The sequence below is a fragment of the Nannobrachium achirus genome (assembly GCF_963921795.1).
Source record: "Nannobrachium achirus genome assembly, chromosome: 11".
Taxonomy (NCBI): Eukaryota; Metazoa; Chordata; class Actinopteri; order Myctophiformes; family Myctophidae; genus Nannobrachium; species Nannobrachium achirus.
In genome coordinates, this window is record NC_137820.1 from 12,854,065 (window position 1) to 12,998,243 (window position 144,179).

Below are 144,179 nucleotides of genomic sequence, written 5' to 3' on the forward strand. Positions count from 1 at the left end.
GTATCTGTAACATATGCAAAGCATTGTCAAGGATGACTACTGCTGGCCAAGATGGGGTCATGATTGAGCCTTTACAGTAAGGTCCTTGTTCAAAGATGATGCCCACCACTGGATTCAGTGGCAGAGAACTGTTTGAATGTTTTCATGGCCCATTGAAAGGTCTTGCGGTAGCAGATGCTTCTCTTGTTGATAGTTTGGAATCTGCAGAGATACAATGATGGAAGGATGAATGTTTATCACATGTGATGTTACAGATTAACACTCATAAAAGCTCATTATTCATTCATTCAGTGAATGGTACTGATACTAAATGGTACCTGCAAGATATCTGGCTATTTACAATCTCACAAACAGCAACAGCTGAAAGTAGTGATCATGCTGTCAGAACGGAATGAAGCTCAAACTTACATGAAGCCCTTTGTTGTGCAGCCACTGTGGGTTGCTGTGACAGACACTATGTTTTTTATTGGTATTTCCTTAGTCCAGAATCTGAAGCAGCAGCTTGCAGGTGATGTGCTGGAGAGTCCATGAGCTGTGAGGAAGACAAACAGGGTGAGTAACTATGGCAAGTTTGGCAACAGTCAATTCACACGTTTTGTCCCCAGGAGCACTTCAAAATCTAGAGGCACAGCTCACAACACCTCATGATGCAACACTGATTGTAAGCTTGTAGATCTGCTATTTTCGAAAATGTGTGAAATTTAAAAAAGAAAATTCATAAATAATTACTTAAATAATGTAGCTATCCCAGCCAGGTGGTTAAAATATTTCTTCTAGGGTATAGCATTTGCCTCTGTAATGGGAGTGAGCACAGTCTGTGTGTGTGTGTGTGTGTGTGTGTGTGTGTGTGTGTGTGTGTGTGTGTGTGTGTGTGTGTGTGTGCGTGTGTGTGTGTGTGTGTGTGTGTGTGCGTGTGTGTGTGCGTGTGTGTGTGTGCGTGTGTGTGTGCGCGTGTGTGTGTGTGTGTGTGTGTGTGTGTGTGTGTGTGTGTGTGTGTGTTGCAATAATAATGTGTAGTATATAGTCACAAAATCCCAAGGCAAACCTGAACGAGTTATCAAAAAAGGAATCAATAGAACAACTGCTAAGAAAATAGTAGATAATTGCTGCCATATATCATATTATTTCTGTTTTCCATTCAAACTGAAAATAAATCCAAACACTTACGAGTAGCATCAGCGTGATAGAGAGAAAGTAGCAGCAGAGCTAGTATACACACAGTCTTCATGGTTCTATGTCGTGGTGTTCTGCTGTCTCTGTTGTTTGTAGAAGAATCTCTTCTGATCTTCGAACTGTGTCTAAACTGCATCTGCATCTTGACTTATAAAGCAGCAATTGTGGAACTCTGATGCAGATTATATCACCATTTCCACGATGATGAACGATGAGATAAGATAAGAGTCACCACAGTAGAAGTTCCCCACACCTCCTTAACTCTCCATATTCCAAATGGGTGTCAGCTGATCAGGGGAAGCCAGCTAATATGACACATTGATTGATTGATTGAATATTTTATTAGACAAAAATGAACAGCACAAGTACAGTAAAACAAATGTAGTACAGCACAACTAGTACAGTCAAAACACCCTGCCTAAAAGGAACTTACCAAAAAGGTTTCCGTTGGAGGTCCTTGGTGGTATCACTATCTAAAAAATGTATTAACTAAAAATTAATTCACGTTAACAACCAACTGCCAGGACATTTTCTCCAAAACTGTCCTGGTATGTATAGCTTTGTGCATCTCTTCTGTAGTCATCTTATTCTGTGGAAGAGGGGTTGAAATGTATTAGATCTACATAAAATAGTTTTGAAACACAAGACAAAATCACAAAAACCATTGAAGAGTGGGGCCCTAGTGTGTGGAATCGAATTAGCTCTGGTCCACAGCATTAGAAGGAGTTCTTTTAACGCTATGGAAACAGAGGAATTAAAGATGATCAAGAATAGTCTGAAGAGTCTCTTAAAGTACATTAAAGGAGTAGCTCACCCCCAACATGACTTTTTTTCTATTGATTTCTATTGAGTAAATTTACCCCCATTGATTCCGGATGGGGACCCGTTTCAAAACGGGTCCCCATCCAGAACGAATGGGGGTAAATTTATTGTTATCACATTTTTGTCTTAGGAATGCGACAAAAAACTAAAAATATTATTGAACTCAAGTCTCCATGGCGTGAGTAATCAATAGAAAAAAAGTCATGTTGGGGGTGAACTACTCCTTTAACTACAGTAGCCTACTATGACAGCATAATGTTCAATTTGTTCATTGTATAAACATGCAATACCGTTTAAAACAGCATTGTAGTGAGAGAAGCTTCTCAGTGCCTGACGACAAGTACTGATTTTGTTCATATTTGATACTAAAACTATTGGCTTATTTATTGATCTGAATCACTGAGAGAATTATATTACACCAGTGCAGCTCAAACTAGTTGAGTTTAGTTTTACATCTGAATGATCTGATATACTGTTTTATGATGTCCTAATAAGAATATAGATTCCATACACCATCATACATATGGACCATCCACAGTATTCAGTATTATACTGCATTAATGTTTATGAATTGACAGACACGCATATAGGCCTATAATAGGTCATACATACATGGCAGTGATGTAAGCCATCTGACAGGATAGTTGCTGTTGGGTGGAAACCTTGTATGTCTTCCCTTTCCCATTTCCCTTTTTATTATTTTTCAAATAGTGAAATCGCTCACAACGGGTCGATTATAGATCAGCTATCTTCACTACTTTTGTGGGACATTCTTGTATGAACTATGGAATTATTTTATGAGAAAAAATAAATAAACATGGGCATAAGATGTTTCTGCCTTACAGCAACGATATGATACTTCATTTGATGATTCAACAGTGATGATATAAATAATATCTCCAGGCTATTTTAGTACCCCCCAATACAGCCCATACACACACACACATACACACACACACGGGCCTGCCCTTGTACACACACACATGTTGTAGGCTGAAGCATACAGTACATACTGTATAATGCAATACGTTCCGTGAATCATTTCCTCTATGCATATCTCATCTGCGGAGACAGAATCTATTTTGTGAGAGATGGAGACAACAATGATCTTATCATATGATGATCGTATCTGTTTTCGCGCAGATACATCGTGGTGGAGAAACCACTGTTATTGTTGCAACCTAATTATATTGTTGCAACCTAATTAGATTTCCTATTTTCCTATATCTACTTGCAACCCCTTTTTGCTCAGACCCACATTACAGTATTTACCCATGATCAAAAGCTATCACGATGTTTTCACTACAGTGCCAGTATAATACTGGTGAAAATAAATAGCATAACTTGCTGGAATGGAAATTGGAGAGACCAATATATGATTAACGTTCAGGACAGAATGCAATTGAATGTATCTTTGAGCTATTATGCTAGAACAGAATCAGGTTTTGTTAGTTTTTATAACAGTTCATTTTCAAATTAATAAGAAATGGAAATAACAAAGTAGTGATCTGTAAATAGTTAACGATTTTTTTTTTTGACTACGCAAAAAAAAGGGTCAAAATGTCCTTAACATAGGGACATAACATGTACTGATGTGTAAAATGAAAAGAAATGGAAAAGGCATTTAAAGGGAATGTTACATGTAAGGATATGTCAAATGAAATTAAAATGCATTTAAAGTGAATGTTACATGTTTTTGACACAATAAAGTATTAAAAAAAAGATCCCAAGTTTATGTTAAATTTTTATTTTATTTTTTTATTGCAAAGAGATAATGCTAATCCCTTAATAAAATGTCCTTACTGAAATAAAAGGTAAATTCCTATTAGATTTAAGAACCAAAATCTGTGTCAATCTCTCCAGGTTGAAAGTTATAGGTTATATATATGCTTCGCAGTTTACAGTTTAGGCATTTAGCAGACGCTTTTAATCCAAAGCTAAGGGATTTGGTGTACAGACCCCTGGGGTCTGGTATATATATATATAATTATATTAGAGTTTAAGTGTTTAAACAAAAGTAGTGTTCAGTGGAGCCCACATCTGTCAGGAGCCAGACTGGTGTTTCTGTTTTGCCCTCCCAGTGAAATCCCTCAGGTGAAAGGAAGCAGCTGGCAAGAGACATGTGGTTATCTACACCCTGCCCAAAACCAAACACCAGTATGGGTCATCAGTGGCAAGGGACTACTGTAGGCTACACAATTGGGAATTGGCATTGACTGATTGATTGAATACTTTATTAGCAGCTTGCATAGGAAAAGCACAAGATAGTACAGTTCAGATACAATGTCTACTAATTGGATTCAAACCAATAAAGCACTATGGCTTATTTACATTGGGGTCCTTTGTACTCATTTCATTAAGACATTAAAGACAGACAAATATACAGCAATACTATGCAAAACGTCATATGACAATCAGAAATCAGAAGGAAAAAAAGTACAGTAAACAGGTCAGGGGGGTTAGTCTTTGTCTTTGACTTTTTACAGGGGCCAGTTTTGAGTTGCAGCCACCGGTAAGCGTTCTTTCCGAGTTGAGTGGAGAGGGGAAAAATATTTGTGATGGGTGGAGCTGGTGGTCATCACGCATTACTTGATCCATCTGCACGCCAGCTGGAAGGCGCCAATTCTGAAGGTTTGACAGCCAGCATGTCTTCCGCACTCCCTAGAGCTCCTGGTCGTCTGAGAGGATGTGAAGAAGTGTCTTGGTCTTCTCCAGCAGTTGCCTCCTCCCTGACAGACACAAACTCCACCCTGTGATATTGTAGGTGACCAGTTTGCGTTTGAATGCGTCAATGAGTGCCGATCTGTTAAATCACAGCACAGATGATGATGCACAGGGAGAAGACGTCAGTCTTTGCCATGTAGAGGCCCTTCCACACCTGGGATGTCATATTATAGAGGTTTAATGTGCATTAACCATCATGATAGCGTGCCAATCTCAATAAATACAGCACATTCTTGAAAGGCATCGATTGGTAACATTCTGATGATTGCAAAATATGAACTGTCCCAGTCCGTTACTCTACCACCTCAGTGGCCTAGTGGTTAGAGTGTTCGCCCTGAGATTGGGAGGACAGGGTTTGATACCCAGCCAAGTCATACCAAATACTACAAAAAATGCCTCCCTGATTGGCACCCAGCATCAGTGGTTGGTTTGGGGGTAAGTCCCTGCGTCATGTCTGTGATGTACAGTATTTGTACATCAAGCTTCCATACACTACAGAAACCCGAAGATGTCCCCTATGGGCCATGGGACAGTCCTTTTGCAGCACTTCGTTCAGCTTTCTTTATACGTTTCTTGTTCTGCTTTTCCTTTATCTTGAAGTATAGGGTCATGGAGACAGCCATAGCACAGAGTTCCACTGCTAAGAGGACCAGGGCAGCGAATGCAATATAAATTAAGTTACTTTCGATCAGTGCTCTTAACCGGGGGAGGCAGCCAATTATTGTATCCTTTGCAACATCTGCAAGTTGCTCGTCACATATGTTCTCATGTTGATTGTCACATTTGTCCTCACCTTCAACTTTTGGAAAGCAGCACCGACATGGGAACGACGAGGTGAGATTGTAAAATCGAGAACCAATGAAGTCTCTGTAGTCGTTGACTGCACAGCAGTGTAGCCTAGCCATAGTCGTGTCCCACAGATTTGTGAGTTCGTCCTTGTCGGAGTCTCCGTAGACATGTTTTAGGTTTGCCAAAGCTTTGTTGCTCACCTGGGTCAGAAGGTTTTCCGTCCAGGTTGAATTCATTCCCAGCGTTACTGCCGCGATCATGCCCTGCGCTAGGAACAACACCAACACTATGACAAAGTAACAGAGCAGCATAGGCCTGCTTTCCTTCCTGGTTCCACGATATCCCAGGTAACCAATAATGAACAGGGCCCCACCCAACCCCATCAGTAGGTAGCTCACGTTCATTATCAGCCTGACCTCCCTGGGCGCGTCCCTGATTTCATCGAGCACGTTCAGGAAGGAGCCGCCGTCGAAGCGGATCCAGAAACCCAGTAACAGGAGGGCAGCACCAGCCAAACAGATAATGAAATTAAAAGCTATCATTGACTTTTTGAGGAAGGATCCAAAGAGCTTCATCTTGTGGGCTTTCTCTATGGAGTAATGTTCCTGGTTGTGTGGCTCCTCTCCTGTTGACCTCTATAGTGAATCTTTACACTTACACAATTAAAAGTAATAACAGAGACACTCTCTGACTATAGAATGGATGAGCCTTATAACTATAATTTGGGGCTTGGTGTGACGTCACCAGCAGTGCCCAATATGGTGTCAGCCCTGGAAAAAATAAATAAGAAAGATAAATGAAGAATATTGACTAATAACACGATTTGTATGTGCTGCGTTTTGTCATGGACATGAAGCTAGATAGCATTTTTAGGTTTAGAAAAGGTTATTGTAGTCGCTTGGGATTAAAAGCGTCTGCTGAATGCCTAAATTGTAAATTATGGTAATTAGTAGTCATTAAACATGACATTCATGGAGTCATATGTAACATTTTTTGAGCTCCATAGAGTGGCTGTGCGTGTGTCTGTAGCCTTTTTTTGCCATAGCAAAATGTGTGTACGTAGCATCATGTTTGTCTAGTGATGTCATATGTCGTATGTCTGTAGCCTTTTTCCTCCATAGCAAAACGTGTGTGTGTAGCATAGCCTGTACATCCAAGACTCAAATCCTAGTCTGAAGACGTTATGCAAGCACGACCACCACTCACTTCACATTGGGTGTGATTTTTATATATACTAGAAAAAAGCCCCCTGCGGGGGCCTGGCCCCTTTCCTATGCGAAAGTCCCCTGTACCCAGAGATGGATACAGTCCAGTGGGCAGTTAAGCAATACAAATTTAGGATAGCTCAACATTAAATATGCAGTTTTTTCCAAAATGCTAAATAGTGTAAATGGCAATGCATCCATCCATCCATCCACATCCATCCATCCATCCATCCATCCATCCATCCATCCACATCCATCCATCCATCCACATCCATCCATCCACATCCATCCATCCATCCACATCCATCCATCCATCCACATCCATCCATCCACATCCATCCATCCACATCCATCCATCCATCCACATCCATCCATCCACATCCATCCATCCATCCACATCCATCCATCCATCCATCCACATCCATCCATCCATCCATCCATCCATCCATCCATCCATCCATCCATCCATCCATCCACATCCATCCATCCATCCATCCACATCCATACATCCACATCCATCCATCCATCCATCCACATCCATCCATCCATCCACATCCATCCATCCATCCATCCATCCACATCCATCCATCCACATCCATCCATCCACATCCATCCATCCATCCACATCCATCCATCCATCCATCCATCCACATCCATCCATCCATCCATCCATCCATCCATCCATCCATATCCATCCATACTCTACTGTACCTTACTGTACTGTACTCTACTGTAATCTACTTTACCTTACTGTACTGTACTTTGCTGTACTCTACTGTACCTTGCTGTACTGTACTGTACTTTACCTTACTGTACTTTACTGTACCCCCCCCCCCCCCTCTCTCTCTCTCTCTCTCTCTCTCTGTCTGTGTGTGTGCATCTGCCCCCCCCCCCCCCTCCCCTCCCTTCCCTGTTGTAACCTGAGACTTGGTGATGATAATGACACTTCGCTCCCAACTATGGATTGCGCAATATATGCCGCCTACAGGCCAAAATGTGGGAAATAATTGTAAACATTTTGGGATTATGAGAAGTAGAGACACATCTGAAGGTGATAAAGTTGATGTTGGGCAAGGTACATGCGTTATTGATTTTTGTATTATGTTTTTTAGACAATTGAACAACTGCTGAACGTGGAGTTACAGATGGAAACACACACAAACACACACACAAACACACAATTTTTTTGGCAATTCTGATTATGTAGTGGGATATATATTAATTTGTATTGGTTTTTATATACATAAAACAGACAGATCAACAAGACATGACAATAAAACAAACAAACACCAGACTATAATGCTATTGCATAATAAGCTCATAAAATCATGATGATGAGGCGACCACAGTACAACAGTTGGACACAACAAATTAGGCCAGTACAAAGCAGAGCAGAGTCGAGATGATCAGTCAGGACCCAAGATGTACTGAACCAAGCACTACACTACCTACTGACTATGCCAGTTGGAATTGCACCAACAAACAACTAAGGCTTTATTTAACTTAAGATAACAGGGCAGTTAGGCCTAATTGTAATTGTAGTGCAATAAATAAAATAGCAACACTATTGTTTTTCTTTCTTTTTATTAGATGCAATTGTGAACAATAGCCATATAAGATAATGTATACATACACCATCCATTAGCCAATCATACGGTTCACTGCAGCTCAACAGTCAGTAAGTGTGAGGGGTGGTCAGGAGATGTCTATGAACTCTGCGTTTAAAGGCTTGAAGGCCATTGTCTGTGATGGAGTCGACCACATGCTCTGGTAGGCTGTTCCACACCCGGACAGCAGTGTGGAGAAAGGTTCTGTCCAGTGTACGTGTATTGGAGCCTGGGGGGCTGAGAGCATTTGCCTCTGACCTTTAATGTAGTGATTGTGACTGTGATAACAAGAAAAATCACACCAGTGTGAACTGAATGGTGGTGTCCATTAATTTCAAGGCTGTGTGTGTGTGTGTGTGTGTGTGTGTGTGTGTGTGTGTGTGTGTGTGTGTGTGTGTGTGTGTGTGTGTGTGTGTGAGCGCATGCATGCATGCATGTACATTTCAAGGCTGCTCAACAGCACCTCTCTGGTCACTCAGAGGTGAGCCATATCGCTGAGTGACGGACGGACGGATACACACACGGTCACGCTAAGGAAACGGTGTGCCCACCGCTCAAAAAACGACATCTCCTATACCTGGGTTGTATCCTGGAGGCTAACCTATCCAGTGAAAAAATGTTTTGTTGCATAGGGTTGCCCTGCTGATAAATATTAAAACACAAAAGATTCTAGGAGGTGCTCTTGTTGGGCCCCTCATTGATTACGGAATCCTTGTATGGTATCACGATGCCCCAATAGACCGTTTGTCAGCCTTCTGATTGGTCCCTGAGACTCCCTGACTGGCCAACCAGAAAAAAACATTCACTTTTCGCTACCGGGGGTGGAGTTGCATGTGCAGTGGGAGAAAGTCCTTTTGTTCTTTCACCGCGGTGTGCATTGCGGAGCACGGACAGCGTGCAGTACGGCGCTGGGTGACCATAGCGATTTCGATCATTATAATGAATAAGCTTCAACAGAATAGTTCACATGAACCTTATCAATGTAACTAAGAGTTTCGATTGGATACATATATTTTAAATGGGCAGAATTACGACAGCCAGCCTATTATGTAGTGGATTTATAGGGTGGCTGACAGCTTCCTACCCAAGATGCACTGCGCTTTCTCTCTCTGTATCTCTCCTCTCCTCTTTTTCAGAGGATTAAACTAATTAAAGCATGTATTTTGGGGGGCAAACCCCTGTTTTGCAATGTAACTACTGTACCTTTTTCTTCCCTTTTTTATTAATATCACGTAGATGTGTTTCTTTTGGTACTTCTAAGAGTTTCGATTGGGTACATATATTTTAAATGGGCAGAATTACGACAGCCAGCCTATTATGTAGTGGATTTATAGGGTGGCTGACAGCTTCCTACCCAAGATGCACTGCGCTTTCTCTCTCTGTATCTCTCCTCTCCTCTTTTTCAGAGGATTAAACTAATTAAAGCATGTATTTTGGGGGGCAAACCCCTGTTTTGCAATGTAACTACTGTACCTTTTTCTTCCCTTTTTTATTAATATCACGTAGATGTGTTTCTTTTGGTACTTCTATAATGAGGCTATGAATCTTTTTTCCCCATTAATTCCCAATATAAAAACAACCTGCCCTGGTGTTTCTGTCCCACTGGGATTAAACTAATTAAAACATATATTTTCGGGGGAAAGCTCCTGTTTAAATAGCTATAATGAGGCTATGAAAAATCTTTTTCCCCCATCCACTTCCACTATAAAAGAATCTGCCCTGGTAAATTTGTTCCACCTAGTATTAAACAAGAGCAAAATGGGGCGGGATTTGACATACGGTCTAAAGCGTGTGGTGGCTTACAGTAGCTGACAGAGTACAGCATCTTGCAATGGGCCTGGTGTACAAGATACACTACCTCCAAGATACCCATGTAGCCTACCTGACAAACTACTTCCAAAAGGTCAAGGATGTCCACTGTCACAATTAGTTCACAACACCAGAGGTAGCTCCACTAATCATGTTCAACCCCGATTTAACACTATAAAAGGCTCTAATTCGTTCTCCATGCACCAACCTGTGGAATGCCCTCCCGCGGGCCTTAAAGGCCTTCAAAATCGGTCTGAAAAGTCACCTTCAGACGGCTGCTACTAGTGACTTGTAAATAGACTAAGCCCCCACCATCTGTTGTTTTTATTGCCCTGGTGTTTTATTATTTTCTTTTCTGCTTTTGTAATTGATGTTATCCTATGTAAAGTAGCTAGGCTACTCTGTTCTATCCGTCTGTCTTTCAATGTTATACGAGGTACATGTAAATTCCTGTGTAAATAAGCCGTAAAGCTTACTAGGATCTCCTTTTAGTTGACCTTGTACCAATGATTTGTGCTGTCATGAAACTGTACTCTTTTCTGTTGCAAACATCTAATACATTCTTCAATCAATCATTAATCAATCAATCAATCAATCAATCAATCAATCAATCAATCAATCAGTCAATCAATCAATTGTCCCTCTGAGGAACTCCCTCAATTTGTCTGACAACCACGATTTACGAAGAAAACCTTGCTTTGTCGACAAAGCAGCCTACATCATTTTATTATGGTTTGTGTGTGGACTTATTCCAGGAAGAATATATATTCTGCATCAGCTAATGCTGATCCTAACGAAAGCCTAATTCCTTTGCAACCATTATAAGATTTATAGTAGTCCTGACTATATTCCTAGTTTTCAACAAGGAACCTTTGAGCAAGACAATAATGTTCAAAATCACTTCCGGCCCGGGGACCATATATAGCGCGACACTCAGACAGATATGTGCGGACTTTTCCTTTCACTCCGATGCGACTGCGAGGCTAGCGATTGAAGGACTAGAGCCAGGCTACGCCATATACAGATCTGGAGTCAGATTTCATTGTCAGACACTGACTGTACCTCCTCGGGAGGCCAAGCCATAAGATCTGGTCCGAGATCAGAGGAGTGAGCAGCGGCTGTTGGTAGCTGCCGTAAACTAGCCCCAGTGCACGTCAGAAGACCCGCTGAAATTCAAAGTTTGAAGGAGGAGACTCGAGTCGATACATAAAGGCTAGCTTTGACTGTGAGGGAGTGTGTGTTGTTTTCTTCTGGTGTGTACTGTGTAGTCTGTGTACGGCTGTACGCCTAGCAGTTAATGACGTTAGTTAGTGCTAACTGCTAACTACAGTTTGACACCACACTTTTACTAATACGTCGTCAATTCAGGTAAGACAGTCACTACTTTCTTATCTCGGTGTTTTAGCTATCGCCTAATAATGTAACTTAGAGCTCGTTATAAAGCAAGTAAAGTAATGTTAACGCGGGCGAACGTATATAGTTAACTAGGCCACAGTTCAAAGTAAACATGGATTTGGTGGCACATCAAATGGATGTAGTCGGTATTAAACGCTTGGTTAGCTAATCCACGTAAGCTAAAGGACTAGCCATTGAAACCTAAGGCTTGGACAGGGGAAGGGCTATCAGATGTTTCTGTGTTTTACTGTATGTACGTTGATTCTGAGTTTGGATATTAAATCACTGTTATGTGAATGTGATTCAGGCATGGTTTCTCTTCACTGTTTGATTTTGGGACAATCCTTGCCTTGGATCATAAAAGGCAATATCTGACAGTTAGGTGAAGACTCTCGTAGATGTATTTCATTCCATGTTTATTAACAGATTGAAAATGTAGAAGCCATTTCACTGTTTTTGTAATATTATTATTAGTTTGATAGATTATTGGTTACCGGTAATTAGATTATTTGGGCACCAAGGGCACGCCTCTCACAGGCCTGGTTTGTTTGAGAGCCAAGGGCATGTTGAATTAGCCTAGTTCCAGACCCTGAATCGCTAGCCACACCCCTTTATTTTTTGAAGTGAAATGAAATGTCAATTCAGGCTGAGTGTCAGGCTAATGTTGAATAATAATAATCTAGCAAACAAAAACAGTGAAATGGCCTCTATACTAGTCTTGTATCAAGACTAGGACAATCCCTGTTCTGTTTGTGCTACTGTAGCCTACCTGCACAACCTGTTTTGTTGTCTTAAGACTAACCTATAGTGTTCAACAGGTTGTCACCGATTTGCTCAAGTAGTAATTACATACTAGCTCAAGGGTCAGCAACCTTTTTGAAATGAAGTGCCATGTTTTTATTTTCTAGATAGTCGACATGCCATGTCAACATACATTTTAATGACACGCCTTTAAACATTCAGAAATATTATTTTGATTGGCAGGACATTGTTATAACGACCATTAGACTCAGAGCAATAATCCACCTATCTCACCGACGCCCTCCCCAGTCAGAGTTCAGAGTTGTAATGAATGTAGACTTATGTGCAGGATGTAAATATGCTGTAAATTAGGTACTTCATTTAATTAATTGACCATGTTTTAAAAAAGAATTGATTTTAAAATAAATATCCTCTCTCTCGCACTTCTGCCAGTGATCACCCTGGCCTGTGGCAATGTTGGCACCCGTGCCTAAGTTTGCCTAACCCTGTACTAGCTCATGTCACTTGTGTTATTCTGTTTGCAGTGCAACATGGAATCTGGAGAGGAAAACACTGCTGCTAGCTCGAAAAGGCCAAGGGCTCCTCTTTCAGATTCTGAGGACAACGTTCTCTTGCCGTCAGGTGTGCATGTATGCATGTGTGAGACTGTGAGTGGCAGAGTGTATGAGCATAAGCAAACGTGTATGAAGGAATAAGTAATGTTAATACCTTTTTGAATTACTTGGTTGTCTCTCAGCTAGACCTCCAGATAGAAATTCAGTTGCCATGTCTCGCAAGTCCCATCGCAGGCCTTAAATGTTTCATCTCCCACCATGTGTATTAGAAATGCATGATGGCCAGAAGCGCCGGCGCCTGGAGAGATCCGGCCAGGAGAACCGCAGTCCACAACCATCAACCTCAGGACGTAGAGCTGAGCTGGATGTAAAGCCAGACACACCTGCCATCAACTCGGTTAGGTCCCGATTGCAGCAGCTCTCTCAGATACGGGCAGGTAAGAAAGGTGTCACTCCTGAACCTGACTGGGCAAAAACTGGACGGCATGTGCTCTAGAGCAGTGGTTCACAAACGTTTTAGCTCGTGACCCAAAACGGAAATTAAACATTTGCCCGGGACCCAAACTAGTGAAAACCGTAGATCTACAAGCTCACAACGCAATGCTTTGCGCAGCGTTGTGAGCTTGTAGATCGGCTATTTCCACTACTTCTCAAATCTGTTTTCAAGTTTATGGAATTTCTTAGATTTTTCTTGAATTTATTCATGAAAAATTGTTGCTTTTTTATCATGAACATTTTTTGCTTTTTTGGGAATGCAAAAACCAAATGTAGTTGCACCAAATGCGTTGTGAGGCGTTGTGAGCATGTAGATCTGCTATTTTCACAATTTCTGCCTCTAATATTTGACAATTTGGCCAAATGTTTAATTTGTCATTTTAGAGGTATTAAAAAGTCTTTTGGGGACCCCCCTGGGGGTCCTGCCCCACAGGTTGAGAACCACTGCTCTAGACTAGATACTTGGAACTCGTTCTATCACATTTTAGTAATTTCCAGAACTTGTATCGCTGCTGTGCTGTCAAGTGGAAACCTAGTAAGTCAAACGGATCCTTTTTTAAATGATTTAAAGTAGTTAAAATGGCTGATCTACTGGCTCTGCAGTTTTTACTACTTTTGTGCGACACTCTTATGATGAAAGAATAAGGGCCAATATTAAATGATCAAAATAACTACAAAGATCAGTGCTTACAGGTGGGCGATATGGTGATAAATATCGCTGAGACAATACAATGTCCATGATATTCCTTGTCAGAGATATCGTGTATATCGTGATTGATACAATGAGCCTTATTTAAAAAATCAAACCTCGGTTCGAAGTGAAGCGGTGAACTTTTATTCTATGTGTTCTAGAGTTATGAACTCTGTGATCTATACATTCTTTATATTCTGAATGAATTAATGATTTTATCTGGAGGGCCGAATTGTCATGTGAAGCTTGACCAATCCTCAAAGTATCCAATCATAAGACCGGGACGGACACTACACACATATTCTGGACGTACGGGACAGATACAACCTGTTCATTCTGGACTGATATGACCATATATGGACATGGGACACACATTTTGAAAAACCCTATTCATTCTGGACTGATATTCTGGACGTACGGGATAGATAAAAACTGTTCATTCTGGACTGGAATGACCATATATGGACATGAGGTGACAGACATTTTGTTTTTGATAAAACCTGTTCATTCTGGACTGGGATGACCATATGTGGACATGAAACACACATTTTGTTTTTGAAAAAACCTGTTCATTCTGGACTGAAATCACCATATATGGGCGTGGGACACACAAAGCCACTCATTGGAAGCGGCTTTCACCGCTTCAAAAATCCTGTTGAATTGTTGAGATTCATTGCAGAATGCATTTACATTTTGGTCTAAATCAGTAGTTCTCAACTTCTCACACTTTAAAATGTCAAGGTCTACCCTTGACTCTGACACGACTGACCGTATACAAATAAACCCTTAGAACCCTTATATTCTTGTAAGGGTAAAATTTAGACCTCCCAAAAGGATTCCACAGAGTCCCTGGACCCCACTTTAAGGACCACTGGTCTAAATGGTCTGTTGCTCCTTTTTCTTTTAGTTTCTGTTACCTTATGGGTGGTTGTACTGTTAAGTAATATGACCATAAAAAACTATGTGAAGTGAAAAATAATCATAAGATTGTGTATCGTGATACAGCTTGGAAGAATATTGTGATTTTGTATTTTTCCATATCGCCCACCCCTACTTACAGTAACAAACTATCTCTCATATCAATTCCTTTATTCACAGCAGTCATAGGTTGTTTGTGCTCTGCAGCAACTGTAACAAGATGCAGCACACTGAAAACTGTTGGCTGCAAATATCTCAAGCCTGATTTGTGCCTCTGCGACGTACAGACATCTGCGATTCATAAATCAGTCTTCTGTTTGCTTGTCATTTTTGTCAGTTGTCGGTGGCATGGCATCTCTGGTCTTGGCTCTTTTACAAAAGCTTTTATCATTTCAGGAAATGTCTTGATATTGTGGTTGATTGCCACAAATGCATCTTTGCGTGGTTCTGCTGTATTAACGAGGGTCTTATGCCTCTAGTCACATTTTCCATACTTTAAACTGAGGGGCTGTATTTATGAAAACATTCCGGCTCAGTAGGATTGGATATGCAACAGACTTTATGCTTGCAGGACCCTTGAGTTAAGTCTGGGAGAATGTCAGATTTTTTATTTTTCAAACCACTCAGTATCTGTGTGAATCGTTATTTCAGGAGGACCTGTTCTGGCTCGGGCTGAATCTGATCCAGGGTCTGGTGGTAGCCCATCCTTTCTTCAGGACAAGGGCTTCAGACAACACCTCCTTGGTGAGACTGGGTGGAAACGCACACATTTTTTTATTCCCTCACGCCTATCTTTCGGTAAAAAAATATAAAATATAAAATTGTGTCTAGCACTGAGTAACTAAGTACTACTGTAAAGCCTCTATCATAGTCCAAGGTGAAGAGCTATCACCTCACCACGGTGTAGTTTTCTAGTTATCACCTAGGCTTTGATATACATTTTTAGGTGATAGCTAGAAAACTACACCACTGTGAGGTGAGGTGATAGCTCTTCACCTTGGACTATGATCGAGGCTTAACTTGTCGGAGTACAAATTGACCAGATTAATCAAATGAACTTATATCAATCGATTTTGCCAGTAACAAATGCAGGACTAATCATTGCCATAAACAACCAGTATATTTAATGATTTCAAAATCATCAAAGGCAAATTATGTTTTACATTAGTGATATTTACTTCTGTTGTTGAAAGGCTTAAAATAATATTAATGATACACTGTAGACATGGCTTTATCTGGCTACCTATTTGAGCCTGGTGTCACTCGGATATTTGTTTTGTGGTGTTCTTGTCTTTCCTCCAGGTGAAGGTGAATTCAACCAACGCCTGGAGCGTTTCAAGGCCCCTTTGTTTGAGGCTAGCACTGCTGCAAGTCCTGCCGGCACCTGCCCTCGCTCCCTCTCCAACTTTGTGTCTGGCATCCACCAGAAGATCCAGGGCAATGTGACACCCAGCTCCAAGGAAGCTTCCCGCATTAAGCAGGTACATTTACTGAGGGTCAGCTCAGTGGCTTTATAGCTCAAGTTATGGTCCGTATTTTTTGTGGCAAAATGCTTCTTATGCACTGTAAGGTTTTTACCACCAACGTGGATATGGTAGTTGTATTGTTAAATATTGTCTCTACTCCCTGGGTAGTTGCTCAGTTCTGTCTTTGTTCTCGGTCTTCTCACCATCAGGAGAGGGAACAACAGGTGCGCCTGTTGCTCTCCCAGTCCCAGCCAATTACTAACAATCTCTGGCTGAAAAGGAGCAACTCGGACCCATCACTGGCCGAGGTGAGTTTTGGTTTTCAGATTTCCAATTATGTCTGTCTAGTGTCTGCCTGTCTTTTTGGTCAAAGTCAAACGTGATTCACGGCCACTAGATCTTGAAAATGTGTTTGCATTCCAAATCCCATAAAGGTTTTTAATCACGTTGAAAAGGGTCCAGCGACTGTCTGGTAGGTGGCTCTGTATCGCTTGACATGGGTCTTCAACAGGGGGTCCTTGGGGTCCTCAGTTACTACAGGGGGGCTGCCAAATGTTCCGTGATGGTTTTTTTTTTATTTTATTTTTTTTATGAACCACTAATGGCAGATCTACATCCAAGCGCATGCTTGTAGATCAAACGATTGGCTTTTAGTGAAGAAGTTTGACGTAGGGGGCAAAAAGAGAAGACAAAGAACAGAGCCAAATAAGGTAAAGTTTACAGGGTTTAAATGTCTGGTTGTTTGGAAATACACATTAACAATTAATTGGGGCGGCTGTAGCTCAGGAGGTAGAGCAGGTTGCCAATGGTCCATGGGTCGGCGGTTCAAATCCCGGCTCCTCCTGTCTACATGTCGAAGTGTCCTTGGGCAAGACACTGAACCCCACACTGCCTCCAATGAGACGGTCGGTGTCAGCTTGCCACCATTGGTGTGTGAATGTGGGAAGTGAGGACGCTGGCGTCGACTGTTCGCCACTTCACCTCCCAATGTATGAGTGAATGAACCATTGTAAAACGCTTTGAGCACTTGAAAAGCACTATAAAAATGCAATTCATTATAACATGAATCCAACATTTAACAAAAGATCATGTGTAAACATTAAACAAACATGAAAAAATTACACAACACTGATAGTGCTGTCAAACAAGACTATGAAGCATCTTATGAAATCTATGAAAAGATGTATACAGTATGTAGTAGGGGTCCCTGCTTCATTTCTCTCCCTCTCAAATAATGGCTCCTTGCTCTGAAGAAAGCGAGCGGTGCTATTTACGAGTTAATTTCATCAAGCAGTCCTGCGAAGCTTGTCCAATGAGACCCTGTGCGTACAACAAACTTTGATCTGTTAGTGCCAAGATGTAGGCCAGATGTAGGCCACGCTTCAGTTTACTTTAGGGCCTGGACATTTTCTGAGACTTGACATTTTTTAGGAACCGAACAAAGCCAGACGTTGGAGCTTAGCTCCTTCCAGGAGCACTGCTCAAAAATGTGGAAGACCCCTGGTTAGTTATGTGATACGGTCTGTATTGGAATAAATGTAATTAATTCTGCAGTGGTACCCAGACGTAGCATTGGAGTATTAAGTAGAAAATTACGTGATCATTCATTACATTTTGACATTGTCATTAATGTGTTAGAACTGACAACACTGAAGAAATCTGTAATTCATTTCAAATTGGGTCATTTCGAAGTCTGAGAATTGTAGTCAATCTTTAAGCAGATTTTCTTATCTTTGTATAAACTAATACTTGTTCACCGTCAGTTGATGGTTTGTAACAATATGAAAATACTGTCTGTCTTTAATGTCAGCTGGTCATGTAGTGAAAAGGGATATGTTGGAAGTGGGTCAGGAGGTTTGATTTGAACATTTTCAACTGTAGCAAAACTCTTTGAAATTGTTCATCACAGTTTTATCAGCTGTGACTACCTTCACTGCTGGCTCCACTGCGAAACAACAATGCAGCCCGTTAAATGCGTGCACCTTTTTTATACTGAACAGCGGGGTGGAATAATAGTCCGACATTCCCACCTTCATCAGGCTGTGTAAAAGGGTGTTATGTGAATCTCAGCAGGGGAAAACTTGTCCTGGACCGTCCTCCTCTTCCTGGATAGCAGCACCTACTACACGTAGCAGGAGAATCTGGCCTCCCTCACAGCTCTGGGATGTGAGTGATTCAACTGCAGCTCAGTCACTTGGAGCTGCCCACTTGGGCAACATGTTGTGGATATGCGAGTGGGCATTAAGACCTTCAGTAGGCTTAATAGGAATTGGCAACAGATAAAATCCTTTTGGATGATATTCTGTAGGGAGAACAAACTCTGATGAAAAGTTACTGGATGTATCTACTGCCCATTTTCATTGCCACAAAGGTTTGCCTCTCAGGGTAGGAAGTTGAATAACTACACAGATTTTAAGTTGTGGTTTCTGGGTTGGTGGGTTTTGTCACTTTTTTTAAAAACCAAGTCACACTGGGTCCACAACATTAATCATGTTTTTGGTGAAATGAAAACCTTGGAAACCCTTGTAGGGATTTGTGAAAATACTCCACTTTGCTTTATTCTATTGCTGTTTTTAGAGGGCCTCTGTGTTTAAGTCGGATTCTAATGGGTATGTTTGATTTTTGACTTGACTTGACCATAGGGTTTCCCTGTGTATTGTCCATAGCCAGTTGTCAAACTGAAGAGTCTGGGTTGCATTAGCATGTGTCTGATGCTTGAAGATCAACAAGTAATATTTGTGAGGCCAGGACTATTGGCAGCTGCATCACTGTATTTAATCATTTGTATGCATCACGTTTGCTCTCACAAAAGCAGCAGCTTCTCTCAAATCTTAATCAAGATTTGAAATAGTTTGCCAATAGCTGTTACAGATAATGATACATGGTGTATATCAGCAGGAGACGGCTTCTCCTGGCCCGTCCTCTGACTGGAAGGCACCTACGCCTACACGTAGCAGAAGAATCTGGCCTCCTGTACTGCCCTCGGATGTGAGTGCTTCTACCAACTACAACTGTGCAGTAGGCTCAGTCACTTAAGAGCTGCACACCTGGGCAGCATTTTGGGTCATGGAGTTGGGCAATATGGCCCTCAGAGAAACTAGGAATTGGCATCAGATATAAAATGTATATGAAAACAGGAAATTGGCAAAAGACAATAATTCTTTCAACTAATTCTACAAAAATATTACAAAACTTATTACAATAACAAGCATTTTGCCACAAAAAATACCGACCATAACTTGAGCTATAAAGCCACCGAGCTGACATTAATTAATAAGGATAATAGAAAAACATTCCTCAACATATCTATTGATGAAAGTGCCCATTTTCATGGCCCCAAATGTGACTTTCAGTTAGGAAGTTGGATAACGGTCACCTCTTGTCTTAGTTGTGATTTTGGGTCGGTGGGTTTGCCACTAAAGATATATTGTCTTCTTCTCATGATCAATAAACATGAATTGAGGTTCAAGGGATCCACTTTGAACGTTTGTGTTTTTGTCGAAATGTTGTCATTACACCTTTCTATTTCAGAAACATGCACAGCACCGTGTTTGTGTGATTTGTGAAAATGCTCCACTTTTCTATTCTCTTTTTGGCACACAACCTTTAATTTCTGATGTAACATTCTGTGTTCTTTTTCAAATGCATGTAATGCAATAAATGCATACATCGCTACCATTGTAGCGTATCGGTATTATTCACCATTAGTTCCTGTGATGGTATTTAATCCTATGGTATTCATTAATGTTATCGCTCCAGCAGGTAGATGGTGATGCTGAAATGAAAGATGGAAGCTACTCTGAAGATATTGCATCTAGTACAGAGAAGGTACAGCCAAAGACCACAGGTGAGACCCTCTGGCAGGAACACACAGAAGGATTAAAACTATGCTGTGAGGAATTCTAAGAGGTACATTTGTAACCAAAATAAGGTTTAACGTGAGAAAACAGGCTTGATATTACATATTTAGTGTAGAAGACTATTGTACTGGGATAAACGTGTGCCAAAAGAAATTATTATGACTTAGTATAGTTATGTGCAACTGTGACTCTTTAACAGGTGAAAACACAACTTGTGAATCCTCAGCTCCTGTCTTATCTGTAGAACTAGAGAGCTGTACAGAGTGGCAGGTTGGAATGGAATTGAAAGAGCCAGAGGCTGCAAGACATCCAGGGCAGAATGATGAGAAGGGAAATGAGAAAGGGAAGCAAAGTTCCTGTCAACCTGACATACACATTGTTTTGGAGTCACCTGTTGATGAAGAGCAGAGTGTATCAGGGTTGGCTACTAATGAGGAACGGCATGCATTGGAGTTGGCTGGTTCTAAGGAAGAGAGTATATCGGAGTTGGCTGTTATTGAAGAGCAGTCTGCATCGGATTTGTTCGCTACTGAGGAGCAGAGTGCATCAGCGTTGTCTATTACTGAAGACCAGATTGAATCAGAGTTGGCTGCTACTGAAGGGCATGGTGCATCAGAGTTGGCTGCTACTGAAGGGCATGGTGCATCAGAGTTGGCTGCTACTGAAGAGCATGGTGCATCAGAGTTGGCTGCTACTGAAGAGCATGGTGCATCAGAGTTGGCTGCTACTGAAGAGCATGGTGCATCAGAGTTGGCTGCTACTGAAGAGCATGGTGCATCAGAGTTGGCTGCTACTGAAGAGCATGGTGCATCAGAGTTGGCTGCTACTGAAGAGCATGGTGCATCAGAGTTGGCTGCTACTGAAGAGCATGGTGCATCAGAGTTGGCTACCAATGAAGAACAGTGTTCATCAACTAATGAGGAGCAGCCTGCATTGCAGTTGGCTGCTGTTGAAGAGAAGCATGCGTTAGAGTGTGCTACTACTGAGGACCAGTGTGCGTCACAGTTGGCTGGTTCTGAGGAAGAGAGTATATCAGAATTGGCTGTTATTGAAGAACCGAATGCATCGGATTTGTTTCCTACTGAGGAGAAGAGTGCATCAGCATTGTCTACTACTGAAGACCAGATTGCATCAGAGTTGGCTGCTACTGAAGAGGCAGGTGCATCAGAGTTGGCTACCAATGAAGAACAGTGTTCATCAATTGTAGGTGACCCCAATGCACTGACGACCCAAGAGTCATTCAAAGTAACTGCAGGGAGAGACCGGCCAGTCTCCCTCTCAATTGACGAAAATGATAAGTTTGATGGACTTTCATATGGAGAGGAAACTGAACCATCAATGGATGAGGAACCAAAGATGTGGAGATACCCTCAAGATCGTGTGCACAGGGACATAGAGTTGTGTATAGTTGAGGATGAAGATGCTGCATGTACTGAAGGACAAAAGGTTACTGGGTTCCCAAGAACTGAAGAACTTGAGGAGGACATGGAGTCCACATCAGCAGAGGAACACAATGGATCAGAAAGCTATCAGTCCAAGCTAATCAAAGACTCAACCCTGTCTGAGATGAACACTTTCTCTGAGCCCGCTGCATGTACTGAAGGACAAGAGGAGTGTGACTCACCCACAGAGGTTACTGGGTTCCCAAGAACTGAAGAACTTGAGGACATGGAGACGGAGTCCTTATCGGCAGAGGAACACAATGGATCAGAAACAGAAATATATCAGTCCAAGCTAATCAAAGACTCAACCCTGTCTGACTCGGAGCCCACAAAAGAGTCTAGTTCGTCAGGTGAGATGAATACAGCAGCATAATTATGGAAGACATTTCAGCACAGTGGCTGCATTTGGGGAACGGTTAAGACGGTAGAAACTATGGTGATCGTTGCACCTACAGTAAGCACAGGTTTAATATGGGACATGGACATGCATGTATTTACTAGAGCCTGCCCGATTATCAGTTGGCCAATTTCATTGGCCAATATTGGCTTACGCCTTATTGATAATTTGATAACCACATTTGAGGGATCGTTCATTGCAAAACAATTCTGTGTGTGTAATCTGTATCCTATATTAAAACTGTCTGCAAGCCGGTGAGTGGACCTCATCAGCCATAACCATATAAGGAGTTCCCAATGCAGCTACACCCAAATATGGAGTGTGTTGTCCAACCTTGATGTGCATCAGTCGCAAACAAGTCACTCAGCTCCATATACTGATGACATAAAACGGACAAACTCAGTATCTGTCGGGCTCTAGTATTTACTCCGGTTGGCACAAGTGAATTTCGTACAACACTGAGCACATGTTTGAAACACATTGGTGATTTATTTCTGGTCTTTTTTTACCAGCTTGCAAAGCTGATCTACAGATAGTTAGCTGCCAAAATCTCCTACTGGCTAAAAAGCTGGAGACTAAAAAGCAGGAGAACAAGTGTGAATGTATATTTTAGATATTATGTCTTACCATTTATATTATAATATAAATAGTACGACGGAATTCAGTTCCCAGTGGATTCCACATTACAAGGCCACTAAACTGCTCCACAAGGCGCAAGCTGGTATAAAAGGACTGTCGTTTCTTGTTCTATACATTTTTTCCCACACGTCTGTGAACCAACCAGTCAGGTAAGGGCATGTTCACAATTCAAATAATGGATTGCATGACACATTCTGTTCCTCCAACAACGACCCACCACCCAGAGTTGACTGGGGGACGACTGACACTACTGTACGTGTGAACATTCCATAAGGGTCAGCATCTTTATTATTTGACTTAACTTGCCTGTGTTGGGATGTTTTTTCTCACCAGAGGCTGAACTGAACTCTCAGGACGAGGCCAACACAGCGGAGATGATAGACGAGATGTTTGGGGAGGTTCTGGAATATGCTGGAAAGATGGAAGCAGAGCGGACGTGGGATGATGCAGACACTGGAAACCAGGACAGCGGTATTGTCACTTGTTCTGAAGACAAGATGGACTCTGAGAAGGAGAAGAGTGAGGGAGACGAGGACGTCAAAGAGGGGCATGGGTTTGAGTCGCTTTACGGAAGTAGAGACGAACTAACTTTCCCCCCTGCTGGGATCCTGTCTCCTCTCAGCAAATCTGTAGAGGCTGTGGTCACTCCTATGGTAAGACCATGAAAATATATATTGTAGTCCGATATTTAAAGTTCTTAAAGGAGTAGTTCACCCCCAAAATGACTTTATCTATTGATTACTCACACTATGGAGACTTCTTGAGTTCAATAATATTTTTCCTAAGACAATAATTTGATTATAGTAAATTTACTCCCATTGATTCCGGATGGCAGACCCAAATGTATTTGAGTCCCCATCCGGAATCCATGGGGGTAAATCTATTGTCTCCATGGCTTGACTCTACGCCAAGTCTCCATGGCGTGAGTAATCAAAAGAGAAAAAGTCATTTTGGGGGTGAACTACTCCTTTAAAGCATTTAATGACTCTACTTGTATCTATAAATGCATGGAATCTGTCTGCCTGCAGAGGCGGAGCTAGGTCCTCACCAGATCGGGGGCTTTGCCTTATTAGTAGTTTGTAGGTTTTTTGGTATGGTCGCAGATCTACAAGCTGCGAGCTTGTAGATCTGCGAGCTTGTAGATGCTGTTCTGCCTAGAGCACTTTTCACTCTTGATTACAATTGTTATAAACTGAATCTGATAAGCCTCCTGCTATTCCTGTAATATTCTATATGCGTTGTTGTATTATTATTACTAATTATAAACAAATATACAAATAATTAGATCTGTGGCTTTTGAGAAAACATCTAGCTATAGCCTTGTAAACCCCCGCAGCTCCATCCCTGTCTGTTTGTGTGGGTCTGTCCTCCACTGGACCTCATAACTCTAGAACTATCGACCGATCGACTTCAAACTTGATGATCACATCTGTCATAGTAGTACTGTGATAATGGCTACTGCACTAAGTACTGTGACAGCAGGTACTGCAGAACTGTAGGTTCATGTGTTCTCAACGGCATTGGACTAGGTTAAAAAAAAGTTACACATTTGTCTTGTGTCTTTTATTTTATCATGCATTATCAACACTTCCACTTTTACAAATGTGAGAATTTCAGGGCCCACAAAAAATACATTTTCATTGATTGTGAAACGGTGCTGCATCTCTACAATGTCTGTCAAACAATTGAGCAATGAGATTAATGCATTCCAATTTTAAAATGTTTGTGAATTTGCATTATTTATACCTGTATATCTAACTGTTCCATCCTTCGATTCGCAGAGGCTGGCAGTGAGCCTGTCCAACCCTCCATCTTTGCTCCTGACTCCAGAGAAGTTGAGTACCCCTCCTGCAGAGTCCTCTCCTTTATACAGGTAATGATTCCTTGTAGACAGTAATGATGATGAAATGATACATTTTTGCATTGGCTTGATGAGTAAATAAGGAATGTGACAAATCAATATATCACTCTGCATTTGTTGTTGGCCTTGGCATCTAACATCGGGCAATGATGAATACCCAGATAATCTATACTGTATGTATCAATTCTGTGCATACACTGATGAGTCCCTTGCGAGTAACAACTTGTAAGGCAAGTGATACTTGAATCTAACTTGTTAAATTTTTGTATACTCCGTAAGCGTTTTTTGCGATGGGTCTATTCTCTCTGTGCCACCTGTCTGATAATGATGATCTCTTGATTGACAGCGTGGGTGCCTATCGTACACAGAGCCAGAGTAAGCCACCTACCTCTCAAAGTGTGACTCCTGTGATGCAGAGGAAGGCCCAAGTAAAGTCCCGTCCACAAATTATCAACGTCAAAGATAAGATATTGGTATGTGTGAACACTTTTATCTGTCTTCTTTTAATGGTCTGTGAGGTGGATTGCAGACTGTACATCAATGTACCCCCCCCCCCCCCCCCTGTCACCGTTAGCTGGATAAGTTCTGGAGAGTGCCCTCCAGAACTGCTGGTTCTGCGAACTCGACGATTAAGATATAGATAAATAGAGATTCCCTTTGCTTTTTATTTTTTGATTGATTTATTTATTAGACACATTAAAAGATGCATACAGTACAAAGCACTTTGGTCCAAAAGGATAACACTGAAGAAAGACCATGTAGTCTTATTTCCATTCAGGTCCCATGCATTCATTCACTAGCAGGACAAGATACATTCATATACCAAAGAAACAATAACATCAAAAAATATAAAACGACTCTAAAACATTTCTAACCATGAGGTCTATTCACAAGTTGGGGTTGGGGTAGAAGTACTATCGTAGGTGGTACTGAATAATCTCTTACCTCTCCATATGAACAGCTTACAGATGAACTTTTAAGCCAGTTTTGAATGACGCCAGCGAATTGCTTTTTTTTTTTTTTTGAGGGAAGGGGGGAGAGCATTCCACACCTGAATGGCAGTGTTTTGAAAGGTGAATTTACCCATATTTGTTTTAAAAATGGGTGGCACCAGATCCTTATTTGCGCTCCCTCTAGTATTATAGCCGTGAGAGTTGCTCACTCTTTTTAGGTAATCAATCAGATAATTTGGTACCGAGGGCATGGAGGGCAGCGATGCATTATAATTTTATATGTCAGCCCAAATTTCAATTGATCTACTCTAGCTTCTACTTTGAGCCATCCTATGCTATAATAATGTGCTGCATAAAGGGTGGTCATGGGCCCCAACCCTTGGATGAGTCTAATTAGTTTGTTTTGAGAGGTTTGGAGCCTTCTCTGATATTGTGTGTTGTTCCATGGTTGTCCAGGCTCTAAATGAGGAGGCAGCGAAACTGCAGAAGGTGATCAGCCAGACGTTGCAGGCTCTAAGCTGCTGCACTGACGAGGAGCATGGGCGAGGCTCAGTGACGGAGGCTGAAGCTGAGAAACTACTGCTCGTCTCCTGTACGTATCACACTGTAGAGATGATAGATAATCTTATATATATATTATATATATATATATGTATCATCTTTTGATTGGACATACCATATTGAAAAAAACACAATTCTTAAGGTGGCTTGTGGCTGTTTTTAGGCAGTTTAAGCAGACCTTTTCTACAACCGTGACGCAAGGCGGGACTACGGCTGCTATGACGTAATCGCCGTAGTGGTCAAAATCGTTAAGCAAACAGCCTTCCGCGACGGGATCCCACCCCTGTTACTGAACTCTTTGGTTCCCATGGCGATGCGACCACGCAGCAGGTGTTGTAGACGCTACGTGGAAAGCTAGCTTCTGCCATTGTAGGGACGGCTGCGACGGCGGAAGGTTTATCTATCCAGCACTGATCATTTCTGGTTACCGTTGTCATCTGCCGTTGCCGTAGCATTGCTTACAGTCGCTATTATTAGATAAATGCATGGTCATGGTTCTGAAGAGCAGAGCCAATATGGTTGCTCAGAAGTTTCCGGGCCAACACAGACATCATATTTCTAGCACATGCCACAGTAGTTGCATTGCTGCTACCTGTAGAATCTTAATCTCTATGGTTCATCTCTATGGTTGTCAGTCACTGTATTTTACTTATTCATGTTCAAACCGATTGTTGTCAGGTGAAAAGCGTGCTGCCCTCCTGGCAGAGGTGGCGAGGTTGAGGGAAGAAAGGCTTTTGGAGTCTGAGGAAGCAGGAAGTGCCACCTCCCTGACACCCTGCAGGGGGACTGTTGGCATCAGCAACATCCAGCTCCCTCTTAAGGTGGAGTTTGTGTACTCCTCACGCAACCGCACAGGTAGAACACAACATATCCATCTTTCTGTCAATGTACTGGGTACTACTGTACGTCTGGGACACATCTTATTTGTTTTGGTTTGGTACATGTCCCACAGCCTGTCTGGGTGGTCAGTCTGAGATTATGAATTCACTAAAATAACATGGCTGTCATCCGTGACCAATTTCTCAAAAATAACTTCAACAGCTTAAGAGAAAATGATGCGAGTCAGCCTCTGATCTGATTTTCTCACCCTCCAAAGGTCAGCCAAGTCACTATTTCTTTGTCCTGATCCGCTATGGGCCCTGCAACATTGTTGCCACCCCTCTGGCTACAGCTGCAGATGCCAAGAATGGGGACACCATTTCCTTCCCCACCACTGTCACTCTGTAAGTCCACATTCCCATCTAAAAGCAAAGACATTGACATCAGCCATTGCTCATACCGGTATTTAAATTACTTATCAAATGCTTTTAATTTCTTAAATCCTTAATCTTCAGGAAGGATATTCGCTCCAACTTTGAGATTGATGTGGAAGTCTACAGCCTGGTGAGAAGGCCCTTTTCTTTTTCTTTCTCATGAATCAGTTAATGGTCAATTACTGCATTTCTTCACCAACAAAAATGAGAATCGTCTGTCACGGTCATATTAAATGATTTGAGGATTTAATGTCCATCTGTTTTGTCTAGTCCCAGACCTCTGGGAACACCTGCAACATGGACGGCTCCTCTACTAAGCCACGGGTAAATTACTTCTCCTCTGACATGTGACATTTAGCAAGATTGTACTCATACAGGACATGCATAGTCACTTGGGTGTTTTATATACCTTCACTGTAGGTCACTCCAAGAAAGCTTCTGAGTACCATTATGGTGAGTGTCCTGTTTTATTTCTTGGCCAATTAATTGGTGCTTGACCCTAGAAAGTCCCTTCCATCTTATTGTTGTATCAACCAAACCTTTTCTTTGCTTTTCAGCAGCGTTCCAGCAACAACAGTATAACATGTAAGTTGTTTATTTCTTAGTCCAATCTTGTCGAGACCTTTTTATAATCCTCCATTTAACAAACCATGTTTTCCCTGTTTATTTTGGAGCAACATGGTGAGGCATGAGTCATTTTGAGTAATATACATTTCACTGTTTGCTTGTGCTTGTGCCGGTGTGAGCTCCACTGTGATTGGTCTTTTTATCTGGACGTATGGATGGTCATTTTTGTGGGGACTTTTGCCAAACTCCCTGTTTTATTTACCTACAATTTCCAAGCGGTGGAAGCCTGAATTATAGGCTTAAGATTCATAGGGCAGAAGAGCATAATAGAAGAACACGATCTGTGATGAATTTTGCCCTTTCTCTTTCCTTGGTCCTTCCTTAGCTGCCACTTTGCCCATCATGAACACGCGTCGCTCCAGTAACTTCTGTCTTGTGGGCTCTCACAAGATCACCTTGGCCTCTCTGGGACAGAGCAAGTTCCCTCTGGACAAGGTACTTAAGGGCTAGGCTCTTTAAATATGCAGAATGCATATGCATATTTTTCTTTATCATTGCTTGAATATGTTATTTAAAAGTTTTGAAAACGGTGTGGCAGTGCACTTAAAGGTAAATTAATTTAAACTGAATCTATTGCTGAATGTAATCTCAGATTTGGTATGGACCTGTCAGTGTCAAGGGGAAACTGTTTATTAATGATGAAAAACTCTTCCCTTGTTGTGTTTATGTAACACGGTCCTGTCCTCTAGACCTCTATAGTATTCCGGAGGTTTATTCCTAGAGGTTTATTCATTTGTCTTATTACACACTGACACAATTACCCTCTTTGCTGTTCTTCCCACCATAATGACTTCTACACAAGGGTGGGATCACTGGTGATGTAATGTGTCTGCTCCTCCCTATTTCTCTGTCTCTCTTGCTTTCTTCACTCAGATGAAATTTGAAGGAAAAATCAGGAGGCTCCTGGGAGATGAGTTTCAGGAAAAGGTTTCAGTCTTTCATAACACTGTCACCCCTCCATTCTTCTCACTTCACTTCTCTAGAGACTAACCTCTGATCTCTTGTCTCAGTGCAAACAAAATAACCGCTGCCCTAGTACTCTTGATAGTTTGCTTGTGATTCTTCCCTCCTTGCATGTCAGAAATCAAGTAGACTTGCTGTATTTTGTAGAGGTTTTAATAGCGAGCTTTTGGAAGTATTTGGAAAGGTTTGACTTCATATAGACTTTATTGCATTGAATGTTCATTTGGCTTGCAAACATCTAAAAGTCGTCATACAGGAAGTAGAATTTGTGACTGCATATTGAGCATGTATATCAAACATTGTGGAATTAACCAAATACTTGTGAAGTTTGCATTTCTACAAGCTTGTAGATCGGCTAATGTTCCCCCTAGAATATGGATGTGGGGTTCAAGTAGTTAAATGATTTGTCAATCTAGAGTACTTCTGTTTAATAGTTCTTCTGATATGCCCTCAACTCAATGAGCTCCATATAGTGTCATAACTGATTGTACATCCCTATCTTCTTCTGACTCTAGGTGCCCTTCCTTTCGCCTCTAGAGGGCAACATCTACCTGGATCTGGAGAGTGAGAGCCACTCCAATGTGCAGCATGAAGGCTTCCTGGTCAGTACTGTTATTGTCTGTCTTTCATTCACTCAATGTCTCTTTTTGTTCTAATTTGTTTCCACATAATTACACACAGGCTACATTAATATGAATAACTTCTTTCTTTTTTAAGACCCTTGAATTTTCTGAACTTTTAGTTTTTTCATCAATTAATTTGCTACTTCGTCATACTACAGTGTCACCCAAAAGTAGCAAAAATAGTGCTGTGTTTTGAGCTTGTAGATCTGCCATTTTCGATTTAAACATCCCAAATAACCACAAGATAATTTTCACTAGGGAGACTATTGCCAAAATGTGTGTTTTTAATTGATACTTATGTGTCGTTATACTGAGTGTATGTATTTAACTGATACTTCCTTATCCCCAGACGATGTTTGAGGTGATAACGGAATGTGGGGCGTGGCACCGCCGATTCTTTGTCCTAGATGGACATCACATGCACTACTGGAACCATCCCAATGACAGGGAAAGCAAGGTGCAGTAACCGTAGACCGGTCCTATTTCTGTTCATTAAATATATGCATCTATATTGGTTACTATGCAGAGGTTTTTGTCAGTGGTTGTCGCCGCGTCGACCTTTTCTGGATCAGGGCCCACTTGAAAATCCCCAAAGTCTTTCACGGCCCACTCACAGCAGCCATTCGGGTAGACAGCTTGCATTTTCATTACGATCAATCAATTGTGTTCCACCTTGGCTCAATGGAACTACCCATATACTTTAAGTTATTATGTATTTGTCACTGTTTATTTTTGAAGCGGTGAAAGCCGCTTCAAATCCAAGGTGTGGCTTTGTGTGTCCCGTACCTGTCCCGTGCATCTCTGCGCTGTGATTGGTTAGTTTTGTCTGTCCCGTGCATGTCCAGAATGAAGAATTGAGGATTGGCTAAGCTTCACATGACAATTTGGCTCTCCAGACAAAATCATTCATTCATTCAGAACTAGAACATAGAAAGTATAGATCACAGAATGTATAGATCTAGAACACATAGAATACAAATTCACTGCTTCACTTCGAACCGAGGTTTGATTTTTGTTATATTATCAATAAAATTATTATTATTTTGGGGCCTAACAGTGGGGTCACGACCCACATACCCATGTATATGTACTGTATATATTTGTCAATAACTCTATACAGAGATATACAACATCAAATTGAGCATTTAGCTTATCGGTTGTTCTCGGTTGTATTTATACATTTCTTTTGCCTTATTCATGGTGTTTGTGGCAAGCTGGAAAGGGACATTACTGTAAAAGGGATGGAAAACATATTACTGACAGTTAATTTCTTTTTTTTCCCTTTCCCTCCCAGGCACCAGAGGGCAGCATCCTTCTGTCCAGCTCGTCCAGCCAGTGTGTCAAGCCTGTGAAGAGGGTCTCCTGTGCGCGACCTTTCACCTTTGAGCTGGCCAGCAACATTCTGGAACAGAAACAGGACGATGACAGCCAGGGCGCTGCAGCCAAGTAGGTTATCATCACACATACTACCACTGTCAGGTTATCTCACATACTACCACTGTCAGGTTATCTCACATACTACCACTGTCTGGTTATCACACATACTACCACTGTCAGGTTATCACACATACTACCACTGTCAGGTTATCTCACATACTACCACTGTCAGGTTATCACACATACTACCACTGTAAGGTTATCACACATACTACCACTGTCAGGTTATCACACATACTACCACTGTCAGGTTATCTCACATACTACCACTGTCAGGTTATCTCACATACTACCACTGTCAGGTTATCTCACATACTACCACTGTCAGGTTATCACACATACTACCACTGTCAGGTTATCACACATACTACCACTGTCATGTTATCTCACATACTACCACTGTCAGGTTATCTCACATACTACCACTGTCATGTTATCTCACATACTACCACTGTCAGGTTATCACACATACTACCACTGTCAGGTTATCACACATACTACCACTGTCATGTTATCTCACATACTACCACTGTCAGGTTATCACACATACTACCACTGTCAGGTTATCACACATACTACCACTGTCATGTTATCACACATACTACCACTGTCATGTTATCACACATACTACCACTGTCATGTTATCACACATACTACCACTGTCAGGTTATCACACATACTACCACTGTCAGGTTACTTATCACACATACTACCACTGTCATGTTATCACACATACTACCACTGTCAGGTTATCTCACATACTACCTCTGTCAGGTTATCTCACATACTACCTCTGTCAGGTTATCACACATACTACCACTGTCAGGTTATCTCACATACTACCACTGTCAGGTTATCACACATACTACCACTGTCAGGTTATCACACATACTACCACTGTCAGGTTATCACACATACTACCACTGTCAGGTTATCACACATACTACCACTGTCAGGTTATCACACATACTACCACTGTCAGGTTATCACACATACTACCACTGTCAGGTTATCACACATACTACCACTGTCAGGTTATCACACATACTACCACTGTCAGGTTATCACACATACTACCACTGTCAGGTTATCTCACATACTACCACTGTCAGGTTATCACACATACTACCTCTATCAGGTTATCACACATACTACCGCTGTCAGGCGGAAACCTTCAATGTCCAAAATCCTTACTTTTCAGGAAATGGACCATTGCAGTTAATTATTTAGTCACAACCTCTTGTTAAAACTTTTTATTGGTTAAATAATTGAGTACCTGAGACGAATAACAGTCTTTAATATTTTGGATAAAGACTGTCCTGACTCCCAGTACGTAACACTGACTGACTGACGGATGATTTAGCTCCATATACGGACCCTTACGTACAGCACCCAACTGGACGGACTGAACGTACAAGATGTATCCGTAGCAAGAAGTACCCACGGCCACCGTTGTCAATCGTAGGCGCAGTAGTGAGGAAAATTACTTTTCCTCTGCTCTATGACAGCGGTCCTCAAACTATGTGTCCCAATGAGAAATATATTGTATCAAGAAACAGTAAAAAAGGAACGTCGCAACAGGACGGCTTGACACACACGCACGAGAGCGCACACACGCACGCACGCACACACACACACACACTCACTATCACACAGTCACACACACACCGCCTATCCTCCTCCAACAGCTGCCAACAAGACGAGGCACACAAGAAGAGCTGATTAATTAGCTCAGCGGCTCATCATATACTTGGGAATTATATGCGGGTGTGTTTTGTTATAATCACTCCGGGTCCTGATCCATATGTGGTTAAATCTGTACCCTCACGGAGTTTAACATTTACCGCGAATCCGCGAAGCAACTTTGCCGACAGACAGCAGAACCTGCAGTCCAGACTGTTACCACTTATAACATCACGTCGGCGGGTCAAGAAATCATGCTGTGGTTCTACATATTTTGGCTGCTTCGCTTTTGTTAGCTATTCTGTTCTGTGCTGCGAGGCACAATGTGGCGTGCGGCCCAACAGAGAGCGGTCGGCACGGACATAACGTAGAGGAGGAACTATGCATGTCGACGGAATTACTGTACGTAATCTCTCACCCAAAAGTACACAAAATCAACCATACGTAACTATAAATGGCCTTAATTGTCACTCCTGCTGGGCTTACCAATGCGCATTTTTCTTTCTTTTCTTCATAAAGTCAACCTTCACCTATTTTAGTTATCATTTATATGAAGGTTTGTTGCTGCTATATACCGGTAAACACATTTTCATCCTTCTCCAGGTGCTGGTTCTCGGCTGACACAAAGGAGGAGCAGTCCGAGTGGATGGAGAAACTAAACCAGGTTCTGCTGGACGTCCACACATGGAGCCAACCCCTACAGACCGAGACCCAAACACAACTGGTCAAGGCTCGTAGCAGCAGGAGCATGATGGAGAGCAGTCTGTAAATGGCTTTATGAAGTATATTTTGTGTTGATCACTACCTTTGGGAAATAGCCATTTGATTGTCTCAGTGTTATTAGAGTTTGCATTATTATTCAAATTTTAGAAGATTGTTGTTATAACATTGAACTGGAAAGGTAAATAAATATTATAAATATATATATGAATAAAGTACTAATATACATTGTGAAGGATTGTAAAGAACATTAACATCACAACTAATGAGTCCAGTAGGATATGAATGTCTGTGAAATACCAGGTGACACTACAAAATATATTACTGGTGTAACATGTAGGCCTGCTGCTTGTGTTGCAATGGAGGCAATTTGTATGACACTTGATGCACCGGATTGTATTTAAGATTAGTGCAATCAATAAAAGGTTATCCATTTCCTGTCTGGGAAGGATTTGATGCAGACTTTGTTATACTCGCAAGCTTTATGCCTTTTCTAAAATAATCTGTTGAAGGCCTTAACAAGCTTTTAACTCCTGTACATCACCCGAATTGACTCCATTCAATACCGACCTAACGTGCCTCCCTTGCACAACAGACACACTATCGGTGTGTTGTCTTTTCTGTTTTCATGGTTTTGTTAATTTGTGCCATTTCTTAAGGTACATTTCAGACTGTGTTAAAGGCTGTTCCTATCATGCCTGTTCATCTGTAGGGAACTCAGATTGGTTCATCTGTATCTTGGGGGGTTTCACCTCCATCCCAGACGTACAGTACTCTCCAGCAGTCTGTTTGTTTCTTCTTTACGTGATGGGTTTAAAGATGGGAATTGTTTTCCTGTATACTTTTATTTAACTGTTTTGGATGACACTATTGATCAGAGCAAAGGGGGCATTTATAAATCAAATTGTCTATGGCTTCTGAAGGGATATTAAAGAAGCTGCTGCATTGTATGTGTTCTAGTCTACCTGTTTTATTTCCTGCTCTTCATTATGTATTTCTGTGTAGTCTGTCGTCGTTAGACTTTGGACCGTTTTCTTTGAACTCTTCGCACTTGATAAAGGTAGTGTAGAATAAAATGCAATATATGCAATTTTTGGTTTCATACAGTCATGGGTGTTGCCGTCATAAAAAAAATAAACTGCCTGTTGTAACAGATGAAATATTTGCATCATTCCCCATAAGTCAAACAAAACCGCAACGCTACTAAACGAATGTCTTTATCTGTAAACTTATGTACGGTAAGTTGAAATAGTCTTCCTTCCTTTTTCCTGTCAAATGTCAGTTTTTAAGCCAATGGAATTCCCATTCCTTGGCCCCCTCCATATATGGTTGTGACTAAATTAGCATACATGTGTGCATATAGGAGATGACTTGATGGGCCATACATGGATACCTACTGCGTCTGGGAGAGTCTTACAGGAAGTCAGCCCAGGTCAGGAATGTCATAGAGGAAGTGGTCTAGAATTAGACTTCCTGTTCCTCCCCAGCCTCTCTGGGTGGAGGTGGTGAGGGGAGTTGCTGAGCTCAAGGTGATGACGAGTGGAGGGGAGCCCCACACCCACACTTTAGGATACACTGCTGTGTAGGGCAGACCTCAATGAGCTCAGGACTCTTATTCTGTGGGAAGTACTTGGATGTACTAAGTTTTTCTTTTCTTTTTTGAACTTTGTATAGGTCAATTTGGGACTTCCAGAGCTGTTAGGGCTCATTCATACCAGGTCCCCGATTTGATTCCTGGCCTGCCGGACCATCAGCTGCATGTCCCACCTGTTCTCTCTGTGCTTCCCGTCTCAATACACTGGTATCAAACACGACACACGTGCATAATATTTCCTTGTATGGGCCATTCTGTCTGTGACTTTAGTAATCTCCATACATGGAGTTCCGTGCTCATACAGCAGGGTTCATACAGCAAGTTAATAAAAATAATTATAATATACAGCAGGGTTCCCCAATAGGCGGCCCGTGGGCCATTTGGGGCCCGCGGGGGGCTACTGTCTGGCCCCCACCAACCCCAGTAATAATGGTGGTAAAAGAGCAGCAACAACACTAGTATATCGTCGTTGTTGGGTGGAAACCTCGTATCTCCAAATGTGTACGTTATTTCGCAAAGTAAAGCCCTGCTTCATCATACAAGGCCGTCGCACAAACGTAGTGAAAACAGCAGATCTACAAGCACACAACGCCTCGCACCCTCGCGGTGCGAGGCGTTGTGTGCTTGTAGATCGGCTGTTTTCACTAGTTTAAATCATTTTTAAAATGATAAATGCAAACAAACGGTTTTGGACATACAAGATCTTCACCCGACAACGACGATATCTGAACTGTCGCTGGAGTAGCGGGAACACCACCCAAGCAATGCTGTGGCCCTCGGCTTGGCACCCTAGACATGATTCGGCCCTTGGGGAAAACTAATTGGGGAACCCTGTCATACAGTATATACGGACATTCATACTCATACGTCCGTGACGGTGGTTATCTCCATACGTGGAGTTCCGTACTCATACATACACATTACAGACAGTAGGAGCGGTTTAGCACCGCTCAAGAAATAAAAACAGTTGGTTACCAATTTTATATACTGCAAAAGGGTGGCACAAATGCATTGCTTGTTTATCAGGGATGATACTTGCTATCAGTGTGACAATATAACAGTAGATCAGCAGCCTTGCTGTTACCACTCTGGTGCCACCCTGAGAATGTTTTCTACCCAACATCCTGCAATCAGAACCTCTCCCCTCACCTTCTCCTTTCATCAGTGGTTCTCAACCTGTGGGTCGGGACCCCCAGAGGGATCCCCAAATTATTTTGGGGGGTCCCCAGATGAAACATTGTTTTCTCACTCAACAGTAAAAAAAAAACAACAAAGTTTAAGTGTATAGAGGGTATATGCACATTTCTAAAGTGACAATTTAAGGACTTTTTAATACCTCTAAAATGGTAAATTAAACATTGGCCAAGTTGTGAAATATTAGAAGCAGAAATTGTGAAAAATAGCCGATCTACATGCTTGCGAGGCGTTGTGAGCATGTAAATTTGTTATTTTCACAATAGAACCGTGTTATAAAAAAAATAAAATTCCTCAACTCTTAATGCTCAGCAGGGTGGGGGGTCCCCTGTTAAAATATGGGTAACACACAAGTCTTAAGTACAGATTCAGCCCAAGCACTGAAATCACATCACGAGAACAAAGAATTCTTTCGTCTAATGGTATCGCAATACCCCAGTTAGTTTATGCTAGCTCCAGTCACTGGGCCACTTGGCATGGTCTACTCTACACTGTTCAGAAGAGGTCCGGGAAGCTGTGAGACGTAAACAGAGTAGAGGGGAAAGGGGTCACAGGACTTGACTGTTCCACAAATAAACAAAGTCCCTTAGAGGTAGTAGCTATTACTAGTGGAACTCCACAAGGATCCCACAGCTGTGGAAGATCACAGAACAGTGACACAATCGTTTGTGCATATGGCCAAAAAAGAAACAAGCTTTGTTCAGTGTCGACAATGGGTCTGTGTTTTTTTTTTTTGGAAAGACTGGCAGGCCAGAGGGATGACAATATATGACCCGTTCAAATCCTCCCTTACTCCCCCCCCTCTCTCTCTTCCCAACTTTCCCCATACCTTCAACACCCCTTCTCCCTGCCCCATGTCCCCCCTTCTTCTCTCACCCACCCTCTCCCTAAAAACCTTTCCTATCCTTGCCCATTTTCTCTCTCTCTCTCCCTCCCAATTCCCTGGCCCTCCCTCTCTTTTCCCCTCTCTCTCCCCATGTAATCCCCCCTCTCTCGCTCTCTCTCTCTCTCTCTCTCTCTCTCTCTCTCCCTTCCCCCAGCTAGGCAGCTCCCTCCCTTCCTGTCGGCCTCTGAGCAGAGGATGTGTCTGGGAGAGTGTGTGTGTGTGTGAGAGAGAAAGAGGAAAGCCGTCAGTAGAATGGATATGTGCCCTCTCTCCTCCACCCTTTCTCCTTGCTTCTCTGTGTGTGTCTTTCTTCACCGTTCCCTGGCAGGGTTGTGTCCTCGGCACTCGGAGCGCTGGCCCTCAGGGAAGAGGAGGCTTGGTGGACAGAAGAACAGGCGGTTGGCTGAAAACTGAAGTTAAATGTCAGACAGGGAACAGAATGGTGGTGACAAACCAGAAGGTACTGTAATGGGCACACACACACGCACGCACGCGCGCACGCACACACACACACACACACACACACACACATACACACACACACACACACACACACACACACGCACACACACACACACACACACACACACACACACACACACTATATCACTTGTGGGGACATTACATAGACTTCCATTCATTTTTATGCAAGTCCTGTGGCCTTACCCTAACCTCTATCCCTAAACCTAACCCCTAACCTTAACCCTAACCCTAACCGTTGTGGGGACCTACTATTTTGTCCCCACACTGTCAGAGGTCCCCTGCAGGTGACTGTGTGAACATGCGTTTAGTCCCCATAAGTATAGCTAGACAAACTCACATGCACACACACGTGCGTGCGTGGGCACACACACACACAAACACACACACACACACACACACACACACACACACACACACACACACACACACACACACACACACACACACACACATACATACACATAAACTCACTCACTCACTCACTCACTCGCAGTGCCAGCACTGTCAAGTGACACCCATTTCTTCCAAAGTCTCACTAAAGAGGAAACAGCACAGTTGGATGGCTAGTGTTGAATTTCTATGAGTGTGACTGAATGTCAATGAACTTCTGCCTATCTCAGCCTATCATGTAAGGAACAGCCTCATTATTTGATAGACATACAGCGCCTAATATACAGTATATTAGTCTGTCTATTTCTGTTTCATATAGAGAACGCCTGCCTGCCCTGATCACAATGTTGGTGACTCAAGTTCTTCTCATTTATAAACATGTTACAATCTCTGTAACAGTGTCGCAGCTGATGCTAACATCATCTGTGTTGCCATGAACTCTATGGCTGTGACTTTCACCGTGATGGTGCAGTTCGAGAATGCATTAGGCTATAATGGCTCTCCTGAGAGGGAACTCTATCGGTTTGTTGTTTGGCAGAATTGCTGATGATGACATATTCAGCACTCCGATTTATGTTCATGGTGTTACCTTACCTTACAGCCAGTGAATGAATACTTGCTTACCCTTAACCCTAACCTTTACCTTCAATGATCAACTCAAAACCATAACTGTTACCATAACCTTGACGTAACCCTAATTCTGACTCTAACACTAAACCTCTAACCATCAACCATATAACGAACACTATTCAATGCCTTACTTTCCCTCTTTCACTGGGGTAAAACTCACATGAGTCCAATAAAACACAGACAGATGCACATTCACATAAAAGATCTGCGCGGTGACTCACGTGCTGTGCTGAGTCACTCATTGGGTTGTTATTGAATTAAGTTAATTGGAGAACCACATCCTGTGATGCTGATTATGATGCTGTCCGACTGCCTGCCTGCCTGCAAGACCTATATCTATCTCGTTCACTTGATGACTGCCTGACAGACTGCCTTTACAGGCTGGCCGACAGATATGTGTCTGTCTGGCTCGCTTTGCTGTGTGACCAGCTGACACGCTGATTAGTAACGGACTGATTCTGACATACAAACAGAAGGCCTTGTTTGAGCTGATAAAAAAGATATCCTGTCTTGAAAATCCATTCATGCAGCGTCACACTAGTTGTTGATGCTTGGCGTGCTAAAAGAGAGTTTTGTTATTGACCAGTTAATCCTCCTTGCATTTCACCAGTATAGACCTGGAGGACTCCAGACAAGGTCAAGGAAGTAAATGGTGCATTTATATAGCACTTTTTATCCAAAGCGCTTTACAGATTGTGCATTGCATTCACCCACACACATTCATACACCAATGGAATGGCAGAGGAATGCAAGGCACCAACCTGCACAACGGGGGTTCAGTGTCTTGCTCAAGGACACTTCGACACTAACTCTGGGGGAGCCCGGGATCGAACTGGGAACCTCATGGTTACCATCCGGCCGCTCTACCGGCCACTCTACCCCTGAGCCACCAAAGCATGGCGTTTAAGTGGTTAACTCTCGATTCTGCAGTGTGGGACAAAGGCAATATAGGTAACAGTTTGATAAATATATTATTTGTAAACAACAACACCTTCTTATTCCCCTATGAGATACATTAATCCATCAAAGAGATAAGACAGGAGAGTGATTCAGAGTGAGAATGGAATGTTTACTGGAGAGAGAGAATTCAAGACAGGTACAGTACAGAAATAATGGTTCAATGGTTCGTGCTCTCTCTGACAACAGTGACAAGTGATGTTTTGACATGAGTATAAGTATGGTCATTTCGTCAGTCAATGGATGACGTTTCAACAGTACATAGGATGTTTCTTGTCCACAAGTGGGTTCCATATACGCGGCAAAGAGTTCATAGGTTTCTGAAGGGATGTCCTTCCAGGCCAAATCAATTCTCATTGTTTTTGGTACAGGCTCCATGGCAGTAGTCTACCAGACAGAAGCCTGGCCTTGTAAATGCCGCACATGGCAAATATGGCAGGACACAGTCACTGTACCTAACAGTAACACAGTGGTGGCCTATGTGCTGAATGACCATACGTTTGGTCTCCATTTCTCCTGAATGTAACCTGTTCCTTACATATTTGACAGCTGTGGCACCCCAACCGGATGTGTGGCCTGAGGTGGAGCGTGCTGAGCAGCTGGCGCGGGGTGCCGCTCTGAAGTGGGCGTCAGGTGTGTTCTGTCGCCCTGAACATCTGGAGAGACTGAGTCAGTACAGGAAGAGAGAAATCCAACGGACCACATCCATACACTCCAGACTCAAGGTACACACACACACACACACACACACACACACACACACACACACACACACACACACACACACACACACACACACACACACACACGTGCAAAGTACAGCACACGCAAAGTTGCAGTCGTACCATGTATGAAAAGCCAAATCCAAAAGGTAAAATCTGCAGAGGTTGTTGTTTTGAATCAACACCACCAAAAGTAGGCCTACAAATGAACAGTGGTGGAAAAAGTACTCTAATTTCTTACTTAAGTAAAAGTATCAATACTGCAACATAGAAATACTCTGTTACAAGTAAAAGTCTGGAATTCAAAATGTACCTGAGTAAAAGTAAGAAAGTATTGGCATCAAAATGTACTTAAAGTAGCAAAAGTAAAAGTAGCAGATCTACAAGCAGATCTACGAGCAGATCTACACGACACGGCAAAAATGGTTTATATTGTTTTATAATATTATAGTTTATATCTGCAACATAAATAGTAACTAAAGTTTTCAAATAATTGTAGTGGAGTAAAAGTACAATATTTGGATCCGAGATGTAGTGGAATAGAAGTAAAAGTGTTGGAAATTGGAATTACTCAAGTAAACTAGAACTACAAATATCTCAAAAGTGCACTTAAGTACAGTAGCCTACTTAAGTAAATGTACAGTTACTTTACACCACTGCAAATGAAAATATTGATCCGACAATTTGTGCTGAATTCTTGTGGTTCTCTTCCAGTCTGTGGTCCAGTCCTACCTGGAGGGGGTGGGCTGGGGTCTTGGCCAGCTCCGAGTGGCCAGGGCAGAGCTGTCAGATGTGTCCCACGCCCTGCGGAAGGCGGGACTGGAGTCCAGTCGCAACGCTGAGGTGGTCAAGTCTCTGGAGACACTGACAGAGCTGTCATTCAATCACAGTCAGCTGCTTGCTGCAGTCAGCAACCTGCCACGACTCTACGCTGGTGGGTAGAATATTTAACAGGCTATTCTCCTCGTATTCCCTGTCCTACTGCTCGGCTCTTCTCCCATCCTCCTCCACTTTTTCATTAGCCCGGGGGTTCTCAAAGTTGGCTCCCGAGAGCCCCATGGGTCTTAGAGGGGGTCCCTGGGGGTCCCCTTGCACAAGTTAGTTAATATAGTATCAAAATTAGTTTAACGACTTTAACCCATTTTATCGTAAGTCGTCTATTCGAAAATACCCAGTCTATTCTACGAACTGGCAACAATTTACAATTTAAGCATTTAGCAGACGCTCTTAATCCAACACAACACATCGCAATGCAACACATTGAGAGCTTGTAAATGGGCTGAACACTTTTGAAAATGAGTTTGAATAAAAATAAATAAATAATCAGAAGGCCCAATATATGGGCTATCAATTTGGGGGTCGTTGACATGAATATTTGGAGAACCACTGCATTAGCGCAGCATCTTCTTCATCACAAAGTCTCACTGTCGTCTCCTCACATCCCTGTATTCATCCTCCTTACCTTCCTCCCATGGCCTTGCTCGTCCTCCTCCTAGGGCTGTCACGATATGACATTTTACATGACGATTAATTGTCACTCAAATAATTGGCGATTAACGATTTAATTGTGTTTTTGTCGTTGATAATTACATTTCTGTTTGGCTTTTAGGCTTTGAAGTTGTACATGGTAGATATGCCACAACCTAAATATACAAAGAAATTACTGACATATTTGACAACTTACTACTTAAAAAATAACTTTGATAGTGGAAATAGCCGATCTACAAGCTCACAACGCGTGGCGAACACGTTGTGAGCTTGTAGATCTGCTATTTCCACTATTTCGGAAATTTTTCAACATTCACGATTATGACGATTATGACAAAATGATTGCGATAATGTCAAATAATCACGATTAGACGATTATGTAATAATTGTGACAGCCCTACCTCCTCCTGCCAGTGCGTAGCATGGTGGCAGAGACAGAACGCCTGGTGGAATCACGCCGCCTCCTCGAAGCCCATGCCCGCCTGATGGATCTGGAGAGCTGGCAGGACGACGTCCTCTGGCAACTCCACCGAGGAGCTGAAACCTCCGGAGGCGGCCTCAGCGCTGAGGACGACCAGCTGGTGACCGCATACTTCTCTGGTGTGGGACGTCTGGTGGAGGCCCTGGGTGAGTGCCGCGCTGCGAGCTTGTAGATCTGCTATTTTTTGAAAAAGTCGTGAAAAATGTGTGCAAATCTTTGAATATGTATTTTCAAAGCGAACGTTTGTAACTCAAATTTTGCTTCATGGGTGGTCCCTGGAACTAAATATTTTGAGATGGGGGTCCGTGGCCAAATACATATCATCTTGGGGGTCCCTCACATGAAAAGGTTTGAGAACCACTGACATAGTAGTCTCTCAAGAACAGACTAATAGTAGAGGAAAAAATGGGCCAGAAGTTGACCATACCCCTACCCGGGGTAGAACAAAATGTGACATGGTTTTTTCATATCTTTAGGATGTACCCTTAATGAAATGAATTGTCACAAGTTTTGCTTTTACTGCAAAAGTCGTGAAATTGATCCATGAAGGGACTCATCACAAAAAAACGCCTATCCTGAAAGATGGAGTTCCAAGTCAAACCTTTGTCATTTTCTACCTGCTGGTTGTTTTTACCTCATACTTGCACAGATGGTCTACAGGTAGTGTCCCTACATCCCAAAACAATCAGAATGCAAAAATGTGGTTCTGTTTTGAATCAACAGCCTTTTATATAAGGACTTTCTATAGGCGGAAATGACATTCCTAAGGAAAATCCCCCTGTAATCATGGTGATAATCTTCTATAAGGGGTAGTACAAACCCTGTTAAGGTTTTTTCATAACTTTTACTTGTCCTCTTCATGAAATGGATGGTCAGTAGTTTTACTTTTACTGCAAAAGTCATTAAATGTATCCATGAAGGTACTCACCACATAGGCAAAAAAAAAAAAACGCCTACCCTGAAAGATGGAGTTCCAAGTCAATCTTTGTCATTTTCTACCTGCTGGTTGTTTTTACCTCATACTTGCACAGATGGTCTACAGGTGTCCCTACATCCCAAAACAATCAGAATGCAAAAATGTGGTTCTGTTTTGAATCCGTAGGCTTTTATATAAGGACTTTCTATAGGCGGAAATTACATTTTTTAAGGAAATGTTCCCCTGTAATCCTGTAAAATCTTCTATAATGGTTTATAACATCTGACAATGTTTTTTCATAACTTTTACTTGTCCTCTTCATGAAATCGATGGTCAGTAACTCTTGACGTCAAGTTTAAATAATCAATCAATAATCAAGAGGCGATCAAGAAATTGTTACAGTACTATTCATAATATATAGCCATTTAACACTTATTGCACATTAATGAATGATTGTTTTAATTATATTAAATGATAATATGTTTTACTTTTGTCAATTCTCATCTTCATAGACAAACTCACAGTCACAACAACTGGCCAATAAAAAAGAATATTCCAGTTCTGTTCAGAATTTGTCATCTCACATCTTCCCACAAAATATTAGAAGACACTCAATAGTCGGCTTGATAAAAGCAGGGGTCAACAAGCAGGATCGATAATGTGCTCATTATCAATACAAATGGACAAGCTCCATCCCTACTTACTACTTAGTTGAATTTACACAATATTTTTACAGATTGTCTATAGGGAATACACCAACACCTAAAAGAAACCAGAAGAATATGTCATAATATGCTGCAGGTTTGTTATGCTATGCAGCAGGGTTTTTATTTTATTTTCCAGAGTTCCTCTATCTATTAATACTGTAATAATGCCTCAAATACAACACAATGACTGTTTAATAACAGGGATTACAATTTGATACCATGTCTCTACACACTTCATATTCATTTAGAATCTACGGATGGTTATCAGGTATAGGTATATATGTGTGACATTCGTAATGCCAAATAATCAATCAGCTGCTTTTTCTCATTTTCATTTATTTTGTTTATTTCTTTTTCAATATTTTCACATCAACAACTATTTTGAGCAGTATGATGGAGACTGACCAATTTTTACCAGCTTGCTTGCAAAGCTGGTCAATGGATACAAAGCGATGATCTTCCAAATTCTGACGTAATTTTGGCAGGAGATTTTGTGACATAATCCGCTGTGTATCTATTGGCCAATGGCTGGTCAATGGATTTATTGAATTCTGTCTTACTGTTTATGTTATAGTAATAAATATGGTATGATGGTAAGTATTATTAAAATATAAAAGGTAAGAAGGAATTCAGTTCCCAGTGGATTTCAACTAAGGGCCACTACAATGCTCCACAAGGCTGGTCCACAAGGCACAAGCTGGTATAAAAGGATTGTGTAATTTCTTGTTTATTTTAGTTTACAGTCAATGCACTGTAAATACAGGAGTAACATTATGTGCAACACAATCCCACAGAGAGACATTGAGGCACGTACTACTTTGACTGCAACAATCCTTATCATAGCAGTAGAGTTGGGTGAGGTCTCTTACTGCTTGTTACAGGCTATGTTTTTGAACAGGACAGGCTGTAGTAATGTAGTCTCATCCTTTAGCATCCAACCCTTCCCAACTAGATTCCACAGAAGGGGTTTGGGGACATGATTGTGGCACCATATACTGTACCAGTTTGGTACATAGCCTGTTGAACATTCAAAAGTATCCTCAGTGATGTGAGACTGGCATGGCTGTCGTTGATGCAAGAATACAAAGGAGCTCATCAAGACGGGAACACGGCTGGCCCTTTGCCTTCTTTTTTAGGCCATAGAGAGAGAGAGTGAGGGCATATTGTCTTGCACATGCTGAAGCCTCTGGTAGACTATCTGTCAAGCCAAAGGTTCTCAGACCCTGACCCAATTTATATACATGGATGTACTTGTGTTGCTCATCTAATATGTTAGTCGACAACTCCTTGGAACAGCTTCGATTGTCATGCATGCTGGTCATGGGATAGACAACGATACGTCCCTGTGTCTGATATTACAAATACATTGGGAGTGGCTTTGTGTGAGAGTCTTCCAGCATGGCACGCATTGACTGGATGCAATAAGCAAAACAACCGCTTTCAACAAGCTGGAGAAGCACATAAATGAGCTTCAGGGTATGAGAATCTTTGGCTTGACCGATAGTCTACCAGAGACTTTAGCATGTGCTAGACAATATGCCCTCATTCTCTATGGCCTAAAAAAGAAGGGAAAGGGCCAGCCATGTTCCAGTCTTGATGAGCTCTGTTGTATTCTTCCATCAACAACAGAAATGTCAGTCTCACATCTGCCTCCCACTAAGGATGCTTTTGAACAGCATGTTCAACAGGCTATGTAGCAAAGTGTTATATCTTATATATATATATACCACAATCGTGTCCCCAAACCCCTTCTGTGGAATCCAGTTGGGAAGGGTTGGAATATTGCCCCTGTATTTATATGGACTGTCCTGCTTGTAACTAATTCAAAGAAATAAAAACATTGGTCAGTCTCCTTCAGACTGCTCAAAATAGTTGATTGATAATTGATTGAAAAGGAAATAAACTAAATAAATGAAAATGAGAAAAAGCTGCTGATTATTTGGCATTAAGAATGGTGCACACAATATAGTATATTCTACTGCATGTAGGCCTGCCCTACATACATACTGCATTTAAGTCTGACTACCATAGATTGCTTGGAACTCCATCTTTCAATTTCATGACTTTTGCAGTAAAAGTAAAACTACTGACCATCCATTTCATGAAGAGGACAAGTAAAAACACTGTCAGGGTTTGTACTACCCCTTATAGAAGATTATCACCAGGAGTACAGGGGAATTTTCCTTAGGAATGTCATTTCCGCCCATAGAAAGTCCTTTCATGGATCAATTTCATGACTTTTGCATTAAAAGTAAAACAACTGACCATCCATTTCATGAAGAGGACAAGTCAAAGTTGTGAAAAAACACTGTCAGTTGTTGTTCTACCACTTATAGAAGATTATCACCAGGATTACAGGGGAACATTCATTAGAAATGTAATTTCCGCCTATAGAAAGTCCTTATATAAAAGGCTACAGATTCAAAACAGAACCACATTTTTGCATTCTGATTGTTCTGGGATGTAAGGACACTACCTGTAGACCATCTGTGCAAGTATGAGGTAAAAACAACCAGCAGGTAGAAAATGACAAAGGATTGACTTTCAGGATAGGTGTTTTTTTTGCCTAAGTGGTGAGTCCCTTCATGGATCAATTTCATGACTTTTGCAGTAAAAGTAAAACTTGTGACAATCCATTTCATGAAGGGGACATCCTAAAGATTTGAAAAAACAATGTCACATTTTGTTCTACCCCGGGTAGGGGTATCTCAAAAACTAAGGCTCTTTTTTAGGGTTTTTTCCTCCTCTATAACTGAGCTCCAGCTAAGTGAAAAGGACCTTTTCTTTGACGATGGCTATAGCCAGATTGCTGACATAGAAACATAGGTTTTTCAAAAAACCTTAGAAGGATTGAAAAGACACTTATAGAATCGGGTCAAAATTCTAATTTTCACTATTTTTCAGAAGTTGTTTCTTGTTTTATACATTGAGACTTCCATAAATGAAGTGAATGATGAAACATGAATTACCTTTGTGTTACCTTTCTGCAAATGGTCACATGTGAGGACCACAGTTGAAAAGCGTTTATAACTAAATATTGATTTGGAAGTAGACTACAGTCATCTGATAGAAAGACAATAGCCACGAAACAAACCAGAAATCAGAAAACATTCGGCGCAGTGTAAGTCTCAAGATAAATACATCACTTTAATGTAGGCCCATTTGGTTCCATTATAGTAAGGGAAAGTTAGCCTATTGCTAGACCAATCTGGGAACTAAATCTAAATCACTAGCTTTCTTCACAAATGTATTCATAAAGGTGTCTACTATCACCTCTGAACTTTGTCAAACCCAACTCCCTTGACATACTTTGTGGGAGCCAATCAAAGTTGGGGGTATACCCAGGGCCTTGGATTAAAGGGGGAAAAATAAAAAAATGGCCAATATGAACATACGAGGTGTGTAATTAGGGTATTGTTGGGCTGCTCAATCCATTCCAACCATTAGTTATCAGTAAAAATGACTCCTTGGGATTCCAGAGATATACAGCTCTGCATCTGTGGCCTAATGGATAGCATATGTGACCTAATGCATATCAAAGTGGGGGGGGTCCTTGATTTCCAAAAGGTTGAGTAATGACTGCACTCCATCCACCACTGCAGGTAAGGAGCTGTGGGCCGTAGTGAGCAGTGGCTTGGCCCTGGCCCGTCAGAACCCCACGCCCTTTGTGTCTGCAGTGCGGATCGTGGAGCGAGAGGAGGCCCTCGACCAGCTCTTCCTGGAAGAGAGAGGCGGTGCCAGTGGCCACAGCAGACCACTCCCCCCTGGTAGACCCCGCTGCTGGAGAGAACGCCTCTTCCAGGTAAGTCCAACTCGCACAGCGGCAAGGACTCGAGGGAGTGCTGTGCCCAGGGGCGTCACAAGGGGTAGGAAAGTGAGACTGAATTACTGGGCCCCAAGGTGGAGGGGCCCTAATAACTTTATCTATTGAAAAATAGCAGATATACAAGCTCACAGCGCGGCACCGAGTGCCGCGCTGCGAGCTTGTAGATCTGCTATTTTTGAAAAGTTGTGGAAATTGTGCGAAAATCTTTGAATATATGTATTTTTTAAGCGAACATTTCTAACTCAAATTTTGCTTCTGGGGGTCCCTGGAACTAAATATTTTGAGATCGGGGTCCGTGGCCAAATACATATCATCTTGGGAGTCCTTGACATAGGTTTCTTGCACACATTTTCACGATTTTTCAAAAATAGCAGATATACAAGCTCGCAGCGCGGCACTCGGTGCCGCGCTGTGAGCTTGTATATCTGCTATTTTTCAATAGTTAACATTCATGGGGGGCCCGCAGTGAATCCTTGTACCCAGGGCCCAGAATTTGGTGTGACGCCCCTGGCTGTGCCCACCGTCGAGATGTTCAGATATGTGGTGGTCCAGATTTGAATTAGTTGTCCAGAACCGCTTATCCAACCAATATGCCCATTTAAGGGCATGCATCAGGGATATCCATATATGGGCTTAAAAGGGACACAGGTAGGTAATAGGTAGATACAGAGATCTCCAAATATGGGCACAAAAGGGACACAGACAGACAACGGGTACTCTGACAAAGATTGGCAGTGCAACGCCCGGACTCTAGATGTGGAACCTCCAGTATAATCTTCTCGCTGATTTGTGCTGACATCGGGCATGTCCATATTTGGGCATAAACCGTCCACCCGCCACTGACAGACACGCACACAACTTGACCTTGAGATAGAGAGACAAATCAAGAGTGGGGTTATTGTATCTTCTTCCTCAAGTTTCCTCTATCTGACCTTTCCTTTTTAACTTTGAAAAGCTCAGCCAATCCCTGAAAGCTGAGACAGCCAGGGAAATCGAGCACAACAACAAACTAATGTACCAATAGAGGCCAAAAAAGTGTTTTATGTACGCAGAAATGCTGATATAGATCAATCTTCTATTACTTTCAACCTTCCCTGCCCATGCCAGGTACTAGACGAGGCAGTGTCCACACGGTTCCGTAGTGTATCCTTCCTGCACACACGCGGCCCAGGACTGGCTGGACACCTGTCTGCTCTCCAGCATGGTGTCATGGCCGACTTGGCCACGGTACGACACCTGTTGGAACACTGTGTCCCCCCGCACTACTGCCTAACAGGGGCTTATCTGAGGGCCAGCCACCGCTGCCTGCAGTCTCACCTGGCACAGGTCTGTAAGTCTACATACAATATAGTGCTCTTGGCACAGTTTCCCCTGTGAGAATTCCCTGCATGGTTAATATTGACTGTAGTTCATAGATTTATTTTGTTATTTCATGGATCCTCAGTTTGATATGCATTAGGCGCAGTGGCGGCTCCAGGGAATAATCAGCAGGGAGGCCATCAATTTTCCAAGGGGGACACTTTATATTTCAACACACCCCTATACATAGCAAGCCGATTTTTGATGCGTTTTGAGCCAAACTAGTAATGTCCATTACAAGTTTTCTCACTGAAAAGATTCGAATTTCCCGTGCTGCATGCACAACAACACAGGAAAAGACATCAAAACAAACTCAATCAACACAACTCGGTGCATCACCAGTGTAGGCTACCTTTTATTATTGCATTTTCATTACTATTAATTTATTTAAAATAATCACAAACAACAAAACATATATAGCATATATAATTAACACCTGTAAAACTTCTTAAAATAATGGTGGCTGGCCAATCTGAACTGGTCTAATCAAAGTCTAATCTGGGTGGGCATTGCCCCTCAATGCCTCCCTGTGGAGCTGCCTTTAATTAGGCCACAGACACCCATTTGATAACATTTTTCATCTCTGGGACCCCAAGTCACACTGTAAAATCTTCTTATTTTCATATTTGTACACTTTTTATTAGTCCAGCACCCAGCCTATATGGCCTTGGATGTGCATGCTTTTTTGGCTGTTTTTCAGCCTATTTGTTAACTGAAGTTCATAGAAGAACATATGAACTTTATAACCCTGGCTGGCATCCCTATTTACATCTATCTATAAATGCGACAAATCTCTGTCTGTCTGTCTGTTTGTTTGTTTGTAATCCGCGTATCTCGAGAACCGTTCGTCCCACCGGCTTCAGATTCGGCACGCGCGTTCCCCGCCGCCGCGCGGAGTGCAGTGCCGGGCCTCGACCCGACCCGACTCGCGGTTTTCCGAAACCGGCGCGAAACGTTCGGAATCTCCTTATGCGGAGCTGATTGTTAACATCAGGCTGTTCCGGAGGAAATCGGCGCAAGCGCTGAGTCATTGTGACATCACTTCATAAAAGGCTCTGACATCACGTACGCCACATGAGTCAACACAAAATCTCTGTGAATGTGTATGTATGTATGTAATCCGCGTATCTCGAGAACCCTTCTTCCCACCGGCACGCGCGTTCTCCAGATATGGGCATAAAGTCTGACATCAGAGTTTTCTGCAACCGGTACTGTGTGTGCAGAGATCTTCATATATGGGCATAAGTGGACAAAGACAAACAGATGGTCAAAACGGGTCCTATGACAACAGGTATATTGGGGTTTGCATTAAAGGGTGGGGCATTCATGGGGTTTGCATTAAAGGGTGGGGCATTCATTCCCTATTTCAAATTCGGCACGTGCGTTCCCCACCGCAGCAGGTAGTGCAGTGCTCGGCCTCGACCCGACCCGACCCGATACACGATTTTCTGGAACCAGCACGAAAGGTTCGGATTCTGATGTCTGACATCAGGATTTTCCGGAACTGGCCAAAGATCTCCATATATGGGCATAAAGTGGACGCAGACAGACAGATACAGATATCTCCATATATGGGCATAAATGGACACAGGCAAACAGATGGTCAAAACGGGTCCTATGACAACAGGTATAATGGGGTTTGCATTAAGTTTGTCTCCTCCTCCATCTGTTTGTCTGTGTCCCTTTATTCCCATGAAAAAGCGACAGAAATCTCATATATGGGCATAAAATGGACGCAGATAAACAGATATCTCCATATATGGCATATATGGGCATACAATGGATGCAGAATCACAAAGATCTCCATATACGGGCATAAAAGGGACACAGACAGACAGATACAGAGATCTCCATATATGGGCATAAAATGGATGCAGATAGACAGATATCTCCATATATGGGCATATATGGGCATAAAATGGACCCAGAACTATAACTGCAGTGATCTCCATATATGGACATAAAATGGACACCGACAGACAGATACAGATATCTCCATATATGGGCAAAAATGGACACAGGCAGACAAATGGTCAAAACGGGTCCTATGAAAACAGGTATAATGGGGTTTGCATTAAAGGGCGGGGCATTCATTCCCTATTTACATTGTTCCGAGTTGGCCAGGTCGCCGACTAGACGCTCGGGCGGCCCAGCTTCTAGTTTTTTTTTATTGCTTAACTACAAGTACAAGCTCAATATAACGTGTCACATTGCAGCAAGTTGTGTGAGCTTGTAGATCAGCTGTTTTTAGCTATTCGTCGCACAACAAAGTATATAGTTAAATCACCACTACATGACTGCACCTGCATCCACTGCATATGAGCTTGTCTCTGGCCTAGGTTAGCAGCTGGGAGCTAGAGAGTGGAGAGATCTTCGCTGTGCTCAACTGGGTGCTGCACATCTACAACAGGTGAAAAACCACACCAATGAAGTTGATGATCCAGGCATTGACATTGACACTGTTTTCAGGATTCCCCGACTGGGCAAGTGCTCCTTTGAGAGGGGACGCAACCGTCTATAAACACAAGACGAGATATCTGTCTAAACACCTGAACGTGGCCAGCACGCTCTGTCTTACTACAATGGCTACATTTAAAAATGTAAAATAACGAGTGTGAAACCATAGACATATTCAATCATAGCTACAGTATATACTTTATTTAAGTATTGAGGTACAGTATGACATCTTTTATCGCACAGCCCCAGAAAGTAAAGAAATAAGTGTTAAATTGAGTGGTAATTAAAATCTTAACTATCATTTTATAATGGACGACTTACTTTTCGGGCAAGTGGGCATGACCTTCGGGCAAATAGAACATGACCCCTGGTTGATGATCTATTGTGTCAAGCTGCTGTCTTTCTATCTATGCTGTATGTGTTTACAGTTGGTGTTCAGGGGCAGGGCTGGTCATCTTGATTTGGTGCAACATTATGAAAACTAACCCTAACTATGTGAAAAGACAACAGCATGCAAATTACAAACTTTTGTAATGAACCATAGAATCTTAACTACTTAACTTTCAACCTAGCAAACATTTTCGAAACATTTAAAAACAAATGTGTAAAAACATTCAGAAAATGTTCTAAATCAGCAAAAATACAATCGGCCATTAACGTGACACGTCGTACAACCAAGTATAAAACAGCCGGGTCGATCAATGAAACTAACATACTAGTATGCTTCAAGTTCATATTCATCAGGAGCACAATATGAACACATTTTCAAAGGTTTTAAAGAAAACATACTGTGATTTTTTTTTTTATATGAATGTTATATTATAAATCAAATCTTTATGTTTTGTCAATTATTTGAAGCCTATTAATTAGTAAACCATCCCGGTCATGTGAATTCACATTATCATGTGTCTTCTGCAGACCGAAGATCTGTGTGTGTGTGTGTGTGTGTGTGTGTGTGTGTGTGTGTGTGTGTGTGTGTGTGTGTGTGTGTGTGTGTGTGTGTGTGTGTGTGCTCGTGTGTACAGTACGTGCGTGTGTGTGTGTCTCCCTTCTTAGACCGATGAAGCATGAATGCCATGCAAATATCATCCCTGAAAATCATCTAACATCCAATAGTGTTGTTTTGGCAGCCCAGAGATGATGGGCCACCCGGAGCTGCAGGCTGAGATAGAGAGAGAGGAGCTGGGACCTCTCATCTCCCTGGAGGGCCTGGAGCAGCTGCACAACAAATACGTCCACCGTGTGAGGGTGAGGACTCTGAGACAGGATGCACATGAAGTCAGGGACGTGCTGGGCCCCTGATTCAGCCCGGGAAAAAGAGTTGGAGAGGCCCTCATTGCGCGCTATAGAGAGAGATCTCTTTCTATAGCGCTGCTGCTACTCAAAGATTTGCCATTTCAGATCATGACAAGTGACAAGCCAGTGGGCCAATTACATGAGTTATATTTCGTTGTTGTCGGGTGGAAACCTTGTATGTCCAAAACCGTTAGTTTTGTATTTATCATTTAAAAAATGATTTAAACTAGTGAAAACACCCGATCTACGGTGCGAGGCGTTGTGTTCTTGTAGATCAGCTGTTTTCACTACTTTTGTGCGACGGCCTTGAATGATGAAGCAGGGCTTTGCTTTGCAAAAAAATGTACAAAATGGAACGAAGGCCGACATTTTATTTTTACATTTTTTCCTAATGGCCGGCCTGGACCGGCCAGGAATGAACCGGCCGTTCGGCAGTTGTCCCGCTTTTCCCAATGGCCAGCACGTCCCTGCATGAAGTCATGCTTTTTGCACAACGTTTCATCCTGGGATTCTCTCTATCTGTCGGCTGCCTGGGGTTGATTCCAGGCAGTCAGTCCTTCTCTGCTGTAAATCCCTCCCTCTCTGCGTCTGTCTGTCTGTGTGAATGGATGCCTTCACCAGTGTGCCTGTTATGTATTATAGAGACGTTACACAATGTAGTAATTAACTCCCTTATTCACTTGTGTTTAACGGCAGTGGTTCTCAAACCTTTTCATATCAATGACCCCCAAATTAATTTGTATTTGAACCAGTGTTATAGACTATTGACTATAAGGCACGTGTATCAGCCGAGAAGGCATATCCTGGTCACAATACTCTGGGAGATGGAGTGCTGAGGTGGAGCACCACACCTACCATCAGCTCCCTTTACTTACTGCACAACTTGTCATGGGTTCAACCAGGATTGAACCCATGACCTTGTGGTTCAAAGACTGAGCTACCTGGACAAGCTGTGAACTATTTGAAAATTGCCTTTAGCCGATAGGTTTAACTGGTTAAATCGATTTTTATGCTCCCTCAAGGACCCCTGGGGGTCCCCGGAGCCCACTTTGAGAAGCAGTGCCTTACGGAGCGGTGTGTGTTGCTGTTTGCAGAAGAGCGTGTCAGAGTGGATGCACAAAGCTCTGGAAGTGGAGCTGACGGACTGGCAGAGAGACCAGGAGCCAGACACTGACCACGAGGGCTTCTACCACACCAGCCTGCCTACTATTATCACACAGGTCAGCTCTCTCTCTCTCTGTGTGTGTGTGTGTGTGTGTGTGTGTGTGTGTGTGTGTGTGTGTGTGTGTGTGTGTGTGTGTGTGTGTGTGTGTGTGTGTGTGTGCGTGCGTGCGTGCGTGCGTGCGTGCGTGCGTGTGTGAGTGTGTGAACCTTTTAGCCCATGACCCAAAAGAGAAATTACACATTCGCCCAGGATCCGGACTAGTGAAAATAGCAGATCTACAAGCCCAAAACGCGTCGCCTCGCGCCGCGTTGAGAGCTTGTAGATTGGCTATTTTTCTTCATTATTATTATATTTTATTTATGGAATTTCTTATGTGTGTTTTTTGGGAGGGGATTTATTTTTAATATAGCCTATATATATTTTAAAAAGATATTTTTACTTGAGTCGTGACTCGTGGCCCATAAAAATGAATTTGTGGTGCTGTGATTCATTTGTTGGGAGGTTGGTTATACATCTGTGATTGTGGAACCAATGACAATAGACATACTCTTGTTGCTCTGATGCAGTGCTTTATTGAGACATAATCATTAGCAAAGAATAAACCAATTTGGTTATTCCTTCATTAGTGTTGTGTAGCCAGACAACTATTCCACAATCTCCGAATGCTATATTCAGTAGAGTCTGGAACTACACCTCCTGAAATCAGAGTAACTGAAGCTGGTATTTCCGTTCACGAAAATATATTTTAAATGTAATTTCTGATAAGCAGCATATATGATTCTAATCTATTTATATTAGGATAAATGTGCCTGACGAAACAGTAAAAACAAAACAGAAGTGTGGAGGAGGCTTCACATCTGCTTTATGGCTTCTCATGGCGGATACTCACGTTCAGAACTTCCGTGCCCCAGACTGCATGATGAAGGCATTTGCAAATTGTAGGAGTCAACGGTCTGGTGACGCGAGTCTATTCCTTTATTAATATCTCATTAAAACATTGCATTGGAGATTGTTGTGTTTGCTCATGTAATATTGGTGTTCAATACAGATGCTGGAGGAGAATGCCCGGGTGGCTCTGATGATCGGACAATCACTACGAGACCAGATAATACAGATGGGCCTCTATGAGATGGAGAACCTTTTAAACAGGTGTGTGTGTGTGTGTGTGTGCGTGCGTGCGTGCGTGCGTGTGTGTTTGCAGTGTGTGCAGTGTGCGCGTGTGCGTGTGTGTGCGTGCGTGTGTGCACAAAAGAATGTGAGTGTCTGTACATACAGTAAGTGTATATGTATACCATTCAACTTGGATTCATCATTTTCCCTTGTTCTATTATATAATATCTCTTTATGTCCAGGTTTCTTGTTCTATTATATAATATCTCTTTATGTCCAGGTTTCTTGTTCTATTATATAATATCTCTTTATGTCCAGGTTTCTTGTTCTATTATATAATATCTCTTTATGTCCAGGTTTCTTGTTCTATTATATAATATCTCTTTATGTCCAGGTTTCTTGTTCTATTATATAATATCTCTTTATGTCCAGGTTTCTTGTTCTATTATATAATATCTCTTTATGTCCAGATTTCTTGTTCTATTATATAATATCTCTTTATGTCCAGGTTTCTTGTTCTATTATATAATATCTCTTTATGTCCAGGTTTCTTGTTCTATTATATAATATCTCTTTATGTCCAGGTTTCTTGTTCTATTATATAATATCTCTTTATGTCCAGGTTTCTTGTTCTATTATATAATATCTCTTTATGTCCAGGTTTCTTGTTCTATTATATAATATCTCTTTATGTCCAGGTTTCTTGTTCTATTATATAATATCTCTTTATGTCCAGGTTTCTTGTTCTATTATATAATAACTCTTTATGTCCAGGTTTCTTGTTCTATTATATAATAACTCTTTATGTCCAGGTTTCTTGTTCTATTATATAATATCTCTTTATGTCCAGGTTTCGAGAGGCTCTGGTGGAGTTTGGCAAACAGCATCACAGGGATCCAAGTAACTACAAAAACAAGTTCTACCTCCATTATCTGCTGGCTTCCATCAGTAACTGCATCATTCTGAAGTAAGACCTTTGCAAGAAGAAGATAATAAATAAATAAGCAAGAGAAAGAGAAAGGCAGCTTGTGTTTAATTCATTCATTAGAGAGACTGGAGTCTCTGTGAGGGGAGTGATATAACACTTGAACAGTACTGTACAATATGTCCGTGGTTAGGGCATTCACTATAGTGATTTTTAGTATTAGAATTATTCGACCTCAAAGTATTCGAATAGTCGAATATTCGACAGGACTGGCAAAACTGTCAGAGGCAAACATTGTGAAAATAATGTTCACAACGCATGCTCACAACGCCTCGCAACGCGCATGCTCACAACGCCTCGCAACGCGAGGCGTTGTGAGCATGTAGATCTGCTATTTTCACAATATTTATCTGTGGAACCGAGTCACATTAATACCTACAATTCCAAGTGCTTGTCAGGGTGGGGGTCCCCAGTTCAAATATGTTTATTTTGGGGGTCACAGCCCAAAAAGGTTTGAGAACCCCTGGTATAGAGCATTAACAAATTCCTCCACCAGGGGCATTGACAACACATTCTTATGTCTTCCTATCTAGCCATGCTTTATAAACTATATATTTTTTAAAGAGAAAAAAATGCGAATATTCGACTTTGGTGAACAACGTGGAATAGTGACTTTGATATTCGAATATTCTAATATTTGGTGAATGCCCTATCCGTGGTCAAAAAATACAGAATGGACATTAACATTTATTTCCTCTCAAAATGCTGCATTAACGTTTTCTCCTCTCCTTACTGTATATTCATAGTAAACCAATCAAATCCTGTTACTTCCATCCTACCCAGGGCGTCCACGGAGAGCCTGCAGCAGCAGCAGTCGTCCCGGTCAGCGAGCCAGTTCACCCGGACTCCCCCCAACCCGCTGGCAGCCCTGGACCGGGCTGTGAGGCGAGCCTGTCGCCTGGTGATGGACCAGCTGCTGTTAGATCTTAAACCTTTCCTCCAAGGTTTCCTCACTCGCCCCTGGCTGGCCCAGGGGGACCCCACCCCCAAGGTTTGCCAGGTTCTGGAGCGACACCTGGAGCTGTACGGCCGCGTGCGGCCTCCATGTCGACAGGTCAGATTTCTCTCCATTTTGGGGATCGGATCCCTGTGCAATTTGCTTTTGGAGTACATACTGTAGATATTGACCCTTGGAAGGCACTACAGCGGTGTTAGGCGACAGGGAGCCTGTGGGGTCAGTACTAGCCCACCAGCGATGATATCTGACATTATTATAATTACACACTACACAGGTAAGTAGGATATGTACAACAATGGCTTTGCATTATTAAACCGGGTAGGATGTATGCAGAGTTCTCGTTCTGCACTATAGTCAGCTTCTAGTTCTCATTGCTCAATGCAATAATATTTGTCATGCTCTCTTATTTATGGTTTAAAGCTTATTTTATTTTAACAGTATTGTTTATTTTCTGAACGTAATATACTATAAATAATAGTAATAATAATAATAAAAAGAAACACACACTGATTGAGTCTATATATATATATATACTGTATATCCCTTGACAGCTTCCTGAGGTTTTGGTATATCTTATTCCACAATGGAATAAGATCCTTCCCCTAAATAGTTTTTAATGCTGTTTGGATCGTAGTGGCCTGGCAAAATATTGTGGAATGGTATTGAGAGGTTTCATGACCCACTCCAAATGTCTTAATGATATCATAGAGCAACTTAGATTGCTGAGGATGTGTTGTTGGAACATGCAACATGTTTACGAATGGATTCCAGCTACCTTTTTCCATATGTCCCGCAGATGAGGAAGAAATGGGGTGGGGCTTCTTCTCAGATGACAATCGGATGTATAAACATGCTAGTGGGGTGGAATGCACACATCTTGTTCAATACATACATCAGACGTCTTCAACAGGGGGTCCGGGACACCTAGGGGGTCCTCAGAGTTACTACAGGGGGTCCTCCAAATCTTTGTGTGATAGGAACTTTTTTTTCCTCCTTTTTTATGTTGACTACTTGGACCCTAGCGTCCATATTCTGAGAACTTTAGACAAAAATAGCAGATCTACAAGCTCACAACGCCTTGCGCTGCGAGGCATTGTGAGCTCGTAGATCGGCTATTTTTGGCAAAGAGGTTTAGTGTAGAGGGGAAAAAGAGCAGACTAAGTACAGAGTGAAAGGTCAAGTTTATTATGTATTGATGGTTCAAGTGGTTAAATATCTGAAAACACAAATTGACGTGAATCCAAAATACTCTGATGATTGTGCTGTCAAACAATGAAACTATATGGAATCTATGACAAGGCTGTGGGGGTCCCTGCTTCATCTCTCCCTCAACTAAGGGGTCCTTGGCCTGAAAACGTTGAAGACCCCTGACATACATAAACCATGGAGGAGCCTTTAGCTGGTGGGAGGGACCTTTGGATGATATGTCGCAAGCTAAATGCATAATGATACAATAACAGTTTTGGAAGTCCCATATCCGCTCTGTCTACACTAGGGAGTTGTAATTGTTCCATATGCATTTGTGGGCGTTTTCCATTCAAAAAGAAATGTGTTGCATATGCAGTCAAATTGCTTGAAACATTTCACAGGAATATGTATTGGGAAGGAGATAGTTCAACAATTCATTCTTTGGGGCAAAGGGAAGCTGGAGGTAGCACTTGTTCCAATTAACGTTATAGCCAGAGCTCTTTGAAACACATTAACAATATCAAGAAGAGCTGGGCTACATTTCAAGGGCGTGATACAAAGCAATTTATGCACTGAGTCACTGCTTATGCAGAACAACATTATGTCTGCTGAATGCATTTTAAATGGGAACTAAACCCTAGGCAAATGTTATGAGTTTGCTGCCATCTAAAGGTCCTTAGCCTACATACTGGTGATCGAAAATCACTTGAAAATATACAGTATATATGTTTTGGGGCTTTTATGCCTTTATTGATAGGACTGACTGACAGGAAATGGGAAGAGAGATGGGGAGTGACACGCAGAAAAGGTAGTTGGGATCGGGACTCAAACCAGCGACACGCTGTCAGGCTACACTGAGCCTATGTGGTATGCGCCTGGACCGGTAGGCCAGTGGGCAACCCCTGAAAATATATTTTTGGGAGTGTTGTTTGAAGTGTTATGTACAGGAAGTGTCATTTGTTTTTCGAAAAAACAAGGTTTTTAAAAGGCATCATCAAACTGTAGGCCTATATGAATGAGGCATCAACTATATGAATAGCTTGATGCAAAATATTCTCTGATAGATCTTTGGAACTATTGAAAAATAGCAGATATACAAGCTCACAGCGCGGCACCGAATGCCGCGCTGCAAGCTTGTAGATCTGCTATTTTTGAAAAAGTCGTGAAAATGTGTGCAAATCTTTGAATATATGTATTTTCAAAGCAAACGTTTGTAACTCAAATGTAGCTTCTGGGGGGGTCCCTGGAACTAAATATTTTGAGATGGGGGTCCGTGGCCAAATAAATATCATTTTGGGGGTCCTTCACATGAAAATGTTTGAGAACCACTGACATAGTAGTCTCTCAAGAGCAGACTAACTGAGCTCCAGTTAAGTGAAAAGGACATTATCTTTGACGATGGCTATGGCCAGATTGCTGACATAGAAACATAGGTTTTTCAAAAAATCTTAGAAGGATTCAAAAGACACTTATAGAATCGGATCAAAATTCTAATTTTCACGATTTTTAAAAAATAGCAGAACTACAAGCTCGCAGCGCAGCACTCTTGTATATCTGCTATTTTTCAATAGTTAAAGCATAAAATAATGATACACAATATAGTGTACCCGTTCTGAATGGGTTAAAGGTTAAATGACTAGGCTGAGGTAAGTGTACCTGTACATCTGATGTAAGCAACACAGCTGCTAATTTAAAAGAATGGGTGTGTTACAGTAGATGTAGGTGTGCCAGTGTCATCAATAAGTAAATAGTATTTTCAGTGCTAATGTAGGCACACCTAAATCTAACTTACCCGTTATTCTTTTTTTTATTAGCGGCAGCTGTGCTGCTTACAAACTCAGCCTAGCCTTAATCTCATAAAATTGCCACTGACTATAGGGCCTAGGGCAGAGGTCTTCAACAGGGGGTCCGGGACCCCTAGGGGGTCCTCAGAGTTACAACAGGGGCCAAATCTTTGTGTGATCAGGTTTGATCACTTGAACCCTAGCATCACTATTCTTAGTGGAACATTAACCAAAAAAATAGCAGATCTACAAGCTCACAACGCCTCGCAGCTATTTTTTGGCACAGAGGTTTGGTGTGGAGGGAAAAGAAGAGCAGACTAGTAGGTATTGACAGTTCAAGTGGTTAAACATATGAAAATACACATCCAGCCTACACAGATGATAGTGCTGTCAAGTCTAAATTGAATGAGAAATAATCCATGTACATTTTTAATCTGCAACTATACGATATGTAGTGGGGGTCCCTGCTTCATCTCTCTCAGAGCTAAGGGGTCCTTGGCCTGAAAATGTTGAAGACCCCTGGCCTAGGGTTTAGGTCCCCTTTAATAGCACCTACTGTATATTGTGTCCCTGCAGCGTCTTCAGGAGGAGTCCCAGTGGTTGACTGTAGTGGAGTATGTAAGGGCTCTGATGCAGAAGAGGCTTGTGTGTAGGAGTGCCGAGGACAGGAGACAACTGGCCCAGCGTATGACTCAGGACGACCAGCAGTTCAGAGAGATCTTCCATGGCCTGGTGAGGAAGAGACGAACCACTGTCATGTCGTTTTGTATTTGGGTAATCATTATACCACAGTTAACCCATTTAGGCCTAGAATTATTGAATGCTTTAACCAGTGAAAAATAGCAGATATACAAGCTCACAGCGCGGCACCGAGTTTGTAACTCAAATTTTGCTTCTGGGTGGTCCCTGGAACTAAATATTTTGTGATGGGGGTCCGTGGCCAAATACTAAATTTTGGGGGTCCTTCACATGAAAAAGTTTGAGAACCACTGGCATTGTAGTCTCTCAAGAACAGACTAACTGAGCTCCATTTAAGTGAAAAGGACCTTTTCTTTTACGATGGCTGGCCAGATTGCTGACATAGAAACATAGGTTTTTCGAAAAATCTTAAGAAGGATTCAAAAGACACTTATAGAATCGGGTCAAAATTCTAATTTTCAAAATTGTTCAAAAATAGCAGATCTACAAGCTCGCAGCGCGGCGCGCTGTGAGCTTGTATATCTGCTATTTTTCAATAGTTAATTAGATACGATAACGATAACTATAAAAATATATATTTGTCCATTGAAGTGGTTGAGAGTGGATGGTGGCGTCCACACCACAACGATAACGCCGACATAATTGACGTGAACGTCGATGTTAGCGTTATTGGGTGCAGTGGGAAGGGGCCTTTAGTTCTGACCTTGCACTCTGTCTGGCTGAGGGGCATGATTCTAATGAGTACCAATAGGATTTGTAAATTGTACATTGTGTGTTTATATAGTCTTTATCCAAAGAGTTTTTCAATGTGCTTTACATTTTCACACGCACGCACGCACGCACGCACGCGCGCGCGCGCACACGTGTAATACGTTATTTCTTCATGATCCAAACTCTTCATAAACAATATTTTGTGCCAATATTCTTGAGTGCATTTATGTGTATATGTTTTCTTTCATTTTTTTTTTACATGTGCAGTATATGTGTATGTGTATAATATATGTCCTATATTTATATATATACATTGTATATACAGTACCGTAATCCTAACCTAACCTTATTGTGTGTGTATGTCTGTTGATCCAGGAGGGGGAAGGGTCAGTACCTGAAGTGAATCCTCTGGCTTTACTACCAGTGTTGGCAGAATTCATTCAACTCAAGGATCCTGGCATGCTTAGTCTAGAGGTGTCTGGACTTGTAGGAAAGTACCCTGACATCAGGTCAGTCTCCCATCTCCCTATAGAGCATCGCAGCGGAAGTGGTTTATGGTGCCACTTAAAAATCGTCATTCATTTTCCCCATAGACTTTTACAAAAATATTTATAACAATTATGTTAAGCCTAGAACCAAGCCATCCATGATGGCAGTAAATCATGACCATAAAACCTTTGATCCTATCTGAAAATATATTTTAATATTAATTTGATATACTACATTTAATAACTACCCTTTGTTTAGCGATTTTCAAAATGTTCTTTTCATAGAAACAAAGGTTGTATGTATGGTCATGATTCACTGCCATCCTGGATGGCTTGGTTCTAGGTTTAACATAATTGTTATAAATATCTTTGTAAAAGTCTATGGGGAAAATGAATGACGATTTTTAAGTGGCACCAGTAAACCACTTCCGCTGCGATGCTCTATTACTTGCAAAAATCCAGTAACAGACTCAACACACTCTCCTTTCCTAAAGTGCCTTAAATGCTCTAAGGCTTATTACACGCATACTGCAACGTTAACTGGCTGGGTATTTGTAGTGTTTGGTTACTATTTTGAAACCAATAGAATTTCCATACAACAATAAAAGCTAATCAAAAAGCCCACAACGTGTCACTGCTCCACATGTTGAGCTTGTAGATCGGCTATTTTCGCTATCTTTGAAATAGGGTTTAAGTAGTTAAACTGTTCTCCATTTTGCTCCTGGGAGTCACCAGACCCCACTCCTTTCTGGTTCAAATAACATTTAAGAAGGACATAGAGTCTGCACACTGGTTAAGCTCCATAAGTTTATATATAAACTTATGGAGCTTAACCAGTGTGCTGACTCTATGTCCTTCTTCATGATTCTGCTTGTCTAGCACCTGGGCCACGGATGTGCGTGCACTACTCTCTTCAAATAACATTTAATTCATAAAATTAATTCCGGATTACAGTTTTAATTCAGATTAAAGATGAATCCTGAACATGAGCCCCTGCCCTCTCTCCTGTCTCCTCAGTGAGGAGCACGTGTCCGTGCTGCTGGACATTCGTGGGGACATCACTAGGGACGTGAGAGGGACGGTTTTGGACCTGCTGGAGCAGAGTGCCCCACCCCTCCCTGCAGGATACAGGCCCATCTTCACAGACATCCTGGTTCCTCCCTCCACCATGGCCTTCTGCCTCCCTACTGCCAAGTGTGCGTGACCATACTGACTAAAGCTTCAAGACTGTGACAGTAGGATCGGAGTGGATTCCGGTTCCAGAAGGGATCACTGACCAGATCACCTTGACCATCTGTTTCACTGTCAGGGGGTTTGAAATTAGGACTCTCCATGCAGGTGTCCAACTTTTCAAATTGTCCCTATTATGGTATAAAACTCTGTAGCTGCTAATAAGTTAAATGACATGGTAAAATTCTATATGCATCCAAGGTGGCTTGTTGATTCATTCCCTGATATTCATTCCCTGATAAAACTGACTTGCTCCACAAACTCCACATATTCAGCCAGGAATTGCAGTTTTCTTTTACTCTTAACTGCTACGCACATTTCATTCGTTTCTGATATAGCTATTGAGCTGTAAGTGTAAAATATCTGATGTATGCATTCCTACCGATGAATACAACCAATGGGATTTTGAATTAACTTTGTAACTTAAGCCATATCGCTGTTGATGTGATGTTTCTTTAGTGTGTCATTGTGTAATATAAAATTAATAAACCACACATTTGTGTCATATTCTTGAAAGGAATATCACCGGTTAGGGTTGTGTGTGTGTGTGTGTGTGTGTGTGTGTGTGTGTGTGTGTGTGTGTGTGTGTGTGTGTGTGTGTGTGTGTGTGTGTGTACAGAGCTATATAATATTGATTAAACCCATTAAATACATTCACTTGCAAGTAAAATAATAGACACATGTCTCATGGCGTGTCTGTCTGTAAACATCATACAGACATATCCCTGGATTTCATCATGCCTGCCACCATTTGGAGTGGCAGTGGCTCAGGGGTAGAGAAGCTGTCATTAGAACAAGGAGGCTTCCTGAAGGGTTCCCAGTTTGATCCCGGGCTCCCCCAGAGTTAGTGTTGAAGAGTCCTTGAGCAAGACTCTGAACCCCTAGTTGCTGTCAATTTACAGCAACTAGGGGTTCAGTCAATTTACTTAGGCCTACTCCACTACATCTCAGAAGCAAATGTTGTACTTTTACTCCACTACAATTAATTGAAAACTTTAGTTACTAGTTACCTTGCATATATAAATGATAACTAATATTGCAAAACACATATTAACCACTTTAGCCCTAAAAGATCTACAAGCTCACAGCCTTGTAGATCTGCTATTCTCAAACATGTTGTAGGCTACTTTTGGTGCTACATTTTGATACCAATACTTTTGCACTTTTACTCAAGTAAATGTTGTATTCCAGACTTTACTTGAAACATAGTATTTCTACATTGCAGTATTGATACTTTTAAACATTTGAGTACTTTTTTCCCACCACTGGTTAAAATCATGGTAGTAGGGGATCCACATGCCCAAAAGCTCAAGGAATAGGGTTGAACATGTGATGTTCTGCCGCACTTTTTATTTCTGTTTTATCTATTAGTTTGGTCATTAAGGTCCACAGAATGAGAGGCCTGCTCTGCCGGAAACATCGCGAAAAAAGGTTATGGCCATTTGTATATTCACTGTCCCATTGACTCCACTACACAGGAAAGGAAATATATTATAAAAATGAAAGATTCTGCTTTAAGTAGCACGTGAGGGGTCAAAATGGAGAGTTTTCATGATTGTGAATCCATTGCAAGCATTTGTTTTGCACAAAAAACATTCCTTGGGCTAGAAAACTAACCAACAAAAGTGTGAAAAGTGATGAGTCATCACTTTTCACAGTCATCACAGTGATGAGTCATCACTTTTCACACTTTTGTTGGTTTGTTTTCTAGCCCAAGGAATGTTTTTTGTGCAAAACAAATGCTTGCAATGGATTCACAATCATGAAAACCCTCCATTTTGACCCCTCACGTGCTACTTAAAGCAGATTTTTTCTTGTTTCTAATATATTTCCTTTCCTGTGTAGTGGAGTCAATGGGACAGTGAATATACAAATGGCCATAACTTTTTTTCGCGATGTTTCCGGCAGAGCAGGCCTCTCATTCTGTGGACCTTAATGACCAAACTAATAGATAAAACAGAAATAAAAAGTGCGGCAGAACATCACAGGTCCCCTCCCATTTTGAGGGACTGGATCCCCGGCTATGGTTAAAATGAATGGTTGGGTCAAAACCATAGTCAAAACAACCACTTCTGGTGTCTGTCAGTGGCTGTCACGTGACTAACTGACGTAGTTGCCAGGAATATGTCTGCCCCCATAGCAGCAATGCTGGTTTAAGCCTAAATATAATCCTATTTAGATTAGGCTTGAAGGAAATCCTCATACATTTATTAAATTGCAACTTGACTTTGTTGCTACCTGCGGGACGATGAAGATTTTCTGTGGACGAGCGAACCCGATCTCGGGTGCTTTGGATTGGGTGGAGGAGAGCGAGGAATACGACTATCACCAAGAGATTGCCAGGTAACGTTAGCAATGTGCTGCTAGCTATGTTGTCTGTCTGCGTGTTGGACAGAGGTGGACAAAGTATTCACATAAATAAAAATCTACAAAGTAACTAGTAACTAAAGTTTTTAAATAATCGCAGTGGAGTAAAAGTCTAATATTTGCCTCTGAGATGTAGTGGAGTAGGAGTAAAAGTGCTGTAAACTGGAAATACCCAAGTAACAATACCTAAAAATTGTACTATATCTAATGTACTTAGTTACTTTACACCACTGGTCAATGGTGTTCATGTGTGATGATTGGCTGGCATGTTTTGGTTTATAGGCTAATCGGCAGTCAGATTCAAGCTCTGTCATACTTTTTAACAACATCATTAACATTCAACAGTGACAGTCCCTCCTGCAAGTAAAACACACCTGACATTCAACTGGTTCGATACAGGAATAGTGTGCTGATTTTTTCCCAAAATGTAAAGAAAGAAATCATTTTTTGGAAAATGTTTTGAAATAATTTAGACTCTAAAATAAAATATACTAAAATATTTCAAAACATTTTCCAAATGCATTGATTGATTGAAGACTTTATTAGAAGTTTTGCATAGGAAAAGGTACAGTTTCATGAATCATGATAGTACAGTTCACTGGTACAAGGTCAACTAAAAGTCTAAAAGGAGATCCTATAAGCTTTTCGGCTTAATTACACAGGAAACCTTTATGTATCTCATATAACATTGAATGACAGATGGATAGAACACAGTACTAGTATGCAGAGGATATCATCAATAGCAAAAGCATGTATACTCGAGTATGCATGTTTTGAACATCCACATGTATACTTACTTCAGACCTGAGCGAGCGGTTGCTCATTAACGGTTTTCAATTTCTGATGATAGAAAATCTGTCTTTCAGGTCCTGTTATGCAGATATGTTGCATGATCATGATAGGGTGAGTGTTGGTCTTCTATCTATATCACATCCTCCCTCAGTTATTGTTATCCACAGATTCTCCTAAAATTCACTATAAACTGCCATTAAAATACAGTATATTGTTAAGCTTTTCAGAGATATGGGGTATTAGGGAGAAAATGAAAAAAAAAAAAAAATTCTCTCTCTTCCAGAATGTGAAGTATTACCAGGGAATCCGGGCAGCCGTCTCCAGAGTCAAGGCACGGGGTGAGAGAGTCATTGTTCTAGACATTGGGACAGGAACAGGTCTACTCTCCATGATGGCGCTCACTGCCGGGGCTGACTTCTGTTATGCTGTGGAGGTGAGCCTAGTCGTCTTGTGTTGGAGGTGTTGCTGATGGATCAGTGGTCTTAGCAATGACTGTTCATACGGTATGTCATGAAGGCACGTGCATACATAGACATCAAAGGGGGCTTGAGCCCCTGCCCCTTTATATGTCTGTACAAAGTGCAGTGAAGGCAGTTTTTACTATGGTGAAAGAAATGCAAATGCCTCCTTTCCATGACATACCTGAAATCCATAACATTACGCCATTATACTCCAGTATTGACTTGATTATGTTTAGTTCAGCGTGGTATCAAGCACCTAAATTGGCCGACCTCCAAGCTCTGCAACGCGTTGCGAGCTTGGAGGTCTGCTATTTTCGATATTTCCACCAAAACGCCCTTTAGGCATTTTAGCCCCTGCCTCTCTAACATTCTCTGCACGTCCCTGATGTCATGTCATGTTTGATTCTGTGTCAGCTCACCTTCATCAACTGTATAAACGCATGGCTAATGTTGTCTCCAGGTGTTCAAGCCCATGGCTGAGGCGGCCCAGTGCATTGTGGAGAAAAATGGATTCTCTGACAAAATCAAGATTATCAACAAACACTCCACTGAAGTCACTGTGGGGCCAGGTCAGAGTCAACATAAATGTGCACATGTACACACTTTCAATTCAGAATTGTATTATTATTATTATTTTTACTTTTACTGCCTATAATAACATGCCCAAAAATAAATACCCCAGTTTGAAAGTAGTCATGTCTATGTCTATGGGTTTTATACATATTTATATTTAACCAATGAACAGTATTAGCTAATTATTCTTTCGGTTTCCTGAAAAGTAACTGTTTTGAATATATAATGTTCCTCCCAACAGCAATGATGAAATATGTGTTGTATTTGTGACTGATCACAGATGGAGACATGCAAACGAGAGCCAACATCCTGGTCACAGAACTGTTTGATACTGAACTGATAGGAGAAGGAGCTCTACCCAGTTATGAACATGCCCACCAGCACCTGGTTCAAGTATGTGTCTGTCTGTCTGTCTGTCTGTTGGTCTGTCTGTCTGTCTGTCTGTCTGTCTGTCTGTCTGTCTGTCTGTCTGCATCAGTGGTTCTCAACCTTTTCAGGCCGCGACCCCCAAAAAATCATATTTGAACTGGGGACCCCCCACCCTACGAGCACTAAGAGTTCTATAACGCAAGGCGTTGTGAGCATGTAGATCGGCTATTTTCACAATTTCTGCCTCTAATATCAGACAATTTAGCCAATGTTTAATTTGTCATTTTAGAGGTATTAAAAGGTCCTTAAATTGTCACTTTAGAAATGTGCATACCCTCTATGCACTTACACTTTATGTTGGTCTGTTTACTGTTCAGTGAGCAAACAATGTTGCACATTAAGTTAATCATATGAGGACCCCCCTAAATAATTTGGGGACCCCCCTGGGGGGCCTGAGCCTAAGGTTGAGAACCACTGGTCTACATGAAGGAAAAAAAGAGTTGAGAATGAGTCATAATTTGTGATTTTGTATGTTTTGTTTATGATGGCACTGTCTTATCATTTGAAGTGATGTATACATGACATATTTAATTACAGTTTCTCTCAAATCTGGAAATATTCATAAATTCCTTCTTTTAGAGTTCATATGCTTAATTGTTAACATATCCTCTCCCCCATAGGAGGGCTGTGAGGCTGTGCCCCACCGGGCTACCATCTATGCCCAGCTGGTTGAGTCAGAGCTGTTGTGGAGCTGGGCTCAGCTGCAGCCCATAGCGGTGGAGAACAGGAGGTTGGTGCCCCCCTCCACAGTGGCCTCCTGCGCTGGGGCCCATTCAGTCTGTGACATCCAGCTGAGTCAAGTGACCCCTGACAGCTTCACCCCCCTGGGTCCTCTCTGCACCATGTTCAGGTGAGAGACTGAGGCCCTGAAAGGGAAATAAGGTATTGGTATGGTAAAGTAATAGAAAATAGGTGGACTGTATTTAGGTAAGGTGAGGTCGCTGGTAATAGTAACTCACTTGAATCTGGTAATATAGAAGTCAGGGGCCAATGCCTAGACTTTGAATAACTTTAAACTGATGATAAAGTTAAAGCCCCTTTTCAATTCAATTTACTAAAGTAGTCTTCGGTTTTAAGTTCTTCTGGTAAATAAGGTAAAAGTAATATGGTAAATGATGAGATTCTAATCTTATAAATAAACTAACCTAATTAGTACATCGTAGAATCTGTCTTAAACTCTAAATTGTTGAGTGATTATCTACTGCTAATCTCTTGTCTTCAGTGACATTTATAGTCGAAGGTGACGTCATGCCGTTGACGTCACGCATAATGCTCATTTCCTCGACAACAGGCCCCGTTTATACTATGCCGTTTCCACGAGAAAACCGCAAAATGAAATGTCGGATGTGTCTCCTGTTCATACAGCATTTTTGGGGGTTGAAAACGGAAGATGGTAAATCCGGATTTTTGAGTGAAAATCTGTGAAACGATCCCCCTTGCGTTTCCATCTAAACGGGCGAGTTACAGGGAAACCGCAAAATGTGTGATGTAATGACTGACGCTGCAAAGCCGACAGCAGTGGAGCGCAGTGGAGCATACGCTGCCATTATGTAAGGACATGATGTCACACACTTCCAGATAGCGGGTCACTCCCACCTAGCGACCTGATGTGTACACTACATCGTTTTCAGTCTCGATCTGAACACTGGATTAAAATGTGAGAACGCATTGACATGTTGCGTTCTCTCTACAGACCGTTGTCGAGTAAACGTGGCCTGAGAAAGCAAAGTATTGATTATGCTTCCAGTTGTACGTCTGTACCCGATGTCTACTTCCATTGTAATACACACACAGAATCACAGATTGCTAAACTTTGTGCTATTTCTTTGGTTTCCAACATGTTTTCTATCACCAAAAACATATTTTTTACACTATTCTTGTCAGTGTGGACTTCAGTAAGCCAGTGAGCAGCGCTCCTCAAACGTACTCTTCCCGGTTCTTGGCTCAGTCCAGCGGGCGGGCGCAGGTGGTCATATCCTGGTGGGACATCGACATGGACCCTAGCGGAACCATCGTCTGCTCCATGGCTCCCAGCTGGACCTACCCAGATGCTCAGACGGCTCCGGTTAGTTTGTGTCTTGATACCGTGGTGTTGTGTTTACCTGGAAAACATAGCCTATATATACAGATCCATCTAAAATAATTAGAATATTGTAATATGATTAAAACATTTTAACTTTCATATAATATATGATAGGGTTTGAATATTTCACTGCATGCACAATGTATCTAGAATATTACGCATGCAGTGAAAATTAAACCCTTTTTTGTTTGAATTTGTATGGCATACAGTTGAGTTCATGCAAATCTAAAATACATTTCTCAAAATATTATAATATTACACGAGACCACTCATCTGCTGCTTTTTTATACAATATTATTATTTTTTGTATCTGTATGCAATAATATACCAGTGTTTCTCAAAAGGGGGTACTGCAGGGGATACATGAGAATGTTTTCTTTTTAAATGGAAATATGTATTTTACTGTTATGGTTAATGATAAGACATTGACAGACTTCGTGTGAACCTGCTCATATGTAAGTTGTTAAAGTGATCCCTGACTAATACGACAAATATGTCTTAATACATTATAATTGTCCTCTATAACTACAATGTAAAATTAAAAACACGTTAAATATTTTATTTCTTCTAGAAATAGCTAATCTTTCACTCAGTAGGGGAAATGCCTGTCGCAAGTTGATGATGTCATAAATGTCATGTGTAATTTTTATGGCATGCATGTGCAAAAAAACAAAACACATTTGAAATATTGATTTGATGCTCATATTAACCATAGGAAGTATTAAGTTTGTTTTTATTTTCACATGCATGCCATAAATTCCATAGGGATAGATCACAATTGACATTTATGACATCATCAACTTGCGACGGGCATTTCCCCTATTGAGTGAAAGATTAGCTATTTCTAGAAGAAATAAAATAATTGAGGTGTTTTTAATTTTACATTGTAGTTATAGAGGACAATTATAATGTATTGAGGCATATTTGTGGTATTAGTCAGGGATCACTTTAAACCAAATTACTTCAATAACCTAACTAGTGCAACTAGAAAGCAATGTTTATTTGTTTATTTTGAACATATTGGCATTGGAACTGGACTTTTAATGAACTTTTTTCGAAGCAAAACGCTGTAGTCAGGGGAAGGGGATATTGAGCTTTATAAATCAGTATAAGGGGGTACTGAGGCCAAAAAGGTTGGAGAACCACTGCAATATACTGTATAGTATATTATATTGCATGACAGCTTAAATTGAATGATAACGTTTTTTTTTTTTTTAATTACTGAATGTTATCAGTGTTTCTGGTGTCATATTTTACCATCACTGATGTCATCCTAATGTAATGTAATTGTCTTTACTGCCTACTATCCCGTACATTTGGGGTACCATTAATCCCAATGTATGTCTATCCACCTGTTTCCTTGGGAATTTACTGTAGAATTATGTGTGGGACACATCCGGAGAACAGCTGACATACAAGCTCACGTCACATCGCAGATGCAACCGTCGTGAGCTTGTAAATCACACTCGGCTGCTGGGCTGGAACTGCCGCCCACCTTCTGCGCAATGCACAATGGGATGTTGGAAACTTGTGGATGTGATGTTTTTTTTTGTTTTGTTTTTTCAGTGGCGTGACCACTGGATGCAGAGTGTCTACTTCCTGCCTACAGAGAGGAGGGTGACAGAGGGAGAAGAGGTGGCTCTCACCGTCTGCCATGATGATTACAGCCTGTGGTACAGCCTCCAGTCAAACAGGTGCACCACACTGCACACAATGAAACCGTCACATGCTCCTTGAAACACTGAGATTCATACAGTACTCCATATTGTCTTAGAAATGTTGTATGGGCTTCGCACCTTACCAAAACATCATTCTAGACCTTTAGAGGAATGAGTGAACTTGGCCTAGTTATTTTTGCTGTCTGTTTTAACTAAGCTTTTTGACCCTTTGGTTGATAATCCTCTCAGCCAAGAGGACACAAACACTGACGCACCTCCATGTCGACCCTGTTGTACCTGCCAGGCCCACTTGGTGTGGACACGGCCACGATTTGGGGAGCTTAATGACCAGCACCGTACAGAGAGCTATGTCAGTGCACTACGCAGCGTAAGTGACAGATGTCTGTGGTTCTATGTTAAGCAGCATTTGTACTTTTGTCATCCAAAACTATAAGGCTTTAGTGCCTTAGTGTTAGTGAATGTGTTATTGATATGGTTTGGTTTGTATCACTTCCAGGTGTTAAAGACAGACAGTGTGTGTCTAGGAGTCAGTGATGGGAGCCTCCTCCCTGTCTTCGCTCACATGCTTGGAGCCAAGAAGGTATCCAACACAGAAGTGTTTTACTTTGTTTTATCTGAATGATCTACATATCTGAATGGCTGTTTGGCTTATTTGACATCTGAATTCACTATGACCGATCACTAAATTGTACCTATGTTTGTCCATTCAGGTTTACAGTTTGGAACATTCTAGAATGTCCAAACAGGTTATTGAACAGGTAAATCATAATTAAATTACTATCAAAGATGAATGTGGTTTGAGTAACCAAACACTAAAACTGTTCTCTCTTACATACTAACTTTGGCTCTGGCAAATATGTGTATGACTTATATGTTGTGTGTGTTGATATAGGATGATTTTGGTAAAGGAAATAATTATATTTTCCAAGCATAATTCAGGAAAGATCATAGACATGGTTTATTAAATCGTTTAAATCGATTGAGTAATGTTATTAACTAAACAATGTTGGGGGGAAAAGTTACAAAATACAGGCGAACTCAAAAGGTCCTTCTTACACTAATATGTTATGTATTCTTCAGGTGTTAGAAGCTAACTCCATGAAAGGAGGGGTTCAGCTGCTAGACACCACACCTGAGCAGTTGACCAGTAGTGACTTAGGAGGAGAACAGGTACGTCTGGAGGGGACCATGATTGTCTTTGGGATAAAAAATGAACCCACCAAATATTTATTAACCCATTTAGAACGGGTACACATTATTGTGTATCATTATTTTATGCTTTAACTATTGAAAAATAGCAGATATACAAGCTCTGCTATTTTTGAAAAATCGTGAAAATTAGAATTTTGACCCGATTCTATAAGTGTCTTTTGAATCCTTCTAAGGTTTTTTGTCAGCAATCTGGCCAGCCATCGTCAAAGAAAAGGTCCTTTTCACTTAACTGGGGCTCAGTTAGTCTGTTCTTGAGAGACTACTGTGTCAGTGGTGCTCAAACCTTTTCATGTGAAAAGACCTGCATCTCAAAATATCTAGTTCCAGGGACCACCCAGAAGCAAAATTTGAGTTACAAACGTTCGCTTTGAAAATACATATATTCAAAGATTTGCACACATTTTCACGACTTTTTCAAAAAGCTCACACTGTCGTGCGCTATGAGCTTGTAGATCTGCTATTTTTCACTGGTTAAAGCATTCAATAATTCTAGGCCTAATATAAGATATTCTGTCATACATTATTCCCCTCATTACAATTTACCACAATCCTGTTTGGCATCTGTCCTGTAGATCTCAGTACTGCTGGGTGAACCCTACTTCAGCACCAGCCTCTTTACAATCCTGTGTGGCATCTGTCCTGTAGATCTCAGTACTGCTGGGTGAACCCTACTTCAGCACCAGCCTCTTACCATGGCACTCCCTGTTCTTCTGGTACTGTCGGACTGCCCTGGTGGGACTTCTACAGCCCACTGCTACCATCCTTCCCTGTGCTGCAACCCTCCACATGGTGGCAGTGGAATTCCAGGTAGAGACCGAGACTTCTGCAAATGCCAATTTGAGTGTTTTGTCAGGCTAATACCTCATATTTGAAAATTATTTTCTTTTTTATAAAACACTGCCACTTCACACATTAGAATCAGAATCACCAGTCACCAGTAGGTGGCACAAAAATGACCTCCCAATCATCTCTGTACCTTATACACACAGAACTGCGTGGTAGCATGATGGCGTAACCTTTCCACCTTGAACATTTCTTTTAGGATCTATGGAGGATAAGGGCACCATGTGGGACATGTGAGGGCTTTGATGTCAGACCCATGGATGAGATGGTTCAGGTAAATCCACTCCCTGTCAGTTGTCAGGTTACATCCAGTGATTTTAGTGATAATATATCTGTTCTGTGGTAGAATTGTTATGTGCACGCAATCCAAAAAGGATATTCTCACCCTATTTTATTTATTTTTAACAGCCGATTTGCTATTTTTGCAATTCGTTTTACGTAAAAAGAAAATTGGTTTAAGTGAACAATATAACTGTTAAAGTTCCCTTTCCGCACACATTTATTTCTGAAATCATATCATAATCTAACGTCTATTTCACTCTATATTTGTATCTTTTTACGTCTCCCCTCCCACCATGCATTGCATCTCTCTTCAGAAATCTCTGGACTTTCGTGAGTCCAGTGAGTCGGAGCCCCACCCCCTGTGGGAGTACCCCTGCCGTGCTCTGACCCAGACCAAAGCGGTCATGACCTTTGACTTCACACAGTGTGTCCCTCAACAGAAAGTCTGCAGTCAGGGATTGCTCCCCTTCATAAGGTACGGAGAATTGAAAGGCACCTTTATGTATACACAAAGTCAACTCAAACTTTTTTTTTTAAAGAATCAAAATATAATTAAACAATAACAAAATAATGTAATTATGGTGTTCTCCCATAACATACGGTCAATTTAAATCTTTGATTGCAGACCTACCCACAGGCCACAAGTGTCTGCAACTGCTTTATCTAAGGCTGTAATCTATCCCTGTTTTAAGGATTTGAACTTCAGGGGGGGTTTTCCGAACGGACGATCGAATTAATTCGATCGTCAGCGCCGCATTCTTCGAACCTACGAACGTTCGGTTACAGCCTTAGTTGTATCACTTGATAGGGGAAAGTTTGTTTTGTTTGTTTTATCATGTAAATAATGTGAAAATGAAATTGTACTGTGATGTATCTCGACGACACTGCAAATGAGGGCAACCTCAATGTCTTTTGAGAATAAATAAAGGTTTGAATTAATTAATTAATTATGTAAGAGCATTTACTGTAAAACAACACATTTTTTGTCTAGACAATGGCTTTGGTGTTATAGTATTCTTCCTGCTGTGACTATGGCTGTGGTGGGATAAACCTCCATCCTGTCTTGACTAATGGCTATGGCTCTGGGGATTTAAGCTGCTGCCATGACCCATTAAAATGGCAAAAGGTTTAATTTCACTAAAATGTTTTTTACTCTCTCACACAAAATGTGGGTCCATACATGTACTTATCGACTAAAGGGACTACATTATGTAAAAACAAAAGAAGTAAAGAAAAGTTTGAGGACTGGTCTGTTCTGGTCTGTTTCAGGAGTGGTTGCTGTCATGGGGTTGCACTGTGGATGGAGTACCAGCTGAATGATGACATCACGGTCAGCATGGGTCTGACTGGACCTATCAGTGAACAGGTAATATTAACACTGCAGCCCAGTCTTCCCGAGTTCATTTCAGCATTACAAACGCTTGACGAATTTAGGTGAATCCGCACAAGTTCTTAATAGTTTTTAGACCTTTCTGCCCCACGGAGCCAACGTCTTGGGTGCCAGAATACGCACATCTTTGAAACCGGCTCCCAGAGTGAATCAATCTGAAGACGCCAGCTTCGCGTCTCCGTGTGTACAGCCGAATACGCATAATTCCTGAAACTGACATTGCAGCTCCCTCTAACCCACACGCGCCCCTCCAACAACATTGAACATGTTGCGTTTGCGCTACTGAGTGAGCACGATAGGGCTTTTACTGCCAAGTGTACTCCTCCCTCCCACTCTACCACCGTCAGCAAGAAGTGGAAATGATGAAAAGGAAGGCAAAAAAATAACATCGCTCTCTTTTTTTTTTGCTTGCTTTGTGGCAGCTTTACAGTGCCACTCACAGGCCTGGCATATATACTGCAGTGGTTTTGGTGCTTTCTGGAGACAGTCTTGTCGTTCTCAGTGGTTTCATGTGGGCACACACATTTCTTGAGACGATTCCGTCTGTACAGTAAAAGACTGTATTGTATTCGTGTATATGGGGCCACAGTTGCTCATGTACCAAGCCTGTTCCGGTAGAGACATTATTTTCATCCAAGGAACATTAATACCCATACTGTATATTATTTATCATGTAACCGATGCCTTACTCTAACTTTCTGTTCCTGCTCCACAGGGTGCCTGTGAGTGGAGCCGGCACAGAAGACAGGGTGTCTTCTTCTTCAGGTCACCGTGGGAGAGCTTAGGGGACGGGAGCGCTGGAGTGTCTTACAGCTTCACCTTTGAACCCAGTTTAGGAGATATCAAAATGGATTTCACCGTAGAGTCATGATGAGTCCTAAATTGGAGATGGACACAGACCAGATGCCGTTCTCCAGTTGCCACTGCTTATACTTAACACTTGACTGCAATCTGTGATCATCTCACTGTAAGCCTTTGGTTGGCATCATTTGGGAATACAAAACGATCCATGTAAAAGCAGACCTTTAATCCCATCGTCCCCAACTTACTAATGCAATGGCCACACCTCATAGCTATGACAGCAAATTCATCGGATAACGTCACGTCACTGCACCGGCAAAAACTGGAGCCAGTGAAAGAGAGAAGGGGGAAACCGTTTCACAACCCTGTTGACCGATGTCTGTGTAATCCAGAACATAGTTTTAACATTTGAGGCCATGCAGTTGATTCAATTCACAAAGGCTAGTTAAACTAGCATTTACTCATGGAGCTCTTTAGTTTGCTAGCTTGGCTATTTACAGAGAACACAGATTCAAAGATTGTCACCTTACTTCTGACAGTACTGCCGAACAATTTATACTTAACTGTTTTCTGGTAACAGAATCAGCCTTGAAACAAGCAGAAAGGAAACATTTCTTACTACTCCTGACAGTACTGTAGAACCATTCATATTTCAACGTTTTCTGGTAACAGAAGCAGACGTGAACTTTGTTAACATAAAAAAATGTTTTTATTCGTTTTCTTTCAGTTGGCAAAACTCAGTAATACAGGTATACTCTGCTGGGAGAGTCAGATTGGAAATGGGAATACATTGCCTCAAAACATGTTTAAAGATGTTTTGAGGTAATTTCATAACATAAAAATAATTGATTTTATGGAGTGGTGTGTTGTATGTGAATTAAGATTTTTTTATTTGATTTATTAACCTGACACCAGTGAAATAAATAACATTCCTGTAAACAACTTTTATTTAATCTGTTAACAAAACAATCATCTCACTTGATCATGTATCTATCTATACATAGAAACTACTCAAAAGATTTGTGTGGACAATATGTGCTGCCTTATATAGAGATTATTACATAGTTGAGAATGTATTGCTAATCACACTTAAAGGGGAGAACCACCCATTTTCAACATTGAACTATGTCATTAATATACCTTGAGTTATGTGGAAATAAGGGTTGACATCACGGTGTATTTTGCAAGCTGAACTCTAATCAATCCTCCAGTTCTAGGCAACACAGAAGGGGGTACTTTTTTCTTATTTCCACATAACTCAAAGGTATATTAATGACATAGTTCAATGTGGAAAATGGGTGGTCCTCCCCTTTAAAGCCAGAAACGTGGCTGCTTTCAGTCATAACTACCTAGTAATTATACATTTTCACAATTGCCAAAATCAAGAATCAAACAGGAATAACACTGCATCAGATAATGTTTGATTGAACCTTCCACACCATGCCTGCACTGTGCCAATCTCTGCATCTAGTCTGTTTTGACAAAAATAAAAAACTGAAATTTCAAGTTGTCGCCGAAGCATAAGCGCAAGAATGACTCAATTCAACTTGTACAGACAACACATGAGCATGACCACTACCCACTAACTGGGGGAACGAGGTGATTGAAGTTGGTGATCTCTTACTCACACATCTTTCAAAACAATAGTCTTGCAGGAGGAATATGGTTGATGTGGGTTTATAGGGATTTTGGGGCTTTATAAAGGTGGATGGAATGTAACTCAATGTGATGTGTTGGAGTATCAAGATAGTTCTTAGGCATCATTTAGGGTCTTGTTGTCCAACACAATCTTCTCCCCAGGTTTGAATGCTGGCATGCCCGCATATGGGCAACTGGCACAACGGAAAGCATCACCCAGGTAACACTGAAAATGAAAAATATTAGTAAATTATGAAAAAGTCTGTTTAATATTAATGAATGTCAGAGAATATCACTAAATTATTGCTTAGTAACTGTCTCAGAAGGGACTCAATGCTGTATATTTAGGGTTGGAAAATTACCACCAGGTGAGATAATGGAAAAATCCATTAGTCATTGTAATTTTATGTTATAGTATTGTCACAAGAGGGTTGGTTGACGTTTAACACAAAGTTATCTCTTTTCTGCCAACTCAAAGAAAGCTACTCACACTTCCACAGGAAGACTTTGGAAGGTTGGCCTTCTTGGCTCCAGCATTCTTCCCTTCCAACTCCTCAGCAAAACCACATGAGCTACAAAAACAGTAATAATGTCAGTGGACTATTATTATGTGTGCTGACTGCTGAGGCATAGACATAGGGGAAAGTTATGCAGTTCTCACTAGGGCCACACACAATAAAGGGCAAGGACACTGGTCCTTGCCAGTGTTGGTTGTGTAGTTACCTGTTTCTTTTAATAGACAGTTGGAAAAGGGTAGAATGACTCTGTTCTTAACAAATCACCAATATTTAATGAGGAAAAAAGGCTGCAGCAGCATCGATTAAGCTTGTTTATTAAAATGCCGGGCTGCGGGCTGGGTCGGGCTCCAATTGTCAATTATGTATCTGGCTTTGGGTCGATCTTGGGCTGACACTCTGTCGGGCTGGGTTGGACTCGAGCTCACAAATTTAGGGCAATGGAAAAATTATACTAGCCCATAAGGCTACTACAGGATGGAGCCTTTTCTTCAGATGGGAGTTCAGGGAAGAGACAGCACTGTATTTAATGGTGGTATACTCACCAATTCTTACAGGCTTTCTTACTCGTGGACTTCGGTCCACATGCTGGTGCTCTGAGAGAGGTAGGGTCAGGCTTCTTCAGGTCTTCATCATCTAGCAGAGCATCTGAGTCTAGCAGATCCTGAAAATGGGTGAAGAAAGAACAAACTGGCATAAACCCTGAGACACAGAGTGAGTAGACAGAAATGGTGCAATCTTATAACTACACTGCACTCTGTAGAGCCAACTTGCACCTTGTGCACTCAGTCAAATATGGTTGGTAATTCGTGTCACTTTCCGAACCCTACTTGCGACCAGCAGAGCACGCAAGTGGAGGTGGAGCCGGTTGTCCAATGATCCGGGAACTGCCCATAAGCCGAAAGCTCATTAGTCCTACATTGGTTAGGGTTAGGTTTAGGGTTAGGGTTAGAATTCACCAGGTCAGCATTCACCAGTTTCGGAATAATGGGCTGTAGGACCAATGCCATGGACCCCAATGATCCGTGGGTCGGTGGTTCGAATCCCGGCTCCTCCTGTCATGTCGAAGTGTCCTTGGGCAAGACACTGAACCCCACATTGACTCTAATGGTGTTAGCTTGCCAGTTGCCACCATTGGTGTGTTAATGTGGGAAGTGAGGACGCTGGCGTCGACTGTTCGCTGCTTCACTTCCCAATGTATGAATTAATGGACCATTGTAAAACGCTTTGAGTTCGCAACTTGCTTAGAAAAAGCGCTATAAAATGCCATCCATTATCCGTCTGTGCCAACTTGTTCCTTCTATCAGGTCGCACTTGCTGGTTGGAGGTGACATCACAGAGAACGCTACTCCCTGGTAAATGGTGCATTTATATAGCGCCTTTATCAAAGGTGCTTTACAGAGATTGTGCATTACAATACCCCATTCACACACACATTCATACACCGATGGCGGAGGAAACCAATTATATGAAGAAAAAGTCTGAAATGGGTGAAGTAATCATTTCATTCTTGAAGACCTTGTAGGTGACAGTCCACAGTTAGCCTGATTTCAGACTCTACGCTGGGGCTTGAGTCTGAACCTGTCTCCATTCTATTTGATTGAAAAGGGGAGGGGATTTAAAATTTGAAATTCCCAATCACAAGAGATCTGGTGGGAGGGGTTGTGTTTGACTTTTGCACACAAAGCATTCCCTCCTCCCCCTCCCCTCAATGACATGCACCAAACAGGTCATTGTCTTTGATGTTTCATTGATTAGAGAGAATCACTAACGAGCTATTCGACACTTGTATGGCTCAATCAATGACTGCAGTTCGGAGCCCTTTTGAAGTTCAAAGGGAGCAATTAAGAACTCTGGTGAGCCACGCAGCCACCCCTCCCTCCACTGTTTCTGTTGATTTTCTAAAGTTAGACGCGCCCCTCCTCCGCATTGCATTGATTTCATTGGTCGGTTTCGGTCGGTTTGAGAAGCTTTCGGTAGCAAGAGACACGTCATATGACACATCCAGACCAAGAGATGCAGTTCACTCAGAGAGTGGGCGGGTCTATTGGCTGGAGCCAGGCTAGTCCACAGTGTATTAATCGTGACTGCCCTAGTCCACACCAGACCTATTTAATGTGCATGTCATTTAATGTTACTTTACATGTCTATAGAGTCTACAGTATACAGTACGGTATTAAGTATAGATAATTAACTCACCACATCATCATCATCCATGTCCAATGCTGATAGGGTCCACATCTTTGCAGCATTGGGATCTAGAGCTAAAACAACAGCAATGGATATACATTACACATGAACCAACAGGAACAAATAAATCAATGAAGGAGCATACCACTCTGTCCACCAAACTATTAACGATGATTTGCCTTCAGCTCAGCCTGAAAATTACTAGCTGTATGGTAGTCAAAGTTCTATCTCGATCGGGCAAGTTCACCGAATATTCTACGAAATGTGTGAGGAGCCATGGGCATCATCGTTAAATCGTACCTGGTTTAACGGGTTTCTTTTTCCCAAACGACAGTTTGAGTTGAGAGGAAGATCCCACCTCATAGGAAGGCTTGGAAGAGCATATACGGACCCTGGTCAGCGAGTTTCCTTGGTAATCTGTGGAACTCCTGAAGGAGCTTATTACATCCGGGGACAGTGTTCCCTTACTCAACTGGATGGAGGTGGAAGCAGAATAGAAGTCTATCTAAATTAATGTTTTAATATGAAAGTGAGATGTTGTCCACTGGTGTGTCTTGTTATTATATATATATTGTTCACAGCACAAAGCTAAATCATTTGAATAAACAATATTGGAGAGGACCTAGTCAAAAGAGATTATGTACTCACCTCCGTAACAGACATCAAACCGGACAACTTCAGAGCTGATGTCAATTTTTCAGCAGTCCTCACACTCTGGCCAACACTCTCTGGGACAGAGAGAAGTAGAGGAGAAGCTTGAATAGTCTGTCAGTCACACCAGGACCTACACTGTACCGTGAAGAGTCCACCATATTGCAATTGCTCTGCCTACTCTGTGACGGCCCTTCGTTAACAATGTAGTAATGCATGCTATAGAGAGTTACTCTTTCTCTTGAGCTGTCTAATAAACAAAATACAATTTAGGTGGGTCACCAATTCTATCCAATCAGGAGAGAGAACCCATTTATCAGTGTTTATAGTGTTCAAGTTCTGCTTTTCCCCCCTCATCACTTCCAATGTCACTAGTTTTTTCTCTCCCGATTCAATTACATTTGTATCCCGACATGAAAATTCATTTTACGTTTACTAAAGAGCTTGAGAGACAGGCAGGTCCCTAGACTCCCTACTACTAAACAAATGCTGATTACTATATCAGAATATTGATCTATTTAACACCTGTTTTTAAACAAATAATATAACATGTACCCCCATTTAAGTCGGTAAGTCTGTTTTCTTACTCCACCATTACTCTCACCTGTGACCGGCTCCTCCAGAACTAGTTTTCCACCAGGCTTGAGAACTCTGGCCATTTCCTCTAGAGTCTCTGAGCTGTGGATGAAGTAACTGTCGGCAAGGATGCACGACAGTACCCAATCAAAAGTGGATGCTGCATGTTTGGCTGAGAAGAGTAGAGTTCAAGAAGAGAGAGAGTTCATTCAGCTGATTGACTCTGAGGTACATCGAAAAAGTCAGTCACCCGCCCTGCAATAAGGCGTGGAAGATTTTGACGGGTTTTATTTGTTTTTGGGTGATTTTTGAGCGGTGGTAAACCGCTCCCAAGAGTGGCTGTGCGTGTGTCTGTAGCCACCTTTCCTCAGCGTTTTGCCATAGCAATGTGTTTTCCTCAGCGTTTTGCCATAGCAATATGTGTGTGTGCGTAGCCATATTACATCATATTACTTCACCAATTATCTGTAGCCAGTAGCCACTTTTCCTCAGCGTTTTGCCATAGCAATATGTGTGTGTGTGCTGAGGAAAAATACTAGGATATAAGTCCTAGGATATAAGTCTAGGACTTATATCCTAGTCTTTTTCCTCAGCGTTTTGCCATAGCAATGTGCGTGTGTGTAGCCTGTATTACATCACCAATTACCAATTGAAGACGTTATGCAAGCACGACCACCGCTCACTTCACTTCATTGGGTGTCATTTTTTACAGATCACCAATGCCTTGCAGTCTGTGGTGGGTTACGGTACCCCTAGTGCTGAAGAAAAATAACTTCTGGAAACGCAAGGAAAGATGCTGTTGCTGGGTTTACATGTACTGTAACTGGACAGCCCGCAGTTACAACTTACATGTACAGCCACAGCCCCCCTTCCCGCACTACTGCTTTCATTAAAAAACAGGCTTGTTAGCACTGGGTACTGCAACAAGTGATCTTCTATTCAAGTCACATTGGTGAACAAAATATTTTTATTTCTAAAAGGGTATTACCCACAAAAACACACCAAAAATCAATAACAAGGTACTCACACAGCGATATTCTCTCTATGTTCTCCACTGACACTGTGCCCTCTGCTCCAACTAGAGTACCCAGACCTTCTACCAAGTCTTTTAAGGCAACGGGTGAAGAGGGCTGAGTCCACACGAACATCACCTTATCTCCCTCTTTGATGCCAAGGTGGTCCGCCATGGTCTCCTAGCAGGGTAGGGTATATTTTGATATATTATAATGTACATAAAATGTATGCATGCAGTGTTAGACAGTACAGTCAGTGAGCACTGTAATGTCAGCAATGGCCTGTCATTTTAATTAGTACTGATGAATGTAGTTACACAAACAACTAACAAGTCTTCTTTATCTCTCTTCCATTTGTCTGTCATTCTGTCATGTTATACGAGTTAAAAAGGACCACAATTGAAACAAGCTCAAAAGCTTGACAGTGAACTGTACTGTCATGAAACTATACCTTTTCCTATGCAAACTCTAATAAAGTCTTCAGTCAATCAATCAATCATTCAATCAATCAATCAATCAACCCAGGCATGAGATGATCCACCCTATGGTAACAGTAATAACACATATCAGAAGATTGATTAAAGGTCATTCACCCCCAGCACAGCAAATAGCTGTTTGTGTTGCTGTATGTCCTACAGCAGTGGTTCTCAAACCTTTTCATGTCAAGGACCCCCAAATTGACACTTATTAGCCTGCGGACCCCCATTTGAAAAGAAATGCCAGTGACCCCCATAAGAGAATAATTGTATATCTCTAGTCATTCTCTGAGAATGTACACATAGGCCTACACTTTATGGAACAAAATTGACCAGTTAGGGGCCTTCTCTGAGTTACATACCCAATAATAAGGGTCCATTTAGTTCCTATCCAACTATAATTTAGCTGGGGACCCCCTGGAACTCCCTCAAGGACCCCAGGGGGTCCCCGGACCCCACTTTGAGAACCAGTGGATGAAAGGCCATTCACCCCCAGCTCAGCAAATATACTTCTGTTTGTGTTGCTGATGTCCTACACTACAGAATACAGAATATTACGTGTGTGTGTGTGTGTGTGTGTGTGTGTGTGTGTGTGTGTGTGTGTGTGTGTGTGTGTGTGTGTGTGTGTGTGTGTGTGTGTGTGTGTGTAACGACAGCGTGACGCAGAAATAAATGCTCAACAACAATTTCATATCATGATGAAATACATGTTTTCGCCAGACGAATACGGGCGCACGGACACGACAACGAACAACAGCAACGACAACGATGTGAGACTTGGAAACTTGAGAATTATACAATTTTAGCAGCTTTCATAAATTAGAGTTTAGTCCAATATAAATAGTGTTGTTTAGCTTACTGACTATCCGCCGGGTCGGTCACCTCACCTCACTCACAGCACAGCTATGTTCTTTGGCGAATATAAGGTGGCCAATATAAGACTTCCGGGGGTCGATCTCTTCAGAATAAGAGTATCCATTTTGTCATAATATTGTAACGTTTGCTGGGTCGTTACAATATGCTCAATGAAAATATAGATTACGCATTTAAACGAACATACACAACGCAAATTATGTTTTTGGGTAAACAGTTTTTTCTTAGCAGTAAAGCAATTTAAAATCATACATCGTATTCTTTAAAATAAATGTATGATCTTTATATTTGCTATCTCTAGTTACACCGGATGTCATATTCGCCAACAGAACGCAGCTCTCACTCCTACACTGGCGTCATCAGCAGTCGACTGCAGTGGTGGAAAAGTACTCAAATTCTTTACTCAAGTCAAGTGTCAAGTAAATTGTACTTAAAGTACCAAAAGTAAAAGTAGTCATTTTGCAGAATGTCCCATTATTGTGTTCAAAATGTATGAAAATCGTGAGCTTGTAGATTGTCTATTTTCAAATGGCCGACATGCTGAATAGTTTATGTTTTGTAATGATAATCTATAAAGTTACTGGTAAGTAAAAGTAGCCTTCAATATTAGCCTCTGATGTAATAGTGGAGTAGAACTGTACATTGGAAATACTCAAGTACAAATACCACAAGAAACTGTATTAGTAGTCTTAAGTAAATGTACTTAGTTACTTTACTTTACTTTACACTGAAGTCGCTTAAAAATGACGCTTCGTGTTCAAGGAAAACATCAGTGCGTGTAGCAAGCTGATATGGCGGCTCTGCTGAGAGGACTGCGGGTTGCAAGGACGCTTCGTGGGCTCGGCAGTGGTAAGACAAGCAAGATCTGGGTGTTTGTACCGTTTAATTCACCTTGGAAGCGCATAGCTTATTGTTCTGGTAAATGCAGCCTTTGACTCGACTGTTCTCTGTGAGCAACATGGTTGCACTGACCAATGTCACTGCAACTGACTTGACATGTTGTTAGGGAAGGTGAGCATGAAGGACAGGATTAGGTAACAGCTACTGTTAACTGCAACTTTCTGAATACAGTGAATCTAAAGACAAAATTAATGTAGTTTAGTCGGTAAACCTTAAACTTGCATTTTTGGCAAACTTGGCATGTTCCTGCAAACAAGTGGGTGGGTACAAATGGGGGCGTATACCCTCTCAACAAACATGCATGCAAGGCAGCTTTCATGTGCAAAGATTTGAGTATATTTTCGCAAATATACTTTACATTTCAGCAAAAGAATAATTGCAGCTATTTTATTTTGTCTTTTGGGTTTTAGTAAGCTGATTTATTATATAATATGGCTATGGCCACATAACTCTTGTCAAGATTGACTTTCTTTATTTCTTGCAGTGGTGGCTGCACCCACAGCAAAACCCCATCAATGTAACAACCTGAGGAGAGGCCTGTACTCTTCAGCACTGAGACTTCAGGATGAATCCAAAGCCGACAAGACCACCTCAGAGTCCTCCTCATCCTCTGCTACTCCCTCATCCACAACCTACCATGAGCACTACCAAGCTCACGCTGGTGAACAAGACACAACAGCTTCCCAGGAGGCCGCCTCGGCAGACCCAGCACCTGAGGAGGCTTCCAGGCCAAACACTAGGTCAGGACCTGTGTGTGATTCTGTGTTGTAATTGCATTTAATTGAAATGCAGTCCATCTCTCAGTGACATTTGTGGACATACAGTAACTGTTCTACTCCAAGTCTCTCTCGGGTGACTGAACTTCTCACCCTATCTCTAAGGGAGATACCAGCATCCCGTCTGAGGAAACTCATTTTGTCCGCTTGCACCCGCGACCTTATGCTTTCGGTCATGACCCACACTTCATGACCATAGGTGAGAGTAGGAACGAAGATTGCTTGGTAGACCGAGAGCTTTGCCTTAAGGCTCAAATCTTTTTTTCTTCACAACAGTGCACACACTCCTTGGTTGGCAAATCACAACCTGATTTCTCACATGGCCCTCTTCTAGCGCCACCATCAGGCCGATCTTTGCAAAACACATTTTTGAACACTGCTCCTACAGATTTTGGCCTAAAATCACGCAAAGCGGTACACAGTATCTCTAAAGTCATGTCATCAACATGGATCTGTCCCATTTCCCATATTCCCTCCTGATTGGCTATGATTGCCTTCTAAAGTTTGTGTATGCGACGTGACGGTCGCTTATCTCCTGATTAGGGAATCTTGGTAAAGGTAACTGGTAAAGGTATGAAAAGAAATTGAGATCTGTTAGCTAAAATAACAGAATCATAATACAGGGAATAATCATAGGTCAGATATGATTTTCAATCTGATGATTCATTGCTTGCTGGTATGTATATAGAATGATGCTCTTATATTTACAACGATGATTATGGATTATGTGCTTTTTAGGCTTATGTTTTGCCCTGTCACCTTGTAGTTAATAATGGCAGTTTGTTGAATGTTTACAGTTATCAAGACCAGGGTGGAGAGCAGGAAGAGGAATATGAGACAGAGGAACAACTGCAAGGACGTATCTTAACAGCTGCCCTGGATTTTGTCCCAGAACATGGATGGACCATGGAAGCCATTGCTGCTGGGGCTGAGGTATGTCTGGGCAATTCACAAATATATATATATATTTTGAACCAATAACCGACTCATAATCGAATAATCGAGAAGCAAGGTTTTGTTGTTGACGTTGTTATTGTTATTTGTTTTGGGGCTTTTATGCCTTTATTGATAGGACAGTAGACTGACAAGAAATAGGGAGAGAAATAGGGAGTGACACGTAGGAAAGGTCGTCGGGATCGGGACTCGAACCATCAACAGCGACATGCTGTCAGGCATCAGAGCATTATGTGGTATGTGCCTGGACCAGTAGGCCAGCCGACGCCCCGTAAATTATTTTTTCTTATGTCAAGGAATCAACACGATTTAAAAAAAAATCTTAATTATGGCAAAGGTTTTAAATAATTGTGATATTGTTTTGAAGTATATCGCCCAGTCTTAGGCTAAGGTTAGCTCGGTGAAATAATTGTGATATTGATTTGAAGTATATCGCCCAGTCTTAGGCTAAGGTTAGCTCAGTGAATGAATCAATGGGCTTTGTAAATGGGTGTTTTATGGTTTGCGTGATCTATAATGCTATTTTAAGTAATCTTTGTAAGTAAACTAATAACATGTATTTGTTTGTGTTCACCAGACCCTAGGCCTATCCTCTGCATCCTCTGGTATGTTCACTAATGGTGCTGGAGACTTGGTCTTGCACTTCATTGCCCACTGCAATTCACAGCTGACAGAAATATTGGCTGAACAACACAACCAGGTCCAACTGGGCCATGCTGAGTATGCACACACACACACACACACACACACACACACACACACACACACACACACACACACACACACTTGAAATTATGAATTACTTTGTTTAAAGAATTATATGCTAACTATAAAATCTGTTGTAGACCAAAGGAGACATCTGAATTTCTAAGAGATGCTGTGGAGACCAGACTGAGGATGTATATCCCATACATTGAATCCTGGCCCCAGGTACTTTGTGCATAATGACAATACAGGGTGGTTAAATGTGGAGATGCATAATAGTCTTAATATGATGCATCACAATTTACAATTTAGGCACTTAGTAGACGCCCTTAATCCAACAGTATTGTTCTAGTGCATTATCTTATCTAATGTTTTCTTATGTCAAAAGCACTCCTTGACATGAGTGTTAGTATAGTCTCTAGACCAGTTAATTTAGTTATTTAATTGAATCTTTGCCTCTGGAGCTGTAAAAGGGATAGTTCGTTTTGGGGTTATCTATATTTCCTACCTTCTCTGATTCAGACCACCTCATGGGTGCCTTTTAAATTCTCTGAATGCAATTAAAAGGTGTCTTGAACAGTGAGCTTGGTATATTCGATATTTCTACGTTTCATTGACTTAGGGTTAGGTTTAGGCATAGTTTTACTGAGCTTAGGTTTAGGCATAGTAGCATTTGCCAGGTTAGCATTTCACCAGGTTAGCATTCACCAGTGTTGAACTAATGTGACATCGAACAAATGTTATGTCGCAATATCGACACGCTCCCTTTTAGCTCAATTCCTGGATATTTGGGAGTACTTTACAAGTACTTTTTTTTAGCCTTTCTTTGTGACAGGTACAGTGTAGACCAGTGGTTCTCAATCTTTTTTGGCTTGAGTACCCCCTTTCGCTGATTTTTGAATCAAAGTACAAGTACCGACAACAATATTTTCCCAACTGCAATTAAAACCAACAATGCTAGCAGTATATGATAACCCCCCTTTTCAAGAATATAACATCACAAGAAATTAAAAAGGGAGTGAGAGTTTCAACACTGTGGCAATAACATTTCAGTCCAGTTTTCATGTCAATAACAAACAACATTCAAACACATACCAGTTGCCTGGTACCATGTAATTTGGGTTGGCAACTACTCCATCAGTCTCTCCAAGTGTCCTTCTAATTCAATTGTAGTTAATTATTTAACAATGAATAATAGTATCATTATTTATACTTCTTATCGTGATTTATACTTCTATTTTTCTTTTTGGGGGGCATTATCTTGAGTACCCCCTGCAGTACCTCCGCGTACCCCTATTTGAGAAACACTGGTGTAGACTGTAGAGAGACGGGAAAAATAGAGGTTAACCAGGGACTCACTGTCAGGCATTTGAGCCCATGTGGTATGCGCCCTAACCACTCAGCTTAGGCTATTGGGTCACCCACATCTGAACAATTACAAAAGTTGTAATTTATGAATTTAGAATGTTGCCACATGGAATGATTATTGATATTTCAACAAAAACAACAGTAGTTCTACTTCTACACTATAATGTGAATGTTGATATTTTGAATGAACTTTTGTTTCAAAATATTTGTTTATAACAATTGTTAACGCTAGGCTACCTCTTGCAAAGTATTGGACGCCAACATTGGAGAAGTTGTTGTATTTCCCTACTTTTGAGGGGAACTGCTAAGTTCAGAAAATTACATAATTTTACTGTAATGCAGCCTTTAGGACCAGGAAAATACAACACATGCCAATGCCATATTATCACATTATTATGATTTCTCAGGATCGGATTGATAGATCATTATATCTAATCAACAGGGCTCCCTGTCATCATAAAATACATAATTTATCTCTTATGGGACAATGGAAGATGACCATCTCCTATGTTATCAGTATCACTTTGTTGCACCTTTTGAGATGAACGGTTTCACCATCTAAATGCTTCTCCCAGGCAATGAGCATCCTCCTCCTCCCTCACAACATCCCTGACGGCCTGAAGCACCTGTCCAACCTGGTAGATGATATCTGGTACTACGCTGGAGACCGGTCCACAGACGTGAGTGGACCATCTGCTGATCATAGAACCTCTTCCACTCCCACTTTCCTCTCTCCTTTTCATCACCACCCCAAAAATGCCCGGCCTGCCACTTCCAAGGTTAACTCTGCTTTTTTTTTTTTTTTACCACCGGCTGATCTTTCCTTATAACTCTCCCTTTTGATCTGCCTTGTATTTTTATTGATTATTATATTTTCTACTACCATAAACACTACTGTGTTGCTGTATTCTGCCACATTATACTTAGTTTACCTACCGCATTGTCTTGCTACATATAATCTCTGTCTTTTGTAGATGAACTGGTACACAAAACGGGCAGCACTGACGGGCATCTATAACACTACAGAGCTTGTGATGCTTCAAGATTCCTCCCCAGATTTCCAGGATACCTGGAACTTTCTTGACAACCGCATTCAGGATATAGTCAAAATGGCTTCTACGGCAAAACAGGTACAATCATGTAACACATCCTACAGAGCATACATGATAAAGTGTCATAGAAATGTCTTGCAATAAGTACACTGTCATATCGGTACACAGATCTTGATCATCTGGTAACACAAGATTAGTATGTACTGTATGTTGTATGGTCCTGGGGCTAGTGAAGGGTGGGAAGCTATTACTGTATGTACTGTATGTTTCTGGTCCTGGGGGCCAGTGAAGGGTGGTGGAGTAGTAGTGGTGTATGTTTGTTGTATGGTCCTGTGGCCAGTGCGGGATGGGGAGCTTGTATATGTATTTTGTATGTTTGTTGGAGAGGGGAGTAGTCCAATCCCAGTAAACTGTCAGTGACGGGCAGTGGGCTTTTTTGGGAGCCTCACTGCCTATAATAGGACCTATTCTGTATAAGCCATAAGCTAATATGACAGTGCTATTTTATTCCATTCCGTAGGTGCAGGCAACTGGCGAAGCAGTGGTTCAAGGACTGATGGGGGCTGCAGTAACAGTAAGTTTCCTTACAAGAGTACTTAGTTGACCATAGTCCCCCAGGAATCTATAATAGGTACCCTAATTTTATTCCTTTTTACATCAAATATCTTCACCTATATTAGCCGATCTACAAGCTCACAATATGTTGCGCTACGATGGTGAACTTGTACATTGGCTACTTTCTGCTAATGTTCGCCCCTAGAATAGCCACACTATTGGTTAGTGGTTAAGTGTAAAATAATGCAGCTATTTACAGGTATATATTATGGTTTACAGTTTGATGCTTGACCTACTGTATATTTTACTCTTTCCGCAGCTGAAGAACCTCACAGGAGTAAATCAGAGGCGATGATGTAAAACATCACACTTTCAGTCATTCTGATTCTACCTATCCTGTTCATTGTGTATGATTTGAAGTGCAATATCCTTGTGTTCACCGCAGCTCAGGCATCCGTCTCTTATCTGTAATACTGTATGGAAATTCAAGTTTTGTTCTGAAGGTTTTTATCCATCACCAGGGTGAGGCCACCTAGAGTGCCATATGCCTGTCTTTTTGGTCATTTTTCTGAGATTGTCTTTAGCACTTAATAAACGTTTCATTTTGATGAAAGTCTTTGGATAAGGAATATTCCTGATGAAGATCCAGATGTGATCGAAACATTGAACTTGCAATAAACAGCGGGAGCATATCTGTGTCTTTATTTTATTCATGTTGGTCTCTTGTTTGTCCTGCACCTGGACACTACAGTGGATTACTGTATGCATGCACTACTTCTCATCACAAATGGATTCTATAACATCTTCTGAATGTGTCCAATAATTCCATAAAATGTGTTTCAGTCATTATTAATCTAAGGTGTGTTGTAAGAAGAGAAGGAACTGTAAACATGACATGGTACCATACTCAATTCAATCAATAATTCCAGTGGGGATTGTTAAAAGGGATTAGAAATGAGTCAATGAAATACACTTAAAAAAATCACACGTACGTGTGTACGTGTGTGTGTGTGTGTGTGTGTGTGTGTGTGTGTGTGTGTACAAGAGCGCCCTCCCTTAACATGTGTGGTCAGAAAAGGTTACTGCAGGCCAGAGTGTATATAAGAGAGTTACGTCACGCTTTGAACTCGCCGCAGACCGGAAGTGGCGTCGCATGGAGCCTGTTCTCATTCTTATCGAGGCTCTGCTGCTCTCCTGCCCGTCCGCCCCCACTATAGCCGAGGTATTTTCAATCACTGGTAAGTAGACGAAATCACCCTTTTAACGCATTCACGGGCCTCTCGTGAATGCGTGAATGCGTTAAAAGGGTGAAAAAGACGTGATTTCGTCTACTTACCAGTGATTGAAAATACCTCTGCTATAGTGGGGGCGGACGGGCTGAAGAGCAGCAGAGGCTAGCTAGGAATGAGAACAGGCTCCATGCGTGCGCAAGTGCGCATGCGTAAGCTTCCCACCATAGAGTAAATAGGCTTTCCACGCTTACTATGGGAGTCGACGTAAGTGACGTAACTCTCTTATATACACTCTGCTGCAGGCTACAGACACGGACGCATACAGACCCACACACACGGCCACGTATAGGAGCGTTGTGACCACCGCTCAAAAAGTGTGTGTGTGTGTGTGTGTGTTTAACATATGTGTGTGTATGTAATTTTTCAATTCATTAAAGTGATAAATACAAAATAACATTTCTATTTTTGTCGCACTCATAAACCAATAGCCAAAATATCAAGCATTTTATTTTGATGTTCCAATGAAAAGCGTGACCCGGATATAAAATAAAGCGTCCATTTGTAAGCCAATCGTTACGGACCTTCTGTAACACTAGCCAGCCAGCAACAGTAGCAAACGTTTTAGCGGCACCGCGGTTCTGTTTATTACCTTGTATTCAAGTCATCATGCCGTATGCTAACCAGCCAACGGTGAAAATTACAGAATTAACAGACGAGAATGTCAAGTTTGTCATTGAGAACACCGACCTTGCGTAAGTATACAGTGTATTTGCTTGCAAATAAAGTCGCTCTGTAAGCGCGGCGCGACCATTAGCGAACATGATGATGAAGACCTTACCGAGGATTGCGAGGAAATAGAAAGCAACAACTGCGCCTTCAGACTCGTCTTTATTATGATCTTCTGAAACGAAAAATGCAAATGTGTGAAGGCATTTATCATATGATTACCAACGACGACTCGAGGGCTGTAAAAGAAGATGAAGTGCGCACTGCGCAGTCTGGACACTGCTATGCTCCCACCATTGCAATAGAATACTTCGAATGAACAGTGGGAGCATATTGTTGTATTAATGACATTGTTGTCTCTTGTTGATCTGGTTTGTCCTGCACCACACATTCTTTAATCAAAGTTGGATGAGAGTTGGCAGGAGGCATAAACGGCCTACACCAAAATAGTGTAAAAAGATGATTAAACTTGTCGGTTATTCAAGGCCAATAGGGTGTGCCAAATGTAGTTCTAAGAGCGGCCATTTCTTGGGTAAACACAGCCTTACACAGGTGTTTTGATTAGACTATTGCATTAGTTCTATGCAATCAAACAATTGAAACACCTGTGTTTTGACCCAAGAAATGGCCGCTAAGGACTACAATGACGTAGCCGCTGGCACACACTTGGTAGCATTTGCACTGTTAATTTACATGTGAGCGTACTAATGTAACCAAATAGACACTATTTGTACTCTCACTTTTGGGATACATTTATAGTATTCACTTTTGATTTATCCTAAAGTGATTCCTACTTATTATTCTCTTTGACAGCTAATTCCATAATGATGTTCTTGTCATCTTCAGGGTCACAAATTCCATCCGACGAGTCTTTATGTCAGAGGTTGCCACAATAGGTAAGATTTTCTACAGTGGAAGTAACTTGTTACATCTACATGTCACTCACTTTATGGTTTAACATGCATGACCTTTATCTTAGCTATCGACTGGATCCAGATTGATGCCAATTCATCTGTACTCCATGATGAGTTCATTGCCCATAGAGTAGGTATGTGATGTTCAACATTAATTTCAATTTGTCAGTGGGGTTCAAATATGTCAAGATAATTTGCTTCAATATAATATGGCGACATATGTGACTTGTGTGTTTGTGTTTTCAGGCCTTATACCACTGACCAGTGATGACATTGTGGACAAAATGCAATATTCTAGGGTAAGAGACTTATTAAAATAGTTTTACTCTTGCTGCACATAATACAATCCTCTTCCTCCATGATGATTTATGTCTTTATATTTATTCTCTTATCCAGGACTGTACATGTGATGATTTCTGTCCAGAGTGCTCTGTTGAGTTGACCTTGGATGTTCGCTGTACAGAGGACCAGACTCGTCATGTCACCTCTCGTGACCTCTTGTCCAACAATCCCAGAGTCATACCTGTGAGTGCTTCTCAGTTGTCGTATTGGGCCATTAAAGTACATGAAACTCATCGCATGGGGAAGCGTATGTGAGCTTGTACATCTGCAATTGTGTTTTTTTTACCATTTTGCCTATAATGACATGCAAAATAGGGATGCCAGATTTAATGTGTTTAAAGCTAGAGCATGTCTGTCTGTATTGCTTAACTAGCGATATCGAGGTATTCAACAACGTTATCGAATATCGAAGGTTTTCCTAATATCGCCCAGCCTTAGTTCAGTGGTTCTCAAACCTTTTAGCTTGAGACCGAAGAGAATGTTGATGTCTGTTTCTCTCAAACTCTCAAAGCAACATGCTGTGAGCTTGCACTTTTAATGGAATACTTTGTTTTGAAAAATGTTTGTTCTTTTTTTCTGAAATTATTTTTTTGAAAATCTTTTGAAATAATTTAAAAGATTGTAGGTAACAGGGAGAAAAAGAGAGGGATATTTACTCGCGACATATAACAAAGTTTGGGAATCACTCAATCAAAAGAATAAAGTTTGGGAATCACTACAGTAGTTTCTTTGTATTGTGTTTCACAGGTGACCTCCAGGAATCGAGATAACGATCCCAATGACTATGTTGAACAGGATGGTGAGCTTAATTCCTTCACTGTTAAACTTTGTTCTCATATTCCCAATCAAGTCATACCTGGTATCCCATACCCGGTCTCCTATTGTCTGTTCTTTTATAAGTTCGCTATATGGTTTCATCTGATCTTATCCTACCTCTTCTGCCTATAATACCTCTCTGTCACTGAATTACCAATCTGGCTAGCCATTGTCAAAGAAAAGGTCGATCCTTTTCACTTGAACTGGAGCTCAGTTGTAACTCGAGCTCAGTTAGGCTGTTCTTGAGACTACTGAATTACATACCCACTGTCCTCGTTTTGTCCACGACCACAGACATTTTACTGGTCAAGCTTCGTAAGGGACAGGAACTGCGACTGAGGGCCTATGCCAAGAAGGGCTTTGGCAAGGAGCATGCCAAGTGGAATCCCACAGCAGGGGTGGCTTTTGAGTATGACCCAGACAACGCACTGAGACACACAGTGTTCCCACGACCTGAGGAGTGGTGCGTTCATCTTTTCTGTTTGCCAGTGCCTTTTTATTGAGGTTTTTGATTCTGCATTGTGATTCTGTTCTTTTATTTTTATTTCAACGCATTCATATTCTCCTTAATAACAATTTTAATTGTATTAAAATGTCCTTTTATAAAGTGCCATGCCTAATGTGGAGAAGCATAAATGTTACTGCCTTTATACAGAATGGAGACTAGGGCTGTCACGATATGACATTTTACATGACGATTAATTGTCACTCAAATAATTGGCGATTAACGATTTAATTGTGTTTTTGTCGTTGATAATTACATTTCTGTTTGGCTTTTAGGCTTTGAAGTTGTACATGATAGATATGACACATAACCTAAATATACAAAGAAATTACTGACATATTTGACAACTTACTGCTTAAAAAATAACTTTGATAGTGGAAATAGCCGATCTACAAGCTCACAACGCGTCGCGATGCGACGCGTTGTGAGCTTGTAGATCTGCTATTTCCACTATTTTGGACATTTTTCAACATTCACGATTATGACTATTATGACAAAATAATTGCGATAATGTCAAATAATCACGATTAGACGATTATGTAATAATTGTGACAGCCCTAATGGAGACTATATTTCATTAATATTCTGGTAGAATGCTCAAATGTATTTTGACTGGACTGACACAACTGTAATCCCCAGGCCAAAGAGTGAATACTCTGAGATTGAGGAGGATGATGTGCAGGCCCCATACGATCCAAATGGAAAACCAGAAAGGTAGGCCATCTGCCACTCCTCCTGGTTAATAATTGCCAGCAGTTTTATATAGATATTTAACTAGAATAATGATGGTTCTCATCATACAGAATAGAATAGAATATACGACTTATTATAAGTACAACAAATGTACTGAGCCTGTCTCAACAATTAAATGTTATTGCGGCCAAAGGTCGCAGTTTACCATGAGAAATGTCACAGCTTGTCCGTGTGTAGACGGACTTGTACACATTTATACGGTCAATGGGTTTGCTGCTCTGATGTCACTGTGATGTCAGGCACATCTTGTCCACGTATCCGTATATCTCCGAAGGTCACACCTGACACTGGTTCCCTTGACATCACCGTGACATCACAGGTGATATCACCTATGTAAAAGTCCATACAGTATATGGGTATTCCCCAGAATCCATTTTATGCCCATATATGAAGATCCCTGGCCAAAACATGGCCCATATCTGTGTGGCTGGTTCAGATAGGGATCTCCATGTATGGGCATAAAATATATTGTATGTTGTGATGTCATGGGAACCACTCTAACAGAATCCCTTTTATGCCTATATGGAGATCCATGATGTCATCAATATTAAGCCCATATCTAACATGACTTCGTATGGGAATGCCCATATATGGAGGAAGACATGTATTGGCATAAAAGGGATGTACTACAGTACATGGATCTCCATATATGGGTAACTGATCCGATGTACATCACTGGCCAGAAAGGGCGAGGTTGCATGTCGCCCTAAGGCGTCTTACTAGTATAAACTAAATAACAACTCCTCATCTGTAACCTTTACCCTGGCAGGTTCTACTACAACGTGGAGTCATGCGGCTCTCTACGACCAGAGACGATTGTAATGTCAGCCCTGGCCGTGCTCAAAAAGAAGCTGAGTGACCTGCAGACCCAGCTCAGCCATGAGATCCAGAGCGACGTTCTTACCATCAACTGAACTCTGACTTATGTTTACTTGCACGTAGGTGTTGCACACCAAAGATAGTCGACAACAAGCTCTTTTTGAGCTTATCCACGAGTTTCCAACATCCCATCGTGCATTGCGCAGAAGCTGTGCGGCATTTCCGGTGCCGCAGCCGAGTGTGATCTACAAGCTCACAGCGGTTGCATCTGCGACGCGACGTGAGCTTGTATGTCTTTAATAATTTTTATCCCACGATTTTGTTACCCATTTTTTCACCCAGTGCAAATTGTCTTTGTAATAATGGTCTCTGCTCTCCCTCTGCCGTGCCTGGGGGAGACAACGGACTGACCTCATGCTTCCTTCAGTGCATGAGGAGTCCAAGTTGCTTCTTTTCACCTGACAGGGGGGATTTCCCCGGTTTGGACGTAGCGCGTGGAAGGAACACAACCAGTTCCTTTCCCCCTTCATCAGGCTGGCCAGAGGGAGGCATTTTAGACACCAGGATCACTGCATGTTTTTGTGAGGGGTATACCTAGGAGACACGGAGAGAACATGCAAACTCCACACAGAAAGGCCCTTTCGCCAACCCCACCTAGGGTGTGGGTGCTGATGACACGGAGGAGGGAACATGCACCCAGCACCCACAGTGTCCCCCGGTGAGAATCAAACCCAGGACTTATCTAGCTGTGAGGCGACAGCGCTACCAACTGCGCCACCGTGCCCCGCCTGAGCTTGTATGTCTGCGTTAACCGGATGTGTCTCACAAATAATGCTACAGTAAATTCTCGCGGAAACAGCTGGATAGATGAACTATTTTCGTTGTGCAACACCCACCCACACACAATACAGTATAATTTGGCTTTGAGGGCTCTTCCTCTGAGCAAAGGGCTGTATTCAGAAAGCATTCGTCTCTAGGTTTGAATGCTCATCAAGCATCAACACCCGGATTACTACTGACCATGTTATTTTTTGTTTGCTTGTTTTCCATTTTGAAGGACATGTTAAGCCGGCATCATAGTCGCCTGGGCGGTGGAAGGCTTTACACCGCGGTGTAGTCTTTCCGAGTCTTTTTGAGTCATGAAACTACAACGTTACATCATTCCTCGCGGTGGAGAGCTTTACACCGCAAGTCCCAACACATCTCTCTGTTTTTACTATCAGACAGACAGGCTCTACACCCCGTTCACTGATTGGTCGATCTAGACCAGTCAGTCACGGTGTACAGGACTCCACCGTGAGTGACTATGATGTCCTGCACTTATTTTCTGACTTGAGGTGGAAAGCTTTCCACCTCAAATTTGCGGTGGATAGCTCTCCACCGTACACTCTGATACGGGCTTTAAAGCCTTACCGGATATGGTATGCAGCTTCTCTGTAGGTTTCAACATGAGTGTGTTTGGAATATACACTCTTCCAAACATGCTACAAAAATGACGAATTTGTTTCTTGCATATGGTTTGCCCCGCTGATCAATATTAAATCACGAAAGACCCTAGGAGGTGCTATTTTTTGGCCCCTCATTGATTACGGAATCCTCGTTTGGTATGGCAATGCTCCGATTGCCTTAAAGTTAAAGCTCCAAACAGCCCACACCCCAAACTGATTAGGGTCGTGCTTGGTCTTCCTCCTCGGACCCACCTCTCGAGACTTGTAAATAGACTAAGCCCCCATGTTTCCACCCCCTTTTATTTTGTCCCCTTCTGCTTTTGTAATTGATGTTATCCTATGTTAAGTACTATGTTCTATCCGTCTGTCTTTCAATGTTATATGAGATACATTCCTGTGCAAATAAGCCGTAAAGCTTACTAGGATCTCCTTTTGTGCTGCCATGAAACTGTACTTTTTTTCTATTGCAAACTGCTAATAAACTCTTCAATCAATTAAAAAATCATAACTTCTACTTATTTTATATAGCATATAATATATATATATATATATATATATGGCTAATATTGTTTTTCTTTTTAAACATATATATATATATATATATATATATATATATATATATATATATATATATATACATATATATGTATATATGTAATATATATATGTATATATATATATATATGTATATATATATATGTATGGGCATGAAAAGGTGCGTACTGTCATTTGGAAAGACCGAGTGTGTTCAGTGTGGCTGTTTACAATTAACGACCAGTTAATCTCTAAACTCTGAAACTTTCTGAAAAGCAGCAGTGGCATAGCCTCCCGTTAGTTTAGACGTTGATGCGTGTGAAACTATCAAGCCCAAACGACCAGTTAAGCTGCAAATGCTGCATTTTGCTATAATTTCCTCCATTGTTTACAGCTGAGAAGCGCTCGAGAACACCGTCAAACTCAAACCCCATCTTCTGAGTAGGGTCGTTCAGTGCGTGCACTCAGCACACACCCGGTGCGCCGCGCACTGGATTTCCAAACGACAACGCACCAAGTGCACCGAATAAGCGAACGACAACATTGCACACCAGTGCGTTGAGTGCGCATTTCCTAACGCACCCAAGTGTCCACTTGTTAGCCAATCGTTACGAACCTTAATTTGTAACACTAGCCAGACGGTCAACAGCTGCAAACATTTGTGGCACGATCTGGCAACGCGGTTCTGTTTAGTTTTAACTTGCAGTGTTCAAGTCATGCCGTACGCTAACCAGCCAACGGTGAAAATTACAGAATTAACTGACGAGAATGTCAAGTTTATCATTGAGAACACCGACCTTGCGTAAGTATAAAGTCAGTGTATTTGCTTGCAAATAAAGACGCACTGTAAGCGCGGCGGTACCATTAGCCTTACCGAGGCAAGGAAACAGAAAGCAACAACTGTTCCCACCATAGAGTTGGTTCCCTCTTTTCGAACAGTGGGAGCATATTATTGTTGTATTAATGAGTGGAGAGTGGACATAGTTGTCTCTTTTGATCTTGTTTGTCCTGCGCTTGTGCAAATTCTTTAATCCAAGTTGGATGAGAGAGTTTGCAGAAGTCAAGTAAGTCATAAACATAAAGATTATTAAACTTGTAGGTTATTAAAGGACAATTAGTCGCAGTCAGAAGCATTTTCACTGTTCATTTACATGTGTGAGAGAGTATATGTAACCAAATAGACACACTTAGGGTTCCATTTGTACTCTCACTTTTAGGATACATTTACAGTATTGACGTTTGATTTATCCTATAAAAGTGAATCCTTCTTATCCTCTTTGACAGCTAAATCCTTATCCATAATGTTCTTGTCATCTTCAGGGTCACAAATTCCATCCGACGAGTCTTTATGGCAGAGGTTGCCACAATAGGTAAGATTTGCTACAGTCGAAGTAGCTCTGGTCCATCGCTTTCACCTCCCGCATTGCAATGCGGGAGGTGAAAGCGATGGACCAGAGCTACAGTCGAAGTAACTTGTTAGACCTACATGTCATTCATTTAATGACTATATGGTTTAACATGCATGACTTTCATCTTAGCTATCGACTGGATCCAGATTGATGCCAATTCATCTGTACTCCATGATGAGTTCATTGCCCATAGAGTAGGTATGTGATGTTCAACATTAATTTCAATTTGTCAGTGGGGTTCAAATGTCAAATTAATTTGCTTCAGTATAATATGGCAACATAATATGTTGCCATATTATTCTGAAGCAAATGAACATATTATGTGACTTGTGTGTTTGTGTTTTCAGGCCTTATACCACTGACCAGTGATGACGTTGTGGAAAAAATGCAATATTCTAGGGTAAGAGTCTTATTTCGACCATAGGTCGCAGTTTAGTATGTGAACGGTCACAGCTTGTCCGTATCTGTCTATAACACTGTGGTTCCCCTGACTCACTGTGACATCATGTTCTGACATCACTGTGATGTCATTAACAGAATGGGCTTACCGCTCTGGCTTCAATGTGATGTCACACTAACTGAATCCCATATATATTATATATATGTATGTATACTCTTATCATCATCATCATCAAGCCCATATCTAACAGGACTTCATATGGGAATGCCCATATATGGAGGCCACATTACATATCACACTAACTAACGGCTGGTTCTACAGACGGGGATCTCCATGTATGGGCATAAATTATGTCAGATGTCATAGACATCATAGGACTAACTGAGTAAGCATGTTTGGGCTCTTACAGCATAATTCCATTTACAGTACATGGATCTCCATATATGGGTACCACAGCTTGCTGCGCACAAAATGCAATCCTCTCCCTCCATGATGATTTCTGTCGTTATATTTATTCTCTTATCCAGGACTGTACATGTGATGATTTCTGTCCAGAGTGCTCTGTTGAGTTGACCATGGATGTTCGCTGTACAGAGGACCAGACTCGTCTTGTCACCTCTCGTGACCTCTTGTCCAACAATCCCAGAGTCATACCTGTGAGTGCTTCTCAGTTGTTGTTAGATCTGTAGCTTGCGACCAAAGAGAATGTTGATGTCTGTAGTTCTACAAGCTCTCAAAGCAACTACTTTTAGATCTGCTATTTTCCATTTTTAATGGAATATCTTTGTTTTGAAAAATGTTTGATATTTTTTCTGAAATTATTATTTTCTTAAATCTTTTGAAAGATTTGTAGGAAACAGGGAGAAAAAGAGAGGGATATTTACTTGCAACCCTTAAACATTGAAGTTTGGGAATCACTACAGTAGTTTCTTTGTGTTGTGTTTCACAGGTGACCTCCAGGAATCGTGATCCCAATAGTGATCCCAATGACTATGTTGAACAGGATGGTAAGCTTAAAGGGGCCCCAACATGCTTTTCAAAATATATATTTTATATAAATATTGGTCCATAATACGGTTTTATACAGGTTTTAGCCTAAACAACCACTCAGATATTTAAATTTCATGTTCTGTCTGTCTCATATATATCTATCTATAGAATATAGCCTGCCCAAAAAGTACCACCCCCTTCTCTAGGGGGCCCAATAGGAAATTAGCCCTGTGGGGCGGCATAGCTCAGGGGTAGAGAAACCGTTATTAGAGCATGAAGGGTTCCCGAAGGGTTCCCAGTTCGAATCCGGGCTCCCCCTGAGTTAATGTCGAAGGGTCCTTGGGCAAGACTCTGAACCCCACATTGCTCCCGGTGAGCAGGTTGGTGCCTTGCATGGTTTCCTCCGCCACCGGTGTATGAATGTGTGCGTGAATGGTTGAATGTAATGCACAATCTCTGTAAAGCGCTTTGGATAAAAGCGCTATATAAATGCACCATTTATTTGTGACATAAACAAGGGCTTGTGACATAAACAACGGCCCGATTTCAAAAGAGTACCGTTCAGACACGCCCATTCAGAAAATCACTGAAATGTAAGGCAAGGCTTAGGGTCGATCCATACCGTTATAAGGAGCCTAACTAAGTTCGGTTCGGCCCTAGGCGAACCCAAATATGGTTCGCATCCCCCGGTTCGGGGGGGCGTCAACCTACTAAATTCGGCTCTACGGTGCTGACGAAATGTTGTGACCTCCCGACTTCATTTCGGTACTCAGCGGTGTCTGCTCATTCATTCAGCCCGGCTTCACGTTCATATTCTCGGCTGTGAATCCAAGGAAACAGCGGTCGTTGGGAGGGAGACACGCCGACTTCCAAATGCTTGTGTGGCCGTCTTTTGGGCATCGCAGAGCGGACACAAGTCAGCCTGGCTCTGGCTGGAGACGAAGAGTGGTGGACTGGGAGGCGCGCGACACACACACACACACACACACACACACACACACGCCTTTGCTGCGTGTATCGCTGCTAACGCGTCGCCGACCGTTTTAAAGAGAAAAGAAGAGCTTAAACACAACTTTGCTAATTGCTAGTGTTCCGTGTTGATATGTTTTCCTTTTCCACGACGAGTTGTGACTGCGTGATGACATGCATGCAGCAAGGGAGGCGGCACGTCTATAATGTGAGCTTGTAGATTAAATGTTTTTGACAGAGCTCGAGCCGAGCGTTTGTGAGTGTGAGTGAGAGAGAAAAGACCCGCTGGTGCAGCTGCCTGCTGGAGCTGCTACTCACTGGACCTCCAGTCATTCAGTGTGCAGCGCGAGGGAAGGCAAATATGTATCCGCCATGCAATGCTCATTCATCGGCCACAAACGTCGTCATGCCACGGACCTCCAATATTTACAAGCGACTTGGGCACTAACCGTTAAGAAAGTATGGATGAAATCACCCCCGAACCTAAATAATTTCGGGTCGGGGCGTCCTCCCGAACCGAAATTAGTCGGCTCCTTATAACGGTATGAAACGACCCTTAGAGTTATTGAATGGGTTTTTGGGGGCTGGAAGAGACACTGGGAAGACCAAAAAACAAGAAAGAAATGTGAAATTCATGGATCCTTCCCTCTTAAACTTTGTTCAAGTCATTGTCTGTTCTTCTATAAGTTTGCTATATGGTTTCATCTGATCTTGTCCTACCTCTTCTGCCTATAATAATTATACTACCTCTCTGTCACTGAATTACATACCCACTGTCCCTCCCCCCCATTGTTTTGTCCAGACATTTTACTGGTCAAGCTTCGTAAGGGTCAGGAACTGCGACTGAGGGCCTATGCCAAGAAGGGCTTTGGTAAGGAGCATGCCAAGTGGAGTCCAACTGCAGCGGTGTCCTTTGAGTATGACCCAGACAATGCACTGAGACACACAGTGTACCCACGACCTGAGGAGTGGTGCGTTCATCTTTTCTGTTTGCCAGTGCCTTTTATTGAGCTTTTTGATTCTGCATTGTGATTTTATTTTTAACGCATTTCATATTCTCCTCAACTATTTTAATTGTATTAATGTTAGGCATGGTATTAATGTTAGGCATGGAACATTTTATAATGTTCCATGCCGAATGTGGAGAAGTATAAATGTTACTGCCTTTATAAAGAATGAAGACTATATTTTAATAATATACTGGTAGAATGCTCAAATGTATTTTGACTGGACTGACACAACTGTAATCCCCAGGCCAAAGAGTGAATACTCTGAGATTGAGGAGGATGATGTGCAGGCCCCATTCGATCCAAATGGAAAACCAGAAAGGTAGGCCATCTGCTCCTCTCCTCCTGGGTAATTGCCATCAGGTTTATAAAGATATTTAACTAGAATAATGATGATACTTGAGTAGAATAGAATACACAACTTAATACAAGTACAACAAATGTACCTAGCCCATCACAACAATTAATTTGTTATACAAACTATTCACTGGTAGCGTGCCCAGGATTATTCAACATTTAATCGCCAGGTGCCCATGGCAACCTGCCATTTTACCTACCTTTAAGGTGAGACACCCCAGGTGAAAACATGAAAAATTTGCAAATCTTGAGATTTTGTGCTATTTTGCGTCCTAAACATGTCTTCTTTCAAACTAATGCAAAATAAACGTTCAAAATACACATATAGATGTTCATTTCATGTGTGAAGGTCCCAAGTTAACACCATTTGTTTTCATGCATTTTTTATAAATAATAGATATATAGACAATTAAAAAAAGGAAAAAAAAGATCAAAGAAACATGGCCCCCTCACGTATTAGGAGGGCAGTATGAGTAACCAGAACCGAGGACAGATGTTTTTGATGAATCTAACATGATTAAAATGGAGTTTGAAGTTACAATTGGTTTGTATAGGATGGGGGTGTTTCTGATCTTTAAAGGCTGTTTTCTCAAAATGTGTTAGATACTTGGGTACAAAAATCTCCACTTGCACCCACTTACACTAAACTTTCCAGTTTCATTCGTATCTATATCCTGAAGAATTTTACTGAAGGGTGTGTTGATATATCATTCATAGCCTGATTTAAATCACATTTTATCACTAAAAACATGGTGGGTTTTTTTTGTATTTTTTTTATGACTGTTGACACTATTTTCTGAATTATGGAATGATAAGAGATATCCAAAATCCCCTCTGTAATTTGTTTTGTCTCTAATATGTCAAGAAAATGAAACAATAGTTTTGAACCTGGCTTTATCCATTCTTCAGATTTATGTACCTGAAAAGTATGCAAATTAGGCATTATTAGCGCATATAATGTCTAATTTGCATATCTAAACATATCATTTCAGAAAACTTGTAATACAAAAAGTCTTAGTCTTAAAGGAGTAGTTCACCCCCAAAATGCCTTTTTCCTATTGATTACTCATGGGATTGACGCGTTGCCACGTTGTGTACCTCTAATGCTTTAAAAACAACTCCTCATCTGTAACCTTTACCCTGGCAGGTTCTACTACAACGTGGAGTCATGCGGCTCTCTACGACCAGAGACGATTGTAATGTCAGCCCTGGCCGTGCTCAAAAAGAAGCTGAGTGACCTGCAGACCCAGCTCAGCCATGAGATCCAGAGCGACGTTCTTACCATCAACTGAACTCTGACTTATGTTTACTTGCACGTAGGTGTTGCACACCAAAGATAGTCGATCAACAAGCTCTTTCTGAGCTTATAGATCAACTATTTTCGATGTACAACACCCACACACACAATACAGTATAATGGGGCTTTGAGGGCTCTTCCTCTGAGTTAAGGGCTGTGTTCAGAAAGCATTCATCTCTTGTTTGAATGCTCATCAAAAGGTCATGTTAGTCTTATACTGGATATGGTATGCAGCTTCTCGGTAGGCTTCAACATGAGTGTTTGGAATGTGAAATCTTCCAAACATGCTACAAAAATTATATTGATTTCAAAACAGTTAAACTGTTCATTGTCATTTTTAGAGGGTGTTTCAATGTTTTCAGACCTGGAATAGTTTACTAGTAGAAGGAAAAAATAAAGTATTTTGCAATAAATTCAGACTTTGAATTTCATTCATTTTGATCAAAAGATTAACTGTGTTTTAGTCAGTTCTGCATTCACTTTCAAGTCATGCTCAAAAAGATCAGCATAGGTTAAGATCTTAAGATTTCTTAGTTATATTTTGCATAGCATATGTGTGGACATGAGTAAAATGATTTTGTTTGTTTCCTCAACCTTGTAATTGCAATAACAAATTAAAAACGGTAGCAAAAGTATAAAGTAGATAAAATAAAGTAAAGCCATAGCACACTTAGAAGTGCTCGAAGATGCCTGTATGCAAGGACCCTGCTTCCAAATATTCTTTAAAGGGATCCCTGGCTAATACGACAAATATGCCTTAAAACATAATTGTCCTCTATAACTACAATCTAAAATTAAAAACCAATCTAAAATTAAAAACCTTAATTATTGTATTTCTTCTAGAAATAGCTAATCTTTCACTCAATAGGAGAAATGCCTGTCACAAGTTGATGTCATAAATGTCAAGTGTAATATGGAATTCATGGCGTGCATGTGCAAATAAAAACAAACTTAATACTTCCTATGGTTAATATGAGCATCAAATCAATATTTCAAATGTGTTTTTTGCAGTTATACAGTTATAGAGGACAATTATAATGTATTAAGGCATATTTGTCATATTAGTCAGTAGTCCAGGCAAACTAGCGTTTAACGAGAAAGTAATTGTAAAAGAATTTTTTTCTTCACAGACCTTTTCTATAAGGTCTCCAGAACAACATACTAAAAGTCCTAAGAAATCCCAGTTGCGGAAATATGTTTAATTGACATTAATCCAAGACTTACTATACACTACACTATAAAGGCAAAAATGACTCCCAAAAAATCTGCTTTAAGTGGGATGTGAGGGGTCAAACTAGGGGTTATTAATTATTCTGAATCCATTGCAAGCATTTGTTTTGCATGAAAAACATTCCTTGGGCTAAAAACGGACCCCAAAAGGCTGTGAAAATTGATGACTCATCACTAAACCATCGTATTGTGGGGTCATTTCTTGCCCAAGGAATGTTTTTCATGCCAAACAAATGCTTGCAATGGATTCAGAATAATTAATAACCCCTAGTTTGACATCCCCCATCCCACTTAAAGCAGATTTTTTGGGAGTCATTTTTGCCTTTATAGTGTAGTGTATAGTAAGTCTTGGATTAATGTCAATTAAACATATTTCCGCAACTGGGATTTCTTAGGACTTTTAGTATGTTGTTCTGGAGACCTTATAGAAAAGGTCTGTGAAGAAAAAAATTCTTTTACAATTACTTTCTGTTTTGGGTCCAAAATGAGCTAGTTTGCCTGGACTACAGGGATCCTTTTAAGCTGCTGTCTTGCTGATGCAGAGTCATTTAAATAATTAAAATAAATACAAATTGTTTGAAGATTGATTTTTAACTGATATATAAAAATGAAATAAAAGTCATGGTAGCCTACAAATCTATTTAAATATTGTATAACTTTTACTTAAACAATATTGGTGGCACCGTGGCAGGCTGGCACCCAGATGTTTTTCTGCCCTACGTGTGGACCTCAACTTTTCACTGTTCTTTTTTAAATTGATTCCCTTCCAGACAATTCTCAATGAACTGGATTAAAGCATAACCGGATAGTGAGTGAACTGGTCTGGTGTGGCCTATGCAGATAGATAGATTCTACGTAGGCCTACTACGCGACTGCGTGGAGGTAGAGTGAACTGCACTTGCACTATGCTATAGTTTGCATAGCCTACGATCCTGCATGCCACCCGATGCCACCTGGTTTGGATCGTTTATGTTCCGTAAAAGCTGAATAAAGATCGGTGGCGGAAAGTACATTATCATTATGGGTCCAAATGAAATAATTTCCATTTGAATCAGCTGCCAGCTACCCCTTGCATTCTACTAGACTGGATACGCGTGGTGGTACAGTATGTGGGGCTGGGGCATGAAAAGGTGCGTAGCCCTGTCATTTGGAAACACCATCAACTCAGCGTTCGCATTTATTTAATTGTTGTGACTAATCCGAGGAGCGCACAGTCAGTGCAGTAGTGGGAGACTGTCTTAATTGCCTGCAACGCATTAGCTTTCAAAGCATTGAAAGCACACAATCCCTTAAATAAGAAGCAGCACACAGTATCATAAGAAAACGAAATATTTTATTTCAGGATCTCAAGGTTAGAAGAACCGATCGTCCTTGCCTGTGGTTATAGCACGTAGGCTACATAATACGTTCTAAGAGAAGTGATGTGGTTTCTTTTTAGTTGGTGTTGAATTTCAGACTAGTCTAGCTAGTATCTAGGCTAAATTATGATGTATGAGGAATATTGGAGAACATTTAGTGGCCTAATACTGCCTGTACGTGCTTTTCTTTTGCAAGAATATGGAGCCAACCTACACTCTCTGAGATTTCGAGTTTTGCTACAGTGACAAGCTTCAAATTAGGTAAAATGGACCTAGACGTGGATGCAGTGAGGAAGAGGTTCTCATCTGTCTGCTCCTCTTCCTCCACTGAAGAGGACGATGATGATGATGATGATGATGAGGGAATCTATCAGTCTGGCCCACAGGCTGAACGCCACCCCAACATGCTCTGGTAAACCAACCTCCCATTTATGTATGACTGACTCCTTTTCATAATTTCCTGTGCTGAAGATCTGAAAATAAAGATTTTCCATTTGCCTCAGTTTGTCCCATCAAAGATCCAAATATCCTAAAAAGGAGTAAAAATCTGTATCAAATTTGTTTGTAGAAGAAAAGGGACACTTGGAAGAGTGTTGTAGCTTACATACACTCAAAGGACATGCGTATGATGCATGGCTTGAGTTAAAGATGGGGTGCCATGATTTTCCCCTCTATAAAACATGATTATCTACTATTATGATTATACTAGGAGGAAGAATCTTTCCAAAAAAGTGTACAGAAAGAGTTAAAATTATGTTTTTATGTGGCCACACCCACCAGTTCATTGGTATGCGTGGTTGTCATGGTGGGTGGTGACCCAGCTGAAGTTAGCCACACCCATGTGTGTTGGGTGAATGGTAATTAGGGGAGGGGTTGATTCTATGATGTAATAAGTATGGGTGTTTTTGGAACTGCACGTCTGACCCAGCAGGTGGCATCCTCCAGCTAAAAACCCAAATAAAAAGAGAATGCATAATTTCTCATAACAACCACACCAGGGGGTCTAATGAAGTACTGTCAACCTCCTAGACACATGAAAACCAGAAAAAGTACAAAACTTTGGCACCACCTCTTTAACAGAAACCCATGTGGAAAACGTGGTGCCTATCACAGCTTTTATTATAAATGTGGCCAAATCAACTGTGTTGTCACTACATCAATGTTGAAGCCTACTTGCTTGCAAATGATTTGTGGACACAGTCACTGAAACTAGTTTGTTTGTTCAGTTGCCACTGTGTTCAGGATTCCCTGCTGAGCTCCAACAGATGTTTCACAGACTACAGAGGTGTCCGCAACTGGATTATCATCCTTCTGGTCGGTGCCCCATCTTAAACCTATCTTCTATTCATGTTTTAACGTCATTATTAATTACGTTTCTATCAAAAGCTTAAAAAATGGTTCTCTACCTTTTTTGAGCGCTGGGCCACTAGATATTTCAAACAATCCTCAAGGACCCCAGCCCACCCTACAACAAAATATAGTTTACAATACATGAAGGTACGAAATAGGATTGTGTCAAAGGTTGTGTCAAACCAGACACGTGATCTAAATGTCTCAATAGAAGAGCAGCTAGACCAAATACAATTACCCAAATTGTGAAAGTTATATTGTATTAATCTACGCTACCATACAGATTGGACAAAATAAAATGTTATTCACCCAAGAATGGACCACCTATAATTATGCCATGGAACACTATTGGTCTGTGAGAACAGTGATTGTCTGTGTAATAATAATAATAATACAGTATTACAGTTTATTACAGTACAAAAACTGTAATAAACATAATAACAATAATATTAATATTAATATTATAACCTTGTGTACCATTTTGTTGATGCACCTAAAAGTACAGTGTTTTCCATTTTCGCGAAAAGAAATGCGTTTCTTGTCTGACTAGCTTTCTTCTTTGCTTTTTATTTATTTGTGAAAACTTATTACTGATATCTCAAGACTCAATTTTGATTGATCCAGTGTTTCCCTGGCTACATTTGTGATTTCATGATTTTCAGGTCTTGACATATGCACACCTGATCTTGGAGAACTATATACAGTGAGTATGAACTTAAAACACACACTCTCACAAGCACTCACACATTACTCCCATACACGTACGGTATTGTACTGTATATAACAATAATGTTGTCTTATGTGTTCCCTTAAATTAGACATGGATTTTTAATAGATCTGATTCTGAAGAAGGTTTTGGAACATCTCACAGAGCAAAAGTACAGCTGGCCATCTATGAACCTTTTACTAGGTGAGACATCTGTTTATTATCTTAACCACTCGAACGCCAGCATCCATATTCTGCATGGGGGAACATAAAGCGACACGTTGTGAACTTGTAGATTGGATATTTCTGACAAAGAGACTCAGTTTGACACTCAGCCTGAATCTTCATTTCGTTCAGGACTGCAGCCAGACTAAAAGAGATTTGGTGTAGACGGAATAAAGCGGTCCAAGTTGTAACTCAGGTCCGTTTAACTAAGAATTGAGGGTTTAATTGTTAAAAGATCCATTGGGTCCTTAGTAACAACAACTATATAGACCCAATGTTTTCAGTGTGTTTTGAAAGCTGTTACAGCCACCTGCAACTAGCTTTGGAACCTAAAATGGAATGGAATTAGGGGCTTACAACAATTATAGAAACACTATAAAACTGTAAATGATTTGCAGAGGAATATGTATGATCTGTCGGTGATTATGACAATGTTGTTGTCAATTTCCTCCAGTTGGCAACATGTCTGCTATTGTGGCCTTGCTTCTCGAGAGGTCTCAGGAAAAGGTGAGACAAGCGCAAATCTTAAAAAAATATTTTTCTTTTACTAAATCAGGTTCTGATATGGAAAATGCATGTCTATTCTATTCTATTAGGGTACATTATCCTCCATCAATGGCCAGCGTTTACATCTAGGAAATCTAGGATTACTCATGCTATTGCCTGCTGTTGTCATTCTATATGACTCTAAAATATCAACAGGTAAATATTTCACAAGGTGTGTCATAGTCTAATCCACCTGTTGCAAGGGATGTATTTGGTCTGCTACATCACTGTAAACTAAAGCATATTATTGCATCCTTTCTGGATTGCCCTTTTTGCCCAGCAGGTGGCGCATTCCTCTCTCTGTGGACCTGCACTGTTCTGTTGCTTAAGCTATATTCCTACCAGGAAACTAATCGGTGGTACCGACAGGGTCATTTCATGGATGCAAGTATGTCAACATCAGCAAAAGTTGTCTATGCAGGATTGGAACCATTTCAGACAGATTTATCATGAACATTCACTACTATTACTGTATGTGTTTTCAGGGACAAACCAGAATGTATCACATGAGCCAGAAGTATATGAAAAGCACCTTACTTTGCAAGGTGAAGCTAACTATTTATTCAATGATACTCTTCTAAACCAGTGTTTCTCAAAATGGGTTCTGGGGACCCCCAGGGGTCACTGAGGGGATTCCAGGGGGTCCCCAGCTAAATTAATTGATATAGCATAAAAATCCATGTAACCACCAATATGATCTACAAGCTGTGATTGTACATCTGCCATTAAAAAAACAACTCAAATCCTGTCGGGGGTACCTGCACTGATACAAAATATTTTCAGATGGTGGTCCACGGCCATATTCATTTGGGGGTCCTTGACATGAACCATTGTTCTAAACTACGCAGGATTTGGGTTAAATAACTGTGAGGTTCTCTGAGTGAACGTTACTGAGAGATGGGTGTTCTGTAAAACATTATTTGTTTATTCTTTTTAAATGAGACGTTGATCTGCTTTTCTAGATCTTTACTACTTCCTCCTGGCCCCGACTTTGTGCTACCAGAGAAACTTCCCCCAAACGCCCAAAGTCCGTATCAACAAACTGCTGCAGAGGCTGATGGAAATGGTGAGTTGAATAATTGCCAACACTACTTCAGAAAATATGTCATTAATAGCTTTCCTATGTTTGTTTTTTGTTTTGTTTTTTATTGCAGATAATAAGTCAGTCAATAAATGACCTGACTGATGCCTACATTATGCAAAGCAATTTTAATATGACATTTGAAAGGACTTGATCTTTGTGGTGGTATCTGATACTTTGAGCACTGCTGCAGTCCTCTGTGTTTATTAATTCCTGCCTTGCCTCTGCCACCTACAGATGATCCTTATTCAGGTCATAGTTGGAATCGTACAGCAGGTGATTTGTTAAACATGTGTTTTTGGCAAGAATATACTAATAATACTACTATTACTACTATTACTACTACTACTACTACTACTACTACTACTACTACTACTACTACTACTACTACTACTGCTACTAATAATAATATGTCGCTGTTGGGCAGACCACCAATGTAGTTATTATTTAGCCACAAGCTCTTGTTTCTTCCTCTCTCTCTATAAATATAGAGAAATATATGTTTTTTCCTATGTTTAAAATGAAATATTGTATCAAAAGGCCTGTCTATTTATAAAACCCTGAACCAACAGACAGACTTAAGAAATAATAATCTGAAATAACAAAAATCTACAAGCTCACAACATAGATCGTCTATTTCTGCTACTTTTACAAAGGCAATAATTGATGAAAAAAATGAAATATGGAGACACAAGATTTCTGCCAGACAGCAACAAAAATATTTACATAAGATCTTTAATGGCATATGCATTAACTACTGTATATACCATAGCATATGAATATGCCATTAAAGATTTTATGTGTGTGAGAATACAGTGTCTACCATGATGTTATTTGGTTATATTAAGGCTATATGATTTAATACTGTTTATGTTCACATCCACCCTGATTATTTGTTTGTTGCCTGTACCTTTGGTTTTCTCTCAGTGGATTGAGCCCATCTTCCAGAGTTCAAAAACCTCTGTGAGTGATGCATACCGTTTCCTTTCATCATGTGATATCATTTGATATTAGTATGCTTTTGCAGCTGACAATTGTTTTTATATACTGTATGTATATATAGAATATGGACATCATAAGAAGGGTGGAGCACCTAGCGAGGCTTGTGGCAAGTATCTTTTTACAATGTATTTTTGCAGTGTTGTTGGTAATATGATTCATTCCATCGACTTCAGATGAACAGGACTAGATTTGTCACAGGTGTCTTCAGATATTGCACCACAAAGCAAATATGTAAACATATGTAAGGTCTAGGTCTAGAACGCCTGGCCTGGGATCCTAGTGTTTACAGATAACGGGTTAGAGCCAAAACAAACTAAAACATCCAAGGAATTCTGTCAAAGGGTGGGGGTGTTTTCCGTGATCTTATGAGAGGGGAAGAAAAATAATAATAATAAAAGAAATTGGTACAGTGATGTGTTTATTCTCCTAACAGACAAAGTATCCATGGTAATACATTTATGTTCTTCTCAGGCACCAACTCATTTCCTATGGCTCCTGTTCTTCTTTCTGTCTCATTCATACCTGAACTTCTGTGCTGAGCTCCTGCGGTTTGGAGATCGCCATTTCTATGGAGATTGGTGGTCAGTGAGTCATCATGTTATAATAGAGGGTATGCGCGTGACATCATCATCATAGCCCGGAAGTTATGCGAGAACACCTACTGAGTGGCAAAAAACTACTTTCTGGCCTTGACAGCCCATACATCCAAACAGAAATGTCCTATCTCATTGCATTAAACGACATTAAACTCACTTTGCCACTCACTTTGCCCCTCGATTTGCCATTCACTTTATGCATGCGCATACGCTCTATTGGACAACTGAAATTCTCTGTGTGATGGTATTTGTGATGGTATAACATATGATTTATATATAGGAATGCCACAACCCTGATAACGTTCTGGAGGAACTGGAATATTCCCTTTGAGAAATGGTGTCACAGGTATTGCAGCCTAATGGTGCTGAAATTGTTATGTTCCCTTTTTAATGTCAGGCTCAGGCATCAAGTGTTAACCTAACACATCCTGTTTATCTCTATATAATCTCTCCCTGTTGATGCTTGTGAAGACATCTGTACACACTGCTTGTGGAGAAGAATGTGTCCCCAACACGAGCAGAGGTATTGGTCTTTCTGGTGTCTGCTGTCCTTTGTGAGGTAAGACTCTACTACAATAAATATTTATTAGAAAGTAATAATAGCATTGTAAAATCAAATAAAATGATAATAACGAATAGCCCAAAATAACCACATAATGTTTTGTTTTTGGTCCTTGCAGTATGTGATTGCTCTACCTTTACACAGTTCCCGTATGTGGATCTTTCTCATGATGATACTTGAGGTGAGAGTGCTTCACTGTCTTATACAGGTTTACACGGTTAAACTGTTGCCCCAAATGTAGCCTTGAGATCCAGGCATTTCATTCACCCCAAATGAGAAGTATGTGTACCACTTAAGTTACATATACATACAGTAAATTCTCACAAAGTAGTAAATAGCAAACAAATTGAGATCGGTTGTTTGGTCAGTCCAACAGTTTGCTGCCAAACATGATATTTCAAAAATGACTGGTCAGATTGCCATAGAATTGGCAGTGTGCCTTCATCCTACACTGAGGATTATACCTACTGGTTTAAGGCCCAATGGCCTTCCCTCTAGTCTAGTGCCATCCATGTATTTCTAATTATACATGATATATAATCTTTGCTGACCATTCCTCTAGCCATCATCTGGCCAAAATGTCAAAGAGTGTGGGGCTCAAATAATGTTTGATGCCTGATGGCAATGTCAGTCGGTTTAAAATCTAAACCCACTTTGGTCTGGTTGGGTGTAAAGACCTGCATAGCCTCTTGGGGCCACTAGCAGGGCTTTTAGACTCTTACTGGTGTTAAATATACCCATGTAACCTAAAGTCCCTGGTTGACAAAAAAGAGAATAACAGTTTTACACACTTGATACTACTTTACTAGTATCAGGTCAGGTAGCATCGTTTAATAAATCAACGTACAACATGTTGAAATTATCTACATAAATAATAAAAAGTAATAATCTCTTTGGATTTTTGGTTTTTGTGGGGTTTTTTGTTTGCTCATTTTGTCTTGAGTTTTGCTTTTGTTATGTAGTGTGTGTTTTGTGTGAAAAAAAGAAAAATACACATATTGTTTAAAAAAAAAAAAAAAGTAATAATCTACATGGTGTAGACTAGGGAATAAGTAAGGGTACAGACACCTAGGGGTCCCCAGTCAATGAAGTATATATAGTTTAATTAGTTAATTACTTGCTTACTAACCTCGTTGAATAGTATAGACAACAATAACAGAATGTTTCCTTTCATCTCTTTGCTTTCCAATCTGTAATAAGCATTGTCTCTCCCCTCCTATAGCTTCTGGTGGCTGTTCTCCTTGGGCACTATTTCCAGGGTAACTATGGAAACACCTTCGTATGGGTGTGTCTGCTACTGGGCCCTCCTCTGGCTGTGACCTCCTACTTCCATGACCACTACATCAACCTTCGTCAGCTTCATCGTCTGTCTTCATCTTCATCGGACACAATATCTTTGTGACTGATATCTGCCCAGTGAACTGTGTCCTGTCCTGTGGTTGGAGGCACATGATGGCAACCACATCGAGATGAGATGAGATATACTTTATTAATCCCCGAAGGGAAATTAAGGTGTTTCAGCAGCATAGTGTGACAATACAAGATAAACTATCAGACAAGAAACAATGACACAACAAACACATGGACACAAACACAATAGACCTAAAGTTGATACATGACTATACACAAGGGGAGAGTTCTTATACATGTAAATTGTATAGTCTGATGGCAGTTGGCAAGAAAGAACGTTTATACCGCTCCGTGTGCATTTTCGTTGGGAAAGTGAGCCTCTGGCTGAAAGTGCTCTTCCTCTCCTGCATGTCACTATAGAGTGGATGGGAGGGGTTAACCAGGATGGAATTTAGTTTGTCCCTTATCCTCCTGTCTATAACTGACTGCAGACCCTCCATTTGGAGGCCAACTACTGAGCTGGTTTTATTATGGTTTTATTTAGCTTGTTTTATTTAGACCAAGGTGACTGTGATCTGGGGTTAAATGAGGACATGACTGTTCAAGTTCCCACTGAGGAGTGTAATAATGTCTTCCAGTGTTTCTGATTAACAGTTCAGCAGTGGCTTAACATTGTGAAAAAAATGCCATTCACCTCAAGGAATGTGTCATTTTGATATAGACCTCCGCTTCTTATTATGTTTGAGAAATAAATATAATGGACCAATTGTTCTCCTCATTAACCCAAGTGATGCTGGGTGCCTGCAGTTTATTGAATATGAAAACAAAAGTAATCATGCCTGTCACAAGTTGATGATGTCATAAACGTAATAGCCTACTTCCTATGGTAAATATGAGCATCAAATCAATATTTCAAATGTGTTTTTTTTTCTTCTTTTTTTGCACATGCACGCCATAAATTCCATAGGGATAGACCACACATGGTTTTATGACATCATCAACTTGCAACAAGCATTTCTCCTATCAAGTGAAAGTTAAGCTATTTCTAGAAGAAATAACATATTTAAGGTGTTTAAAATTTTACATTGTAGTTTTAGAGGACAATTATAATGTATTAAGCCCAGAAGTCATATGTGTCATATTAGCCAGGGATCCTTTTAAGAAAAATAAGGGATGCTTCTTTTTGATATGAACTGTTTGAACTTGTAAGATGTGTGTCATTGATTGAGTCACAAAAATAAGGAACAAAGTGTGTCCCTCAGTTTAATAAGAGGCACGTCTTCTAGTTTCCAATTAAGGGACAATTCTGTATTGCAAGGGATGGTTGGCAACCCTGTCAGGCAGAAACATGTCTTTGAAAAGCTAGTTCAACTGACTCAGTCAAATGATTTCCTTTGTGGATGCTTGGATCATTTCTGTATAATGATGTGAATCAGTGACATATCAGATAAGGTTGCTGCTTAGTGCTTACACACTGGTGTGTCAACATGTGTGGTTAAGGGGCACTATTTCACTCCAGCTTACTGTAAGTTTCATGGACAAGATCCATGAGGAAATACCAGGGATATGGTACGATAGGTTCAATCAGTACAAACATGCAGAAACTTTAAAGAATGATGAATAGGCGAATCAATTAGTGAACATTACAGCCTAATTATTATTATTTTGTATCTACTGCCATTATTTATTACTTAATATTTTAGTGTTTAACGTGTTGTTGAATTATAATAATGGAAAGAACATTCCTGACAATTTAACAGAGAATATGTGCAATGTAATAAACCAGTTTATTGTTATGTTGTCGTTTGGGGCATCATTTTATTAGAGTGGTTCCCAAACTTTTTAGCTCAAGACCCAAAAGAGAAATGTAGATGTTTGTTCGGGACCCAAACTAGTGAAAACAGCAGATCTACAAGTCCACAACTCATAGTGCTGCGTTGTGAGCTTGTAGTTGTAGATTGGTTATTTTCACTACCTCTTAAACATTTGTGTTCTAATTTATGGAATTTCTTTATAGATTTTTTAGCTGGTCAGCAGGACCAGCTCTTTAAACAGATTACATTGTCCTGAGACATTCAGGGGACCTAGGGGACCTATTTGCCGATTGGCTGTCCATGTCACATGGTCACCGAGCTCATGATCCATTGGCCAGGCCCTCCAGATCTGTACTGCTGTAATGACATATTTTGTCCAGCAGGGAGCACCATTCCTTCACACTGAGGCGGTGCCTGTGGCCAGCCTGCTTGTGATAAATGAAACAGAAGAAAAGAGAGGTCTATACTTGAGTAAAAGTACAAAAGTATTGGCATCAAAGTACAAAATGTTTGTATGATTGCTTGTAGATCGGCTATCATTCTTTGATTTTCACAAGTCATTGTTGACATCATCATCCATTTAAGCTTTATAATTAGCTTCATACTAACATTAACATTATTTTTCTTCTTTCAATTCTAAACGTAGAGATTAGGTTATGAAAGGAAGGTGATTAGGTGATGAAAACTAGCAAAACTATAGCAGCCATTCACTTTAATCAACGCGATGCATCCAATGTAATTGTGATGAGGATGTCAAACAAACGTTAATCACGTCGTATTTAATTATACTTCATCTGTTACAGATGATTGTCCAAATAAACCGTACGTTATTTAAACTGTGAGCCATTTATAGACAATATGCAGTGTTGCCCTGGGCATCGTTGTAGGCTGTAGTAGGTGATGTGTCACACCATCTGCATACCATCTGCATTAACATATGAACTGAACGAGTATGCAAGTTGTCAATGATTTAACTCTATGACCATGATATGGGCTTTGGTGTGAAGTCATGAAAATATCGTACCCTACACAATTTACAAAAGCAACACAAAGTACATTCATTGATGAGCTGCTTCTTCCTGTCATCTGATCAGTGTCCACACAGTAGATTAATTCGAGTTGCATTTTAATATCAAATGAAACAGAGCAAAAACGATGTGCTGAATGAACCAATGCGAGTCTTTGAGAATTACAGTTAGTATCTTCACAAATAATGAGCACATTTCTAGAGACACGGTAACACATTCATTGTACTAAATGACAAGAAAGCATATATTTAGAACGATATGTAGCAGTGAAATACCACAAGATTTTGGAAAATGCCTACAATCAATACACTTATTTGAACACCTTGGTTACATTAAGTTCTGCATAATGCGTACTTTCTGCTTTTGGTACATTTCAATACAAATACTTTTTATACTTGTACTCAAGTAAATTTTGAATACAAGTCTTCCACTTGTATGATACTTAAGTAAAGAATGCGAGTACTTTTCCCACTACTGCCTAATAAGCATGCTAGTTTTAGTAAAATCAGACATCACAGATAGATTTATAGAGTAATAGGCTATATGGCAACTGTAAACTTAGCAGGAGTCCTCCAGGCTATGGGGGAAAGTAGCTGTTGGAAAAAGTACTCAAATGTTTTACACTTGTTTTTTTAAAAGTATCTTAAAAGTATCAATACTGCACTGTAGATGTACTCAGTTATAAGTAAAAGTCACACACACACACACACACACACACACACACACACACACACACACACACACACACACACATACACGGGGGGGGGGGGAGTGACAAAATTCATAGATCTAGAACACAGACTTCATAGATATAGAACACAGAATATGTACAGTACAGTACAGTGAGGTACAGTATACAGTACAGTAAAGTACAGTAAGGTAATACGCAGTTATTACTGTTGTTTGAGCACGCCCGAGTTTTTTCAAAACTTTTTTTTTCCAAAAAACATTTTTTTCCAAAACCTTTTTTTTTTCAAAAAACATTTTTTTTTTTTTTCCAAAAAACATTTTTTTTTTCATCTGACCAGCTTATATATTGACTGTGTCAATTCTTGTTTTCTTTGATTTCAAGAAATTACTGAAAAAAGTAATTGAATTTAGTTTTTAATTCATGAATGTTGGGAATGTTTGTTTGTTTGTTGAAAATATTTGGAATATTAATAATTTAAAAAAATGTAGGAAACAAAAACAAACAAAAGGACACATAAAAATCTGTCTGCGACCCACAAATGGGTCTCGACCCACTGTTTGGGAACCAGTGTTTTATCATATCTACTTTTTTTTTTTCCTTCTTTTTTTTTTATTTATTATTACTGACATTGACGTCCAGAATCCATTGCGCCACAGTCAGATTACCGAGAATCACGTGGTACTGTCATTGAGGCGGAAATGAAAGTTAACTAGCGACACCAGCAGCAGACCACAGCTGAGAAAGGTACGATAACAAATAAACAATAAGTCCTCTCCTATCAGTGTCAATAGACATAACGTGTCCGGGGATAAATTAACTTAGTGTCTACACACCTTTTGCCATTATAGTTTCCCACAGCCGCTTTATCACCACGTCTTATAGAGGGAGAAATAAACCGACTGTGGCTGGCTAACAGTTAGCTTTATCTGGGTAGCATCATAAAATGCCCCCCTCTGATCTTCTTCCGTGTTTATGTTTTTTTCCTACGCTGGCCAAGGGTATTTAAATATGGAGATGGTTTAAACCCCCCCAGGCAGCGAGGCACCATATAAATCCGCAATTATAAGTCCTATTGTGTGGGGGCCATTGTCACCCCGAATAGCGGATTGTGTGCTGTCTGTGTATGTAATGTTAGAGGTGGGGGGGGTTTGACAATAGCTGATCTATAAGCTCACAACGCGTCGCGATGCGACGCGTTGTGAGCTTGTAGATCTGCTATTTTTCAAACGTTTCTCGGGGATGCTGTCTCCCCTTGTTGTGGACTCGGGGGCAGCTTTCATCTGCAGCAGCACGAACGATCAGAGGATGCGAGGCGGTCGGGACATCATCTTGTGTGTGTGTGTGTGTGTGTGTGTGTGTGTGTGTGTGTGTGAGTGTGTGAGTCTGTGAGGGAGAGAGAGAGAGAGAGATAAACATTCATTCATTCATTCTGCTCGTGTCAGGAGTCAGGACCACTGCATCATCATGCATGACCTCCTCGGTTGTGTCGTTGATTGCATAGCTATTTATTGACTGAGACTGATATCGTCACCAGCAGTCACCTTGATAGCAGCTAATACACCGGGGTACAGCAGCAGCTGCGATGTTTACATGTGTGTGTGTGTGATGGGTCTGGGACTGGGAGGAGGATCTTTCGCCACGACTTTTTCCATGGATGGTTTTAGGACGTCTCTGCTTCAGTCAGTGTGACTGTGATTGTCCCGACTTTAGCTGTGGCATAAAAAGGACAATACAGCCTTTCCATTGTCCTTGAATATTGAATGAAATCTGCAACGCATTGGATATTCTCTCTAGTGTCCGATTGGCTCAAGGTGATGTGCCGGGGTTTGACTTGAAGGTTATGGTACTCTTGCACCAAAATGAGAAAGCATCATAACAATCCTCTAATACTGTAATTTTTTTTTTTTTTAGCAAATTAGCTTTTTGGACAATATTGGTGAACAAATTATGTTAAATATTTGACAAACTTTGTGGTCCTTTTTTTCTTTCTTTCTCTTTGTCACTGTGGATGTGTGTCCACATTCACTTCTGTGTGTGTGTGTGTGTGTGTGTGTGTGTGTGTGTGTGTGTGTGTGCGTGTGCGTGTGCGTGTGTGTGCGTGTGTGTGCGTGTGCTTGTGTGTGTGTGTGTAGAGCTGGGATGTCATGGCAGCTGCCAGTGTGACCAGACCTGGCAGTGCCCAGACCACTGAGAAGTCTCAATTGACCTTGAAAGGTAATTATCACATTACTCAACTTGTTTTAATCGTTTACGCCGGTGATCTCAACCTTTGTGCCGCGAGGATATTGCAAGTGGGTCCCTTAGAGACTAACACTAAGATTTTAATGATGTTATATTATCATTACAATCTTAACATTAGTATTAATATTGTGTTTTGTGCGATTACGTCACCCCCAAAAGACAAAGTGTTGTTTGGGTCATGAGCAGTGTTAGGGCAAGTTACTTAACTGTTGTACAACTGGGTTTGCTGTGGCACAGTGTGAGCCATTTAGTAGTAGTATACAACACAACAGACTTAACTATTGATATAGGAAGCATCTCTTCAACGACTTACCTTGAAATCAGTCTGTTTAGTTCTGCCTGGCTTATAGCCTGGAGCAGATAGCGATAGAAATCTCATGCGTGTACTTGTGTGAATTTGTCTGTGTGTGTGTGTGTGTGTGTGTGTGTGTGTGTGTGTGCGCGCTCGTTTGTATGGGAGCGTGTGTGCATTGCATACATGCATGCGTGTTTTTCCCAATATTTTGAAATCAAGACCCGCCCCAACACTGCCACTGATTAGCTTACCCTGATATTTTAACAGCTATAACATGTTACTCGCAGCACTGGTCATTTACAAAACTACGCAAATATTATTTTCACCAAGAATAAAGGCATCATAAAGGCGATATGTCACACCACCCGTGTGTAAAGACAGAGAGTGTAAAAAGATTTATACAACCCCAACTGCCAGATCTAAATGAGCTTGGGTTGATATATCATGACATATCGGCATAGTATGTGAATTGCGTGGTTCCAATGTTGATCTCGGACTCAATGTGGCCGGCCTGGGACATTAAAGTCGTCTATCTATAGTGGCGTTTCCATAAAGCCACTTTTTGCGCATTAACGGCTTAGTCGCAAAATGTTTTTATGGAAACACTTCAAAATGCGAATAAACTTTCATTATCCGCAAAAAAGATTATCCGCTTGGAGGAGGAGGATTTTGAGGCTTAATCGAATAAACTAAATGCGCAAAAGTGAATGGAAACGGGTCAGACAATACATTCGAATAAAGTATGACGTTCGTCCATTTCCCCTGCCGCTTTGTCCATGGTATAGCGTTTGCCCACAAAACAAACCTGTTGTTTGTTACACACAGAGTGACACGGACCATGTGTAAATTCCTCCCGTTTTCACCTCAAGCCATCGGTGGCGAGCGAACCCTTCCTCATCCCACGGTGTTGCGTGCCTGAAGTGCCTGTGCAGCGACGCGACCGCGGTTTTCCCGGTGAACCGGTAGCTTTATGTATTGAGAGGAACTCTTGCCAATTTCGTAAGAGACTCGTCGCCAATTGTAATATATTTAAAAGTTATTTGGGGCCATGATGATGACTGATAATCCCTTCTTCCCACTACTAGACAGCGACCGAGTGACAGTCAGACGTGCAGACGGTGTAGTGCTCAGGTTCGGTCTGAAAAAAATCAGCCTGATCAACTCTTGCGACGTCGCTAATTCGAATGACACCCGCAAATGGAAACATGCTAAATTCGCTTTGTCTTAATGCGTATTTCTGATAATTCGCTTCCCTAATTCGATTACGTTTATGGAAACGCCACTTATGTCTATGACATATGACTCCAAAGTTAAGCAAGATTTCAGACTAATCCAAGCCCCACTGACTGATTTTTAAGCCAAATAATTTAGTTGTTAAATGTATTTTCCGTATAAGCATAACTATTCTGGACATGTCAAGTGGCAAACCTTTGTTGGAAAATATTCTGGTGAAGAGGGAAAATGTAGAGAGACAGGTATAGACCTCTGGTGTATAGGGTGTAAATGGTGTACCAGTGTTCAAAATAAATATGGCACTGATTGATTGATTGATTGTTTTATTAGACAATAAAAAAATGATACAGTAGGGTGCAGCCAAGCACTTTGGTCCAAAAGGATATCACAGAAGAAAGACTGTGTGGTTTTGTTTCCATTCAGGTCCCTTGCATTCACTCACAAAAAGAACAAGACACAAACCACCCAAAAAGGAACATCAACAACAACAAAAATGTAAAACATCTCTAAAACATGAGGTCTAAACAGTTTGGGGTTGGGATGGAAATACAATCGGAGATGGTATAAAGAGGTGTGATCATTACTTCTCCATTTGACCCGAAGCCGGTGATTTGCTTTTCTTGAGGGAAGGGGGCAGAGCATTCCACACCTGAGTGGCAGTGTTGTGAAAGGTGAATTTACCCATATTTGTTTTAAAAATGGGTGGCACCAGATCATTGTGTGCGCTCCCTCTAGTCCACTGGTTTGATCCGTCCACTGGTTTGAAAGATTAGCTCCAGATACACTTATAGACGGGTCACCTGCTGCAGCAGAGCCACACAATAGTGTAGTGTATATAGTGTTAGCATGGATACTGTAGTTTAATTGTTGATGTTTACGTGGGAAAGCCAGCAAGGGAGGGAAATCTCTGGGGCTGCATAAGCGATGCTGACATAGGTTGGTCTGGTGCCTGTTAAGCGGGGAGCGGAAGGATAGTGTGTTCCAACCTCCATATACTTTATGCTCTCCCACGAAACTCCTCACTGTCCTGGTGAAAAGAAGCGTCTATTGACTTGTGGTGACATGTGTTTGTCTACACCCTCCCCAAGACTACAAATACAGGTACTAGTGACAGGCTAGGTCACTATGTACATGGGAGGAATTAGATTTAGAATTTAGTTGATCTATTTACACAGCAGACAGTGTCTGCGGTGTGGAATTATTCAAAAGTAACAACACATTTGGGATCTGCAATAACTGTTCAGCTTCAGTCATGTATTGAGAGGAGAGAGAAATCATTTAATACCAAACTTTACAAGCCGCCTGGAAATGCGACATCTCGAAATATAGTGCTCACTATATTGCGGTTTACTATTGTAAACTTTATTGCAGCTTGTTTAAACAGGGTGTTGTGTTCATAAATCTGCATTTCCACCCAGCGTCACAGTTACAGTATAACAGGTGTACAGTCAATCCTCTGGTGAAAACAGTATTGATATCGGTCGATATAACCACAGAAATAATTATTGAATAGTTATTGAATATCGACCTAAATGTCAATATCATGCATCCATCCCTAACATTAACACTGAAGATTTCATTATCCAGATTTGGAAAACTATTTTAGATGAATCTCTTAATGCCCAACTGACAGTCCAGTCAAATATCTTTGGCAAGCATACTTTGAATTTGTGATCGCCAGTATGGACTACTGCAAGGTGTGTGCTAATTTAGGAACATTGTTAGTGACAGAAAATCATACTTCAGTGTGGAGTCTAAACTCTGTATTTACATATTGTCGCTAATATCGAGCAGAAACCTTTTTATTGGGGGAAATGTGACAAAAGAACCTTTGTTCCAATGTGTCCAATGTATTTAATATTTAGTCACAACAAGCTCACAAGGCATTAATTAACGAAAAAACATCAAAAGATGAAATATGGAGATGAACAAGGTTTATGCCTGATAGATAGCGACAATCGAAGTGCTCATTGTTACATGTTGCTCATATTAGTAAGTGTGAGTGACCACAGTGGAAAACTACTTCCACAACTGTCTACTACAGGGGTCTTCAACAGGGGGTCCAGGACCCCTAGGGGGTCCTCAGAGTTACTACAGAGGGTCCTCCAAATCTTTGTGTGATAGAAACTTTTATTCTCCTTTTTTATTTTAACCACTCGAACCCACTAGTGTCCATATTCTGAGAACTTTAGCCAAAAATAGTAGAGCTCACAACGCCTCGCGTAGATTGGCTATTTTCTGCAAAGAGGTTTGGTGTAGAGGGGGAAAAAGAGCAGACTAAGTACAGGGTGAAAGGTCAAGTTAATTAAATATTGACGGTTCAAGTGGTTAAATATCTGAAATTGACATGAATCCAAAATATACTGTGAGGATAGTGCTGTCAAACAATGAAACTATGGAATCTCTGAAAAGGTTGTGGGGGACCCTGCTTCATCTCTCTCTCTCAACAAAGGGGTCCTTGGCCTGAAAACGTTGAAGACCCCTGGTCTACCATTTTCCTTAAGTTCACTAAACTTTGCGGCACATTCATGTCTGTCTTTTCATGTCCCGTTCATTGTTTCCAGTAATACACTGTGTTGGCCGTCTTCCACCTCTCTCTGTCACTTCCTTCTGCTTACCAGAGAGCTGCAGATGAATCATGTTTTGTTCCATTTACCAGATGTTCAAAGACAGCATTCGTCTCTTCTCAAACCAGTCTAACTGATTACCTTGCTGGCGGTGGGATAGAAGATGATGCTTTGCTTTTCAAAGCGTTTATTCATTCCGCTGATCATTTTCATTTGAAAACCCTTTGGAGGATTTGGGGGCTTTGTGTGCTTATTTTCCAGAATACACCAAGGACCAAACAAATAAGTCAACACACACATATGACTGACACATGGCACAACAGGATATAACTATAAATACACATTGTTACTTTCTCTATTCTGTACTCTAAATTTGTAACTGCAAAATGTTGGGAACTTGGGAAATCATTTCACCCACTTTTTTACATCTGTAAACTTGTGATTTGACGGAAGTTGAAGTTGGAGGATTGATTATCAGCTGCTATAATGCAGAAAATATTCGATTCTATAGTTGCTCAATCTTTTGCTTAAAGGAGCTATAGTCAACTTTTTCTTGAAAAACGGATGCTAAAATAAAAATAATGTTTCGAAAATATTTTATAAAAGAATAAGCTTCATACATATGTTTCTATTCAAAAATGACCACAAAAAGCGTAAAATAAAGATGAAATAATAATTTTGGCCATTGTCAGACCGACACTTTGTTTACATTCTAGTCTATTCTAGACTAGTCTATTCTAGACTAGGATGTAAACAAAGTGTCGGCCCGACAATGGCCAAAATGATTATTTCATCGTTATTTTACGCTTTTTGTGGTCATTTTTGAATAGAAACATATGTATGAAGCTTATTTTTTTATAAAATATTTTCGAAACATTATTTTTATTTTAGCATCCGTTTTTCAAGAAAAAGTTGACTATAACTCCTTTAAGAGTTTTTGCGTTATTTTAGTAACTAAACTTTATCATTACCATGTAATTATGTCCTTAAATCTGGCCTATAAAGCACTAAAACCAAAGTACCACCACAAATGTTTTCCTTGTTACCTCAACTAGAGGGCGATGTGTACGTGCGTGTGTGTGTGCGTGCGTGCGTGCGTGCGTGCGTGCGTGTGTGTGTGTGTGTGTGTGCACGTGCGTGCTGGTTCCACCACCACTGTACAAAGTGATGTCAAAACTGCTCTCAAGGGATAACCTCGGTCCAGTTTAAAAGCTTGTGAATGGAATGCTACCACCTTGTAATGAACTCTTTAAAGGAGACCTGTACACAGTGAATGACACAGCAGTCACGCATGCCCATGATAAATCTCTTGTTCTTCACCCTCATTTATCTGTCTCTCTCCTCTCTTCTAAGCCGGAGTTCAGATCAACGATCCCTGCTCCCCCCAGCTTTGATGAGTTTGTGTGTGTTACAGGGCCAATCAGTGTATATCAATTCCAGAATATTTCTCATTTTGTCCATGACAATCCTCTAATTGACAGAGCATGGACCGGGAACTAGCCAAATGGGCTCTTGTCTTGTCCAAGTTGAGTTGTAGTCGAGTTGTAGTTGATAATCTATATTTAAAAAAAATAATACAAAAATAGGATTTGCTCTCTGCAGCTTTCTAGTTTTTTATTATATAGCTTGACTTTATTCTTTGTTACTCATAAAGCAAAGAAGGTTACTTTTACTTTTGATGCTATGCCAATATTGACCTATTTCTCATTGTCTTCGAGACTGTTCTTGCCCCTGTCCGTCCGTCCGTCCATCCATCCGTCCGTCCGTCCGTCCGTCCATCCATGTACAGCTAATCTCCGGCATCGTTGGCCCGATAGTCAGATGTGAAACTGTACACACACACTCCCTGGAGGCAAGAGCAGAAACAACGTTTTCACATCGGCCTGTTATTATAGCGCAACCAGGAAGCAGATTTTAGCAAAACATATTTTCATATTCCATCCAGATTGGCTAAGATTGCAGGAGTGGCCCGTTTTCAACAAAATGCCTCAAATCATGAGCACAGCGTCCTATTGCCATGAAACATTGCTTGCTCACATTAAGCTACTTGCCCTGGCAGAGCAAATCTTTCTAGTTTCAAAACACTTCAATTCCTTTATGTCATTCATTCTTTGTTTCTGTATGTTTGACTTTTCCACAGTGGTCTCAGCCAAGCCTCAGTCCCCCAAGCTGCCCAGCCGTCACTCTCGCCTCAGCTCCTTTGTTGAGGTGACCGCTGATGGCCTGAGCAGTGAAACAAAAAAAACAGGCAAACGCAGCGGGCACCAGGAGCTCCAGTGGAATGAGGACCTTACTCTGTGAGTGTGACCTTCTTTAATGCTGCATATCCTCATATATTTTACAAGTTCACGCATGCTTGCACAGACACCTTTCGTTTTATCTTGTGAAATCAGGTATTGTATTGAGCACGTACAAAAGGTTTTCATTTTACCAGACGCGCAGACACAGTATATATTTTATGTGTGCTTTGATTTCATATTGTACACTGACATTTTGTACAGGTATAAATTACTATAGTAATTACTCTTTAAGTACTGGATTTATGTGCTGATATTCAGTACTTGTTGCAATGTTTAATGTGTGTGTGTGTGTGTGTGTGTGTGCGCGTGTGCGTGTGCGTGCGTGCGTGCGTGTGTCTTGCATTGTATAGTAACGTTACACCTCAGAGTCGTCTGGATTTGAAGCTGTGGAGTTGTCACACGCTGAGGAAGGAGCTACTGGGCAGTGCCACCATAGACCTTCTGGACACACTGCGCACGCATGATGGCAAGAGTAAGGACACACACACACACACACACACACACACACACAGACACACACACACACACATTCTCTCAGGATGTTAAACAACAAACACTCCTGTTAAGGTCAAAGGTTAATGGACGCCACTTCCCCGTTAAGACGTTCCCAGGCGTCTTACCTGGTTACCATGGTTACCAGGTAAACAGAATCTGCAGTAGCCGCTGGTGAGCGAAAACAATCAAGCGGCTTTATCTCGGAATCTACTTCCACAAACGCTTTGAGCGCAAAGAACCGCTCTTTCTTTCACCGCGGCACTGGGCCGTGACGATCGGCCGTGGTTAGGATTTCAGTTGCACGACCGAATGTAAACAAACTGATCCGCCATTATAAACTGTGAATTTCCACAACATGGACACGATCGTGGCTTCCGGGGCTCTTCAAAATAAAATGGAAGTCAATGGTGGCACTCTATCCAAATAATTACCAAAATAATGGCATCCAATATGTTAAACAAGCGCTATGTGAGGAGAATACAAACCCACAAATGCATGATGTGAGTTCAGAACCAGCCATACACACAAACCGAATATACCTGCATTATTCCTCTGTAAATGTAAAGCTCAACAAGTATAGACTTGAAGAAAATGTCTGTTTGATAGAGCATCTCCACACCTTAACGCATGGGAGTGATGAGGCAATCAATGGTGAAAACACGCTTGTTAACAAAGTGCAATGATTTTCTTTTCCTATTATGGTTTCTAAAATGTTTAGTCCACTATGATTGTTCAGCTGATCCTCCACTCTCACTGTGCAGTCAAAATCTCTCAACCGAACAGAGCCCAGACCAGAGTTCATATAAACACATGAATGCATGCCTTATACTTGGTGGCTTCGTTCATGTGAAAGTAATCAAAAAGGATACAGTGTTGAGGGCTTGTATGTAAATGCAGCCAGCTTCCACATCAACCAGACTGACCGCAACTCATCCATCCTCATTTCCTAAATCCCCCTTCCTTTATTTGATTCGTCTTATTTTTCTCTGATTATGAATCCCCCCCCCCCCCTCTTTTCTGTGGCTACTTTCTTCCCGCTCTCTCTCTCTCTCTCTCTCTCTCTCTCTCTCTCTCTCTCTCTCTCTCTCTCTCTCTCTCTCTCTCTCTCTCTCTCTCTCACACACACTACCATCGTCATTCTCTCACTCACCCTCTGGTCCTACCACTCACCTTCTTTCTCTTTCCCTATGCCAATCCTCCCATTCTCTCTCTCTCTCTCTCTCTCTCTCTCTCTCTCTCTCTCTCTCTCTCTCTCTCTCTCCCCCCCCCCTCCAGTGGAGAACGTACAGCTGAGTCTGGTGCTGCAGACGGAGAACAAAGGCTCGGTTGTAGCGGGAGGCGAGCTCAACGTCTGTCTGGACGGCCTGGTTGTTGATCTGGGCTCGCTGCCCAATGGCAGCACGGCAACAGACAGTGAGTCCCGCCCTTACCACACACGCACACGCGTACACACACACACACACACACACACACACACACACACACACACACACACACACACACACACAGACACACTGGGGAGCAAGAGAGAAGATAGCACTCATGCTAATACTACCAAAGAAGTGAGGCTTATTCACACGCTTACAGAGAGACGAGTGATACATAAATCCATACTCATAGAAACACAGTTAGAGAGGCACCCTAACATTATGCTTGTGTCACACATAAAGTACAGTGAACACACGCACGCACGCGCGCGCACACACACACACACACACACACACACACACACACACACACACACACACACACACAGTCACACACAGTGGAAAACTCCCAGTGGAAACTAGACAGCTTATTAACACAAAAGGCACCATATATATATTGACCCATTCCTCCTTCTCTCACTCTTTCCCTTCCCCTTTAATAACTGTAGCAGACACTCACATCCTTATGTACAGTGAGATGGTTTGTGAGGACTCCTGTTTGTGCCTCCTTTCACAAGTCTCCACCCACGTCAAAGCGGCTTCTCATTTGGAAAAAGCCAAATGTGTTTTTTTTACCTATTGGAAAGATGGAACCCTTCTACAATGACAAGTTGCGTTGCCTTCACCAGCATTTGAGGGCCGGGGCCATCTCTCAACGTGTGTTTACTTTTCCCTCAGTGGCTCTTTAACTCTCAAATACCTGGAACGCGCCCGAGTCGCGTTAGATTTTAACCACTTTAACCATTATTGTATGCTTTAACCTTAGAAAAATAGCAGATCTACAAGCTCACAGCGCGGCACTGCGAGCTTGTAGGTCTGCTATTTTTGAAAAATCGTGAAAATGTGTGCAAGTCTATGAATATCTTTGACCCGATCTTTGACCCGACTTCTAAATCCTTCCTCTAAATCAGTGGTTCTCAAACTTTTTCATGTCAAGGACCCCCAAAATTACAGGTATTTAGCCACGGACCCCCATCTCAAAATATGTTGTTCCAGGGACCTCCCAGAAGCAAATATTTGATTTACAAATGTTCGCTTTTAAATAGATATATTCAAAGACTTGCAAAGAAAAATCATGATTTTTCAAAAATAGCAGATCTACAAGCTCGCAGCGCGGCACTCGGTGCCGCGCTGTGAGCTTGTATATCCATGTCCATATTCTGGGAACATTAGCCAAAAATAGACGATCTACAAGCTCACAACGCGAGGCGTTGTGAGCTTGTAGATCGGCTTGTAGATCGCCCTCTACACCAAACCGGTGTTTGGTGAGAGGGTAAAAAAGAGCAGACCAAGTACAGAGTGGAAGGTCAAGTTTATTAAGTACTGACGGTTCAAGAGGTTAAATATCTGAAAACACAAATTGACATGAATCCAAAATACACTGATGATTGTGCTGTCAAACAATGAAAAGGTTGTGGGTGTCGCTTCATCTCTCTCAACTAAGGGGTCCTTGGCCTGAAAACGTTGAAGACCCCTGTTTAGTGTTTGCAACCCCGAGAGTGTACAAATGGAACCATGTAAAGACCATTATTTGGTTACATTTGTACAGTCTTTGAGTTAAAACACAGACGATTCATTTGACTATGTATATGGCGGTGCCAGAGATGGGGGTCTGTGGTGTAATGCCCATCAAACTGGGGGTCTTAATTAAAAAGGTTGTGAATCACTGCTGTAAAGCTTTAATTTGCCAGACATGAAAATATAGCGTTAAAAAACAAACCATTGACTCCTCGAACTGTTTCCCTTTCTTCAGATCAGTATAACAAATATGCTTAACTCAATACAAACTAAATCAAATTCTACTTAAAACTCATTAACATCACCACAGTGAGGTAAACATATTTACCTCACACGTAACACGACACACCACAGTCATTTCTTTCATACCAGCCTAATTAGCATGTTGCCCGGCATAGAAGAAGCTGTTCAGAAACCCTGCGCAGTCTACTGACCTGAGGTCTACAATATCTTCCGTTTTGCAAGCGGTACACTAACATTTTACTTTCCTCTATGGCTTGGCAGTAAACACGGGTGTCCTTTTAAGCGAATACCAACTCATTGACCTGCCTTTATAGGCCCAGCCACAGCCTTCCAAGCAGGCCCATGTATCTGTGTATGAAGCAACACACAGGGCTTTTCACAGGGCGCCGCACAGAGCCCACAGTGTGTTCTGCTGAATGGACACAGGGCCAGCAGTCAAGGGCAAAGCCCGCCAAAGCATATGCTGTATAAATGTCTCTTTGTGAGTGTTTATATGTGAATAGGGGATAAGAGGCGGAGCTTGTGTGTGTGTGTGTGTGTGTGTGTGCGCGCGCGCGTGCGTGCGTGCGTGTGTGTGCGTGCGCGTGCACATACACTGGCTTGGTGGCACATGTGTTATAGCAGAGTTTTTGGAGGTCCCCCGATGGTGTTCGTGTGTGCATGTGTGTGCTTGTCGGCGTGTGCACAGGCCAAAGGTCAACATTGTACAATGAATAGGGTTTTGCTTGCCTGTTCACAGTCACACTAGGGCCTGTTGTTTTGGGGGCAGGGGGGAGGTTCTCTTAAAAAACGTCACACGTGCATCGCTCAACCCATTCTGACAGGCTGCACACTGCACAGTACACACACACACACACACACACACACACACACACACACACACACACACACACACACACACAATGGGAGACCACGGGAGCACTTTGGTGTAATTTGTTTCTGAGAATTGCGTAATTTGAGGCTCATTGCTTGCAGCCTAGCAGTACAATCAGCTCCTGTGATCCCAAACCAGGGGGTGGGGGGGAGATGAGGGTGTTCCTTTCCCTTTGCAAGGATGCTGGTGGGTGGATGATGGGTGGGTAGCCGAGGGGAGGTGGGTGTGTGGATGTGAAGCAGTAGGCCGTTAAGGGTGGAGGGATGTGGGGAGGTGAGGTGAATGAATATATGTTTCTAGGTTGTGTTTGTGTTTGTTTGAGGTGAGGTAGTGAACAGAGGTCTTTAATGCGTCCCCTTGAGAGCAGGGTTTCGGGTAGGGGCTCATGGGTGTGTGTGAATGTACACACACTTGTTTTGTGTTTTATGCTCTAGACCAGGGGTTCCCAAACTTTTCAGGCCGCGACCCCCAAAATAATCATATTCGAACTGGGGATCCCCTTACCCTGACGAGCACTAAGAGTTGAGGCATTACATTTTCGTATAACACGGTTCTATTGTGAAAATAGCAGATCTACATGCTCACAACGCCTCGCAATGTAGATCGGCTATTTTCACAATTTCTGCCTCTGATATTTGACAATTTGGCCAATGATTAATATGTCATTTTAGAGGTGTTAAAAGGTCCTTAAATTGTCACTTTAGAAATGTGCATGATGTGCCCTCTATACACTTAAACTATATGTTGGTTTGTTTACTGTTGAGTGAGAAAACAATGTTGCACATTAAGTTAATCATCTGGGGACCCCCCCCCAAATAATTTGGGGACCCCCCCTGGGGGTCCCGACCCACAGGTTGAGAACCACTGCTCTAGACGAGGGTCTGTGTTTGGTGTGTGTGTAAGTGCATGCTCTCTGGGAGGGCGTATAAAAATATATTGTCGTTGTCGGGCAGACATTTTGGGTGAAAGTGGTTTAGTGTGTCAATGAACCAATGAAAAGTATTAACAAGCAGGGACGTGCATAGAATGTTAGAGAGGCAGGGGCTGGCATTTCTAAAAGGGCCTTTTGGTGAACATATTGAAAATAGCAGACCTCCAAGCTCACAACGCGCCGCATTGTGAACTTGGTGGTCGGCTATTTTTGGTGCTTGATACCACACTGAACTGAGCATAATCAAGTGAATACCTGAGATGTGGTGTATTGCGTGGATTTCTACACAAGAGAGGGCAATTCTTTCAACATAAGATGCTGCATTCAAGTTCAGGAGAGTTTGGACAAGGCTGCCTTCAGGTATGGCATGAAAAGGGGGCATTTGCATTTCTTTCACCACAGTAAAAACTGCATTCATGGTCTGGAGAGAGGGCACTTTTTATTGACAGATAAAAGGGTAGGGGCTCAAGCCCCCTTTGATGTCTTATGTGTGCACATGCCCGTTAACAAGAGCTTGTGCCTGAATAATAACTAGTGCATTGGATCCTTTGGAACACAGGTTCTTTTTTTCCCCCCTGTTTCCTGTAAATTAACAGGTTTTTTTTTTGTAACATATGAGGTTTCCAGTGGACGGCAGCGATATAAAGGTTGGAGTGTGTTGCTGCTGCAGCATGGGGCTGTAAGAACTAAAGCTCTCAGTGTTCCCTTCCTCAACGCACCTCTGTTAGTTTGTAGGTTTTACTCGTATCCCCTGGCAGCGTTTCTGAGACTCACACACACACACACACACACACACACACACACACACACACACACACACACACACACACACACACACACACACACACACACACACAGAGGGAAAACCTCGTAAACAAGCCATTGCATTGTGCGGCAGAGAAAAACAGATGTCCGTGCAGGAAAACTCAGTCCTGTGTAAATATGGACAAGCACACCTTTTATGCACGTGTCGTGCATGCGCACATGCACACACACACACACACACACACATGTACGCATGCTCAGAAACACACACAGGTCATATATGGGTGCGCAGATTGTAGAAAGTCAACAAGCTATATGTGTAGAGTAATTGCAACGTGGTTAACCATATAGGATGGAAATATTGCCAAACATTTCTGTTCCTGCTAAAGGAAAAGGGTGTGTTGCTAGCAGTTGAGGTCAATGCTTGCTTTTTACATCAAAATGTCTCTTTTTCTATTTCTTTACTTTAGATGCAAAGATGGCTTATTTTATGTCGCTCTGAACTTCTCCTTCCTATATTCTGCTACTACAGCGTTTTAATGTAACTTAGGGAATACAAATGTAACCAAGGGATAAAGTGTACCTTCTCTTGCTTTGATCTAATACCCCTAGATCTTGTGAATTATTTTAATATTCATGATGAGCACTCATATACTTATATATTAGGGATTGCATCTGTGTAATATCCAAATGTGATAGAGTATTTGTGTCAGTGCTAAAACCCACCACCCAGAGATTAAAGCAAGGCACAAGTACGTATGATTTCTCAAATTCAGGAACATGGATTATAATGGATAAGTCACTTCATGTATGTTATAAAACGAGACTATTAGACTTGCTGTGGGTGGGTCTCAGTCCAATAATCATGTTTATCAACTAAACTGTAAAGGTAAATTATGATGTAGTGTTATAGTGTCTTCTCTATTCTCTATTTGTAACTATTTGATTGATTGAATACTTTATTAGCAGGGCTTGTTTCCATTGTGGTCCCATAACACCCAGGATTCGAGCCCTGGTCTCTCACATGGGAAACCTGACATATACCGCTGATACAAGAGGGAATCCACCATTGGCCAGTGGAGATATTTGCCTTATGATCAGGGACGTGCTGGCCATTGGGAAAAGCGGGACGAGGCGTTGTGTGCTTGTAGATCGGCTGTTTTCACTAGTTTTCATTGACAGTACGCCTTATAGTCCGGTGCGCCTTATAGTCCGGAAAATACGGTATTTATATTCACTGTCCCATTGACTCCACTAGAAATATAAAAAAAAGAAAAAAGATCTTCTTTAAGTAGCATGTGAGGGGTCAAACTAAGGGTTCTTCATCATTCTGAATCCATTGCAAGCATTTGTTTTGCATGAAAAACATTTCTTGGGCAAAATGTCAGCCCCCAAAAACTGTGAAAAGTGATGAGTCATCACTTTTTTTCCACTTTTCACAGTTTTGGGTGGCCGAACTTTTGCCCAAGGAATGTTTTTCATGGAAAACAAATGCTTGCAATGGATTCGGAATCATGAAGAATCCCTAGTTTGACCCCCAGTGATGTTACTAGGTTTTCAATGTAATGGGTCCCGGGACCCACAGGTGGTCATTCAAATGGGTCCCAGAAAAGTTTTATGAGTCCTCAATATAAAGTTTACGCGCGCAAAATGAAGTCGGACGTCGGTGGAATCAAAACATTGAAGTTTCTATCGCCTGTTTAAGACTTTCTACGTGGATTTTATTTGTGTTAACGTATGGTAAAGTAGGATGCTTTCACCCATGAACAATGGTGGTGTCTGTGGACATTTTTTTTTCTTTTACCGCGACGCGGTAAATTATTTTAACATGGACTCCAATGGAGGCGCATCCCCGGGACCCCAGGACCATGACATGAATGAGTCCCTGGGTGACTTGAATGAGTTTTTGATGCGGGATGCGCACGTAATGACATCACTGGACCCCTCACATGCTACTTAGTTTATTTTTCTTTTTGTAATATTTCTAGTGGAGTCAATAGGACAGTGAATATAGAAATGGCCATAACTTTTATTCGCGATGTTTCCGGCAGAGCAGGCCTCTCATTCTGCGGACCTTAATGACCAAACTAATAGATAAAACAGAAATAAAAAGTACGGCAGAAAATCACAGGTTCAACCCTATTCCTTGAGTTTTTGGGCTTGTGGGTTCCCGACTATATAGGCAACACACTATTGTATTCTCTTAGAGGTTTTTTTCCCCAGCAAAGTGAACCTGTCCCAGAATTGCATCTTTCTTTTAACTGTCCTTGACTAGCAGGAATACAACCCTACATAGATGTGTCCAGACATACACACACACACACACACACACACACACACACACACACACACACACACACACACACACACACACAATTAATTCAATACGCAAGTGCACACAGACAGAACGACACGCAGCACACGCGTGCTCGCACAGACAACAGGGCAGAAGTTAGACTTATGTCATTTGGGGGGGACCGATGTCCTCATGGGAGGAGGCTATGACACAATGGTTTCTCTTTAAGACCACTGTTTATTTTTCTGCGTGTCCATTGGGCTTGCTCACAAGAAACCCTTTCATAGCAGCAGCTGGAGTGTGTTCGTGCATGTGTACATGTCTATGTGTGTCTGTCTCCGTGTGTGTGTGGGTGCGCGCTCGCATGTGTATATCTGTATGTCTTGTGATTGTGTGTGTACGTACTACGTACATACATACACATGACTGTGTGTGAGTGACACTGAGAGATTAGCTGTTTACTTTTGGCTTGGAAAGGATATATCTGTAAATACGAAGGCTGTTTGAGGCTGTCACGTTTCAGCAGTGAGTCTCTGACATATAGGAAGGTTGCAGTCATCAGTCTACTTTTGAGTGTGCGTACTGCGTCCATGTCCGTGCACATACGTGCATGTGATAATGAAAGACATGTTATATGGCTGTGATTTCAGACACGATTGGGAATGAGCATATAGTCACACATTCCCTCACACCCACAGAGACCACGTATCATTATACTCTCTCAATCACACACGCACACACACACACACACACACACGCACACACACACACACACACACACACACACACACACACACACACAGACCATGCACTATATACAGGGATGAATGGTCCCCATTAAACCATCAACTTTACTTTCATTCCTACGTGGTTTTCAAGTCTGTATGGTTTTCATTATTTAAGAAGATTTCAAGATCAACACATACCCTGCACTTTTCTCTATGAATTGAGAGCTGTATATTGGATTAATTCCATGCTAAACAACACTGGAATTAACTTCCTGTATTGTTTTCTATCTTTTTTTAATTATAATTATTTTGGTCCTGGCTAAAGCTTCCATCATTTTATAGGCTACACTCTTTGGTATTGTTAAACTATATTAACATCACCAGCATTTGGGATTGAAGGGATTTATGCAAGGGATTTGTGCATTCATCTTTGTCAAAGGGGTTTTGTGTACATCAACGAAATGGCATTATTGATTTCACACATATCTTTACGCTCTCAGCCCTGCTACCCGCACCCTTTGCTCTCTATAAGTGTCCAGCTGTCTTTCACTGCTAATGGTACTTTGACTTACAAGGCTGACATTCAGCTCATGTTCTAATTCAGTAAATAGGCTTTAGTTCCTAGATCAGCATCCAGGAAGATGAATGTCCTCAGACCGTATCCCAGTGGTCCTAGAAGACCAACTAAAGGACGTCAACTGAAAGGGGAAATCCCGATAAGGCAAACTGGGCAAATGTACTGCCCGGGTCTCCTACCGTACTGTCCAACGAATACAGAGTAGCCTCCTTTTGTTATGGTGAAATGAATAAAGAATTTTTAGCAATACAATGGTTATATGTCACAGTTATTGTCCACGACATTGCAAGCGGCACGAAGGCCAGCGGACCTTGGGCCAGGGCGCCGGCCGCGCAAGTTGCGAAGCCATGGTGAATGCAATCGTTATATTTATGTCCTGGGCAAGCGCACGATAAACGCATGAATGGGATTATACGCGATGCAGGTGAGCTCACATTTCACCATAACAAAAGGAGGTTTAGTAGCCTACATTTTGCCTTATACTTTGCCTTAACGGACTTTTGCATTGCGGGACGCGCCTCAACTGAAAGCGGTTCAGACGGGTTCCTGTGAGATAGGGCTGTCACGATTGATTGTCACTCAAATAATTGCGATTAGCGTGTGTTTTTGTCGTTGATAATTACATTTCTCTTTGGCTTTTAGGCTTTGAAGTTACACATGGCAAATATCACACATAACCTAAATACACAAAGAAATTACTGACATATTTGACAACTTTCTACTTAAAAAATAACATTGATAGTGGAAATAGCCGATCTACAAGCTCACGACGCGTTGTGAGCTTGTAGATCTGCTATTTACACTATTTCTGAAAAATGTTCAACATTCACGATTATGACGATTATGACAAAATAATTGCGATTATGTCAAATAATTGCGATTAGACGATTATGTAATAATTGTGACAGGCCTACTGTGAGATCTTCTACAGTCTATGTGTGAGATGCGTGTCTGTTGTGTTTGTCAGAGCCGACAAGTTGGCATGTTATTGATTGTTTTAATGTCCACCAGCCACAATAAAGAACATCACGTTACGCTAATCAGTGTTGCTCTATTTGCCCTCAAGGATAATCTCTAAGATCTGGCAATGTCCTGGGAATATCTGTTTCCATTTTGTAATTAACCAGCCCAAATAACTTGAGAATGAAAGGGAAAGGCAGAGAGGCATATTTGCTAAAGCCTAATGATCAACATAAAAACAAATCCAGTTATTGATATGGATCATATGGCCACTGGTTGTGCCAGACCAGACTCTGAATTCAAGGATAGAGAACCGATACGGTTCTGCTTATGAATGCAATTGATCTAAAAAAGCAAGCAATCAATAAAACATAAAAAATAAACAGACATGTTCTTCTCCGTTACAGAAGCAGACAAGGTAACTTCTCTATAACTGTATCCGTATAACCACTCCGGGCACTCTCGCAGCACTCTCAAATGACAGCTTTGCTGTGGACTTGCAATTGTAAGAATGGGGATAAGAGGAGAAGGTTTTCCTTTTTCATGACATTCTTTGCATTTTCTGTTTTTCCAGAGATGTTGCAGTCAGACAGACCCAACCTGAGGAGGACCCAGAGTGAGGAGACTCCTAGTACAGCTGGGCCTCGGGGCAGGTCAGAACGCACGCACACACGCACGCACACACGCACGCACGCGCACGCACACACACACAAAGTTGTCCATGCAAGAATGTATACAGACATCCATACACACTAAACTAAACCCAAGCCTATAGACCAGGGTTCCCCAATTTGTTTTCCCCAAGGGCCGAATTATGTCTAGGGTACCAAGCCGAGGGGCACAACATTGCAGGGGGCGACGGCGGCGTTCCCACTACTCCAGCGACAGTTCAGATATCGTCGTTGTCGGGTGAAAATCTTGTCCAAAACCGTTCGTTTTGCATTTATCATTTAAAAAATTATTTAAACTAGTGAAAACAGACGATCTACAAGCCGATCTACAAGCACACAACGCCTCGCACCTGTGTGCTAGTAGATCTGCTGTTTTCACAGTAGCCCCCCGCGGGCCACAAATGGCCCGCGGGCCGCCTATTGGGGAACCCTGCTATAGACACACACAGCCTCTGAGCCAAACCCTTAGGGATTTGCTGTCACGGTAGTGATGATAAACCACAGAGGTGATGCAGTGGTGGAAGAGATAAGACCCAGACTATCAGCAGACTAAATAAGAGTTGCTGTTCTGAAGACTGAACAAATGGAGGCCGGTGTCTTTATACAATACTATCTGTGAAGAATAAAAATAGGTTTGAACAATAGGAGGCAGTGTCAACTGCGGTCTCTGAGGACTTGATGGAAATAGTTTTAAAATGTCCCTCAGTGTAGCAAGTACCGGTAAGTAGTTCTAGTTTTAAGAGCATACGTAAGCATAAGTAAGTATCATTTAATCACTTAGATTGTAGAGCTGGCTTTGTTTATGCATGTGTAATGGATTTTTCCTACTGCTTTTCGACCCAATACACAGAGTCCCCCATGGGATTAGGGGGATTGGGACTTTCATAATAATCTTCCATAATGTATAATCATGGTAGTAGAGAAAATAAACGAGTATAACTTCTTCCTAAACAGCCTTTACAGAGCGCGCCATATAGGAACATATAAAAACACAAGTTAAAAAGGGAGAAGAAAGGAAGAAAGTGTATGGTTGAATACATGTATGTCATTTGCGCTGAATGTGGTCTAGAGCCTGGTCTCATTGACTAGGATGGTAGTGTGATAATAAATACTGGAACTAGACTAGACTTGGTCCTAAGCGTTGTGGTGGGGTGCATTGGTCAGATTGGAATGTCCATGTAAACACTGTAGGGGAGCATTAGCACAGTTCACCGAAGAACCAAACCTCGCTGTTATGGGATACCATTCAACATCTCCGTCCATTTGTGTCTAAATAGAGGCGGTAGAGTGAAAAAAGTCTGGCAGAGAGAAAAGGGGGAGGGGGAGAAAACATATAGAGAGATGGAAGGACAGGCCTTTTCCCCCCTCCATCATAGTGTTAGCAGTCTCCCATGACGAGATGCACACCAGCCCAGCTCACACAGACGCACGCACACAGGGGAAAACACATGCACATGCAAGTGTCAGTTCTGTCCTTGTTCATAATCGGTGTCTTCTGCTTGTGATATTTTATTGTAGCTCATACAATGGACTTGAAGGCAGAGCTGAGCCCTCTTTTCTATTGATAGTCCTCCAAGTTTAGGCCTCAGCATTCCACAGTCCTGGGGGTAAAAACGCCAACATGTTTTCATTGTATAAAAGGTCCTGTTGGAAACGGTTATATTTAGCAGTAGGAAAATATTAACGTATTTTGGAGAGGAAAATGAGATTGCACTTTCATTACATTGTGTTCGAGCACTCTGTGAGTTTGTACTTTTACTGTACTTGCTGCTTGCTGTGTCTTTTGAGAAAAGCGCTGTTTAAACGTCTCCTTATCTTTTCATATTTTATCCCATTTTCTTCTTCCTGTTTTCCATGTTTTGCTCATCCTGTCATCAAGTCTGTCATCTCTTTGCCTTCAGTGATGTATCTACATCAGCAAAATGTTTTACAAAATCCCCCCTCTCTCGCTCTCTCTCCATCTCTCCCTACTTTATCTTATGCAGGACTAACAGGCACTCGGTGGGGGGGTCTCGGGGCTGTTCCCCAGGGTCCTCCACAGGGGGGGCTCTGACTAACGGGGAGCTGAGTGAGGACCAGAGCTCTGGGTTGGGGTCAGGTCTACCCGGTCGCCGCCGCTCCTCCAAAAGCTCCCACAGCAGTCCTGGAGGCAGCGCAGGTACAGGAACCACTCACATTACTGTTACCCACTCACTGTAAGCCTTATACTGTATACTTACCTATTAATACATAAGTAGAAAACATAGACAATAAAGCTCACAACACGTCGCAACTTGTATATCTGCTATTTTAGAAAATGATTAAATGTTTTGAAATGTATAGTTTTTTTTGTGCTTTTTTTAATGTATTTATTTAAAAAATGACTGTAATGTAGGCCTATAGTGTCTATAATCAGGTTGAGCAATGAAACAAAGAAATATATACCTTTATTATCCCAAGGGGGATGTGCCGCTCAGAGGCAGCACAGCAGTTTAAGGTTTACAAAGTTACAGAGAAGTATGAAAAGAAGTAAAAAGTACTGTTGTCTACAGTAAAAAGAGCAAGGCACAATAAAAAGAAGAAATTAGCAAATACGTTTGAAACTGTAACACTATAAAATTTAAGCTGATAAATGAGTACTCTCTCCTGATTGGCTGAAAATGTGCAACCTAGCTGAAAATTAATGTTCTGCTTATTAAAGAGTTGGAGAGACAGGGAGGCACCTGCTACTGAACAAACCCTTTAACAAAAACCTTTGGTTTTCACCGAAAGATGTTACTTACCCAACCTTTAATAGACTGGAGGTTCAGGTGGCCCTCACATCTAGAGTTCAGGGCTATGCGGACCTCAAACGTATGTCGCACCGCCGATCCGATCAAGTCATAGAATCGGGGCTTTGTCAGAGTACCCGTTTTACTGTCCCTTTTGTGCCCATATATGGAGATCTCTGTATCTGTCTGTGTCCCTTTTATGCCCATATATGGAGAGGTTTGTTTATGGCAATGTCTGTTAGCCTGCCAATAGCCAATTTTAATATACTGTATAGTAGGATATGAATAGGACACACAGTACTTTTGTATTGTAGCGGTATAAACTTGTGAACCATTATTTTAGAGATGTAATAATCTGGTGCACTACCCAACACTGTTTTTAGTTTGAGTTCCATGCAGATGCTTACATTTCGAAATAGCTGAAATGGTCGCCATGTATGTGGCTTTCCTGATGTGGGTGTGTCAGCAATGTTGACACAGTGCACGTCTGACTAGTGGTGGCCATATATAACCGGCAAACAAATAATACGTTCCTCTTCCCCTTCATTTTGAGAACTACATAGACTGATTAGGAAGCAGAAAGTGAAAAAACTTTGCTATCATCATATACTACAAGGGAAATCAGATCATGGCTTAAAAAAAAGTGCAGTCAGGTATCAAGTGGTAAATAATATTATCTCACAGACCTCTTTCCCCGCCTTCTTTTCTTCCTTCCTTCCCTCCCTCCCTCTCTCTCTCTCCTCCTCTCCTCCTCTCTTCTCCTCTCCTCTCCAAGGCAAAGTTGAACTGACGTCCAACGGACTGGAGAACGGCCGCGGTGCGCCGACCCGCCACGCGCCCCCACAGTCCTCCTCCCCGTCAGTTCGACCCCCAGCCTCCAGCAGCAGCAGCGGCAGTCCCTCTCCGGGTCCAGAAGCCCCGGGCCTGGCCCCACCGGCAGAGCCTGCGCCTACCGGGACCTCCGGTACAGAGCAGGCCGGCACCGCCCCCACAGAGGCCGTCCCAGACACACTCCCGGCTGGGTAGGAGCACCGGGGGAGAGTATAGAGCTCTTGAGGACAGGGAGGGGCAGGAGGAGGTTGGCAAGAGAAAGGGCAGGCGAGCGCTGGGGAGGGGCAGGGGGAGAGGAGCACACGCAGAGAGTATGGTGGGGTTCAGGGCTGCTTGGGTTGAACACTGGTTTTGATTCAACCAAATAGGGCTGTCACAATTATTACATAATCGTCTAATCGTGATTATTTGACATAATCGTCATAATCGTTTCCATGTCAAAAATAGTGGAAATGGCAGATCTACAAGCTCACAAAATGCGACGCGTTGTGAGCATTGTAGATCGGCTATTTCCACTATCAATGTTCTTGTCAAATATGTCAGTAATTTATTTGTATATTTAGGTTATGTGTCATATCTACCATGTGCAACTTCAAAGCCTAAAAGCCAAACAGAAACGTAATTGACAATGACAAAAACACAATTAAATCGTCATGTAAAATGCCATAATCGTGACAGCCCTACAACCAAATTTATTATGAAACTTGACGTATCTCATTCTCCTTGTCTGACTCTTGCTCTCCCTGTCTTCCAATCTGTCTGTCCATCTCTCACTCTCAATCTCTTAACTCAACCGGTGGACATACTGTAGCTGGGAGCAGAGGGTGCTGCCTCACGGTAGAGTGTACTATGTCGACCACAACACCAAAACAACCACCTGGGAGAGACCACTGCCACCTGGGTATGTCTCCTGTGTGTGTGTGTGTGTGTGTGTGTGTGTGTGTGTGTGTGTGTGTGTGTGTGTGTGTGTGTGTGTGTGTGTGTGTGTGTGTGTGTGTGTGTGTGTGTGTGTGTGTGTGTGTGTGTGTGTGTGTGTGTGTGTGTTAGGGCATTCTCCAACTATTCGAATATTCGAATATCAAAGTCACTATTCGACGTTGTTCACCGAAGTCGAATATTCGTGTTTTATTTTTATTTTTTTGCATTCTCTTTAAAAAAGATATAGTTTATAAAGCTTGGCTAGATAGGAAGTCATAAGAATGAGTTGTCAATACCCCTGGTGTATTTGAACTGGGGATCCCCACCCTGACAAGCACTAGGAATTGTAGGTATTACATTTAATGTGACTCGGTTTCGCCGATAGATATTGTGAAAATAGCAGATCTACATGCTCACAACGCCTCGGGTTGCGAGGCGTTGTGAGCATGTAGATCGGATATTTTCACAATGTTCGCCTCTTGTACTTAATATTGACAGTTTGGTCAGTCCTGTCGAATATTCGACTATTCGAATACTTTGAGGTTGAATAATTCTAATACTAAAAATCACTATTCGTGAATGCCCTATTGTGTGTGTTTGTGTGTGTGTGTGCGCACATCCACTGATTTGTTGATTGAGTGACCCCTTTTTGATCCCTCACAGGACAGTATCAACATCAACACAATAGTAGTTCAATGATAGGATATGCTTACAGTATGCTTTGATGAGTGCAATAGAGAGTGAGGAAAAGTTGTGTGCATGTCCGTCCGACTGTCCGTGCATGTGCATGTATCTCTGTATGGAAAGTGCACAGTAAAGTTCTGTGAGACACTGACACTCCCAAATTTAAATGAACAGATAGTATTTTACTGGCACGGTATTTTTCCATCTTGTAAACATTCTCTACCTCTTTCCCTGCTGGGCTTGCTGTCTGTTGTTTGGCACAACAGTATGGGGCCTTTTCCACCGGCAAAGAACCGGTTCCAGAACCAGTGCCGGTTGAACTTTCTTGGAACCTTGGTTTGTTCTTGCGAACCAGCTTGCGTTTCCACCAGATTGAACCAGAGCCAAGGATTTGGCTCTGGAAGCACAAAAACCAAGGATTTTGTGGTTCCCGTTCCGAACCAACTTTTACGGTACGGAACCAACTCGGTTCTCTGTGTAAAAGCTCACCTCTGGTTCATCCCATAGGCGGGAGAAAGAACTTTCCGGTTC

At 41.4% G+C, this 144,179-nt stretch overlaps 10 protein-coding genes across 15 annotated transcripts in view; 8 read left to right on the top strand and 2 right to left on the bottom strand.

The window, feature by feature from the left end:
- Nucleotides 1–4,656: 4,656 nt before the first annotated feature.
- Nucleotides 4,657–6,083, bottom strand: LOC308294135 (tetraspanin-1-like; the record flags this gene model as incomplete). Its single annotated transcript, XM_080736859.1, has 2 exons — nt 4,657–4,798; nt 5,536–6,083. 2 exons carry the CDS (start codon nt 6,081–6,083, stop codon nt 4,657–4,659), a joined length of 690 nt encoding a protein of 229 aa, XP_080592985.1.
- A 6,744-nt stretch (nt 6,084–12,827) lies between these two features.
- anln2 (anillin, actin binding protein 2) lies at nt 12,828–33,612 on the top strand. Its single transcript, XM_080736471.1, has 22 exons — nt 12,828–12,907; nt 13,110–13,277; nt 15,596–15,688; nt 16,247–16,425; nt 16,620–16,718; nt 19,309–19,398; nt 20,173–20,257; nt 23,082–23,401; nt 24,530–24,621; nt 24,956–25,082; nt 26,019–26,154; nt 26,802–26,978; nt 27,220–27,346; nt 27,458–27,506; nt 27,647–27,700; nt 27,797–27,829; nt 27,934–27,961; nt 28,329–28,438; nt 29,482–29,568; nt 29,939–30,046; nt 30,884–31,035; nt 33,313–33,612. The coding sequence occupies exons 2-22, from the start codon at nt 13,112–13,114 to the stop codon at nt 33,476–33,478; spliced, it is 2,478 nt and encodes an 825-aa protein (XP_080592597.1). The 5' UTR covers nt 12,828–12,907; nt 13,110–13,111; the 3' UTR covers nt 33,479–33,612.
- Nucleotides 33,613–37,439: 3,827 nt separating this feature from the next.
- On the top strand, nt 37,440–63,107 carry exoc3l1 (exocyst complex component 3-like 1; the record flags this gene model as incomplete). Its single annotated transcript, XM_080736804.1, has 15 exons — nt 37,440–37,563; nt 40,113–40,288; nt 41,000–41,219; nt 42,188–42,400; nt 47,480–47,679; nt 48,811–49,029; nt 51,402–51,472; nt 52,650–52,767; nt 53,910–54,035; nt 55,029–55,129; nt 55,941–56,057; nt 56,859–57,129; nt 60,582–60,737; nt 61,791–61,924; nt 62,921–63,107. The coding sequence occupies exons 1-15, from the start codon at nt 37,524–37,526 to the stop codon at nt 63,105–63,107; spliced, it is 2,349 nt and encodes a 782-aa protein (XP_080592930.1). The 5' UTR covers nt 37,440–37,523.
- A 2,174-nt stretch (nt 63,108–65,281) lies between these two features.
- prmt7 (protein arginine methyltransferase 7) lies at nt 65,282–76,819 on the top strand. The gene is made up of 17 exons (XM_080737828.1): nt 65,282–65,476; nt 66,367–66,403; nt 66,576–66,725; nt 67,214–67,322; nt 67,607–67,719; nt 68,376–68,605; nt 69,640–69,820; nt 71,405–71,532; nt 71,746–71,884; nt 72,014–72,097; nt 72,228–72,275; nt 72,598–72,687; nt 73,375–73,536; nt 73,772–73,846; nt 74,169–74,329; nt 75,124–75,220; nt 75,960–76,819. Exons 1-17 carry the CDS (start codon nt 65,382–65,384, stop codon nt 76,113–76,115), a joined length of 2,055 nt encoding a protein of 684 aa, XP_080593954.1. The 5' UTR covers nt 65,282–65,381; the 3' UTR covers nt 76,116–76,819.
- Nucleotides 76,820–76,974: 155 nt separating this feature from the next.
- On the bottom strand, nt 76,975–84,014 carry ciapin1 (cytokine induced apoptosis inhibitor 1). 3 transcript variants are annotated; one of them, XM_080737823.1, is made up of 9 exons: nt 83,964–84,014; nt 82,643–82,808; nt 81,644–81,787; nt 81,037–81,116; nt 80,689–80,860; nt 80,398–80,462; nt 78,744–78,862; nt 78,174–78,255; nt 76,975–77,909 (listed from the first exon to the last, which is right to left on the bottom strand). In XM_080737823.1, the coding sequence occupies exons 2-9, from the start codon at nt 82,800–82,802 to the stop codon at nt 77,799–77,801; spliced, it is 933 nt and encodes a 310-aa protein (XP_080593949.1). In that variant the 5' UTR covers nt 82,803–82,808; nt 83,964–84,014; the 3' UTR covers nt 76,975–77,798. The 3 variants fall into 3 exon arrangements, with proteins under 3 accessions (XP_080593949.1, XP_080593950.1, XP_080593948.1); XM_080737824.1 differs by having other exon boundaries at nt 83,992–84,006; XM_080737822.1 differs by having other exon boundaries at nt 83,812–83,997.
- Nucleotides 82,731–98,324, top strand: polr2c (RNA polymerase II subunit C). Of its 2 annotated transcripts, none has more exons than XM_080737826.1 (9): nt 82,731–82,816; nt 93,092–93,141; nt 93,225–93,293; nt 93,406–93,458; nt 93,556–93,684; nt 94,249–94,300; nt 94,612–94,780; nt 95,462–95,536; nt 96,345–98,324. In XM_080737826.1, the coding sequence occupies exons 2-9, from the start codon at nt 93,120–93,122 to the stop codon at nt 96,487–96,489; spliced, it is 714 nt and encodes a 237-aa protein (XP_080593952.1). In that variant the 5' UTR covers nt 82,731–82,816; nt 93,092–93,119; the 3' UTR covers nt 96,490–98,324. The 2 variants fall into 2 exon arrangements, with proteins under 2 accessions (XP_080593952.1, XP_080593951.1); XM_080737825.1 differs by lacking the exon at nt 82,731–82,816 and adding an exon at nt 92,125–92,271.
- On the top strand, nt 83,823–90,968 carry coq9 (coenzyme Q9 homolog). 2 transcript variants are annotated; one of them, XM_080737820.1, is made up of 11 exons: nt 83,823–83,874; nt 84,279–84,363; nt 84,740–84,826; nt 85,362–85,617; nt 86,451–86,586; nt 87,185–87,327; nt 87,453–87,537; nt 89,256–89,360; nt 89,655–89,810; nt 90,253–90,306; nt 90,607–90,968. In XM_080737820.1, the coding sequence occupies exons 3-11, from the start codon at nt 84,769–84,771 to the stop codon at nt 90,640–90,642; spliced, it is 1,029 nt and encodes a 342-aa protein (XP_080593946.1). In that variant the 5' UTR covers nt 83,823–83,874; nt 84,279–84,363; nt 84,740–84,768; the 3' UTR covers nt 90,643–90,968. The 2 variants fall into 2 exon arrangements, with proteins under 2 accessions (XP_080593946.1, XP_080593947.1); XM_080737821.1 differs by lacking the exon at nt 84,279–84,363 and having other exon boundaries at nt 83,849–83,874.
- Nucleotides 98,325–99,092: 768 nt separating the features above from the next.
- On the top strand, nt 99,093–104,800 carry LOC308294905 (DNA-directed RNA polymerase II subunit RPB3-like; the record flags this gene model as incomplete). Its single annotated transcript, XM_080737827.1, has 9 exons — nt 99,093–99,178; nt 99,697–99,746; nt 99,915–99,983; nt 100,133–100,185; nt 100,713–100,841; nt 101,135–101,192; nt 102,947–103,115; nt 103,399–103,473; nt 104,656–104,800. The coding sequence occupies 9 exons, from the start codon at nt 99,093–99,095 to the stop codon at nt 104,798–104,800; spliced, it is 834 nt and encodes a 277-aa protein (XP_080593953.1).
- Nucleotides 104,801–107,797: 2,997 nt separating this feature from the next.
- Nucleotides 107,798–115,374, top strand: LOC308294136 (diacylglycerol O-acyltransferase 1-like; the record flags this gene model as incomplete). The annotated part of the gene is made up of 14 exons (XM_080736860.1): nt 107,798–107,805; nt 108,620–108,707; nt 109,406–109,446; nt 109,562–109,653; nt 110,129–110,181; nt 110,271–110,376; nt 110,504–110,608; nt 111,183–111,286; nt 111,539–111,577; nt 112,775–112,884; nt 113,180–113,245; nt 113,371–113,458; nt 113,580–113,642; nt 114,684–115,374. 14 exons carry the CDS (start codon nt 107,798–107,800, stop codon nt 114,861–114,863), a joined length of 1,143 nt encoding a protein of 380 aa, XP_080592986.1. The 3' UTR covers nt 114,864–115,374.
- Nucleotides 115,375–119,018: 3,644 nt separating this feature from the next.
- The window catches only part of wwp2 (WW domain containing E3 ubiquitin protein ligase 2), a 68,433-nt gene continuing 43,272 nt past the window's right edge, over nt 119,019–144,179 (top strand). For both annotated transcript variants that reach the window (XM_080736044.1, XM_080736045.1), the window contains exons 1-9: nt 119,019–119,088; nt 120,477–120,558; nt 126,821–126,977; nt 127,331–127,452; nt 128,751–128,888; nt 138,369–138,447; nt 140,451–140,623; nt 141,991–142,237; nt 142,858–142,947. In XM_080736044.1, coding sequence (XP_080592170.1) covers nt 120,489–120,558; nt 126,821–126,977; nt 127,331–127,452; nt 128,751–128,888; nt 138,369–138,447; nt 140,451–140,623; nt 141,991–142,237; nt 142,858–142,947 — 1,076 coding nt within the window. In that variant the 5' untranslated portion in view covers nt 119,019–119,088; nt 120,477–120,488. The remainder of the gene's footprint in view (nt 119,089–120,476; nt 120,559–126,820; nt 126,978–127,330; nt 127,453–128,750; nt 128,889–138,368; nt 138,448–140,450; nt 140,624–141,990; nt 142,238–142,857; nt 142,948–144,179) is intronic.

What these genes read in the sequence shown, in the direction of transcription:
- anln2 (XM_080736471.1), top strand. Translation starts at nt 13,112, where the DNA reads ATGCATGATGGCCAGAAGCGCCGGCGCCTGGAGAGATCCGGCCAGGAG. An exon ending in CTCCTCACGCAACCGCACAG is followed by an intron (nt 26,979 to 27,219) that starts GTAGAACACAAC and finishes CACCCTCCAAAG; the next exon opens with GTCAGCCAAGTCACTATTTC. An exon ending in GCTCCTCTACTAAGCCACGG is followed by an intron (nt 27,701 to 27,796) that starts GTAAATTACTTC and finishes CCTTCACTGTAG; the next exon opens with GTCACTCCAAGAAAGCTTCT.
- prmt7 (XM_080737828.1), top strand. Translation starts at nt 65,382, where the DNA reads ATGAAGATTTTCTGTGGACGAGCGAACCCGATCTCGGGTGCTTTGGAT. An exon ending in ACTTCTGTTATGCTGTGGAG is followed by an intron (nt 66,726 to 67,213) that starts GTGAGCCTAGTC and finishes TGTTGTCTCCAG; the next exon opens with GTGTTCAAGCCCATGGCTGA. An exon ending in GTGACTTAGGAGGAGAACAG is followed by an intron (nt 72,688 to 73,374) that starts GTACGTCTGGAG and finishes TCTGTCCTGTAG; the next exon opens with ATCTCAGTACTGCTGGGTGA.
- ciapin1 (XM_080737823.1), bottom strand. Translation starts at nt 82,802, where the DNA reads ATGGCGGACCACCTTGGCATCAAAGAGGGAGATAAGGTGATGTTCGTG. An exon ending in TCTGGAGGAGCCGGTCACAG is followed by an intron (nt 81,117 to 81,643) that starts GTGAGAGTAATG and finishes TCTCTGTCCCAG; the next exon opens with AGAGTGTTGGCCAGAGTGTG. An exon ending in ACATGGATGATGATGATGTG is followed by an intron (nt 78,863 to 80,397) that starts GTGAGTTAATTA and finishes ACCCATTTTCAG; the next exon opens with GATCTGCTAGACTCAGATGC.
- coq9 (XM_080737820.1), top strand. Translation starts at nt 84,769, where the DNA reads ATGGCGGCTCTGCTGAGAGGACTGCGGGTTGCAAGGACGCTTCGTGGG. An exon ending in GTCCAACTGGGCCATGCTGA is followed by an intron (nt 87,328 to 87,452) that starts GTATGCACACAC and finishes AATCTGTTGTAG; the next exon opens with ACCAAAGGAGACATCTGAAT. An exon ending in CTGGAGACCGGTCCACAGAC is followed by an intron (nt 89,361 to 89,654) that starts GTGAGTGGACCA and finishes TGTCTTTTGTAG; the next exon opens with ATGAACTGGTACACAAAACG.
- polr2c (XM_080737825.1), top strand. Translation starts at nt 92,186, where the DNA reads ATGCCGTATGCTAACCAGCCAACGGTGAAAATTACAGAATTAACAGAC. An exon ending in GTTCATTGCCCATAGAGTAG is followed by an intron (nt 93,294 to 93,405) that starts GTATGTGATGTT and finishes TTGTGTTTTCAG; the next exon opens with GCCTTATACCACTGACCAGT. An exon ending in ACAAAATGCAATATTCTAGG is followed by an intron (nt 93,459 to 93,555) that starts GTAAGAGACTTA and finishes TCTCTTATCCAG; the next exon opens with GACTGTACATGTGATGATTT.